This window comes from Toxotes jaculatrix, chromosome 2 (genome assembly GCF_017976425.1).
Source record: "Toxotes jaculatrix isolate fToxJac2 chromosome 2, fToxJac2.pri, whole genome shotgun sequence".
Classification (NCBI taxonomy): domain Eukaryota; kingdom Metazoa; phylum Chordata; class Actinopteri; family Toxotidae; genus Toxotes; species Toxotes jaculatrix.
The window spans coordinates 17,278,411-17,392,373 of NC_054395.1; the positions used below are offsets into that span (position 1 = coordinate 17,278,411).

Genomic DNA, 113,963 nt, shown 5'->3' on the forward strand with positions numbered 1-113,963 from the left:
CAGATAGTGATGCATAATGAGTTTATAATATCCTCCACATGCTCACAATAGACCTTAAGTCCAGTATCTTATCAGTGTTTATCGTACTTGGCCATCCCTGACATCCTCTGGCTCAGACTGTCAGTTGTTACAGTAAGTGAGGTGGAATAAAGGTGCATCCATCTGCAATGTCACTGACAACCTTCTGTTAAGACACACCTAAAACACAGTCCATAATTTTACATGGACTGAGCAATTTGCCTTCATGTCTAGCGTGACAGACGTGGTGCCAGCTGTGTTTACCAGGACACCGTGTGTTATGAACGTAATCACTTTACCAGCCCCTGCCTGCCTGTTATGGATGGCACTTGTCATTTACAGAGGAGAGCCCAGGGCCATCAGTCATCTGTGTGTGTTTGTTGGGGGGGTTGTTGGGGTTTTTATCTGTCTGTCGGTCTGTGGCTCCATGGAGGACACCAGAGTAAAATCTCCTCACATATCACTTAACAGAAAAAAAAATGAAAATGCTGTACTGGGAGTGCACATAGAATTACACACAGAACATACACAAACTACTTCTCAATTATGACTGGCTGCAGCACATTCAGACATACTGCATCACTCAGTTTGTGCACACCTGGGAAACCATCACTGTACAGCATTAAAAATACAGAGACAGAATGTTTTTCATGAATAACTCATGAAAAAGCTGTTAAGTAATTTAAAAATTCTGTGAGCAGTATGAATATCAGCTAGCAGCATTTCACAACCATGTCAGGGACATGGTGTGCATGTGTGTTTCTATAAAGCATTAAAACAATTATTAAAAATCCAAAAAAAGCCAAACCTTGCCTGAGGCAGGATCTGTCTGTAAAGTAAAAAAAACAGTGAGAAGGACCAAGATTGACATGTTTATGCCAAGTCAAAAAAAAGAAGAAACCACCACAGTTGACTGATGTGGAGGTGCCTTCAGTGGCAACCACAGTCTGGCTCCTAGAAAATTCCAGCTGCACTGAAATCATTGGAATAAACCTCCAGTTAGCCATGAGCCATGAGCATCATCAAATGATATAAAGAACTAAGACTACCATGGTCTTTAAAATAAATTCAATTTCCTCTAATGTGTTAGAAGGGGTTGCAGCCAGATCAGAAGCATGTTGGGGCCTTATTGCTTCAGTTATTGGTAAGTTGATGAAATATGAACTTTGACATCAAACATAGTAATCTGATCCATAATTGATCTGATTAATGCAGCTTAAAAGTCATTTTAGATTTATACCTTGTAAATCTCTCATTATTACTTTTTAAAATCTATAATGTTTGAATATCTACTGCTACCTCAAATCAAAGCCACAAAACCTGTTTCTTTGAGCTGATGCTGTCAATAGATGATGAAGTTTTCCCTTCAAGGGAAACACAACTATGCTGATGTGTCAGGATTGATCAGTAGCTGACCGCTCAGACCATGAAAGCAATAACAGCTGTTTCTTGAAGGTAATGTGGGCCGCAAATTAGGTGAGTGCTCCATGAATTATGTGTTTCATTGACTTGGTCTCATGTGACAAAAGACAAATTGAAGCACAAAAATGCCAGCAGCTATTCATAGCCAAGTTTTTATTGTCTCAGAAATTACTTTTGATGCAGGACTCACCTTTGGTCCAGTCTTGTCATTGCAGCAATATCTAATATGTATTCTGCTTTGAAATGTGGCCATGATGAGCATACAGTGGGCATCTGCCAGTGGTGGGTTATACACTCAAACCTCTTTGCTTTTTTTATGTATCTAACATGGAACCTGCTGACCATATTAACAAATAAAGAACAAAGGACTAATCCAATGCCCTCAGGAACTGACCAGGATAATTGCTATAGAAGAGAGCTCAGATCAATGTGGCCTTTCAGAATTTCCAGCACTGTCATGGGAAATTTTCAGCATTGTCTCATGGGTGTCTGTCGCATCAGAGCTGAATAAAACATGTGCAATTTGTTTGGTGTTTGTGTGTTTATGTGCGTATTCAAGCGCTCTCTTTAAATTTTCATGCTGTCATTACTGCACCCATGAACATACAGCACGATCATATGGGGAAACAGAAGAACACACACCAAATGGGAAATGGAAAAAAAAAATCACAAAACTCCTAATATCAAATGTTCGGATTCCATCAAAGGATGAATAAAGAACAGTTTCATGGTCTCCAATTTCTGTCTCAGTCACTATGTTGCACACTTTGATCGCATGATTCCATAATTTCCCTTGACACAATTTTATGAGCAGGTGGGACCAAATGAAATAAGCAGCAGAGAGAGGTCACATCTGGGCACAGTCAGTCGGTATAATATCAAGGTGTTTTGGAAGCTCAATTGAAATATGGTCAGCTCTCATTCACACCACAGTAATGAACAATAAAGCCTAAGTTACATCTCCATCATCCACCCAGAAGTCCAAAAAACAGACATATCCATCATGGATCTAACACAAAATATCAGTTAAGAGTCTTGTCTACTGATGTTAAGACGATTATGAATGCGAAGGAAAACTAACATTTTGGAGACTTCTACCACTAATTCTCAGATATAATAACAAAGTAGGTTATGTAGCTCAGAGACCAGAAATACTGTAGATGAATGAACAGACAGCTGTTTGGTTAGGTTTAGGTGCAGTGGAAAAACTTAACATGGACTGATGAATCTGTTTTTCTTCTGAGGAGCACAGATGGTGAGGTCAGAATTTGGCATCAACAGCATGAATCCATGGGCCCAACATGCCCTTAATACCAATCAATCATCTTTTGAATGCCACAGCTTATCTAAGTATTGTTGCTGATCATGTTTGTGATATTTTTCTGTTGGCCAATATTTAGCTATCTTACCCGTTTACTGTTAGTGCAGTGACTGCCGCTTAGCACTGTCAAAGCCCTGTCATTGGCTGTGACCGCTGTCAAACACATAGACAAGTCCCCCAATCTCTTATTTATTAAAATAATACATCTGTTGTTTGTTCACTTGTTGTGCCCCTGACAGAACAATATGTACATGGCTGCAAAGATTAGAGACCCACATCTGACTTCTCCCTCAGTGTTTGCTGGTCTACACTGAATTAAATACCAATGAACAATATTCAAACTGAATGCAAAAACAAAGCTGGTAACAGCAGTAGCCAAAAGATTCAGAAAGCTGGCAGCAGAGGAATAAATGCCAGAAAAATTGAGGCATTCAACATCCCACCGCAAATGAAAAATCTTCAAAACTCAGATGTGTTTAATAATAATTTGTCAAATTAAAAAGCAAAACCCTTCAGCCTAAAAAAAAACAATATCTGCAATGAACTTACAATACCCAAAGTCCATCTGATTCATAACACAGCACCTCCTCAAGATAGCAAACACATTTCTAGAGTTGAAGCCACAACCTAAGTGTCTGATTGCACCCGTTTCATCAGCTAAAGTGCAAATAAAAGGCAGGGATTGCGTTCGTGACGAACAGGATGCAAATGTCTCTTCTAGAGTATTCTCACTGCATGATGAGTAGAAAATAGGCAATAGTGTGATGAGATAGACCAAAACAGTCCACCAATCTAAAAAAGAGAGAGATTCAAGAGCCTAAACGGCATTAGAGGGCCTTATTTTCTCCCTTAGGCCTCAGTGCCAACTATTATCACTGAGAGAAGATTAAAGGGGACAAAACGAGGAAGAAGATAGACACTTTTAGGAGCTCTTTGGAAAACAATAGGGGGAAAAAAAAGCGTGTGTTTTGGTTTGGCAACACCACAGCTCACAGATTCACATACCCAGTGTGGTCTAATGCAAATAGACCTTCAAAGCATATCAGCATCCATGCCAGTCTTAAAGAAACAGCCTTCAAATTAACATTTAGATGGAAGTGACGCTTCAGGACCTCGCAAGTCAAAGAGCAGGGAGGAGTGGGTGGAATAAAAAACTGCATCCATCAAAGTCATTTTGCATGCCCCAAGGAGAAACATAAAGTAGACTCTAAGTTAAATTCCCTCCATTAGATTAGAGCCCATTAACACAATTATTGACAGGTGTGTCTTATGATCTACCATGGAGAGGCCTGGAATCGTCATCTAGATCTGCTTATTTTAGTCTTCATGTCGCCACAGGCAAAAGCAAACAGCAGGGATGACCACTGAGCGTGTGAGGAACTGTTTTGCTGTTACTGTGTTCACACATGCAGAATCCCCTTTGGACTTACTGGCTAGAGATTCCAAGCTGTGCACCCAAACCAACCTGTACACAAACATAGCTAAATCTACACTCTTCAAATTCTCACACACCTTTTCAATCTCACTCTCGCTTCTCACCCTTGCACACTCTCTTTTTCTGCCTTCCTCTGTTCGCTTCTTCTTTCAAAACATCTCTCCCATTTAAGGGTTGTTGCGTCACTGTCTCCTCTCAACTCCAGGGTGGAACTTACTTTATCTTCTCCCTCTCAGGCCATGAAAGCCTGCACAAATGGGTGATTGGCAGCTCCATTAGAGAGACAAGAGAGGAATAAGAGTGTGACTGTACTCCAGGCTCTGTCTGCTGCTCTCCTCCACCAGATACACAACTATAGAGGAATGAATTTTTATCATCATGTCCTTACATGGACCTCGACACAAACTGAACTGCCAGTGATTTCAGGCTTGCATAGTTAGCTTGGCCTTCTAGAGTTTTTTTTTTATCAATATTTTCCTTCTCTATTTCGCTTCTCTTCTTATTTCTCTTTTTATATGTTCCACAGCAAGGTTATTTCAGTCTATTCAGCCTATTAACCCAAGAAGTCAATAAGGGAAAAGCAGGATCAGTGGCCAAAACATTATAATAAAACTGTTAAACTAGTTAGGGAAGAAACTGTAGAAAGCATCCGAATGGGAGAACGATGAAACCAGACAATATTAATTTACATTTTATGACATTTAATCATTTGTAAAAGAATAAGAATATGTAATAAGAAATATTTTCAAGAGGCCAGCTGACTGACGTAATAAGCACAGACTTCAGCATGATATAAATTCGTCATGCGCAGAAACACACTGCTTCATACGCATTCATATCAAATGATCTCAGCATGAAGCTGAGCTGTGTCTTTTTTTACTTTTGTCTTCTCTCAAACTGGTCCACCTATAGCCACCATAGGCTACCTGCTGTTACTGAGCCAACCGTGAACATCCTGCTGACCTGTCAGGACAATTCTGTCCAATCACTTTCGCAACTGTCTGCCGCTCTGAGGGGAGCTCATACATAGTGGGAGTGCAACCGTTTTCAATGTGAGTCAGGGGCCAAGAATGAATGACATCCAAATGCAATACAGCGGAGGGTGCATGTCATATTGTTCAGTAGTCCACAGGGCAATGTGACTACCTGTGATGTATAGCGGGACATCCATCTAGCCCTGCAGCACACCCAAGCCTATATCCATTCACCTTTCAGTTGGATGAGAAGCTTCCCCTGCCATGACATGTAGATAAACAGCCCCTGGCACTTTTTCCCTGTGCTCTCTGTTAGTCCAAAAAGTCCCTTTGATTACCAAGGGAGATTTAAAAAAACCTCATCAATAATGTAAAAATGCAATTAATGACTTCCCCACTTCTGTCAGATCTCCCATCCCGAACCCCTGCACTGCTGCAATCGCCTCACTTCACCCCCATGCTTCTACATACGGGAACAGGACAAATATGGAAATGGGAAGTCATTACTAAAACATAACAGTGTTAACCTTTTGTGAAAAGCACTATTTGGATTTTTGCCTGGTGCTTTGTTGTTGGTGTCATTCCCTCTTCTACCAGGTCTGAGTCTCCAGAGGCCACAGTATTTGATATCTGCAGTAGTTCCTCCTGCCTGCTTCACAGCTATGATGTCAAACTTTGCTTTGCTGAAATATTCATGCTTGTTTGCATTCTGAACGTGTGCACAAACATCAACATAAGTGTAATTGCTTGTGTAATTGCAAAAAAATGATAGGTTTGGTATGAACACTAAATGTAAGTTGTTTTCAGCTGTTGTTGATGAAGGGAAAATACTTTTTTGATCCACTATGAAACAGTCAAACATCTTTTGGGGATTTACAATAATACTAAACAGTACTCCCCTGTCTGTGCCAATTTTATAGGAAATTATACCTTTACAACAGTACCAGAGCCACTAAGTCATGAAGCGCACATAAATATAGAAAGAATATAGAAAGAAGTACCACACAGTTGGTGCTTATTCAAGTTACAAGACAGACATTTCATCTCAGCACCTGTCAGAGCCATTTGACAGAGAGCTTAGCAGCCATGAAAACAACAAGCGACCCTCAGAATCATGCGTTACTCATTGTGTCAATACTGGTATCAAGATGTGTCTGTCCAAACAACATGTCTGGATTTTAGTCTTGACAACTCAGCGTGTCTATCTCTTCAGTGTCTGTACTGATATTGTCTTATTACTTATTTTGTAAGTATTGAAAACGCACCACATAACAAGCAGTGCTCTTGAACTTTGACATTTTTTTGTAAATTTCCATTTAAATGAAATGAACTTCCATTAACCAACTAAAACCTGCTCATACGTAGATGAACAAATGTTTGTTTTTGTTTCACATTTTGTGTATGAATGAGTACTGGGCAGTCAATGGCAACACACACAGCTGTGTAGCCTGTCTAGTCACATACATCACCATCTTTTATAGTGACATGCAGAGGCAGCTGCTATCTATATAATTACTTCCTAAAAAGATTAGTATCTTGTCAGTGGCCATGTCAACTTGTCAGAGAGGAAAGGCACCTGGAGGAGCATGCCAGCTTGGTGACAGTGAGATGGATAAACGAGGCTGCTGTCCTTTGAGCACACAAGTTCAGGTTTTAAATCAAACAGCATGATAAACTACAATTTAAAATTGTTATGTTAAGTTGTTCCCTTATTAGTCAAAGCTAACTGCGATTGGAGCCTAATCTTTAAGAAAATTCCCATATATGTTCAGGGATGGGCTTAAGTCCACGAACCTATACCGTCGTGACGTTGCCTAGGCGCTTTTTTGCTCTCAGCAGCATCATGACCATCAGTAAGTTGGCTACGTAGCCTTCAGCACAACGTGATCTAAGATGTGATACTCCACCTACGCTCCAGTTGCTGATTGGCGTTTCGCAGGTATCCGGCTATTATTTATTACCCCAAAGCCCGGGCGCCTCATTTATCCACACCGGATCTCACTGCAGGAACTATCCTTTCCCACTCCGCATCCTCACCAGTGCGCACGCAGCGGACTCTTTTACCAATTTACCTGCTCGACAGAAATCAGGTAAAGATTTTTTTTTTTTTTTAATGCACGTTTCAAAAGTAAAATGTTTACATATTTATTATGTTTTCTTCTTTTTTTAAGAGATTTAAGGTTTACAATGACTTTATGGAGATAGAACGCAACAGGATTGCGTGAAATTATTTTCGTCATGTTTTTGTTTCTTTTCTGGTTATATACAATATAAGCGACATAATAATTTACTCATTATTTTAAAAATAAGTTTCATTAACTGTATATTTTTAAACCTTAAACAGCGCGCTTTTACGCACCAATTACGCAGCGCGTTATGCGCAACAGGTGCAACTGGTTCCTTGAAGAAAATGCCATTTTCAGGGAGAAAACGGCTTAGTAAAACAGGGTAACTATAAATATCCTCGTACAGGTGGTGCCGAGAAAATGAGAAGAGGTATGCTGCTGGTGACTCTGTTCCTCATCATGAAACTTCGGTACAGCCAGTCCAGATGCGAGGAACCCGGATCACACAGATCAACTTCAGATGTAGGTTTCCTGGCGCGTAATGACCAAAACGATTTTAAGAACATCTTTCAACATTGATACTGATTTTTTGTGCTTCTCGTGATTACAGCAGAGCACAGGCTTGGACAACCTCAAGCGGAACATCCTGAAGAGGTATAGCGATTTGGATTATGACAGCTTTGTGGGACTGATGGGCAGAAGAAATGCCGGTGAGTCTTCTTGTTGATTGACGACCGTAGCCTAGTGATTACATTAATGCGTTTATAGTAGTACTTACAACAGTAGTAATGTTAAGATAACTGAAAAGAAAAAAAGCAATTCTGATCCTTTCTTATATTTGGTTTGCTCCCGCAACTTCTGTTTCACAAGCTGTTTGTTTTTTGTTTTTCTCAGATGCAGACACTGTACAGTCACCCCAAAAAAGTAAGACATTTGTCATTTACTAATGCTATAATACAGTGCGTGCTTTCTTTAAAATCGTCGGAAAACACATCATTTAATGGTTCTGTTCTTCTTATTAGGAGAAATGCATGATATTTTTGTTGGTCTTATGGGAAGGAGAAATTCAGAGCCTGGTGAGTCTGGCAATTTAGAAGAATCAAAATATGCACAATAGCCCTGTTAGTTTTTATGTGCATTTAAATTTAGGTTACAGGTATTCTTTGGTGCTTCATCATATGAACAATATATTTTTATGGGACTATCTTGTAATGTCTTCTCCCACAGATAATGGTCCCTGGAGGAGAGAGTATCCAGAGAGGAGAGGCATTTTTCTCAACAAGTGCAGGCTGAGGTGAGTGCCTCTTTTCTTTTTCACTCAGGAGATGGAACAGCACAAAGTCTGCAGTACTTGGAAAAATAAAGTTAACACTCAACCTGTCTAATAAAGGATAAAGCCATACTGGGCAGGAGAGCTTCTGAAGATTTCAGCCTTTCAAGGTTTAATCTTGAAAGTACTGCTGACTCACATGACTGTTTTTATTTATCCTCTGTGTGCTATGGGGAAAAAAACATTTCTAAAACGTAAAATGTTGGCCTTAGTTCTACTGTGTATTAAATCCTTGATTTTACAAATTGTCCTAATTATATATCATTATACATGTCCGATATACATGTGTGGTGTATGTGTTTTGTTACAGGTTTCTTCAGGGGCTGTAGACATTCAGGCTAAAACTCTTCTCATCTGGCTACAAACCCAGAAGATCACAGAGAACACAAACTAAATGTCTGGTGGAAATGACTAAACTAATATGATTCACACTGTAAAACTGTCTGCTGGCTTATGAAAGTAACCACACACTACACAGATTGTATTTGTTTTACCTGAAAACAAAACATAATTAGAAGTGAAAGCTGAACATTTCTTTATCATGTTATTCTGTTTCTTCAAAGTTCAAAATAAACATAATTTTTGATACATAATTTATTCATTTAAAACATTGGTGCATTTTCCTGCAACTGTTTATGAGTGATTCTTCAAGCTTGGCTCAGTCATGTCCAATCACACCTGCTACAGTGTTTAATGCTGAGTTATATAAAATGACTTGACAAGAGGAATTCACTGGAGTTTTGTATAATGCTGTGTTCATCAGCAGCTACAATGTTCTCAAACAGAAGCACAGAGGGTTTCAAGTGCACGCCTCTACATCAGAGCATCTCATATCACTCAAAGGTAAAAATAAAATACATTTTTCACAGCACAGTTGTTCTTTCTGAAATAAAAATAAACTAATCAAATCATATAACTGCTGGACATGGATTTGCAAAGATTCAAAAATGAAATTAAAAGGCAATATGCACAACAAAGGCAAAGCCTATTTAAAATAATTTTTTGTATGATTCAAAGTTAAAAAAAGGTAAATAAAATGTATCAAAAAAGCAACACCAGATTGCAAGATTTAACATCAGAAAAGATTTAACATCTGAAAAGAAAGAATATAGGCCAAATATTTTGCTTTTCTCATTAGAAAAAAAAATCCAAATTATGAATTAAATGAAAATTAATGAAAAAATATAAGAATCATTTCATACATTGTTTCATAATGGCTCAGATCAGGTGCTTGTGAGACACATTAATATAATATTCTATGTGCCTTTTCCTGTATCACTCCAAGCACACATCTGTGACTGTGTGAAGTCATCATTTCAAACACTGATGATGTCAAATCAAATTAAGCTAATCCAAGTGTTTATCTCGGTTGAAAATAGCTAAGCCATTCGCAGCTGCCACTGAATCACACTGTGCTGAGTGCTTACAGTGTCATACTGACCGTGGTATACCGTGATCAGATCAAGGAAGCTCTGTCAGAAGAAATCATCAACTAACACAACGCACAGGGCAACTTCTCTTCTCTGGCACAATCGCCATCACAGCTCCTGTCGCCGAGCAAAAGTAGCCACAAGTGTTTCTAATGTAGATTCAATCGGACACGTCACAGTTAAAACACAGAACCCCACATGAGATCAGAGTTGTCTGTCATGTGTGACTACAGTCCTGTTCTCTCTGTGGTGTGAGTTTAGATCGTCTCCCTCCCCTTTGTCTGTCTCCATCTCAACTTTGGTTTGGTTGCCGCTAACAGAAAAGGCAGCAGTTGTGTGACTCCTTGCTTCTGTCACCTCTTGTGCTCCTTTAAATCCCACCGTCACAGTGGTCTGCGAGAGAGTGCCGAGGCTCAGACCCTGGCGCAAGGACGGCCGGTATCGTGGCCTGTAGCCGTACGCTCTCAGGTGGTAGGTATAATACTCCAGTGTGTACATTAGCTCTGCTTCCACATAATGGAACGATACTGCCAGGTCAGAGCAGCACTGTGGACCCTGAGGAAGAATAATACAAAGGTCACACACAAAAAAATGTATGTATTACTGTACAACTGCAAATTAACATTCTCAAAAGATTTAGGTTTTGTTGCTGAAAACTGACAGTAAAACAGCACTATGAATTCCACTGGCATGAGGAATGATTCTGATTCTGATTCTGAAAGTAACTGTTGACATTATTAAAACCAATTAATTAAAATACTGAAGTGATTTATTTTTGTCGGTGCAACGAAATCTCGTTCTTTATACGTACTTGGGACGTAAAGTGAATTACAATAAAGTTCTCTGAATCTGAATCTTGTATGAAAAATGATAAATGTAGCACATCTCATGTTTACATTTTCCATTAGCATTTGTTTAAAGGATTAGGCTGGCATTATTCTACAAATCCCCTGAAAATACCAAAACCAATAACATGTTAACCCATTCCCTTCTGTCTGTGGCACTTAGCCCCAAGGCTGGAGTATGATTGACAAATCCATACTTTCATTTTTTATTGAAGCTAAGTTATGTCCCAAAACAGGCAGTGAGAATTTTAGCAAACATAACTCACACTGGAGTAAATAGTGTATTTGTCCTGGACTATTTTCTTTTGTGGATTAATACACATTTTGTGTAGTACTCCAGAAAAACTACAGTGTGAACACTGTGGCTTTTTTTAATGTGTTTTCAAAAGTTTTTGGACAACAATGGAGGTCTGTGGCACAGATGAATAACCTTTGGTAAATCAGTGTAGAAAATACTTGTTGGTGGGAATGGTTCATTGTTGCCCTTGGTCTTTTTCTTTTTGTTCACAATGAAAAGAATAAATATCACCAGCCTTTTTTTTTTTTTATAAATTGCCATATGCTGACAATTATGAAACCACAATTTTCCATTTATACAGTCTGATACAAACATAATTACTCTAATATTAAAGTAAATTTCTTTTCTTGTGTCCCTTTCAAAGACGGGGGACAAAGCAGCTCCATACACTAGCAGGCAGTGTCTGGCAGGATCAGTAATGAACCTGTCTCATTATAATTGTAAAGTACAATAAATTAGTTGCATCATCAGCGACAAATTGACCAATTTTCCTTTTGTTGACAGGACATTGTCTCTGCTGCATTCATCTACTTTAAAATGAACTCATTTCTATTTCAATTCACTCATTCTATGCAGAGGTCAGATACAGAATTCAAATGTGCCAGGTAATCACGTATTCATTTATTTAGCTATTATTCCTCTGATGAGTGATTTATAGCAACACCTACATTTTGCTTAATTTTCTCAAAAGCAAAATAAACACTATACTGCATATTGTTCACTTTCAGTTAGAACATAGGTCATTACTGTACATTTCAAAATGAAAGAATAATTCTCTCATTTAAAGTGTAGCTGTGCACTAATGACATTAAAGGATTTTCAACTCACCGGTTAACTCTCTCAATGGCATTTCTTCCTAACCTGACTTGCCCCTTTCTAATAAGACTAATCCTTGCCACATGCTGCATGTCTTAGTAAGAAGCTATCCATAAATCATCTTATGCCTTTGTCAATAGAGCCAATTTTTTTGGGACAGCTCCCAGTGTGGATGTAGACTAGAAATATGGGGATAGAGGGTGGCATGACATGCCAGATAAGGTCCATGGCATGAATCAAACTGGGAATGTTGCAGTTATGTGGTATGCATCTTAACCATTAGTCCAGTGGATGCCCCATTCTTAAGAACTTTGAACAGAGGTATGATTTATATTTATTTGCTTTTACCATTTTCCCCAACTCATACTGTAGTATTATTTTGCAACACTACCACACAAATTGAAAAGAAGAGAAAGGACTTGCCTCAACAATCGGGTAGTAACAATAGCTCCAGTACCAGAAGCTCTTGGAGAACTTGCCAGTTAGATGGTGCTCTGGCACAAACGGATGGAAAGTTTCTCGATGCAAAGTATCTCTGGAATCCCCAGCCAGAACACCCATCTTCTCCAAACACTGCCCCAGAGCTAGGTCTTCTACAGGAGTGGTGTGTGTGCAAACTTTGGTGCGAAAACCTTCCACAAATCTCTTGAGGGCCTCTTTACTAAGTACGTAGCCTGCCCCTCCACTCATGTAGCCTTGCTTGGTGTAAGGCTTAAAGCGTTTACCAAAATAGATGGGCTCTTCAGGGGTGTGGTTGGACAGAATCCAGCGCAGGTTGTCCACCACCACATAGGTGTCATCGTCCGCTTTTAAGAACCAGTCTGCTTCATTCGCATGGTGCTCGTAAACATAATGGAAGGCTCGGATAGTCTTCCAGTAGAGCTGGTCACGGCCCTCCTTAGTGCCCAGTCCCACAGTGGGGAAGTCTGGGTCCTCCACAGAGCTCATGAACACTACCGCGTTGCAGTGGCGACTCCAGGTCGCCCTGACATGGCGGGCCCTGCTCTGCAGGTTATACGGCCCTGTCATCACCCAACAGAGAACACGTACTTTCTGGTACAACACATCTGCCACTCGGCTGTCTTCATCTAGATGGACACAGCAAACAGTACAACACATAATGTTAACTGGTGTACAATGGAGCTCTTGTATGTGTGGTTCTATTCTACCGATAAAGCCAAGATTATACTTCTCCAGGTTACACATAGGTGAGCGTACAGATACGTTTGCGTGGCAGTTTTTTAATGAATGTCGATTCCTCTGCAAGCCTCTGTGACCTATGGTTACCACAACACGCATCTCTGTGTAAGTCTGTGGAGGCGTTTATGATGTATCTTCTGAAAAGTATTATTCCACCGTTAACACCACACTGCCCTGGCACTTTTCACACACAAGCATGACTTCTCCTCATCTAATCAGTTTTACTCCACATTCTTCCTGTGTTTTATTTCATTAACTGCATCTTACAAGCTTTATGTGATTAGCCTTAAACTTTTCATGCAATTAATGCAAATGACCCCTTTCCTTCAATATGTGAATACCAGTTCAGACAACCTTGACCAGCAGGACTAGTACAACTCTAAATGCCGTGACAGATTAGCAAGCTATTGAAGATGCACTATGCCATAATCATATGTAAAAGTAAAATTATCTTTTGGTTATTTTGGCCTTCCCTCTTCTATCATGGCTACTTCCAAACCAATGCAACAATCCATGCCAAATAATATGCAGCCCATTCACTCATATCATTGCCTTTTATTCTGCCATAATGCTTCCCCACTTCCCTATAAGCACCATTTCCAGAATCCTGGATGTCAAATAGGTCTGTATCGGAGGTTACAAATTATCTTTCTTTCTTTCTGTTTATGTATATAACTTAAATAAGATAAATATAAACACAGTTGTGTGCCACACTTGTCATAGCTGTCGTAACAGTAATGTGTGAAGAACCTGCGTGGTGAGGGTGGAGCAAGTTGATGAGAGCAGCTCCCTCTTTCCTCCAGCTGGTTGGTCTCACTCCCACTGTTGTGGCTTTTTCCTGAGCCTCTGACAGCACAGGGTAGCTCCTCTCAAACCACACCTGGTGCAGGAAGAAGTAGAAGCTGAAGGCTCCCACCAAGAAGCCCAGGAAAAAAGCCCATCTGGAGCTGGGGCCCTTCATACTGACACCCTCTCCAGTACTGCGATGTCCCAGTTACAGCATGTCTGCGTGGAGCCACAACACAGAAGTATCAGTTTGATGCAGTCAAACCTAAAATATGTTTGTTAAATTCCCTTTTTAACATTTCGTAGTATTATTTGTATAAAATGCATGCTTTTCAACAGACTGTACGAAGCCGCACAAATAACAGTGTTACGGAATCATGAAGAAGTTTTAAAAATAAGTATTGAGTTAAAAAGTACCTTTGGTGTTATTTTGCAAATCATTGTGTCAGAAAAGGCAATAAACTCCAATGATATCTACATGTATCATGCCTTTGTCTGCACTGAAAAAAAGAAAAGATTCAGTGGGGTTTGAGTTCTCTCTGTTAGCTTGATTGTCACACTGGATTCACTTTTTAGACCCAGACTATAACATATTTTAAGCATTGCACATTTACAAAGAACTGTTTGACTTAAAACAAACTTTACAGTGTAATGTCCAAAAAAATGGACAGGGAAATGTTAACTGAGATAACCATCTGAGATAACTGAGATGAGATAACTGTCTCACAAAGCCGGAAATGGCAGTGTCCAGACTTGACTGTTACTGGAAGTTAATGCACTGACACTGACCAAATCATTTTAACTTGAATGTAGGATTTACTGTGAATTAAAAAATGTGCTCCAGCAAAATGAATGGTGCTAATCTGTGTTTGTGGGGAAGCATCACTCATGCCTATTACTTTTACTTATCTTCAAGACTGATTAAAATACAGAAATTTAAACTAAGCTGTAATATCACAGGAGAATTGTGTTTGTAAATTTGGCATAAGGACTTTAATGAAGCCCTTTGTTGACATGGACTTCATACTTGACAGTGGCACCGAAATCTGAGACAGGTGTTAATAATTAACATGACTAGAGTTGTTTTTGGCTACATGTGCTATCCATCCGTGTTGCTCCCTTTATCCCCATTATCCTGACGATAAGTAAAATAAGGCGACAAATCCAGTTATCCTTACAGAAGCATTACATCCGTTTGAACCAAAGAAAAAAAAAACATGACACAGACTGCTGTGACAGCGGAAAATGGCCATGTGGAATCCAGATCTGAATCTCGAGATCTGACGAAAAGTGTCTTTACACGCAACAGCATATGTGTGTATAATTCCTGTCAGCAAAAATATATTTAATTTTACATCTACATCTCCGCGTGTGTGTGCCGTTTACCTTTTCTGTGGTGATCAGTCATTTGTGTGCACGCTACACTTGCAACTCCTTAAGCAGCGGAACATTTCCCACTCACTGAAAACGGCACGAGCCTGCTACACCTGTCATATCGTCACATGGTGGTCACAGTCGTCCGATGTGTTGTTTTTCGATTGAAGTCGCTTGTATTTTTTGAGTCGCCAAATAAGATGATTAGTAAGAGGAAAGCCTCTGCACAGATTTACATTCTTCAGCATCACGGGCTTAGCTTTGAAATGCGGTATCTCATTGGCTGGGTGGCGGTGACGTAAGAGGAAGCCGCCTTTCACCTTCTGAAATGCATTAACGACAATTAGCCGAGAGTTTGATTTATGTCACATGAATATTAGTATTCAAATATGTAATTTAAAGATGCTCAGAGAGAAAGCGAATGAAAGACAGGTTACGCTGTTGCGCTATCGGTTTTGGCCACTAGATGTCGCCCTAACAGAGTTTGCAAAGTAATCAATTCATCAATCTGTCCACCACACAGGGGGAACACGCAGAACTTTTCTCGCAGAATATTGATATAATTTGTATCATCTTTGGGGGCACAGATGCTTAAAGAGAGGTCTTCAAATCAACAAAGGTGACATTTCATCCCCAACTCCAACCCACCCACCTTCACCCCCAACGCACCTGTCTCCCCTGGGGACACCTAATCCCACGGGAGGACTACTTTTCTAAGATAAGATAAGAAGATAAGAAAATCCTTTATTAGTCCCTCAGTGGGGAAATTGCATTTAGCAGCAGCAGGGGTACAGTACAGTAAGTAAAAGTAAAATATAAGTGAGAGACCAATATGGCCAGAACAAGATTAAATAAACACTATTCCAATAGTAGAATAACTAAGAGACTAAAGAAAGTAAGAAAATAGCTGCTGCATATACATACATAAATAAATATGAGATGGAGATTGTTGAGTTGTGTGACTATAGTACACAATAAATATTGCACACTGATATTGCACTAATAATTGAATTATAGCACACTGATATTACACTGATAGTTGCATGGAATTGTAACTCCATGCAACCATGCAACTCCATGAACTCCTTCACACGCAAGGGTGGAGTAGTCTGTCACTGAAGCTGCTCTGCAGAGCTGACAGGATGTCCTGCAGGTGGTGGGACTCATGGTCCAGCATAGATGACAGTTTTGCTAGGACCCTTTTGTCTCCGACCTCTCGCACTGATTCCAGAGGACCGTCCAGGACTGAGCTGGACTTCCTGATGACTTTGTCCAGCTTCTTCCACTCCTTCTCAGTTATGCTGCTGCTCCAGCAGACAACAGACAAGAGAATATTGATACATTTTGTATCATCTTTGGGGGAGTGGCATAAATAATAACTTCTCTGCACACTGGTATCTATCTGCTACAGAGGTCCATAGTGTGCATGCAAAGCAATGCACCACTATTAAGGCTTGTGTGAAATTTTATCAGTGTTTGCATCAGTTTCATTCTGCTGCAGTATCTGTCAAATACACACATACACACACACACACACACACACACACCACACACACCACACGCCCACACAAAATGTTTTGTGTGGGCCAAAAAATAACATTTAATACTGTGTTTACATGAATATGAATGCATAACAAGTTTAAATTATCAATAAACAAATAAGTTAAATCAATAATAATAATATTGATCAAGTTGGTTCTGTTTTTTTTTATGTGAATGTGCAAATATTGTTCATTTTAAAAGTTTTGCTGCTATTCAAAAAAATGTTGCCTGCTTCCATGGAAGGTCTGTTCTCAGTACATGTGCACTGGAGGTGGAGTTTCCACATCCCATTTAAGTCTCAGACTTAAATGCTTCACAATGTACTGTGAGTCGAGAATTAACCGCGCGTTGGATGGAAACGTAATAACTTTCAATAACAATACATTTGCGTGATACACGAACTAAGTAATTATGCGTGGTACATGAGGAGTGGCTCTGAGCTGTCCCGGTTCAAGATCCGTTACTGTACGATAGGAACTCAGCTAATTCAGCTATCGCAAAATTTCTCAGCAGAAGGTGGCTTGGTGGTGCAAGAAATATTACGGAAACAGTCAAAGTAAGAATGTCCATCTCTTCCTCCTGTCTTTTGGTTGCTATGTCTCTGAATAGTAAAGCTAGAAATGTTTAGAATATTGTATTGTGAATGCTGGTTCCATCGCTTTCCCTTTGACAAATATTTAGAGAAGGTAGGAGTTTGTAGGATTTTAGACGAGTGCGAACGTTTTTCTGGCTAAAAGTCAGCTATTTTGAAAGAAAGTGAAGGGCTGGTCAAGTGTGTACTCTTTACAATTTGACAGTTAGTTTTAATTAAGACGTTTAATGACATGATTCAAGTTTGGGGTTGCATAAATGCATTTGTTTCAGCCACTGGCCTTCATAACTCGGTTGACTCAGATTCTGCCATTTAGCCAAGATAAATAAAAAAACAAAAAACAAAACGGAACTGTTTTGTTTCATGTATTAGCTATACATTTATCTTCACAGACACACTGTACCAAGCGTGACAACAGATTGTTGAACAAAGTTAATAAATAAGTAAGTAAGTAAGTAAGTAATAAAAAGATTGTGATCAAAACATTTGGGTAGACAGCCACCAGTTGCAATAAACGGAACAAAACTTGTCTCTGTGACCAGCAACATGGAGGCAAACTTAGAGCTAGATAAGCTTTCTTGCTTTGGAAATGTTTAATAGAATAACAGGACAGTTGTGCTTGTGGGTACCTTCACGTAACTGTTGCAATAGAGGCCAGAAAAACAGGAAAAGGACCCAAATCCAGACACTCCAGTAGGCAGATTCAGTGAAGATCATTTTAATTACAGAGCTGGCTTACAGGCTGATCGGTGGAGTCCAGGCAGGTACAGGTAAAAGGAACAAAGGGAATAAAACTCAGGAAATCCAAAAATTCATGAAAAAAAAAAACGCAGGAACATGAGCAACAGCACAACGAAGCACAAAGGAACTAAGGGGCCAGGGTTGCCTGCAATTTGAAGAGCCCTTGCCACATCTGTAAGGGAAAGCACTTGTCTTTGTCCCATCTAAGTTATTATTATATTTTTTTTTATCTCTAAAACAGAACAATCAAAACTTAATTCAAAAACAGCTATACAACAGCAAAGTATTATTGCTCTGCTCTGGTATATGTCTTTGGCTAATTTTACAGGAAATACCTGTCCCAACAAAGAGTTCCTAAATGATCAGTTCACTCATTTAATAATTTAGCTTCAGTGCAGATGTCACAGGCACATTTAACTTTCACCTTAACATTTACAGTAACACTGAAGTTAAAAGCTTTCTTCAATGAGCTTCAGCTTCAGTTAGCTTCAGAACATGTTAATTCAGTGGGCACAAAGTTACATATCCTCATACCCTCATATCAAACTTCATTCAAATACACATGACCTCGAAAGCATAGTTCACACAAATAAGCTTGATTTGTGCATCTGCAGCATGATACTGGAATGAGGTCCAGAGAATTCCAGATCTGATATAATTTGGTTCAAATGTCATAATTTGAAATTTAAGAACGTTTAGTGATTATTAAGGTCTAATATCTGTATTGTAAAATACATAATTCAGGTAGTTCCAGATAAATTGTAAGCCAGCTTTGAAGAACTAAAAAATACAGGCTCATGTGAAATTGTCAGCAATGCAGTCAAACTCAGTTATTACCATGTGAAAAACAGGACCAACGTCTTTCACATGTCCATTCGTCTAATCCTGTGAGACCTTCATGTATACAATTTTGACATTTGTATTAAACTTCATTCTAGATGCATAAGACCTATAAGAAGTATCTTGGACTGATTGTCTTCAGTGTTGGTGGGCTGCTACTGCTAGTCTTGTTTCATGCATTTAGCCCTGGGTCCATCTCAGGAGTTGACATACGGCCAAGACCAGGGAGTCCAATAAAGAAACTCCTTGAGAAGAAAATTCAAGACATCGCTAGTGGCTATCGTGACATTGTCTACCATATAAAAGAAGAAGTGGCATGGTGTGTTATTTGTCAACATGACTCTTATTTTGTCTAAATTCTGCTCTGAATTTACATTTTTATCCTTAGCAGCTCACTGCCATTTTTTTTCTGACACAGTCGTTTGGCTCAAAATACATGTGTATGTCTTGCTGATGAGAAGACATTTCAGCTGCCATTCTCCAATCTGTTCTTCCAACGCGTGTGGGCCCACAAACTCGATATAGCATTTTTAGAGTCCCATCCTGACCCTGAGGGTGTAAAGCGTCACAGAGCTCAGGAGTACAACAGCTTTAAGAAGAGGTACGTTTCCATTGAGGACAAAAGACTTGTAGTGAACCATTATCACCCAGTTGTCAGATTGCATTATTTTGCAATGCAGTCACATAAACAAGAAAATAAACATTAAAATTATACTATCTGGGACTAAATGTAAATAATTTAGTCTATTAAATTAAAAAACACTGTAAACTCCTGGTGTCTCAGAACCTTGTTTTATCTGACCAACAGTCCAAAATCTAAAGATGTTTAATCTACAATGATATAAAATAGAGAATAGTAGCACATCATATATATATATATGTGTGTGTGTGTGTGTGTGTGTGTGTGTGTGTGTGTGTGTGTGTGTGTGTGTGTGTGTATTATGTATGTAGGTCCTACAGTCCTGCAGATGTGCTGATTGTAGCTGAGGCCAACAGTCCTCTTCAGTATCCCACTCAGGGGGTGGAGGTGCGACCCCTCAAAACAATCATCATTCCTGGTAACTGCATGTTTAACATGACACAACATACAATATCAAAGAAACAGTTACCAGTGATCACCAATAACAGGTGAAGTTTCCTCTTCACCCATTATAAGTGCTGCATTTGCTGTCTAAGTCTGTTATTTGAAATGCTTCTCCATCACCTGACGTCGCTCCTCTCTCTCCATAGGTTTGGGTCTTAAAGAAGAAACAAGATCAAACCATACAGTAATTTCTTGATTTTGTGGTTTTCCTTGGGTTTGACAGATGCTCTTTTTTACATAAATATATTTTTGTTTGCTTTTTCCCCCAAATCACTTATGTACTTACTTATGTATTAGGTGTGTTTAACAGCAACACTCGGGACTTTTGATGTTGCTGCTACGGTTGACAATGTCTCTGTCAAAGGAGAGGGAGAGAAGCGCATGATACTGTCGAGTCCTCTTCTCTCTGCTCTGAACAGGCAGCTGCAATTCGTGACCTATAGAAACACAGTTTTCCATCCAAAGACAGCGGATATAGGTAAAGTTATTATATGGATACTATCTTGAATCTTAAAAATACAATGTAATGTGCACTTGTTGAACCTTATAGAGTTTCATCCTAATGCTCACTGGTAATACACAACAAATCTTTTGGATCAGTAAGTAATGAAATACTTGACATTATGGTAAATGGGTAAGAGAAGTATCACATACACGCTTTATTCACTCAGTATGGCAGGGTTATAATTGTGACAAACAGAATAAAATGAAATAGGGGGTTTCTAACTGCATGTTTTTATATTCAGGCTTATTTACTTAGATATATTCATTTAGATTTGTGTTTTATGTGACTTCAATTTCAGTCATTCAGTGAATTATTATCTATCTAAAATTCTATTCTAAATTCCATAACTGGTTGATATAATTGTATTTTGAAACCTTCTCTACAGAGTCTGTTACCTAGGCCAGTGTTTTTCAACCTTTTTTGAGCCATGGCACATTTTTTACATTTAAAAAATCCCGTGGCACACCACCATTCAAAAAAGTTACAAAATGACACATTTTACCTTAATACAGCACATATGACAATATAATTTCCGATAGCTTTGCATGCAGGTAGTATTAATGTCTCAGCCACAGTGTGTGGCTTTTTTGATTTGGTTTCAGCTACTTCAAGTTTTGAGAGCTTTCTCAGACCCCTTTGTGGTTTTTCTCATAAAAGTTACCTGTTTCTCGGTGTGTTCGCACAGGCGAACAAAATAGTCCGTGTTCTTGTTTTGAAGGGAAAGGTGTTTTGTTTGGAGATATTGTTTAAGCTTGCTTGGGACCATGGCATGGTTGGATAGCTTTTCCCCACACACCAAGCATAACGGAATCTGTGATGTTGGATTCCCGGTGAAAGTAAATCCAAACAAAAGATAACTTTCATTGTATTGCCTCGAGCTCACCATTTTTTCTTTCTTTTGACAGCAACTCATAGTAGGCTCTTCCTCTGGGTTAGAATTTTGTCCAGGGCCCAGTTGAAATTTTCCTCTACAAATATTTATCCATTGCTATTGTACGTCTTGTCACCACAACCTCTCCCGTATATCACTTCTTCTTCTTTTAGTTTTACGGCAGCTGGCATCCTTACTGTTGCGCTACTGTGCATCGCTTATTCTATTGTCTTAAATTAACGAGGTCATTATTATTGTGCTACCTACTGCCACCCAATTGGACAATTTCCCACAGCAAATCTGACAATCTCTCACGGCACACTGGTGTGCCGCAGCACAGTGGTTGAAAATCACTCACCTAGGGTACCTCGCCTATAGACGATATAGTTGGAGTGTGGTTTTATCTTTCGCGGGTTGTGGTTTTCAATCTTAGTAGCAGCTTCTGCAGGATATTATTCTCAGCTCTGTGTTCCTTTTCTAGGTCATTGGATGGTTGAGGCTTAGTTTACAATCAACTTGCAACAGTTTTTTTCAAAACTGTGAACAGAGACATATATGATTTCTGAGAAGCAGGCCCCTCTACTAACCTCAGTGCAAACTAAATCTGCACATCAAAGAGGCATATGACTATTTAAAACAGAACAAGGCCTGTCGCTAACTACAAGCTTGCAAGTGAGTGAAAGAGGCAACAGTATCTAGCTTCCATTTTCTGAGCGTCTTTGAGTGTTCAGCCTTTGTACACTCATGCATACAGGGCTGAACAACAACAAGGTGTGTTTCAACTGAACAATCTGTGTGCTTTTTTCAAACAATATGCCAGTATTCTCATCCTCTGCTTCTTTTCCTAGTCTGGTAGTAAGTTCCAACGCAGCTACAGGTTAGGAGCAGCAGTCTGCGTACACCCCAGTTGTCTTCCTCAGTGTCTGGAAAAGTTTTACTCACTTGACCGTTACTCTGGGTCAGATAAGCTGGTATCTTCTCTGTGTTGGCGCACAGTTTGGCTGAAATCATCAAACAGCTCGTGTTTGCAGTAGTTGGCATGTATCCAAGTTTCTCTCTCTGCCACTTTTACTGCAGTCTGTGTGGTCAGCAGAACTTAGAATGGGCCTTGCCACCGCTTCGGTTTCCAGTGTTTTCATCATTCTCTGCCTATGTGTAGCACAAATAACACGTGACAAAATTTAGCAGCATAAATAGAAAAGCCCTTTGTGAACCAGTATCTTTGAATTGCTGTCACCATCCCCCCCTTTTCATGTATCCTTACCTTGCATAGTGAGGAAAAAGATATTTAGACTGGCAGGGCAGGCCATTAGGGCCAACCTGCATACCATCAGTATATGTGCAACTGGATTTTTTCCAGAGAATCTATTCATCTGATTCTTCATCCTGCAAAATGTGTGGTGAGCAACGGGTTTGCCTGATGACATCCGAAACTGTCCGTGTTTCCACAGAGTGCCAAAATCATGAACTACACCGAATGCATATCTATTGTCTGTGTAGTTGTTGGCCTGGATTTACTTTTGAATAATTTACTAGTTCCTGTTTTCGGAATGCGTGATACTGATCCATCCACAAACAGTTCGAGATCAGGGTTAGTCAATGGAGCCTCCTGCAGGTCAGTTGTGGTTTTCACCATCTCCTGGAGTGGAAAGGAGAGCTGCAGGGTTAAGAACAGTACATCTCTTAACAGTGATATTAGAACAAATGAATAATTAATAAATACTTTATTGTCACTGTACATGTCCTAGTACAACGAAATTAGATGTGCCACATTTGATCAGTGAAGTATAAATAAATTATAGTTCTTCACACAGCCACACACAAAATTTAACAGATAATGTGACATTAAATATATTAAGAAACTTAGTGTGAATCTATAGTTATGAATTAGCTTCATTTATAGTTCAGATAGCCCAGGGGTAGAAGCTGTTTTAAGTGTGTTGGTCCTGCTTTTCAGGCTCCTGTATCTCCTCCCAGAGGGCAGGAGGGCAAACAGTTCGTGTCCAGGGTGCGTGTTGTCCTTTAGGATGTTCCTGGCTTTGCTGAGACATCTAGAGCTGGAAATGACGTCTAGTGAAGGCAAGGGAAATCTGATGACTTTCTCTGCAGTTCTTATGATCCTCTGGAGTGCCCTTTTCATGCATACCACACAGTGATGCAGTATGCCAAAATGCTCTCAACAGTGGAGCGATAGAATGTCTCAAGCAGATTTTCCTGCAGGTTGGTTTTGCGGAGCATTCTTAAGAAGTGTAGTCTCTGCTGGGACTTTTTGATTACTGTTGTGGTATTTCCTGGCCAGGAGAGGTCCTGGGAAATAGTGGTCCCGAGGAACTTGAAGGTGGAGACTTGCTCCACCTCATTCCCATTGATGATAAGGGGGGATGGGTTCGTCCTGTTCCTTCTGAAGTCAATCATACTTTCTTTTGTTTTCCTGGTGTTGAGGGACAGGTTGTTGTCTACACACCACTTGGACAATGCCCTCACCTCGTTCCTGTATGCTGACTCGTCTCCTCCAGTTATTAGGCCGACCACAGTGGTGTCATCTGCAAATTTGATGATGGCGTTGGAGGAGTGGATGGGAGTGCAGTCATAAGTGTACAGGGAATAGAGGAGTGGGCTCAGCACACAGCCCTGTGGGGAGCCAGTGCTGAGCATGATGGTGGAGGAGCAGTGGGGGGCCAATCTTCACGTGTTCTGGGCGGTTTGTGAGGAAGTCCATAATCCAAGCACAGGTAGAACGGGGGAAGTCCAGGTGTAGCAGTTTGTCTACTAGTATACCTGGGATGATCGTGTTGAATGCTGAGGTGTAATCTACAAACAGCATTTGAACATAGTTCACCGGTTTCTCCAGGTGGCACAGTGCGGTGCGAGAGCTGTGCTAGCGTTGGCATCTGGTGGTATATACACAGCTGTAATGAGCACGATAGAGAGCTCTTGTGGCAGGTAAAAGGGTCTACACAATACAGACATTGCTTCCAAGTCCGGACAGCAATGACTGTATGGTCTTATAATTAGTGCACCAGCCATTATTAACATACATGCATAGACCTCGTCCTCTGCTCTTACCAGAGTCTCTATCCCTTTCGTGCCGATGAATGGAGCGCCCTGCTAGCGATACTGCTGTGTCCGGAATCAGTGGATGCAGCCAAGTCTCTGTGATGATCATCACACAACAATCGGGGATGGTGAAATTTCCAGCGATAAGTAGTTCCAGTTCGTCCGTTTTGTGCACAATGGATCTGGCGTTGGTGTGGAATATGCTTTCCTCAGTCGAGCTAGTAGGCTTCCCCGGCAGCCCCGCTTTTGCCTCCTCTCTCGACGCCGCCTGCACCGCCTCGCCTAGCCGACAACAATCCACTTTGATCCCGGTGGCCTCGCTATGTCCTGCGGGATGTTGTGAACTTGGTGGAAAGTGCTCGTAACATTGATCCGGCACCGCAGTCCGATGTTGATCAAGGCAGAGTGACTGTTAACGTATCCCGTTTGAAAGCACGTCCTCACGCACACGATACATGCGGCACACACAATCAAAAAACACCGTATCAGAAAGCCAAAAGCCGCTGCGCCTATGCCAACCGCCATCTTTCCAGGATCACCAGAGAGATACTGGAAAGCACTAATACTGTATCAAACAGTTATATCAGGCATATCGATCCAAACAGTGTTGTAACTCAGCCATCTCGCTGCAGACAGATGAGAAGTTTTTTGTTCTAAATGTCATAGCAGCAAAATGAGGAATAAAAAGCGTCAAGTCAGAATAAGTTCCTGAGTTCTTTCATCTTTGTATATGAGAGAATGGTGCTTAATATTATTAAATAATGACTTAATCAATTCTGCACACAGTAACCGTCATGATTTAATGACACAGTAAACACAGAACACAGAAGCAGTAAACTGAGATGTAAGTTTCGGATCTCCTCTCTTTTCTCTGCAGTTGAGTTTGCAACTGAAGGTCACCAGTCATTTTTCACTATTAAGATTGAACATGGAACCATCCCTAAACTTTATAACTCTGGATACCAAAGAGGTTCGTGAGCAGTTATATTATTATCACTTTTATTTGAAGCAAAATGTTTGAATGCCACATTGGAATATAATTGTTGTTCATGTGTTGTTGTTGTTTGTTTGTTTCCACTTAGAATACAATATTAGTGCTCTTGTTACCATCGCCACCAAGACCTTTCTACGCTATGACAAACTCAAAGATCTCATTGACAGCATACGGAAATATTATCCCACTGTCACCATGGTGATAGCAGATGATAGTGAACACCCTCAGCCTGTGAGGGGGCCTTACATTGAACACTACATCATGCCATTTGGAAAGGTAAAGCTGCTCGAGTATGTTTCTATGAAGTATCATGCATTGTGATCAGTATGCCAAATAGTCTTATGACATTCAGGTCCTGTGCCGTGGGCTGTGCTTCAGAAAAAGAAATGTGATGTTTTAATACATCTGCAAAATGGGAAGACAGCATTAGAAGCAACCCATCCATCCATGTTCTGCCACTTCTTAAGAGTCAGGTCCAGCCGCAGTCCTTCTGGCCCTCCAGTGCCCATCTAATCAAATCTAAAGCAAACTCCCCTCCTGGCTCCAGGAAGGGGCCCAGTTTGGCCTGCTCTGGGTGAGGTGACAGCCCCCTCCATCTGGGTTGTATGAATCGCTTTTAGGCCCTTAGCCCCTTTCCCTGCAACTAATTTGCCCTGGGAGATGCTACCAGGGGCTATTACTCCTGACAACACTGCTCGCAGTATCACTGGCACACGGAAACCCCTCCACCATGTTAAGTTTACAGTTCTTGTGGGAGTAAGTAACCCCTTACCGGCAATTTTAAATTATAGTCCAGACACAGCACGGCCGGACATGCTTACACAAGTCTCATGACCAGACCATGAGATTTAGAATTATTAAAAATATTCTGAGTTCCCAACAAGGAACTAAATAAATGATGGAAAAAAACATTTTTTCTTTTTGCTTATTTTTTGTTTTGACCCCTGTTCATGTACTCCATACAGGGTTGGTTTGCAGGAAGAAATCTGGCAGTGTCTCAAGTGACCACCAAGTATGTACTCTGGGTGGATGATGACTTCATCTTCACTGCAAACACTAAGCTGGAGAAGATGGTGGAGATCCTAGAGGAGACCACTCTGGATCTGGTGAGATGCATGCCCAGATACAGCATAATGTGTGTTAAAATTATCTTCTGAGTTGATAGTGACTGTTTGTATTATTATATCTTATAAATACGATATTAATATAAAAGTACACATAAATATTCAGTTCCCCCCACCCTGCTCCCTCCGACCCTCAAAAGAGGGTTAGGAGTATGAATATGCAAGCTCTGTATTAACTCCTACAGCAAAACACACATCTTCATATCTTCATTAAACATTTAATGGAGGATTTCATTAATTTATATGAATTATTATTTGTTTTATCTTAAGGAAAGCATATAGTTTGAATAATAGTGCAGCACACCAAGGAATTATTCAGAATGGTACTTAGGACTATCAAAATGATTTTCAATACTGCTAATAAATGGTTTAAAAAGCTAATTTGATTAACAATATAATGAAAAACATCTATAATCTAGTATAACTGTACACTCAAAATCATAAAGATAACAGAGGCCTAACTATCCGTGGTCACTAGGTGGCAGTGTTGTAACATAGCAAGAAAAACATTAAGTTTTGCACATGGTCAGTTCCCATCACACAGACATACAGTGGGTGATTGGTAAGTTTTCGACCTAAGGTAGAACGAGTCCATTCTTTTTCAGCATAGTCCCCGCTTATACACTTAGTCCAGCAGTCATGGAGATCCCTTCTTTGTAGAAGTGGGCATGTTGGGCCTCCAGACAGTGGCCCACAGAAGCAAAGGCATCATAGTCATTGTTAAAATGGTGACCACTGTGCTCCTTCTTCATCTTGGGGAAAGAAGTAATAGTCTGACAGTGCCAAAAGTTGAACTGCATGTGCATATAACAAGAGCTGTATATGTATATGTATTGCACAACAGAGCGACACAGGAAATCATTGTACAACAGAGCGACACAGGAAATCATTGCACAATAGAGCGACACAGGAAATCATTGCACAACAGAGCGACACAGGAAATCACTGCACAACAGAGTGACACAGAAAATCACTGCACAACAGAGCGACACAGGAAATCATTCCTGCCTGTCACAATCAAGATATATAATTCAGAACTTTAAAAAAAAAGACTCATGTATACTATGTATACATCATTTTTAAACAGTTAAACCACATTTTTCATTTGGGAGTGTGTAAGTAACAAAAGAATTTCCCTACAGGGAAACCTTGAGGAAAGGAAGATTGTGTTGAAAACACTTTCACATTCTCTGTTTTCTTGTTTCCCCATTTGTATTATACACTGCTATTGCTACACAGTTCTTATTTCTTGTGTTTGCAAGTGTATTCATTGTCCTAACATTGCTGCTTTAATGACTTCAGGTTGGTGGTGCAGTGAGAGAGGTGACAGGTTACACTGCAACATACCGTCACACCATTTCAGTGGAAGAGGGGGGAGAGGAGGGCAACTGTTTACACATCAGAAAAGGCTACCACCATGTCATTGAGGGATTTCCTAATTGCGTGGTAGCTGATGCCATCATCAACTTCTTCATGGGGCGGACAGACAAGGTGCAACAGGTGGGCTTTAACCCCCGCCTGGCTCGGGCGGCTCATCTGGGTGAGTCTATCTACTTAGTTGATAACACGATTCTATCATAGCAGTTAATATTTGCTGTTTTCTGTATACGACTGTTAAAACACAGCCGAGTTGCTTCAGATTTGAAAGATCCAAAAAAAACTAAATAAATTTTCTTTGATGCTGCAGAGTTCTTCATCGACGGTCTGGGCATCCTCCACATTGGCTCCTGTAATGATGTCATTGTAAGCCATGCATCGAAGATCACACTACCCTGGGGTGAAACAGACGCACAAAAAGCCTACAAGCAATTCCGTTACTCGTCATCAAATTCTGATAGAAACATTCATAATGAGGTGTTCTACTTTAAGAATAGGTTCAAGTGCATGACCAGTCAGTGAAACCAGGACTCCCACCAGCCTGTTTGCTGCCTCAGTGGAAAAGAAGGAGCATTGTTGTTGCTGTCAGGCAGAGTAAGGACTGCACAAGATGGATGTTTTTGTTTAATTCCTTTTTTTGCCAAATACATAAACATACATAAACATATTTAACATATCTTCACCTTCCAATTGTTTAAAAAGTATCAGTCATAAATCTTTTTATCATTCCTCTTGTCCATTTCTTTGAGATCTCTCTTAACATCTTTAACTGTTACTAATTTCAGTCTTTTTGCACCTTGCTGCTGGTTGTAGTTACCTTGCCCAGGACTGCCTTATTTTTATGCATATATCTTCTCAAATGTCTGATTTCGGCTGTGTTTACATCCTCTGTTACTCAAAACATCAGTTTATTCCTAAATCTTGGTTTGTTTGTTTGTCCGTTGGTTTGTTTGTTTGCTTTTGATACGTTCTGAGACAAATATGAAGAATGTTTCTTTGAGAGTTATAAAATCATATGGCTTAAAATACAATAGTATACTTCCTATGGCCTACTATTGTGTTTTCAGCTGTTTCAAAAAACAAGGCTACTGGCAAAAGACTTTCAAATGTCAATATTTAACATGAATGAATAATATGAATAAACAATGAATAATGTTAAATGTAATGAATCTATCATTAAGGTGACTGGTTACACCTGTGAGTCAAAGTGTCTACTGTTAAAAAGCTCTCTTATATAAAATAGTAATATATATCAGCAAAATATTTATTTTTTTAAGGTATGAAGTTTTGTTTTACTTCATTTTAACTGTCTTGCACTGATGTTTTTGGAAAAATGTGGAGAGAGGTATTTTTAAACTTGTCTCAGGGCATCTCTTTGTATGATTGTGTTTATGATGTCAACGTAATTGTGTGATCTACACATGGACTGGCTTTTGTAAAGACATTAACGTCCGTCTTCTTTCTAATATGCTGACAGAAGACTCACTGCTTTGACTATAGTTTTGAGGAGTTCCACCAAACAGAGACGATTCTCATCTAAACCTCACTGATGGTTTCATTAAAATAACTTTGGGGGCTGAAGATTTTCAAATCATCCAATAATTCACAAAAAAACTAATATATTGTGTTTCTTCTTTCCTCTCCCAGTAATCATCTTATGGCGCCTCAGATTTATCTTGATCTTTTGAAGGGGGTCTAACCTCTAGGTTGGGAACCACACAAACTATATAACTGTACATAAAGTAGTTAAAACTAGCTCCACCTTAAGCTACAACAGCAAAATGATGCTTGCACATTGTTACATTAACAGTCTAATAATGTCATGTTTTACATTGTCTTATTAGGCTCGCACTTTTACTTGAGTAAAGGACCTGAGTTTTGGGGGTTTAGGTTTGTTACTATGGTGAAAACAGACTTAGTCACTGGAAAGTGACGTGACCTCAGTATAAAGAACCTGCTGAAAGGCTGTTATTCCAACATTTCACCACAAGATGGAAACAAAAGTCTAGACAAAAATGCCATATGAACTGAATTATCTTCTGCTTTGTCATAGAGGACCTAAAATTACCATTATTAGCAGCATTATTGGTAGTATTTGAAGTATTACCAGTGGAGGAAGTAATAGTAGCAGTGGTAGACAGGTTCAGAGTGTCTGTATTTTCCACTACATTTTAACTTTTTTTTTTCCCCATTCCCGTATAAACTGTATCAGATAAACCGGGAACTACTTGACATTGTATAGTTTTGTAAATATTATTCCACTTTAATCCACTGTTTTGTTGTGTTTTTTGTTTGTTTTTGTTTTTCTTTTATGTTTATTTTCCTTAGTGATGGAAATAAGCCACTGGTACTGACAATTACTGTGAACAGATTTTTTTTCTTGATTTGTCATATTTGTACTCAATTTTCCTATTTTTGCAGTCTCACCTGTAATCATATTTTCATAGGTAAATCAAAGCTTTATTAGATTGCAGACTTTCTTGTAGTAGCTTGTAGCATTATTTTTTGAATAAGTGCCTGTGTGTGTGTGTGCACATGCATGCATGTGTGTGTATGTGCCTTAGTTAGTAGGTCTACCGGTAGAATCTGGCTTAGTAAACATTTGGCCAGAGCTTTGTGTACCATGTTTTAATTGAAGTGGACTACTTCCTGCCAATTAGTGAAACACTCCTTGAGCTTTAAAGGGAAAACCCAAAGGGTACATTGTCTAGAGGCCTCTTTGAAATATGCACTGGAAAAAATTAATAACTTGGCTATCCAACATCAAGTAAGGAAATAATTAGTTTTTTTTTTCTCCTTTTTTGTCCTGGTTTTGAACTCACACAACATATAGTTTTATCAGGTCAAGGTAACAGATTTATGGTGAGGAGCAGTGGAGGGTAAACTCATAACTGCTGGACAGCAGAGGGTAGTATGGCATTAAGGTAGAACATCTCTTTCATTTAATGTAATGACATTCACAGCCTCTGGTAAAATGTATCTTAAACATCTAAGAGTTTGCCTTATAATGTGCAAACTCTTCCTCTTTCTGTGGAAAGTGGTAGACGGTGTTTAATATAATGAAGTAGTAAGTGTTTTTATTTCTGTTTATTGTTTTGAAATTATACATTTAGTGACACCAGTCTGGCATGCACATTGCATGATGAATAAACCAGAATTCTCCAAGACAGATGACTTTCCACACTTTTATTCTTTGCAGTGGCAAAAATTTCCTTAGTCTTTGTTGTCATTTGAATTCTGTATTTTTAATTTTTCATCATATCTCAGTGCAGACACACAAGTCTGCAGCACCTCACCAAATACAAAGACTGCGCTTCTTCTCTCTTCAGAATCTGACAGAGTGGCATGCTTCACATTCCACACTGTGATTCCATCTAAAATGTATTCATAATTAAAAACCACAGGAACCCAAGTATTAACGTAGAAACCTATAACCCAGTTTTCTTTATTAAATTTAGTTTTGATTCACTGACATGTTCTGATTTTGGAGATAGTTTTATTGTCAAAACAACCACTGGATGTCACAAATACAAAAGTCATTCACAAAATATTTTGTGCAGTCTCTCTGGAGTTTAAAAGACATTTTAAGGCAGTATGGGATGGCATTGACTGTACATATCTGCATATTCAACCACATATTTCAAAAGATATAAATATAAAAAGTATTTTAACAAACTATTCAGTGCACTTTATGTATATTTATCTGTATTGCAAACAACAAACTAAATAAATATTACTGTGGTAATGTTCCAGCATATATGACAATTAAAAAACAGAATATTTAACAACCGATATCTGTCATATATAGTTTTATAGTCGTAAGTCAAAAATTACATATCTGTTTTTCCAAATTTGCTAATGCTAAATATATGATTGTCTGTTGTCTCTGCCTGATTTAAAGCTTTACTTAGTCCAATATCTGTGAGAAAACTGGTAACACTGTAATGTAATAGTTATTTTAATTCATGAAACAGTGCTACAACAGGCTACTGCTTCTTTGAAACACTGGTATACAGTACAATCTGGATCAAATGCTGGGATGCTCCTATACAGCTGAGACACATGGTCTCAGCTAAAAAAACAAACAAAAAGTCCTAAAGCCCTCTGCCATTTTAGTCCCAGACACTTGGCTTGAAAGAAGTATGACTCATCACCGTCCTCATGCTTCATACCCAAACAGTTGTGGTGTTCTCTGGAGGTTTTTCCTATGGCACACAACAGCAGAATCAGCATTTGTTTGAAGTAATTAGACATCAGAGTCTGTTCTGAAAATGTCTGCTTTCTAGCTTACCCTCTGCTGTAGAATATACGTCACAGCGTCATGAACTGTGACAAAAATATGTTGAGGGTTCATATAGTTCATCAGACCACTCGATGTTAGGATCTTTAAAACACTCTCTAAGGGGACAGAAATCATTGATCAGTACTCAGTGTATGCAGGTGAATTTTGACAAATGTAATGTATATATCATCCTTCTAAAAATATAATCTTACCATTGCAGTTTGCCAAATATACATGAACTCCAACCTTCCTGCATTCAGTACACATCTGTAAAAAGACAAAAGCAATAAATTCTATTGACGCAATCAACAAAGAAATGGAGAGGAGCCTATACAGTGTACATCATGCCGTGCTTCAGCAGACAAACCTGTGTAAAGAGTCTTGCTCCAGCAACATCAACAAATATCACTTTGCTGCAATCGATTAACACTGCCTGAACGTCACTCTCGGATGTTTCTGCAGAGCAAAAAAGAAATTGTAGCTTTTGTTGAAATTATCTGCAGCACAGGAATATCTGCAAAAAACTGAAATTGTGTATTTTTTTTGGAACTGTGTGCGTATTAAGCATTGTCCATGCAGTCCACAACAAAAGTTCTTACCTGATTTAAAGAATTCGCTTTCTGAGGAAAAAGATGTGTTTGCAATGCCTCTTTCCTAAAGAACAGTTGAGAGAGGAAAATTCAATTGAATTTAAAAATTAAAATGAAATTAAAATGGGATTTTACAGTGTATGTGAACTTTGACATATGTATTTTATTTTATTTTATTTTGTTTTTTTTCTTTTTGTCTCAGCTCTTTCAGTGATTGCTGTACGCGTACCACAGTGCTGATGGTGGCCTCTCTCTCCCGTTTCTCCAGGGCTTTCCTGGCCTTCTCCCAGCTGCGGATCTTCTCTGGCGTCAGACCCAACAGCCTGCTCATCTCCTCCCTAAAGAAGCTACGGTTGCCGTAGTAAATAGGCCCGTTGTAAGTCAGGATCTTCACTCCAGGCACCTCATAGCACTGAAAGGAAACCAGCATTGCCTCAGCTTCAATCTAGAATATCTGTTCTGCAGTTTCTCTGAGATTACGGTTATCACTTGTTAGTTGAATAAGAAATTAAGATTTTATGTGCCTTAAAATTAAGGCAAATGAGCCTGTTCTCAAAGTGTCTTGAAGTGGACAGTTTATTTGCACATACTGTAAATACCAAGAAAGATCAAACAATAAGAGAATTCTCTCACCTTGTTGTGGTTCTCCAGAGGTCTGTAAATTTCAGTATTGCTGGCCCGGCCAAGGACTGAACAACCAGCCCTGTTGAATCATGGGTCATTAAATTTTAAATCAAAGTGACACATTATGATACATAATGTACTTGGCCAGACAGACATGGAGCGATGTGTATCTATAACACATCACTCTCTATATACTTAAACAAAATGTTTTGCTGCAGAAGAGTGTGGCGTTGTCAGTTTGCGTTTACCCTCTAAGAGGTACATGATATTTCTTGTAATAGAGCATTAGGCATTAATATTAATATGTTCTGCAGAGGAGACAGAGGCTATACCTTTGTGTGCGACAGATGACAGTCATCATAGAGAAAACTACTCCAATGGCTAGGCCAAGGTCCACATTAAGTACCACTACAGACAGCCAGGTTACCACCCAAACCATCTACACAAAGACAAACAAAACAGGACCACTATAACATATCGTCATGTCAGGATAAAACAATTAACAAAAGAAGCATGTCAGTGAGAAATATGGTTAACTCCAGCCAAATAATCAGTGTGAAAGGGGAAGGATGAAGGTGATTAATCTGATGTGCTACCTGTGCTCCTGATCCCAAAGTCTGATTATAACTTATTCTCCTTGGCTGGAGGAGTGTTTCTTTCAAATAACCTTGAAACTGTGATGCTGCAAGTATTGTTTGACGATTTGTCACCAGGCAGCTAAGTTAGTTGTGGTTCATACAACCTGTATGAGAAAAACTGTGTAAACCCACAAAATCCCAGCTAAATCACCAGCAAGCAGATAATGTTTCTAATTTCTGCCATTTAAACTCCATTCTCTTATGTTTCTCTTGCAAGGGAACCTCACTGCAGAATACAATCTTATGTCACACACTGCTAAATAAATGACCTTACAAAGTCAATCTTGCTGATTGTCCACAGCTCAGGTAAGTCTTGGAACTGCAGAAACATCTGCCTGAGGCTGGTGACATTGATGCATGCCAGGACTGCCTGAGGAGAGAGATAAAGGATGAACTGGGTAAATTTTCCCTCTCGCTTTCTCTGTCCCATATTTGTAGAGATAAAAACATATAAAAACACCTTGGGCAGGAAGTAGAACAGTGGTCCAATCAGCAGCAGGACAATCAGAACAACCAGACTAGTGAACAAGCCAGAGAGCTGCAGAAAAACACACACAGAGACAGACACACATCTCTTACTGAAAGTCCCAATGTGACCCATAAGCTTTTGTTTAGAATTTTCTGCACACTGAATTTTCTGTTTTATGCATTCATAAAAACTAAATTGTTCTGTTAGGTTTTTAATTATTGTTCAGTATTATTTTTTCAGATGCATTCAAGTGGTTTAGAGTCTATAAAATCCCAATCTGTACTTTTTTGGTAACATAAATCTAAGGTACATTCACATAAATAATGGAACAATGGCTTATAGATGGAAAATCATTTGTATTTGCATTTCTTTGTTGATCACATTTGAATGTATAAGTCTGTTTTGCTGCTGTGTTTAAATTATCAGTTGACATAACTTAAATGTAGTTGTAGTGTTAGTTCTAAAGAATCTTTCAGTTCAGTTTTGGAAGTGATGGTAAGTGTCTTGGTAGAACCTCTCTGTTTACATTTGCATTGCTGCTTGTTCCTTCAAGAGCCTAGCAGTGGCTGGTGAGTATGATAGAAGAGAAAATGCACAGAGGTTACTGCATGTCATGCACACTACCTGTGTGTATCCTCCAGCACTCTCCAGTATATTTGTGGTGGCTAGAGTGGCTGAGCTGGGGAAGCAAGTGAAAAAGGAGGATACCGTGTTGGAGATACCATGAGCCAGCAGCTCCTGAAATCAATAACAGGTTCAACAAAGAAAGTTAACAGACTGGTGAGAATTTAACATTTCAGCGAGCAGCTGTGACATTCTCACACTTTACCTGGTTGGGATGTATGGAATACCCATGTTTGTCAGCATAAATCATTGCCAGTGAGACCGACACAGCGTAACCAACAAACGTTATGGCTACTGTATCTCCAGCAATGTCAGGGAAAGTGTGTAAGGCAGGCATCCGTGGCTTTGGAAATCTGAGGATGAGAGAATTAAAAGTCAAACTACTTGAAGCGACTGAGCTCATCAGTGTTCTGAGTTTTTTTTTTTCCAAATCTAAAAAAATTACCCAGCTGGGATGTGTCCAACTATCTCAATGTTATAAGAAGAGTCCAGCGAGGAGGCATAGGCCACACCTGTAGCAACAATCACCTGAAGTATGGAGCATAAAAGTATGCTTTATAACTTGTTAATTAAACTGTAAATATGACATATACATTCAGTATTCATAGACCCATTTGACTAACCGTGAGGATCTCCACAGGGATGGGTGTACGCAGGCGCTGTCGGTAACGCATGTTGATCTCCTTAACTGGGACTAAGACAGCTAAGCACACCAAGGAGATCAGGAGCTCAGCCATGTTGGTGTGAGGCAGGTTCTTCATCACTGACGCTAAAGTCTGAACACACAAGCTAGTGAGCTGCAAGAAAACAGCACTAAATGCCCAAAAAATATAACATGGATTGGAGCATCAAGACCTCAGCGTGAAGCACTACTTACTTTGAAGAGAGAGAAGGTCCCAGTGTGGCGAGGGAGCCGCAGCCCCAGCATGCTTTGCAACTGTGAGATGGTGACATGGAAGGCAGCAGCACTGGTGAAAGCCTTAACAATTGGCTCTGACAGATAGGTGGAAAGGAAGCCCAGCTGCAGACCACACATACAGAGCTGGGGCACAAGAGATCAACACAAAATTACGAGCTTTGTCAGGGCTTTCCTGATAGTCTTAACAAACAGAAAGATCTTCCGTCTCATTGGCATTTTCATTTCCTTTTGTGACTATGAGACTTTGTGACTTAACACTTTGTGCAACTGTCTTACCATAATAATTCCTGAGAGGAGTGCTACAGCTGACGCCACACCAATCCTCTGGGCCTCAAAGTCAGCCGCTTCAGACGAACTTGAGTTCAGTTCCAGAGGAGTGGGAACCAGCTGCTCCACCACAGAGCCAGTCATCAGACTCACCACAGCAAAGGTACCTGAGAAGAGACCTATCATCTCAGTAACAATAGAAAAAGCTGTAACTGACACTTGAGTTTAAAGTACATGCATGAGCTAATGTAACCCTTTATCGTATTGTTCATAAGGAAAAGACCTTAACCAAGTTCACTAAAACAATGTCTGTGTTTTGAGATTACATTGAGTATGCAATCAATGTTATGTGGGCACAAGTCTTACCTGTGGACACATGGCGACCTGTGCCAAAAAACATATAGAGGACCACAGGGAAGAAGGAGGTGTAAAGGCCAAATATTGGTGCCACTGAAGTGAGTAAAGCAAAAGCCATGCCTGTTTGGAAGAAAATTCAAAAACACAGTTTATCAATAAACACACGTTTGTTTGTTTGTTTGTTTGTTTGTTTGTTTGTTTGTTTGATGGGTTTGTTTTTTGTTTAGAGTTAACAGTGGACCAAAAAAAGTATTTATCCCCGACAAATACTGAATGTCAATTTTATCCCTATAGTTGTAGTTTATTACATATATTTTATTATTGTTATTATATTATTGTTATTGTTAATCCGGGCTATATCGATTCTAAAATGAAATCTTCTAACATACAGTAAGTGATGAAATCTTTAATCAAACCAGGTAAAAGAAAACACGACTTTCTTTCTCTTTTGTGCGATTTTTTTTTTCTCCTGATGATGTGCAGTGTTTACTTACCTTGCGGAATGTGAAGAATACCGACTGTCAGTCCCGCTATACTATCCCCCAAAATCCATTTCTTAAGCCTGTATCTCGGCAGCCAGTTGAAAATGGGGACTCTCTCCCTCAACAGGTGAAGGCAGGCTCGCCTTGAGCACCTGCACCTCCCGACGAGCTTTTCTCGGAGCCGCAAACTTCCATTCGTGCTTTCCTCAGAGCCGTAGGCCTGTTTGAAGCGGTCCTCCGTGTAAATATTCCTGTACACGGCCACAGACGCGCTCATCTTGTCTTCGTTGAGATGAGTGATGATAGTTCACCATGCAAGCGCTGTTGTAGAGTCAGTAAATCTGTTGTCTATTGCAATACATTTATAGCAGACTCTGCCCTGACCTCAACAGCCATTGCACTTTCCTGTCAGACTCTTTGTAGCCAATGACATGGCTCAAAGCTTTTTTTTTTTTTTTTTTGGTACAGTGTTAAACAACTTTTTCCCCCCCACATCTTTGTCCTGCTTCAGACAACATTAAGGTGTTCTGGTTCACTTTTTTTCCCTTCTACAAAAATCCTCTGGGTCCTACTGCTAAAGAGATTTTTTTTCCTTCAACATAAAGTAGAACGTCAGACATACAATCTGCCTTTCCTTCAATCACAGCCACTCCCTCCAAAAACTCGCACACACCATCCTTTGCACTACACGGCCTTATCCTCCCTTATGCCCTGTCTCCAGAGAGCTATGCGGGAGGTGCAAGCTCAGAGGAGGTACAATTAGATCATACAATGTATAGCACTGTGAAACGCCTAAAGGGATCAAAGTCATATTGTTGGTGGAGATGAGGTGTAACCTCAAACCATGTCTGTTAGCGAGGAGTTCATTTCCGAGAAGGATGGATGTCTGTAATGGGTGGGAGTTTAAACTGTGTAGCCATAGGAAAAAGAGACTGGTACCCATGAGACCCCTGTGAAACTCAATCACACATGGCAGCCTGGTTCATGGATCAAACCACACCTTGACTCTTGATCAGAGATTGTGTGTGATGAGTGAGATGTTGTTCTTTGTCAGGAAGGAGTGAGTACAAGGGAGCTTTGGATAAATACAAGATAAAACAGATAAAACAAGATCTATGAGGCTACGTGAGGCAATGCAGGCAATGCCACCATTTTCTATTGTTGTGCAGGACAACACCCAAGGATTTTGGCTTGAATGGGTCTGGACCTTGGCTAGAAGGGCAGAGCATTTAAAAGCTGGAAATGTAAAATGTACCTTATCGCACATCAAACTACAGCAGAGATGGGGAAGCACCTAGTATTGCATTTATGAATTTGTTTTACCGTGCTGTAATACAAAGTGAAAATGCCATCAACCACCCAGCCAGGTAACTAAGAAACAAGCATACAGTGTATTTTACTGGCGTGGTGAGCTTCACTGCTACAACCCAGTCTGTGAAAGTGTCTGTAAAAGGCAAAACATGACCAAAAACCTTTTTTAACCTTTATGTTTAATGCCACTTAAGGTGGAATTACACTTCTCCAGGGGGTGCGTAGGTCAACGTGTATGTAAGTGTCACTCGGCCACATTCAAGTGATTGTTTCTTGTATATGTGTATACGGTCTGTCTACACTTGCCTTTTTTTCTCCTTTTCAACCCCACTTCCTGAGAGGTGTAAAATCAACTTGCTTGCTGTGCAGGTCCACACAACATGTTGTTGACATTTGGGAGGTGAGTATGGCAGCTCCTCAGCAAGCTTCTGCTATCTATGGTTATCCATGACACTTTTCCCAGCGTAAGTGTACAGATTTTTATTTGTATCTTTGGAGTAGAGTAGTTCCGACTTTACACATCCAGCAGACATGACAAATATAAGCTCAACATTCACTTTCCACCAACTTCTGAGAAAAAGTTAAAATTTAATCTGAGATTTTTTTCTTTTTTGCCAAAAACAGGCCTATTGCTTCTGGTGGAAATGAGATTGATAAGACCTCTAAGATGGGTTCATCCAAAAAACTTTCTGCTATTAAACCCAAACAACAAGCTAAAAGGGGATAAAAAGCTCTGTAGAGTTGGATGATAGCTGTAGGTTCATCACTACAATTGCATTGCATATACAGTCATTTGATTAATTGTTAATATATTATGGATATGAACTCATTTTGATTTTTATACAGCATGTAACCTCATCAGCCCAGATGAAGCCATAATTAGCGGAGGGGGTTTGGTAATCCCACATACAGCGACAAAGTAGGAGACAGGTCAAATGATGTAACCCTGATAAATGTCTCCATTTCTTTCGAATGACTATTGTTGATTCTAAATTTAACAAAAGAAAACAATGGCTAATGTTGACCAAAAGTTTTTGCCCATGCTGTTGTTATTCCATGCAAGAGAAAACATTGCTAAAGATGTAACCGGAGTCAAACAGGGTGTAGGTGAGAGGTCCAGTGACGTGTTACAAAGGTAAAGCACTGGATGGACACCCTCCAAAGTGTGATGTGTTCCTAACTCACTAATGCTTTAAACTAAATGAAATAAACAGACACGCATGTAGAGAGTTGTTTTCGTTCCAGTGTCATATTCCTAGAATTTCTGTGTCTCTGGTGGAGAGGCGATGCAATGATATAAGGAACTTCCTTTAAATGCCAGGAATGTGGTCCATTGTGTTGATCAGCTCCAGAGGATTTATGAACATACCGACTGCGTGGTGTGTGTCTGTGGGCTGTTTAAACAAGATATTAATCAGTGGTAAAAAGAACAATGTGTTGAATGGAAAAGGATATGGAGTGTTAACCCCAAACCAGACGAAACCCTTCTGCTCCATCATAACAAAGACAGCTCTTTATGAATTTAAACAATGAAAATGTGAAGACCTGAGTGCCACAGCAAGCTGCAAAGTGTATACAGTCCAGTCTACATTCAGTTAGCTTAACAGCAACAAGCAGGGTATCAACACCTTTTTGTGGGGACAAAACGTCCATGACCGTTTTTGTCTGACAAACATGCGTATTTTAAATGTGAGGTCACATTGTATACGTTTCTCTATGCGTAAAAAATCTGATGAAAGTGAATCATTTTCCGTTTCTCTGCAGTGTCTGTTTTGGTTTTCAGTGTCGACCTGTCTGCAGAAAACACTTATGGAGGGTTGTGAGGCTTAAAAACAGACACTTTGATGGCAATTGTAGTTATGTTTGGCAGCATAGCTCATGATCCCACTTTTGCTTGTTGCATTAGCATTAATCAAATTATAAAAATATCTCATCCACCCTGTCTCCTTCATGCTGAGTGTGTGTCCTGATCTTGCAGGATCCTTCTATTATTCTCGACCAGGGAGAGGCTCCAGTCATTTTGTGGCCTATAGTTCCTGCTATTGTTCTTTATCTGCTTTATGGGATGCTTGTCCCGACCCCCCATGGCATGTTACTTTGGAAATGACCTTGCCTATGAGGCTGACTGCTGGCAGCCAAACCTCTCCTTGTGTCCCTGTCTCCTTACCTCTCCCATCCCTTTCCGTTTTCTGCTCCTCTCCATCCATTAGTGCCTGTCCAGGTATTTACATTGTTTGACTTCAAGAATCATGCCTCTCTGAAGAATTCTTCCTGTCTGTTCGAGAATTTGTTGTAATTTGTCACTCACGCCATACAAAGTTTCTGCAAGGGTTAAGAGCTGAGCGCAACCTAGGAATTTGTCTAACAGCCCTTTGATGTGCTTTGAAAAGTGCATGTTTCATATTGGCTTGTCAAGCTCTATTATTTAGGCAATACAATAATCAAACAACTCTTGCATTCTTTAACTAAAGACCTTTGCTAATTCTTCTGTTCTTAACTGTACCTGTAATTAGCCATATCTTGATTTCCCAGGGCAACAAACTATAATCTAATTACTTTTTGTCAAAGATCTATGGAGAATTTCCCTCCAATGTCAACATTACTAATTCTCTTACAACTGAGGCCATGGTTGTGTAGCATCAATGTTTTAGTGTTTCTTTCATACTTTCCCTTTTAAAAGTTTTTGTTTTTTTAACTTTGCGTGAGTCCAGTTTGTTTCAGAGTGAGTTGCTGATTTCCTGTTCACTCTTGATGAACGTCTCCTGACCTCCACCACACCTACACTGGCCATGTCCATTCATCAAACATCTGGGCCGTGCATCTCCTGGGCGGGTAAGGCAGCACCCGCCTACATTTCACAAGCTCCCCAAGGAACTGTGCCTGAGCGTGCGTTCACAAAGCATCCTCCACAATTAAGTTTCATGTTCTCGTTAAGTTAACAACACAGATGATGACTTAACAACACTGTTCGTTTTAATCTGGGCAAAGCACATGATCATACTGCCGTTCCCCTCTGTTTAAACGGTGGGTGGATTATGCACAGTAATTGTTTGGTGCGCTGCTGGTAAAGGAAATGCACTTTAAACAGCGTGATCTCTTCTGCTCTTTCATGTTTGAGACTAAGCATACCAAAACACACAATCAAAAGGTCAACGCCTTGCCTAAGCAGCCTGTCTGTCATCTGAGGAGAACAAAAGGTGAGACCTGGATTTCCATCTGACCCTCCTTTATCTGCTGATTGTCACTGTCCTGTCTGTCCCCTTTCTGGATATGGTACCACACACACACACACACTCCAAGGTAGAGGTATACATTGTCACTCTTTACATAAAATCTGCCATCTCGCAGTACTGCAGTTTTGTTCCTCAATTTTTGTCATTTTCAGAATAATGATTAGATTTAATAAACCATACAGGGGAACCGTTTTGACCCACAGAGGCCATGGGCTGACTGGAGAGTCTGGTTATGGGATGTGTCACTTCCTACCCATGCCAGAGCATTGTGCAGCTCAAATACACAACGGCGACACAGCCTTGAACCACATTGTAAGAGCTGCTGCTGCATTGTCTGCGTCACCTCAACACTTCTGTCAACAGATTCACTTTCAGCTGTAGAGCACTTGTAGTGTTCAGCACAACGAAGAAACATTTCCCTGTGTTGTCATTCGAAGCCTTCAGGCAACACCCTACTGTTTTTTTTTTTGTTTGTTTTTTTTGTAACTGATGCATGTACACAAGGGAAGAATAATTAGTCCCAAATGCAATACACATAAAATAAAGGGTTTGAAAATAGAAAAAACATCTCCATCTGAAAATGGTGTGTTGATACATGTGAGTAAATGTCTGTGTAGTACTCAAAGATGCACAGTTTCTATTTTTCTTGGACATATACACATAGAACCAAATATTCATATTGTGAAATCAGTCACAGTGATGGGGGTTGAAGGGGATGGGATTTTGAGCTGATGCTGATGAGCCGTAGTAACTCTAGTATTTTGTCTTGTGCGTGAGACTCTGATGGAGTGGGTCCTTGAGAGTCACCAGAGCAGCCAGGCTCACCTCACACAGAGTTCAGGGCAGGTGCGTTTGTTGTGCTCACTGCCAAAAGTGTTGACTGAATTCGACAGCTTCTGCTCCAGCCAAAAAAAAAATACAAATTCTAACTACTAGATTAGGTAATTTTTCGTTTCAAGGTGTCATACACCAAAAGGTGCCACTCATGGGTTTACAAGACTCTATAACATTACAAAGAAGAGCAATAGCATAATGAGAGAAAAAGAACTAATATCATACACCTCGATAGATGTCTCTCAGTGTCAGTCCAAATATGAATACAATTGATAATATGAATGCAATATGAAAACCTTTTACATGGTTCTTGTTTTAAAATCTGTAAGCTGGAGACCGTTTTCAGCCAATTTACAGACTTATCATTAGCTACAGCTGGTTAAATCTGCTACAACATCACAGTTCTCATGTCATCTGGCAAAATGATCGGCCACCAGCTAGAAATGTGAAGCCTGCTGACATGTTTTTGAAATTAAGCACCTGTAGTTTCCAAGATTTACAGGTGTGGTAATTGTAACTAAAGGACCTATACAGTGAGAGTAACCTGATCTGAAGTCCTCTATGGATGACATAGTTTGCTGGATACAAGCTGACCACTGTTTATAAGCATTTTACCTCGCCCATGCACCTTGCAGACATGCATAAGCGAAACTGATTGCGGAAGCTGGCACTCCATTTTCCTGCAAAACACTTGAAGAACCCTTCCCAAAACATATTCTTCTAATAAAGTTCATCACAAGTAAAGAGGTCTAAAAATAACCAAAACATTGTTTCCTCATAAATTGTATTGTAAGCAAAATATGATTTGCCGTTGTAATCTTGTAATCTTCCTCCAGTGCCCAAAAACAGTAATAATCATAGCACTGGACAGTACACTGTTACAGCTGTGATCACATCCGTTTACAGTCTCTTATGAAATTCCTGTCGCCATTCAGAAATATTCCAGCACTGGATATTTCTGACGTCAGCCTGAGAACTCTGTGGAGTGGTTCACAGAGTTGCTGCATCACCAGACACCCTCCACAGCACGTACCAGACTGAGAGCAGCAGGGTGGAGGGCAGGGAGACGTGGACCCAAATTTGTGCTGGCAGTCACTGCCAGAGCACCTTCCTGCCACACCGTGCCATCGCTCATGCATACATATCTGAAGCCAGACAACAAAAGACATTCAAGAAAGAAGGGTTTTGTATTACTTCACATTGTGCTGCGAGTTAGAACCAGTACAAAAGAAAGAAAAACACTGAATGGAAGCTAATGTTAATGTTAATGTTGAAGTTAATGTGGATGCATTTTTAGGCAGCAGTGTCACAAAGAAATGACAAGCCAGAGTAAGTAAGTAAGAAAGATATGATGTGCTGCAAAAATCTTTGCCAACCAGAAAGAAAGTTGAAAGATGGATGCATTAATTAGAAAATTATGCATCTTGTAGCTGAGAAATTATTGCAAAATATAAGGCCAGGTGAGTGTCACATGCATGATAGAATTATGAAATATGGCACAGGTCATACCATCATGGATGAACCTATACGACAGTGAACTGTTGTATCTGTAACTATGATTCTCCTCAGAAATTATTGCTGTATCTTATAATTTTATGTTTTTGTAATAAACAGTCCCATGAGGTGTGCACCTGAGCTGGGCTCCAATGTGTTCAGGTCCATTTTCACACTTGTAGGCTAATGAGATCGGCTTCTGTATTTTATGATGCTGGCCCTGGGGGTCTTTATTTTTTATTTCATTTTTATTTCCTCTCCTTTTATCATTTCCCTTTTCTTTTTCCCCTCTTGTCGCCACCTTTCTTTTCTGTTTTTCTCCTCTCTTCTCCTCTCCTCCATTCCCCTCTCTTCTTGCCTCTCCATCACCTTTCTCTTGCTCCCATCCGTACTTATTCAGCATCAAAGGCCACCCGTGGCTCCGGCTGGGTGGCCACCAGCTTCTCATTTCCTCTCATGCTCTCCAGCCATTCAGCAGTGGCGTGCTCCGTCAGGGCTGAGCGGACCCCAGGGAGTCCACCAGAAGCCTCCGCTAGGCGCTCACCGCCACTTCCTGCTCATTTAAGTGAGCCCTCAGAATGGAGCGCCATTGTCCTGGCTGTTATCTGATGGCCCCACTCAACAGGCAGACAAAGCAAAGAGCCTGGGGGCTCCCCCCACCTCACTGGTTGTGATGAGGCTCTCCCTTTTTTCTCCTTTTTTGTTAAACATGTCAGTAGCTCAAGAAAAAAGTTCTGCAAACACTGATAGATGCATAAAAGCACTACATATTTTCTGGGCATTTAAAGGGAAATTATAGTTAGACCACACAGACCTGTTGAGAATAGTTATTAGTAATGTAAAGGGAACTTGATCTGAGCAGGTCAAGGGAATGAGTGTTAGTATTAAGTGTGTCGTACTGACAAGGCCTGTAGACTGATGAACTAAGTGAGTGACCAATGGATCCAGCAACAGTAACATATCAGTGTGTGTGGTGTTCGGAGTTTGATTCTTCCAAAAAAAAAAAAAAAATGTAACTACAAATCAGCCAACTTTAATGTGTGAAGCTTTTTTTCTACTGTGATGACACACACCTGGTTGAGTGGAAGTCAAGTCACTGTCAATTTATTGTACAGCACAGGAGAATTTTGATTACAGGCAGATGTAAGAAATATAGTACATGCATCCATGCAACCAGATATTCAACATGTGGAAAAATCAGACCAGGAAGAAAAAAACCCATACCAAACCAAATGAAGAAAGAGCTAAAACAGCTGGATGCTGAATACAGAAAATTATTATGTGTAAAGATATATTACTTATGCTGAAAGATGTGCAGATTCAACAAAGGAGACTTTGTTTATGTTTCTGTGAGAAAATAGAGGTATGAGCTCAAAGTCCTTCTGAGTGGGGTGGCAGGACAGTCCAACATCATACAAGCCTGGGAAGCTTGTTCAGACTGGCCAGAAAGAGCGAAAAAAAAAAAATTCTTTGTTGTGTGTTTTTAGAAATAAACTTTACATTTGGTTGAAAGCTGTATCTTTGTTGCTGTTTTGATTCTTTGCTGTTATTTCTGTTTTATAAATTCTTCTTTGCTTTTCTTTCTTGCTGTCCTGATTGTTTGACATATAATGTTTTTATATTGAAACACTTTGTAACTTTCGTTTTGAAAAGTATTATATGAATAAATAATTGTTGACAGGCACTGTATTCTAATTTACACAAAATCAAATTTAGTTCTCACCCTAACAACCAGTTACAGTCACAGTCATTTCCATGGTTTATTACATACATCTCGAGTACAGCCTTGACACAAAGTCATCATCTGGTCTTCACAGAGAGGCTGTTGGGGCAAATTATGACTAAATCATCAGCAGTATTTGTTCTCACATTTGCTCTGACAGATCTTTTGCATAAATAATATATGAGGAGGAATTCAAAACACATTGTCTTTGTGAACCAGTTGATGAGTGAAGAATGATTGAAAGGACATTGTCCTCTAACTTGCCAAATACACCTAAAAATCTCACTTCTATTTAGTGACATTAATATCAGAAATAAAATCTGCACTTTCTTTTCCAGCAAACATTTGTGAATTAACAGCAAAAGAAAGTTCTATAAACACAAGCCTGGTATGAGTCAAGAGATTAGGGTCAGTTTGCCATCCTCTGCAAGCATTGTGGGTAAACTATAAGGAGTCTTTTTTTTATCATTACCATATTCAATACAGCTTTTGTTAAACATATGTAGTTTGTTATTTGGGAAACGTGAAGAGTCCTTACATAAAAGAAACAAAAAACTAAACAGAAATAGGGAAACACAAGACATTGTGTTTCTCAGCATGTCATCTCCATGCTGTAACAGGATAGAGTAGATGCAATATGGCAGCAGTGTCCTCTTGTGGAGAACTGTGGTAAAGCAAATGCACCAAAGTTATTTTTTTCCTTTTTATCCAGAACCTGTTTTCTCATTTAACAGTTTTTTCTTCTGCCATTTTATTTTCTGCTGAGACACACACACAGAGCGGTAAGGGGGTTTCCTATAGAGACATCATTGTGTGTGCTGTATCAAAGGGAGATTTGTTAAAGGAGCTTTGGTGTGCTGTGATATCACCCACATCAGTCAGGACTGCCCGTGCAGGTGCCTGCGACCAGGGGGATGTGGGGGGAGGGGGTTGGACTCACTGCCTGCTCCAATTTCATAGGCTTCTGACCTGACAGGAAAGACTTCAACAGTCGAGGGGGAGGTGACAAAAACACAAAGAAGTAAAGTTAAACTCAACTTAAAGCAAATAATAGATCAGTCAACATTTTCCTTAAAATCAATATGTGAAATATGCCTTCTGTAAAGGCATCTAGATTTGATATGCTTTTGTCCAGTAACAGAAAGTCCTCAGTCAGCCAGTGTCTCTCAGTGGCTTTTGCTGTCTCCTCAATAGCCCTCTCTAGTGGGGTGGTAATGAATTGTGTGGTACTTCACAGTGGATGCTAAAAGATTAAGTTGATTTGATTCCTTGATTTGATTCCTTGATGATTAAATTCAACACAATTTAACCATCCTTCCAAATTACACATACACACACTGAAGCATTTTATTTTACTACAGAGAGGTGAGTGTGAGGGTGGCCGAGAAACCCGGTATAAAAGAATGAGTTGCAGCAGTCTGGAGCAGTTCCCAATTCCATTTTATTTGTCAAAATCAGAGTCTTGCTTAGAAGCTCCAAGGTAAAAATTCACATTGGGCAACCAGAAAGAGAAAAGAAAAATAACAAAAAAAAAAAAACCCCACTTCTCAAGAAGAATCAAAGTAATACACAACAAAAGAATTCACTCTAAACTGCCTTCCTGGCTATACCCTTAAAACTTGGGCCCAGGAGGCAGGAGCTACATTCTGGAGCTACATTCTGGAGCTACATTCTGGAGCTACATTCTGGAGCTACATTCTGGAGCTACATTCTGGAGCTACATTCTGGAGCTACATTCTGGAGCTACATTCTGGAGCTACACGTCTCTTCTCTAGCCTCCAGCCACCACAGTCTCCTCACTTTTATACTGTTGGACTACACCTTCCCAAGCAATCAAAATCAATTATGTCGTGCAACACACTTACAATAATAACAATATCAAATAACACATTGTCACATAGAAGTTCAGTCAAACTTACTTTAAAAACAGATATTTCTTTTTAAACAAGATACTTAAACTGGTTATTTCAGCACAAATGGCAAAACACCCCTCCCAGTCTACCACACTTGGTTTCCTCCCCTGTGCACCCGCTATTTAACCAAATGGAATGCTCCAGCTCAGGTTTGGCTGTTCCTGGTCTGACAGGGGAAGAAGTGCAACAAAAGAGGCAGCCTGTCTCCAGACAGGTGAACACAATTTAATTTCAATAAATCAAATGCCCAGTCACAATGTGTCTTCTCCCCTTCACCCCCTCCTTCAAATGTTCATATCACACACATCTCCCCAGCAGTTTCCACCAGGTATTAACATTTTGATAAAATCTACCTGAGAAAGAGTGTGTAGTGCATATGCCTTACTTTAGGGCACAGGGTCTCCCCCTGACAGTGAAACTGTGCAAAAACAATTTGTCACAAGGTCACATCCTGAGTAAATATCAGTATTGGAATGGTAATGCAGACTTATACTGTAGAGTATGTTTCAGCTCTTAAAACGAACACCAATGTTTTATTTTCATTCGGTTGTCCTTAATTAGTCAACCCATTCCAGATAAACAGTAACAGGAGAATTTTAAAATACTTTGTAAAATTAATTGAGAAAGAGGAAGGGCTCCAAATTTTTTTAAAGCATACTTTGGATTATAGTCTGAGCAAAACTTGAGAATATGCCTGTTTTACCTGCACAGTGAAGCAGCCCAGGACTGAGACATTGAAGTCATGATGAACAAGTAAATGCACCAGATAAGAAAAAGAAAGCTCATAAAACAACTGAAGAACATTCTAACTCAAACTGATTCATCCATCTAGATCTCCCCTACTTTTTCTCTCTTCTTTTTTTTTTTGAAGATCAAGCAATGGCAAAAAGTTGAATAATTCTGCCTCTTTGATCTGCACACACAAGTGAGAGTTCATTTCCATTTTTGATTTTTTTTTTCTTCCTTTCTGTAAGAGTGCCAGCATCAAGATTTACCTTGGTGTGCAAATGTGCTGGAATAGGTTAAAAGGAAATCTCGCTGCTCTCTCAAAGCACAAGTGCAGATGTTATGAAGTTAATTAAAAATTTAGCAATTCGTTTCTCCCGTCCCAATTTAGGCTGCATCAAATAGAAGAAAACAGACGGAAAAATGAGAGAAGTCCATGCAGTCTGTCTTTTTACATGTATGGTAATGTCAACAAGGAGGAACACTTCTGTAAAAAAAAAAAAAAAAAATTATAATAAAAAAAATCAGGATAATACACAAAATTTTTTACACACTTTACCATTCTTTATAATTATAATTATATGTATAATCAGGAAATATATTACATTCTGTACATACTTTACATATTTCTATTTTAAACAAAGAAACACATTCATCTAATGTAAAATTCTGAGTACAACCCATCATTCTAACTTCTTAAACCCCCTTTATTTCTATTTCTCCAAATCTGTAAGTTTAGCCTATGATGTTATGGAAAGATCCGAGATTAGTCCAGTCAGTTATCATCTGTTTTCCCAAAGACATTTCACATAGCCTGCCTCATTTAGAAGACAACAGTGATAAACACATTTTAAAGCCTCCCCCCGATCCACCAATCTTCCAAACAAGTATCCTTGTTTACTAAAATTGCATCAGTATGTTGACATAGGCCCAGAATCTTCCACCATCTCTTCCATCTCCTCCCAAATAATAGTGCCATCCACAGAAAGGATGTCAAGTCTCAAGGTGCTGCCCACCCCTCTCCACTCCCCCCGTGTGGATGATGCTTCAGGATGGTAGCAGAGAGAGGGGGGAGAGGGGGTGTAGTTTCTGCACAGGTGTTGCAGCTGAATTCGTACATAATTCCTTTCTGTGTGAGCACTGCTCAGTGTTAGCCTCTCTGTGCTGCTTCCCCCCGGTGGGACCCCCTCCTCCACTGAGTGATATTACAAGAGGCAGCCGTGCGCCTCTGATCTACAAGCGCTGGGCTCCCTCCTGGTCCTGGGTGAATAGCGCTTGACTTGTTCAATTTGTTTAGAAGCCGCGTTCGACGCTTTGAAGCCACACATTTTAGCATAAATCATAACCTGTCTCCTTGCTCACAACTGCTTTGAAATGCAACATCTGCTTTTGAATCCCCAGCTTTACAATTAGTTAAGCAACATCAATAGATTGACTCCCTATAATTTTTCTTGATAATGAACTGCTTTGTACACGTGCAAGGGCATTAATGGTGGGCCCATTTGATTTTTCAAGGCCAAGGTCCTGAGACGGATCAATCTTCATCAGCCTCACCACGCTGGGACACTGTGAACTTCCTGAAGTTCTCAGCATGCTTTGAGTACAATCAGACACACGTGTTAAATTGGGTTACCCTCCATGGTAACCTACTTAGGAAGTGTCATGGTTGTGGGGCATGTTACCGGGCCATGTTGTTTACTCTTTCATCACACTGTTCAGGTTCCCTGTTTGTTGGTTTGTTTTGCAAAGCACAGCCTTCTGTTCAGCAGTGGGAAAAGTGCGGAATCAAAGTCCCAGAGAGCAGTCTGACGTTGACACTGATAAGCTTGGCCTGTCACTATCCATTTGTCTGAATGACAGTGATGCTCAGGTTGGATCTCTGGAGGAAGTAGTACACACACAGAACCCAGGTGCATAAGCTACTGCTGCTGCTCTGCCGTTGAAAGAAAAGAAAGTCTGCTCCCTCCAAGTTTGCTTAATGAAGTTTGTGTAGTTATAAAGTTAATATAGTAAATAAAAGGAAATAATACACAATATTGGCAGGAGTTTTAGTTGTTCAATACTCTGTACCAAGGTTCAAACTCTCACAAACTGATCCATCAGTTGGAAACCTCTCATCAGGTGCATTAAGAATTCTTTTTGCAGGTTGAAGGGGAAAATAACAATCCCAAAGATTTTATTTTCAAAGGCAAGCATTTGATCAGTAGTCGTCAATTAAACTTACTGAGGTGCAAATTACACCACAAGGATTAGATGAAAGAGCCTCTGTGTCATTTTCTCCCCTCCTCCTCAAAGCTTGGCTTGGTTCTCAGTACACACACAAACAGCAGGCTGATCCCTGGCATGGTGGTGACAGGGTGACACTTCCCCTCACATAACGCAGGCTGAGCTGACTGAAGGGCTTAACAGATAGTGGCACCACAGGCGTACATTTACAAATAAATCTACTGCTCTGGCTGTGCGGCACTCCTCTGCACATGTAGCCCTTGTATCTCAGCTCCTGCTTTGCATTTCTGATTTCAGCTTGAGCCTTGCCATAAGATCTGGTTACCATACCGACGTGAGTCCCTCTTCCCAGATGGCATATTTGGGCTTCTTGGGTAATGTTTATGAAACAGGATCCATGACATTTTGGGTATGATTTCCTGTTTTAATGTTACCACAGGTCTTTTTGCAAAAGAAAATGAGTGCTCTGAATACAATTGTTGCAACAAAAATAGTCTGCACAGTAATTTTCTGATGTGAGGTTAACTAGGGTCAAACACAGTCATGATACATAAAATTTGTTCAATTTTTCGATATTTCCTTCTGGAGTCAGTCCCATCTGAGTACAGTAGTTTAGATCCAATGCTAGTATCACTGTGACAGGTGCTCACATCTCCCACAGCCACTGAACAAAGCTATAAGATCAATTGGCAGGGGTCCCTGCATGCAATACCCACATTAACTTGATGGCTGTAAATTATATTGTCAAGTGTTACAGCTAATTATTTACCTTTGTTCATCTTTGTCTAAATGCGTTTGGAGACACTTTGTGATTGATAATCCCATTGTTTCTTTTTTTTTTTTTTTTGTCTCTGCGTTTGCTTTTTTATTATTCATTTTATGTGGCATTGTACAGACAGGCAATTGTAGGGAATTCATCTTTTTAGGGAATTTACACAGCAAACCCTATGAATAAACAATTCATTTTTTTCCTGGTAAATTAGTTATCATTAATTTTAAATGTTGTGTTAGGGAAATGAATTAACATAAACATACTGTGCTCAGAAAGGGCGCAGCAGTGGATACTTCAAGCACTAACAGGAAATTCACAGAGGATGTCAGACAATTGATAGACATGTTGTTTTATCAAATAGCAATCACAATCAGGTTTATCAGCCAAATATGTTGACAAATATAAGGATGCTGACTCTGGGTTTCAGTGGATGCGAAGCATTACTGAACAAAGACAACAAAGTTAAACCACGAAAAGCAGATAAAAACACATAGGCCTACCTGTTCTACAGATTAAAGGTATGAAAATAGATGCAGTCATGTATGAGCATAAGCAGGTAGACAAACACATGTACATCCAGATTAAATTGTGGCTGAAAAAATTTATAATTGGTTGCATGCACTACAATTTTATGGGCCTACGTGTACAACTATAGACATGTACATTAAAGCAATAAACACAGAAGTTCTATTTTATGGTTAAAGGAATAAGTTTGAGTTCAACAATTTAGGAAATGTACTTATTCGCTTTCTAACTGACAGTGAGAAGAGAAGATTGATTCCACCCTCCTGTCCACATGCTCAGTATGAAACAATACATCTAGCAGCCAATTAGCTTAGCTAAGCATAACGACTGTAAACAGTGGGCCTGGCTCTGACAAAAGGTTACTAAATCCACCTACCTGCACTTCTAAAGCTCACAAATTAACATGTTCTATGTCTTGTTTTGATTGTTACCTGTGGACAGAGCCAGGTTAGCCATTTCCCCCTTTTTCTGGTCTTTATGCTCCACTCACCAGCTGCTACGTCCAGCTTTATACTGAGCAGAGAGATATGAGAGTGGTATCCATCGTCTCATCTAATTCTCTCCTCAAAAGCAAAACTTATTTCCCCAAATGTTTAACTTTCCCTTTAAATAACTGTAAGTGACACAGTTTATTTTTTTGTTACAGTGTGCCATGAACCATACTCTTTTGCAGCAGTGTCACTTATTATCTCTTGATTGACTACACGTCTTTTCATGCAACTTTGCCACAAGTCTCTTTTCAGATCAAACGCCATATTTTATAGGCCGAAACCTTCAAAGCATGTCATATCCTGTCGAGATGATGAAATGATTATGAAGCACCATGAAAGTGACATTTGGCAGATGGACTGTATTCATCTTTATCACTGCAGAGTTCCTGTACTACTTTCCTTTGATAAAACATGAAACACATCCTCTGCTCAGATTTCAGTCTTTGACAAGTGTTTTAGTTTCCGTGCTGATATATAAGTGAAGTTACTGTGAATCTTGAGTCGATTAAACAAAAAGTTAACACTGGATTTGTGGTTTAATTTTAATTTAGTGACATGAAGTTGCCAGGCAACATAACATTTTGTTTGTTTGTTGACTAAAATCTGTTGCATGGTATAACTCATTGACTTAACTTGGGCTGTCATATATTAGCGGACTTCATTAGCAGTGTAAAGGGCAATTCAGTTCATTTTATATAACATCAGCACAAAGGTGAAGAAGGCAGCAATTTCTTCAATCTATTCCTTTTATATGTACTTCCCAAACTCCCCTCCATCTTCCCTGGATCTCTCTCTCTCTCTCTCTCTCTCTCTCTCTCTCTCTCTCTCTCTCTCTCTCTCTCTCTCTCTCTCTCTCTCTCTCTCTCTCCCCTTTCGTCTTTCGTCTCTGGGAGTATGGGTGCATGTCAAGTGATTGTTGAATTGAAATATTGATGTGGAGTATCAAAGCGTGGTGTAGCACTCCTGTGTTTCCAGAACTAACCACGAAGCGCTTTGATCAGATACTCCTGTGATCTGACTTCTGAAGTTGTTAAGAGTGCTGGAAAACAAAATGCAAACAAACTTCAAGTGCTCTTGGTATTGATAAAAGTTTTCTTTGACAAGTGGAGATGCGTGCTGTCTGCCTGTGTCTGCCCAAGACTGGAGATTTCGGGGTTTTCGTACATGCTAATGGACAAGAGATGAGGGAATTATTATAGTTTTCTGCTTCTCACACACCTAGCAATGTAAACTGTGGTACAGGGGTGGGAATCACCACAGAATCCCGCTGCAATAGCAAGGTAGTTGAGTAACAGCAAAAAAAAAAATATTGAAATTCTGTGATTTATGCTTTAATTTTTGTTTGATTGGACTTAAAGTATTAGAATTTACAAAACAAACAAATTAAGACACCTGAGTGATAAAACCTTGAATGTGAAAACCCTTTATGCAGTGAAAGCTACAATGCTTATAAGAAAAAAAAGATAATTATTCATTTGGATAAGTTTAAGTTATTTTGGGAGAAATAAGTACTCTTGTATATCAAAAAATTATATGTATTAAGTGACTGAATAATTTAATGGGGTGAGGTATTCCTCTAGAATTTATTCATCATTGCATCATGCCTTTGTGATTAGACGCAGAAGAAAAGCAGTTGTTTTCAACAGTTTTTTTCCCATCATCTTCTTAAAAATACAGAGAAAACAAAAAGATGCAAGAAGATACTAATAGTAGTGATAACTGAAGTTAGATGAAGGAGGAGTTTTTCAAAGGACCAGTTCCAGTCCCTGACTGCAAGCTGTAAAGAATCTAACAGAAGTGGACTTTTCTGTTTTCAGGCTCCACAGCGTTTTCTGGTGCAGGAGGATATATGTATCTGCAGAGATGAAGTGGTACAACTGATTTAATAACATCCCCCCTTCTGAAGTAGAAAGCTGCAACATGGTGTCATGATTGATGTAAAATGTGCAAATTCTCCAGCCTACAGATGTGAACTTTAGATATGGGTCTGAGTAATTTAAACATCAGTCTCTGTTCAGTGTTTCCCTCTCAAACACTCACACACAGTCACACACATTTCTAACTCAATAGGAAACAGGAAAGAGACTCCTGAATGAGGTATCAAATTGTTGCACTGTAAAGTCCAGCTGTTGACGTTGCTCCTCATCCCAATGAAACTGAGTGTCATGGTAATTACGCCCCATCTTGTCCTGCCTTGGATTGCTGAATGGTTAAAGAGTGAAGCACTACAGTTAGCAGCAGGCTTTTACATGCTGTCTGTCTCATCCATTAGGCCACATTTGTCACATGAGGGGCCATTGAGTCAGCACAGTGCTGTAAAATTGGCTTTTTGACATGGCCACCAGTACAAAGGCGGCTCTCCTCCGTGGCTGCCCTTTTTGAGTGCAGATGGTCAAGACAGCTGGGACAATTTAGTGATCTGAGGCTTTTAAACTGCCCCCCAGGCATGATAAAAACAGCTTGAGTAGCCACTTGCATATTCTACGTTCTGAGCTTAAGAGTAAGATTATGTCTGCAACAAAAACAACACCATTTGTTTTCTACAAAAGGCAAAAGAACTAAAAACTTTTCCAAGATTGGAAGATTTCAGAACATTAAACTATCACAAAAAAGCCATGTAGAGTAAAAAAAAATCTTTTGTTCTTTTTTTGGATTTATTTTCTGTCTTTTTCTGCTTTGAAATAGGTGCATGAGAAAGTCTGCATCGCCTTGTTGGGATTCAAGTCTGTGTCAGTTTTGAAGTTGAAGTTGCTACCGGTAGCCACCCAGTCAGAGCAGCCAGCAATGTATGACGGAGCGGACCTGATTACCAGCAATCTCACCAGCTGTTTAATGAACACAGGGACCTCTTTCTCTGGAAATGAGTTTTCCCTTGAAAACTGTGGAAGCCGTATCCAGGTCTATTTAAATGAGGTAACATGGGGAAGGTAAGCACCACCACATGAGCATTGTTTTCACAGTTCAAAGTGAGGAGAGAGTACTTTGCACTTCAAAGCCACTCATCTGGGAGGCAGTACAGTGGGGGTGGGGTGGCGTGGGGGAGAGGGGACAGGAAATAAGAATCAGGGTAATTAACAACTTCTGCTCCGTAATAAACCAGAGACATAGTATACCTCTGCCTGCAAGATGCACTCCTAGCTCTTTGCCTTTTACTACTGTTTTCATTCATCCCAAATGTTCACTTTAATTTGGAATCAGAGTGTTTTTCTCATTGCTGTTGGAGCTACATCACATTTGTTGAGGTTTGCATGAGAAATTTGTATCACAAAACATCAATGCATTTTATTTTTTTAATATTATAACTGCAGTATTAATCTGCACACATCGACCCTCGCTGCAATCATCTTGTCAGATTTGTATTTAAAGCCAGAGGTATTGAAAAACAATTAGAAGTCAATAAAATTCTTTATTATTCATGTTACTTTTGCTAAATGTAACATTAATCTGACATGACATTCTGCAAATATTTTTTATGAAGAAATAGCATCATTATTGTCACTAAATCTAAACACAGATTTTTAGAATTTTTCAGTTTTTTCCCCACCTAAAGTAAACACAATCTGTGTGATTTATTAACAGGCTGCAGCTGAAGCCTGCAAGTCACTGGTGAGCTTGGAGAAATCTTTTGTTTCAAGCTGAGGTGTCTCTTTGTCAAGGACATAATGAAGCTTGCACTCTGTCTGCTCAGCTTTCACATCTATAACTTCAGAAAGGCCTTAACCAAATGGAACAGTTTGGTGATTATCTTCATTGTCTTTCATTTATTTTTAAAAAGCTGTTAATTCTTGCTTACAGCAAGCACAAGTGGAAGACAAGTAATTCTACATTTCTGTTCAAATTAATTTGTAAAGTATACATTTTTGTTCAGTTATTTCAAATTTTAGCTGGTCTCTCCTTGGGGTATGTTTATTTAAGGATCACAGTGTGTGAAACAGGGAGAAGTAGATAAGTGAGGAACTCGGAATTTGCATGAGAAACGGGTTCCCAGCCTGGATTTAAACTCTTAACATTGTAATGGTGAGCGGACTTACAGAATGAGATTAAGCCTCAATCTGCATTTAATGGAGCACATCTGAAGTGGCCTCTACTTGAACTCTGAAATGTGTGGATGTCACACAGGGCAAGCTATTTGACATGTCACCTACTGGTGAGAACTCTGAGGCTTTGATTGAGTTTTATAAATTAGCTTTGTGAGGGAAAACACGGTGCCTGTCTTCAGAGCGGCCTCACACCTACCAGGGCCAGGGAGATGGCCTCTGCTGCATTCAGACACAAAAAGTTTGTTGTGTGTCATATTGAAAAAACTAATAATCAACTAGTCAATTACAAAACAGCCCAACTGCCTTCTGTGAATTTATCCATCTCTGTCCAAAAAGTGGGATGAGCGTTACCTCACTTTAGCAGAATTGCGTGTGAACTTAATGCATCTTCCTGTTTGTGAAATTCCTTAATTAACTAAACCAATAGAGTATGTATAGATTATAAAGATTAAACTAAGTTTACTCACTTTTGTGTCCTGTCATTATCCTGTTTGCTGTAGTAAGTTTTAGCCCTTTGTTGCATCAAGTGATACAACATGCATTATGTTGACGAGGAAAACTGTAGGCTATGCTTTCCTGTTTAATATTGTATTGATGGTTGTTTGTCTTGGTATTTGTTGACTGGAGATTTTTTTTTTTCATGCAACTTTTCATGTAACATAGCATCACTGATTGTTGCCACAAATAAAAATTTATTTATCTCCTATCTATATTTGAATTCCCACAGTGGAGTCGAAGCAGTATGCAAATACTCCCTGAGTGAAAAATGTTTTTCACTAAGCTGGCTATATTTATCTTAGATCTTTTAACAGACTAAGCATTTTGTTTTTGAGCAAGTTGCTGAAACACTAAATGTTAACTCCTTTATTTTTTTATTTTTAATCATGTAGGATAATAGTTGTGTGAGTTTATTTGTAAATTAAGTGGCACATGTCAGAGAAGTTCAAATAGATATGATACTCTTAAAAGTACATATATTGGAGAAGACTATCTCTTTATCATGCCTCAAGTCTTTTTTTTTTTTTTTTTTACAGAACAATTGGAGGAGGAGTCAGTGCTTGGGGTCAGCATTTGGTTGAAATTGAGTGAAATTATGAGTAGCCCACCCCTTCACCTCACAACCCCCCCCCCCCCCCCCCCCCTTCCTCCGTCACATCTCTCTATTGACTGGCTCTCCTGCACCATACTAGAGACCCCGTTGAGAGGATCTTTTCTCTCTATAAAGAGAAGATGCAGCTCAGGCGCCTTTGAGATGATCGCAAGGATTTCTCTCTCTGCCTCTAACTTCCTCTAACAGACGGGCATCCTCGGCTGCTTCAACACCAAGTGATCTGGACTTCTAGCGTTCTAAAAATATTTACCCAGTGGACTGAGGGACATTTGAATGACGCGGGATTTCCCTGTCTACTCTACTCACAGTGCCGGAGTGATCCAAGACTCGAATGTGAGCATCTTTTTCTTCCGCGTTGAGAGCAGCAGCTGAGACTTAGTGCGTCGTCGCCTCCCGGCGCAGTTTGTGTTGCAGGTGCGTGGAGTAGGAGCGCGAGGACAGATGGCTGCGCTGACGATACAAAGGACTGACAACTTTTTGCACACCTTTTTACAGGTTTGTTGTAAAAACATCTCTCCCTTTTTTTTGATGCGGTGCACACGGGCTTAGCTACTTATCACCTGTTTTTGTGGTAGTGGAAGTTCTCATCTCCACAATTTAATGAATGAACAGGCTTGACGTCTGATCAGTATGAGGCTATTAAACTTGATGTAGTGGTAAAATAATTTTAATACACTGGGATAATTCAAGTAATACTAAAAAATACCATACTACCACTAAAAAAAACACCAGTTAAATCTTTAAATGTTGATAATTCATTAGGTTTATGTAGAGTGTCTATTTCTGAAAGTTTTATGTCATATAAAATAAAACGCTTATTTAAATTTTAAGACAAATTTAAAACTTTAAATAAAACTCTTCCAAATGGTGACCCACGTAATCTGATGTGTGTTTGTGAATCACCACGCAGGACCGGACGCCCAGCTCCTCTCCAGAGGGAGCACCTAACGCCCTCTCCTTCCTGGCCACCACCTGTAGCCAGGCCTGGCAGGTGGGAGGAACTATGGGCTCAGAAGGTTCCCAGTTCCCCTACGAGGGCACCGTCAGTTCCACATCGGGAATGTTTCAGCTCTGGAGCAACGACATGACGCCCAGCACAGCCCTAAGCACACACCAGATGACTTTCACAGTGCCCAAAGTGCAGTTCCCTGGACACATGCAGTCTGGACTGGGTCACCATCATCATCACCCCCATCACCATCACCATGAGCTGCCTCTCACCCCTCCAGCTGAACCCCCCTCCTCCTACTCCTTCGAACTGTCCCCTGTTAAAGTCTTGTCCTCGCAGCCACAGAGCAGTGGCTCCTATTATCCTCAACACAACAGTGTGGGACAAAACTTCCCCAGCTTCCTCCAGAACTCCTCAGCCAGGCATCACCTGCCTGGAGGCCATGTGGAAGAAGGGCAGCAATGGTGGAGCCTACCCCAAACCAATGCCACCCCCTCCAACCATCCCTTCTCCCTGGGCAGACAGCTTGTTTTGGGCCACCAGCCCCAGATAGCTGCTCTTCTTCAGGGCACCTCCAAGGGGCTGCTGAGCTCCACACGCCGCTGCCGACGTTGCAAGTGCCCCAACTGCCAGGCGAACGGTGGGGGGTTAGAGTTCGGAAAGAAGAGACTGCACATCTGCCACATTCCAGAGTGTGGCAAAGTGTACAAGAAGACCTCTCACCTGAAGGCACATCTGCGCTGGCATGCCGGGGAAAGGCCCTTCATCTGTAACTGGCTCTTCTGCGGTAAAAGCTTCACCCGTTCAGATGAGCTGCAGCGGCACCTTCGCACACACACGGGGGAAAAGCGCTTTGGGTGTCAGCAGTGCGGCAAGAGGTTCATGAGGAGTGATCACCTCTCCAAGCACGTCAAGACCCACCAGACCAGGAAGAGCCGGTCTGGGCAGCCTCCACAGAGCACAGACCCTCTGCTCACCAACATCAAGAGAGAGTAATCTCTGACGTCCTTCATTTAAAAATAATAATCAACAATGAACAGACTGTGTGACTTACACTTGCTGCCATAGGTTTGCACTAGAGGGTAAGCATCAAGCTCCCTGAACATCCTCTGTTGTCAAAACCTTATTTTTGACTTCAAGTAGTACCATAAAAATATATCTAGAGCCCATTTTTAATGAAAGTAGTTGTGTGCTGTTTGAGGCAAGCCACCTTTAAAGAAAACTTGAAACCTCTCTCAGTGACATTGTGAGTGTTTTGCTGCATTCATTGTACTTTTCAAGATGCCACACAAACAAATTTCACTTGGAACAACACTGATTATATGCCTTTAACAATTTGTTGAAATTTCAACTGATGTGAAAATCAAACTTTTTTTTCAAGCTTCATGATGTAAATATTTTATCTGTGTGAAGGATGTGGCAGACATGAGCAAAATCCCTCAAGGTTTAACTTAATATCTTGTCCATATTACCATGATCAAAATAAATGAATGCCTTAGAACAGTCAAAGGTTGCTGTATAAAAATTATAATTTCTGCTCTGAACAGGTTCAGAATGGAAAAAAGGGCCCAGGTTGCTGTTGGTAATTAGATTTTTATTTCAAAAGATATCCTAATTTGTCTGCTTCAAGGTAGGGATCTTTTTTGAAATGTAAACATGAGAGTCTTTGATCTACAGATTTATCCCGTCTGTTCTTAAGCAGCAATGTGAAGCGCCATTGCTCCAGATTAGCAAACATTTTAATTTTTTCAGTTCTTTGTAAATTATGTATAAATATCATCAACAATTTTATTGGGGTTATGGCCGCATGTAAATTTTAATAAACACTGTCCTTGCTGAAACAATTTCACGGCTTCTAATGATGTGATTTTCTTACATCTTGATGACTGATTACAAAGTATCTGTGACTGACAATGAGAGTCAGTGGTTTAAACCTTCTTATCAGCTCATCCAATAAATGTGTGAATTTCTGAGAATGCCCCAGAGCTCCTGAAGGTCTAACATTTTATTTAAATGATTCGATTGCAGTCAGAGTGCAAATGCTGCTCATTGTGCTGTTGGCGTGAAGGAAGAAGCCCTAGCATGGTAGGCTGTTCAAAGATTTTCACGCCTCAAAGTAAATACTCATCCCATTGATGGGGCTGTTTGTCTCGCCTGCTCCAATCAAGTTCACAGTCATGTGGTTTTTAATGAGTGTTTTCTTTCTCTCAATGGAGAAGATTGAGTCAACAGATGCAACAGAGGGCACTGGAGAGGAATTCCCTGTGAATGGGACCCCTGTTGCTGAGACCCCCTCAGTGGTGACAGGAACTCCCTTTGATTTTGCACCCTTGTGAAAGTTAATACCCCTTTCGCCCCCTCCTTCTGCAGCCCCCATATATCACAGCCGTGTTACGATCGGCCCTGCTTTACTGCCCAGAATGGGGCTTTATTCAGAGGCCAGCCAACCAGATGTCTGCTCATCCAGGGGTTTCTTCTCTTTGTTTTTAATCCTGTTTGAACTTTCTCCAAGGGGGATGCCGAAGCAAGCAAAATACTTTGCCTTTGTCTTTTTAAGAGATCCCACAGTGGAGTCTGTGGACCTTCACAGACAATAATAATACATTAATTTCATCTTCAGTTCAACTGATAAGAAATGAACACACAGTGAGAATGCATAAGGGTGACCAAATTGATCAAATCTTTCCGCAAAGTGGTTACAAAGCACCACAGTATGAAAAACAGGAGAAAAGAGGCTGCAGACATTAAAAGTATGCAGGGTTATTTTGATCAAACAAGTAAAGAGAGATTGGGTAGAAAAGCACAAAAACTGCACTTAGCTTCAAAAAGACACTTTTTATTTGATATGATACAACAGTTTCTACTCAGTCAAACATGGCATTAACAAACCCTCTCTTGGTTTTATGTCCTTGCTTTTGGTTCTCTGTAGTGGTATTCCTTTATGTGACATGCAAAACTGCCTGCAGGCTAAAGATGCAGATTTCTGCTAGATTGTCCAGCTCACCAAATGCCTCACCTTTGAGTTTATTTTGAGTAATTTGTTGTTGTTGTTTTCAGACAGATTACTAAGCAGCTTTAATGTTAACACTGAAATATGAGTCCTATTGATCTTTGGTGCAGCTGTATGATCCAACTAAACTGGAAGTGAAAGCCTTGTGGGGACCTCTACTGGCCATGAAAAAGAACTGACCTGACATTTCACAGGATAGCCCCCTTCATCTACTCCACTCGCCTGTTTTTGTCACTTAGGCATTACAGTCCAGATAGTAACGCAGATATCTGCAATTATTTTGATGGGTAGTGGCAAACTGAACTATGGAGGAAGAGCATGAAACGTTTGAGTGGTGAGCTGCGGTTGTTTTTGGCACTGTTGTCTGAGGAAGAGGGTGCATGCAGATTCATCAGTATCAACTGATCTGTTTAGCCAGCAACATATTATCCTTCATTTCAATCAGCTTGATAGGGCAACATTTCTTGGCATACCTGGGTCATTCTTCATCTTACAAGTGGAAATGTACAATTACCTTTATGGTATGCACTGCACAGTATTTTATCCATGAGGGTGTAAGCTAACAGAGATTATAGAAATGGTGCACAGCCTTGACATGACAACAGTGGACTAATAAAACAATCAATATTAGTTTAAACCAATGCATTTTTAAGGGCATGTGTCCCAAAATCTACTCAGGCCTGGAAAGAAAGATCTGTGTAAAGTAGCATTGTGCCAGTCAATCACCATGGAGATGTTGCTTGCAACACTTTGGGTCAGCACAGCAGTCCCTTTGAATGCACCTATATAGCAACTCCTCTGGAGTTGCCCAAAGAGCAGAAGTATTCTGAAGTGACGTCATACCCACAGAGAACCTCCAGGGGGCTCCCTGCTGCCTTTTTTGTCCAGATCAAACGGGGGCCAGTCAAACAGAATAAGAGAGCACAGGCACTCTCAACACTGTGGCAAGAAAGAAAGTTCTTCACTTTCAGATAAAATTCGAGTGAGCAAAGTCCTTGTGGCATGTTCACATCAAGTGTTCTGCCTTTTTCCCGTTCTTGTCAACATAAACAGCAAACTCAGTTGTCAGCAGGGGAATGACAAAAGTATATTTACGTAGCTGTTATCTTCACAATGGGGCATCAGGAAAAAAAAAACTTTATCAAGAAAATTTATCAGAGAGAACAAGAAGAGCCACTGGCACTGCTTGCACGCTCTCATGCACTCAAGCACATCCACACATCACTGCATAAACATACATTCAGGCACACACATAACTCCAGTGACCGCCCCAATTAGGAATGGATATTTCTTCATCAAACAAATTCCCCTTGCCCTTTGAAAGAGAGAAGAGTATGATATACAAACTCTCAAAAAGGTAAAAAGCAGAAATTACATATGATAACTCTGAGTGTCCACTGAGAGTTTTTTTTTTTTACTCTGAGCCCAGTAACATCCCACTGGGTGCTGTTCATGTACACTGAAGGTGGCCGAGGCTAGTCGCCTCCCTTTAAACGGCTCTCTGAAAACAGGAGCTGAGTCTTTTTATAGTTGCAGCTCATAATTCCTTCATATGTTCCTTCAGGTTCCTTCATTAAACTCCAAAAATCATTGTTGAACCCGATAAGGGTCCAGCCTGGCATAAACAGACAGTAGACAAGTCTTCTTGTCTCCACAGCTGTAGTGTTAGCTGCTGTCTTCCTGACCCGGGAGACTGACAGTGTGAGAGTTCATAGGTCATCCTCAGCTAGCTGAGCCAGGTTGCTGGGCCGTCGTCCAGCTGAGGGGCCTGAAAGTGGACCCTGGCTCCCAGCGTCAACGGCCTGGCCCCTTCGGCAGCCCTCTCCTGCTCTCTGCTGGGGAGAGAGGGAACATTCATCACACAGCTATATAGTATATCCATGCAATGTACTCAAATATAACTAAATAAATAAATAAATAAAAGCATCTTTTTCATGTTTTAAACTAAACATGAACAATATAGGCCTTTCTGTCCTCTACTGCTCACAACCTTCCTACGAACCATTTAAAAGAAAATGTAAAAAAAAAAAAAACATTTGAGCAATTTTTTGTTTACAGCTTCAATCTACAATGTGATTTGGTCCAAGTTCCATCTATTCACCTCAGCACAAGTATGGGAAATGATTATCTGTCTTTGATAGGCATCTCTCTCTGACTTCCTCATCTGGCTCAGTCTGCTTCCTGTTAGTTATGTGCCAAGCTTATCCAGCCTGAATAAACAGAGAAAGAGGTGGAGAACAACAACTGCTGGCCTGTCAACACAGTCCCCCTGAGGGTAAGAGCCCAGTGATGACAGAGGGACATGTCTCTAACAGTAATGACAGGATGCCCAACAACAGGATGTTCCTATTGTAGGATGGCCAGATGGTTAAAATGTAAAAACAAACAGGCTTGAAATTTTTAAAAATTTTATATTTAGTGTAAAACACTGACATGTTGGAATTTCCTTTTGTTGTGTTCAACTGACTGAAACAAGTGCAACATTACGTATTCCATTTCCCTCACAAGTGTCCAAATATTTTTATCATTTCATTTTTCATCCAATAGGGGGAGAAATTACTCTTCTTATGACTCAACAAATCCCCTCTGTGTGTGTGAGTGTGTCTAAATAAATGGTTACCATTAGCTAAAGTCTTTCATCTTTTAATTAACATTAATGAGCGCATTGGAATTATTGTTAGACGTTGTACAATGGCCCATTATTTCCCCAGTGGTTAGCTTCCTGTGGCTTGTTTTGTCATTAATTTTCCCAGTGCTGCTGTTGAATAATCACTGCTAGACAACCAGGAGCACAATGTTCAACTATGTGAAAAATAATTACCTTTTACCTGTAATACTGTAGCCCCCATATAGACAGCTTTGTTTCTAAATGCATGCATATACACTACCTGTGCACTCTGTGTGGTGGGTGTGTACAGCCCATTTGACACAGCTTGACAGCTTGGCTGATCAGTGAAGCCCAGTTGGACATGTGATGGAGAAACAGTGTGGGAGTCAGCAGGGCATGGCTGGACCACAGTGGTCTGCAGATGCAAACAGCAGGTAAGTCACTCAAGGCTGCAGTGCTTGAACACAGAACCATTTGTTGCTTTTATTATTTCATTTGTGCGAGACTAAGTCTGGCTGCCAAAAAAGCTTATAAACAGCTTAAGCAGGCCTGGCAGTGCGTCAGGTGTCTCATAAACAGAAAAGCTGTGTTTGAGTGGGAAGTAACTGCAGGACAGGGTCACTCTATGCAGGGCAGAGAAAGAGACAGCTAAGGAAACCTACGTCGCGCAGTGAGTATGTCTCGCTGGGTCCTTGGCCCTGGCCTTGGCTGGGCAGGTAGAGCGTGGGCAAGGAGGTGTTGTGAGAGTGAAGGGAGGGCAGCTTATGACGGTCAATAGAGGCAGAGGAGTGGGGCCGCAGGGCACTGGCAGCAGACAGAGGAGGCCTCATGCTGCGGCCAAGGCTATTAGACTTGCTCTCTCGCCGCTGGTACTCAATAGGTGACTGTAAGGCTGAAAGACACAGAGAACAGAGGCAGTTCTCATAAAGCTTCACTGCTGGTTCTAAATGTTTTACAAAGCATCATATCATGTGGATTCAGCATTTATTTTGTCAGTAACACTTTGTAACACTGACACGTACTGACCACCATATAAACACTATATAAACAATGTATTAAGTATTAATGAATGATTTTTAACACACAATAATGTAGCTGTAAGCAGATAAGTGATGTCCAGTACTTGACAACAATTATAACTTTTATGAAGACATGTTTTATTAGTACAATTGTGCTTTACTTTGTTGTCATTCATTTGTTTATTCACCAGCCTCCACTCCTGAGTGCCCACAGGGGAAGTTGTAGTTGATTCAAAAAAAGACATTAATAACATGACACATTAGATCTACTTACAACTTCACCATAGTGTGTTATAAATAATTTGCTTATTGCTTATTAATTGCTTATTATTGCTAATTATTGCTAATTAAAGTGTTACCATTTTTTCTGCGTTGCCAAAAAATTCAGTATGTGATACCTGTCATAAAGCCCAAGAGGCCTGAGATTATTGACAAGAAAAAAACATGTAAAGTTACCAATGATAAAACTACTGATTCACAATAAATCTATGACCTTGTAAAAATGTAGATTTGCTGAATCAAAATTCTAAGTCAAAACGGTGAAATAATTATGACCCAGGGTCAATTTATTTTTATTTTGCTTATCAGCTTTTAAATACTAATAACAAATGGAAAACATGCTAAGCTGAAGCATGAATCACGGATCAGGGAGATATTGTGTAGTCTTCAGAGTTCATCTGGAACTTACCATTTAGGAAGTTGCGCTGGGTTTCCAAGATCTGAACCACATCGTTGACCCAGGCCCTGCAGATCTCAGGGGAAGAGGCCTGCAGCAGGAAGCGCACCACACTGCCATCAGGGTTACGTGACGTCAGCACAAACCGAGTATCATCGCCGTCCACGCTGGGCTCCACCCCCAGGCAGCTCACCTGGAACAAATCACATCTGACTAGCATCTGTGAGGAGTTCACCCTGCTGAGTTGCTTGTTAAATACTTCACTAGCACATGTAAGCCTCTAAAAAGTTCCCGCCATGGGATTATGTAACGTGTGATGATTTAGGCAAGACTTTGTGTGGTGTGAATCTGTTGTGTAACTTATAACCTGAGAGTAAGCCCTACTTTCTCATTTTCAGTGTATATATGTCTTGTTTTGCTTTGCTTTTTGCCGAGACATCCCAAGTGGCTTATCTGATCTCTGTGAGGTTCAGCAGGTGCCCACCTTGATGCTGTTCTTGAAGATGTAACCAGGGAGTGAGAAACCTTTCTTCCTGTCAATGGGCTCACTGAAGATGACCAGCTGCTCAAACAGGAAGACCCGTCTTTCCTTGGCTCGTGACAGGAAGCCACTGTCCTGCTCAGAAACCGTGAAGGTGTCTTGCTGGAGCAGTTTGCCCTGGGCTGTGATCTTTCCCTGGTACACACACAGCAAAAGATAAACACAACAAAACAAAGGAAGTGGTTGCAGTGCGGTTTTCATGGGCTGAATAGTTGGCATGAGAAAAGTTTGGAAGACTTTGAAGGATGGTCTAAATTCCTGAGACGTACCTCGAAGCCTTGTAGTCGGCCCACATTCATCATGTCATTGCAGCGTTTTGGCACAAAGCACATCACTTCTACTGCTTTCTGTTTAAAAGACAAAAGAGAGGTTGTTATCAAAAATACTAATAAAAAGCATGACTGCATACACGAAACACAACTTGTTTGTGCACCAGGACACCCACCTCCAGCTCCTCCGTGTCCATCCCTGCTTTGGTGTAATACTTCAGGAAGTCCTGCCCAAATAAACACAGCATGGTCACCAGAGCATTCCAGGTTTACCACTCAGAGTAAGGTGAGGACATCTGGAGGAGTATTTATGGGTGTTGAACCCACCTTTCATTTGAATGCCAAGGGGCAAAGTTTTGTATTTAGGCAAAGTTTTATACCAGAGATGTCATTTTATGATCATCTTCAAAGACCTTTACGTATGATTGTTTAAATTCTGTGGTAAGAATGGAGTCTCGTTATGTAATTTGCCTCTTCCTCTCTGACTAGAAAGTAGCCTGAACAGACAACACACCCTGTGTGTCATCAGTGTTTCTGCACAGAGGGGTGTATGTGTGTTTGTGTGCATGCTTGTATGTTTACAACCCCGTGACTGACCCTGCTGTGTGTCAGACAGCTGCTCAGTGAATGCCAATGTGTGTATGTGTGTGTGTGTGTGTGTGTGTGTGTGTGTGTGTATAGGTGTTGGTGTGTGATCAACAGCACCGCAGTGTCCTGCTTTTCACCTTGAGCAGCAGCTGGTACTTCATGATCCTCTGGACAGGTTTGATGAGCAGGTCATTGAGCTGCAGCCTGTGGCCCAGCTGCTGCCGCAACTCCTGACAGCGGAGACGGACACAGCAACACAACACCAATCAACATGACAGCCACAACACAAAACATGGCAGCTAATGGCCAGTATAATGGTTCTAAAACAACAATCACAGGGATCATACTGTTGTCTTCTGTTTAGAGTCATTGGAAAAGAACCAATTACAATCTAAATAATAAATGACAGCTGAAAAGACACCCACATGGCCATGTATAATATATATTATAGGAACAGTTAGACAGTCATGCATACTAAATGTCTTATTAACTATAAGCTTGAGGGGCAGATGACCATGTGTACCATGGATATGAAAGCATTTGTCCTGAATCAATAAGTCAATCAACAGTAAATTAATCAAAAACAACATTTGGAATGGATTATCATTGAAGTCATCTATTAACTAAAATCCTAAACATTTGCTGGCAGGTTCTCATTTGTGGGAATTTGCAGGGTTTTGTTTTTTTTTTTTTTCCTTTTTGTTGGTCAGACAAAACAGTCAATTTCAAGATGTCACCTCTGATTTCTGACAGTTTTCTGACAATGCACAGACTACTTATTGAACAGTCAATGGCCTCACCTCAAAGTAAGTCTCAATGTACTCTGAGACAATGTGTTCCGACTTGGGCTTGTTCTGACAGTATACAACGTACATATGCAGACGCCTCTCCTGCATCAGAAGCCAAACAAACGTCTCATTACAAAATCATTCAGTCAAACCTTTGATACAAAATAACCCACAAAATGAAAAAGGCTTTACAACTTACACATGAGCTGTGAGAGAAGTGTGCCTTTGATTGCATTACAAATAAATGAAAAAATGCTATTCAAAGTGAGCAAAAACAACAACAATCAGTGTGCAGTGTCTCTGGTTGCTGCTTGGGATGAAAGGAAGCAGAGCAATAATGATTTGTCTCAGAGTGAGGGGCCTTTGAAGCTGACTCTGTCTGGTTGGTGCCTACTCTTCTGTGACTAATTGGCACAGGAGTGCAGATGTGGCAGTCCTGAACAGCCTAATGAAGTTACATGTAAATGAGCATCAGGTTATGTATAATTTAAGCAGGTTACCCTCAGTGTAACCGGAGTCTTTTTAGAGCCTGTCGATATAAGACTGTACCTAGCAACAGGCTGGTTGGCTCTGTAACCTAGAGACCAGTGAGCTGTTCCACCTGAATATGGACACCATTTAACACTGCAGACGACAGCCACATGTGAAATACAAGGGAGTCCCCTGTGCGTGGAGTGTATCTGTCTACCAGTCTTCTGTATAAGAGTATAGCTGCATGTTTACATGTGTTTATATGTTACATGTGTGCGAGTGAGCACACATGTTGCACATTGGTTACAAAGCTCTTGTTAAAAGCAGATTGGCTTTTCTGCTTTTCATTAGGGCCATGTTCCCAGTCTGCTTGTCTTCACAGTTTGACACCACGCTTAGATTTAGTTACAAGTTTCTTTATTCCCCCACAGGCTTTTTAAGTTGATTATCCAGTGTGCTGAGCCTTATTGAATTGTTTAAAGACAGAGAGAGAGTGAATACAGCAAAAGAGAGACGCAGACATTTAACTTAATCATCTTCAGATAAGAAGCAAAGCCAAGTTGGTCAAATTACCCATCATGTCTGCCAAGTCTGCATGTGCCACCACCTAACCAATATACATAAATCTAATTTTGCTCCCTATACAAGCCCTGTGACCCTGTACTGGCCCAGGCTCTATTCTATTCTGAGAACAATATACTTAACAGTGGCATTTCTTGCACACATTGCTTTCCTTCATCCTTGGACCAAGATACGTAGGGAGAAGTAGGTCGCCTTTTTGGGTGGGGAAAAAGCCTTCAAATCAAAGGGCTTGAGCTGAGGGTTTGTTATTCCTCGTCCTATTCATGTTGTCTTTTTTGGCTGTTTTTTCCCTGGTGTTTCCTGACCAGTTCAGCCCAGACTGGAAATCGGCCAGAGTGTCGTTTGTGTGTATGTGTGTGTGTGTTTGCCGCATGCACTGTTGTAAAAACACAGCCTGGACTGAGACGTATCAGTAACAGGGAAGTGGAAGGAGAGACGCTGGCAGTTGAGAGAGAAGAAGAGACGTATGGTATGGGATAAACAGGAGCTCTGCGTGTTTTCTTAGCTCTATTTACCCTCACTCCAAACAGCACAAGGAAGCAGACCCAGACACTTCCACTGATATGTGTGAGTGTGTGTGTCTTTGTGTGTGTCTGTGTGTGTGTGTCTGTGTGTGTGTGTCTGTGTGTCTATGCAGTAGTCATACTCACATGTTTAATGAAGAGCTGAGCCAGCATCTCTGGCTCTGCCAAACACTTCTCCAGCTCTCCCAGGAAGTAGCTGCAAAGAAAACACACACGCACGCACGCACGCACGCACGCACGCACACACACACGCACGTATACAAGCACAATCATCCCCAAAACAGAGGGTCAGATTTGTCTCCTGACCTATTGTTCCTTTGTCCTCTGCTCAGACACAAACACAATACTCTGCAAATCACTGTTTGTCTTTCACTTTGAATGCAACTGGAGCAAACACACAATTTTCCCCATGTGGAAATAGATATATTTTTTAAATCAGGGACTCACTCTTTATGCCAGTCAAATATTTGGTGAATGTTCCCAAAAACAATCTTATCTTTTCCCTTCATGTCCTCCGGTATACCTTTGGAGCTCATTGTGGCCATGTAACCCTGCAAGGGAATGACAAAGCTGGTGACGCCTGTTCACACTTACAAAAACTCACACCTGACTCTGACTAACACCAGTAAATATAGATTGTTATAACACACCACAGCAATCACACACAGGCTTTTATTGAGCTTATATTAACTCTCAGATGACAAGAATTCTTCTCTGAACCAAAAGATCTCAAGCTATTTAAGGCACAGGGAGATAGATGCAACATAATACTCTTCAAGCTAATAATTCATAAAATCTGCTTAAGACTGGAGAAGGTGGGATGGAGGCAGACCAAAGTGTGAAGGAAAGTGGAGACGTTCTGATGATAAGGATTTAGAGAGCTCTCTCTGACAGACTGGGTGGATGACTAAGTTCCTTCTTCTCTGTCAGTGCAGATTGTATGTTCTTAGCTGCCAGAGTGTGAGGTTTACCTCCACAATGAGCCCCAGATCTCCCACATAGTGCTTCTCTGTCTCAATAAGCTCCTTCAGTACATACCTGTAAAGATACAAATGAGGGAGGATTAGTGTTAGAGTTATGCTGCCGGATTTGTTTTGCAAAATCTCAGTAATACTTTATTTTACAAGTCCAAGTTTCTGAATAATTTTCCAGAAAGGAACTGATACAAATCTGTACTGTTGTATATCCTGTAAAATAGTATGCAGTCTGGTAGTTACAGGGAAAATGGAGCCACTATTCAACTGGTACACTTCCAGTTAATGAAATCCAATTAATTGCAGTCTTTCAGCATACAGCAGGTGAAGACTTCATTTGGAGACTTCATTCTTGACCTTAGAAAAAATAGTTTGACAAAATAATCTGAACTCATTGTGGCACTAACCAGCTATTTCAGGAGCCTTTAATTGCATTTCATGGTCTTCTTCACCAAATAGAGTTTACTCATTTGCCATGGAAATGGCTCTCAGTTGTCTTTGCGTGACCTGGGTACAGAATTTCAGTCATGTGATAACTCTGTTAGTGTTGTATATACTGCTATACCTACTTTCAATGATATCCTGATTCATAAAACTCAAGTAAATATGTGGGCACTAACTATATATGTCCATTTTCCCTATAAGCAGATTGCTAATGCTGCTTAGGCTCTTAGTCTTGTTAGGACTCAATTAAAGGAGGAACTCATTTAATAAGATGGAGATTTTTGCATTTTGCATTTTGTTAAATCCAACACATTTCTGAACGGCAGCTATATTCTGCCACAAACACGATACTGTTTGTGCCAAACAATATGATGTGAGCCATGTTTGCACTGATAAAACACATACATGCTTTTCTCCAAGGCACTTCTCCTCTCCTCCTCAGTGTCAGCTGCAGCTGACCATTGGCTGGAGGTGTCGTCCATCAACACTGAGCCACTGTCATCTGGCAAAATACTGGTGGACTGAGTGTCCTGAGGAGGCAGAGACAGACAGACAAAGAGTGAAACTGTTTATCACAGGTCCAGTGCCAGTAATATGGATCATTCCGGGAATAAAGTAAGCAAGGGGAGGTAACGCGCAGGAGAGAGATGATAATGATGCAGGTTGCCAAGGTGACCAGGGAGAGCAGAGAGACACAAGGAACGGAGATTGAATGATAAGGAGATCAGATTCAGATTGTCACCGTTAATGATCCGTGCTGTGCACCTAAGCAACAGATAGATGGAGAGAAAGAGATTAAAAGATAAAGAGTTAGAGAGAGCTTCAGGCTAGACAGATGTAGGAGCCGACAAATAAAAGCTGTGAAGGTTCTTGATGGAGTTTAGGCTTCAGAGGAAGAAGAATACAATTACTGTGTGCCCACTGGCAGTGGCATTAGAGTTCTGATTTATGTGTGAATTAATAAATCATATTTCCTTGTTTTGCCACCTGCTGATTCAAACATATATGCAAACACATTGCACAGAATGTTTTGTTTTTATTTCTGCAGCTCTACAACAGCAGCAACTATGTCATCATTTCCTAATTCTGCCTTATTGGTTGCAAATAGAAATGCACGCAGGAAAACCCAAGGTTGCTCTGATCTAATCAATTGTGTTCGGTGTTATATACATAACCTCCTTTTCATGCTTTTTCCTGGAATTGATATCACTTCCTGTGGAGACCCTTGCACAAATATAGTCATTGTGCACATTGCAACAAAGCCTGCAAAGACTCATCACTAACTCAATGGATCCATGCTTCACATCTGCACCCAACCATCGTGTTTATGTAACCTATTTCTCTGTCACAATAAGCTCACTTTTCTTTATATTGTCGCAAAATGGCGCACTACCATTTCTCTGTACAGTTGTATCTACTTATAAAGGTCTTCCCTCTATTTTTAGCCACATTCTTCAAGGGGTCTCTTTTTAGCTTTTTCACTCTCCTGATTGTGTAAACTTATACGAGCAGCTGTCTGTCTTCACCTAAATCCCTGTGTCCTGTTGTCCAAGTCAAGCAGAACCTCCCCTCCTTAAAAACATACACAAACCTGCTCACACACCACAGACATACACCTAATCCCCCAGACTACCTTTTCAGGCGGCTGCCCAATGGAGAAATAAATAGACAGATGGATAGGCAGATAGACACACAGGCAAATGGAAAGAGAGACTGAACCTTCTGCTTGTCTCCTCTGGCCCAGTTTCATTTGTTCACCTGCCATCTCCCTGATAAACTTGTTGGCGTCTACAAAGCTGTGAGCTTTCTATTCTGTCACTGGAACGTGTGAGAGAGAGAGAAAAAGAATGAAAGAGACAAAGTGAAGTGCAGAGAACAGGGTGTAGGGAGAGACAGAGAGGCTCCATGAAGACCCTTGCTCCCCCTACTCGTCTTGCCCCGCTAGGAGTGATCCAGCCTGGCTGACAGGTCTCCCTGGCTCCCTGATCACTTCCAGATGTGCAGTGGCAAAGCCCACAGGAAAAATTCCCCTCTTCTCTCTCTGTTGCAAGTTTTGTTTTTCTACCCAGAAGCTCACAAAAAAAAACTGAAAACAGTTTTAGTAAAAGCTTAATCTTTTAAAGAATCTATCCTAACAATTCAATCAATCTCAAAAAAATGAAAAAAAAAAAAAAAAAGTGAGGTTTCATGTGAAAGCAATCAAAGAATAATTTAAGTGTCATTTCTTAAGATTAAAACAAATATTGTTGGAAATGGTTTGTTTTACAACAGCTTTTGCTGTTTACGTTGTTGTCCAAGAGCACAATGTTCAAGTCATGTAATTATTTTTAATCTTATAATTTTATATCTATTTTCATTTATGTATTATATATATATATATATATATATATATATATATATATATATATATATATATATATATATATATATATATATATATATATATATATATATTATATATTATATTTTATATTTTATATTTTTTTTACTTTTTTTTTGCATTGCTCCTTTAGGGATGCCACACAGATTTTCATATGAATATATATATAAGTATATAATATATACCACTTTTTGTGGCTTTAAATGTGATGTTTTTAACACCAATTGTCAGGCATCATACTCAGGAATATTTGCTGATGCTCAAAATGTTTTTACATTTCTGGCGGTGCCATCAGAAGTTTCTTATTTTGTCATGCGGATGAAGCAGACCATTGAAAGGACCAATCTTTAGAAATGGAGACACAATTCAAATGCATGGTGATGTGCTACGGACAATACACAGTTACATGGTGTCAAGTGCTGAAAACTGCAATTTAATAGCATTGTTGCCAGTGTTGCAAAGCAAAGGATGGCTTTGAAGAGATCTTACAACAGCACCACTCGTTTCTTTTCATTATTTCTTTTCCTGTTTCTCTGCGAAAGGGTTCCTCGGTTATTTGTTTATCGGTGGGTTGAGATGACAGACTGTACAAACTGTTCTTCAGGAAAAGCAATTTCATAAATGTTATGATCTGGAGTTTCTGGCTTCCTTTTTGACACCACAACTTGTTTGAATGGTAACATACAATCAGAAGAACTTTCCATTAACCAAGAGATAATAAACATTTAATCAAAAACCTACATTCCACTGTGATTGAGAGTTTAGAGACAACAGTTGACGAAAAGGTTAAAAACAGCAATGCATATTACAATGGACATGTGGCCAATGAAGATGGGGTAGAGAGACAGAAACCAAAGCTTGGAGATGACTGACCTACATAATTTAATCTCTCTACCTCTACCTCTCTCCACCTCCCTCTCTCCCCCTGCAAAAGGTTGGCAGTAAAAACACCAAAGTCCTGACCTCATCCCCTGTGATGTAATCGTATTAATGGCTTTTGATGTGTTGTTGAGACTGAAATTAGGATTTAAGTGCTCTGGTGTCGATTCACCAACCCAGAACACTCCACAATGCTCAAATGCTCAGATATCATTATTGTTTTATATTGATAGGGCTCAGGCACCGATGATTCATAGGACATTACTGCTGCTCAAGCTTTCACCTCACAGCAACTTAATACACTCTTTTGCCATGAGCAAGCGACCGCGAGTGTTTGATGGCGAAATGAAAGCATGTGTGCACACATAGCATTCTTTGTAAGTCTACAGAAGTGGAGTCATCTCTCATCACATCTGCCATTTCGTGCTATTTCCTATTTATCTCCAGGCATGTCCCTTTGTAACATGTTGAATGTGAGTCATACATCACACAGGTCACTGTCAAACTTTGCCCTCTGGTTCTCTGGTGCATTGATCTGCTCTGAGAGAGCCTTGTGTTCATTTAGATTCCCTTACATGCATGTGCTTTATAGTATGTCCATATGTATGAGTTTACTTGTGTGCAGTTGTGCATATCTGTGCGTCCCTGGTCGTGTGTGCGTATGTGTGGTTACAGAAAGCAGCGTTCCGGTGTGCATGTTTTGCTTGATAGTTGAGCTTGGCCAGCAGCAGTAGAGTTAGTCATTTCCAGATCTGGCTGGGGGACCATGGAGACAAAGAGTACTGATGTCATTGCCCCGCCAGGCTGGGTCCTCACTATTATTACTGCTACTCCTCTCAGAGACTGTCTACAGTAAACTGTCGGCTAAAATGAATCAGCAGTGGACTCCTCATGGTTTGAATCTCATTATAGCCAATTACTGATTCTATAAAACAGAAGGGTGCACTCAGGTTTTCTGACATCCCATCAAAAATTTACTACCTCTAGTTAAGCTACTAACATAGGTTGTGCTTCATGTTATTTCTATGTGATGAAAATATTAAGTGGAGACTGATACAACAGGTAAGAGAGTGTTAGTTTTACAGTATATTATGCTGACAGACCTGGGTGTTTGGCAGTGACGTACAGCCAATCAGTGAGTCAGTTATGTAGCTGGGGGACTGGAGAGTAGCCGGTGACAGGTCCTCAGGGCTTGCCAGGCCATCTTTCCACTCCTGGAACACACACACGTCCGCAATGTCAGAGCAACGCAATATCAACATGATGCAAAATGTCTGTACAGAGTGCACGTGCACAGACATACACACATACACAGGCAGCTGCACAACAGTAAAAGAGAACACATGAGTCACAGAACATGGCAGCATGAGTTCCTGCAGGCTGAGCCAGCAGTGCTGCTGTTATATAATATCATTGCCACCTGCCGTGATACTTAGCCCTTTGTGGATCAACGCTATAGCAAACTTGTGTCTCTGCTGATATTCTAGAGCTACCCAGTGTAAACAAGTCACAGTCATTGGGTTGTGTTTATATAAGACTGGAACTTTGCATGTTTACCTCAGAACCAGTTGGTGTGAGAATAATTCCAGTTAATGAGTTTATTTATGAGGTGGTTCATCTCAGATGTGTAAAAGAGACTGTGAAGCACAAAGCCAGTTTGCAAAACCTTGTTTGATTAGTTCATTTGACCAAGAAGAAAAAAAAACATCCTTGTTATAATTTCAGTTTTTACGTCTCACCAGTTCTCTGTGGGTGACAGGCAGGATGCTGACAGTGTCATCGGGCCTTTGGGAGCTGCCCAGGTCCTGGCTGTGGGATGGAAGAGGTGGAGGTTTCCCCTCAAGTTTGCGGACCTGACGCTCTCCTTTGGCAGTGGCCCCAGCACTGAGTTTGCGGACAGGGTTTGTGAGCCACTTTTTCAGGGTGCTCACCGAGCGTCTGGAGCCTGGGGAGCTGGGGGCCGAGCTGCCTGATGCCTGTGGGGGCAGCGACGCCACAGAGGTGGAGATGCTGCCCTCGCTGCCTGCTGCTGAGTACGAGTCTGGAGAAAAGAGGAAGAGAAAGAGACAAAGAGGATTATTGGTAAAAGAATAAGGGTTTAATAGGTCAAAGGGCAGAGTACACTTGGACTCTCCACATTCAGACTTCCACAATCAATGGATCAATTAATCTACGGACAAAAAAAGTGCAAAAAGATCATTTTGTTAAAGACAACAGAACTCCCATTAAATGAGGACACCGGTGTAGGTCAGTGAGAGGTGATGGAGAATTGAAGGCAGAAGATATGTCACATCAGGAGAGAAAAAGTAAAGAAAGAAATCAAAACAAATTGTGGATATATAAATAGCCTTCGTCTTCAAACACAGCTGTGCAGCTGTGAGCTGCACTATAAAAGACACACTGTTCTGTTTATGTCAAGCAGACCACAGTTTTTTACATTTGAACTATGCGTCCAATCACATGACCAGCGCACTCTCCAATGCAAGGCAGACTGCAGAGGTCACGATGGTCAACGTTTGATGTGAAAAATACTCCAGACCAGTTGCACATCAGCTGCTGCACAGTGAAGTCAGGAGGACATGCACTGAAAAAAATGTTTTGTTGAATTCACTCTATTTTAATGTTGAAAGTGGTTGGACACAATACATTACAATACATCCAGACATATTTTTTTAAGTTGGCTGTACTTAATATTTTTGAGTAATTTCAAATAAATTATGTAAGTAGTTTCAGCACAAAAATTTGTTACTCTGATTTCTTTAGTAATTCTAACTAAGCCCATGTTTAATTTTCACAATTTTATTTAAAACAATCAAAATGCATATGTAGATGTGGGGGTGGCCGAGAAACCCTGTATACAACAATGAGTTGTGGCAGACTGGAGCAATTCCCAATTCCATTTTATTTGAAAATAAAATGGAGTCTTGTTCAAAAACTCCACAGTAAAAAATGCACATTGGGCCAATCAGAAAGATAAAAGTAAGCAAAAGGGGGGGGGGGGGGGGGATTCTCAAGAGCACTTCTCAAGAAGAATCAAAATAATACAGAACAAAAGAATTCACTCTAAACTGCCTTTCTGGTTATACCCTTAAAGTTTGGGCCCATGGCAGGAGCTACAATCTGGAGCTGTGTTCAGGAGCTGTGCTTCTCTCCTTTAGGCTCCGGCCACCACAGCCTCCTCACTTTTATACTGGTGGACTGCACCAAGAAATCAATATCAATTATCTCTTCCAGCACACTTACAATAATCCCAATACTAAATAACATATTATCAAATAGAAGTTCAGTTAAACTTACTTTAAAAACACATATTTCTTTTTAAACAAGATACTTATACAGGTCATTTCACCACAAAAGACAAAACACCCCTCCCACTCTACCACACTTGGTTTCTTCCCCTGTGAACCCCCCTATTTAACCAAATGGACCACTCCAGCTCAGGTTTGGCTGTTCCTGGTCTGACAGAAGAAGAAGTGCAACAAAGGAGACAGGTCAAAAAAATTTAAATTCAATAAATCAAATACACGATCACAGTGTGACTTCTCTCCTTCACCCTCTCCTCCAAATGTTCATACCACACACATCACGACCAGCAGTTCACACCAGGATCAACATTCTGATAAAATCTACCTGAGAAAGAGCACATGTAAGGCACATGTGTAGCACATGCATTTTTTTACTGTGAAGTTTTTGAACAAGACTCTCATTTTGTCAAATAAAATGGAATTGGGAATTGCTCCAGACTGCCACAACCCATTGTTGTATACCGGGTTTCTCGGCCACCCCCACATCTACATATGCATTTTGATTGTTTTAAATAAAATGAGTGAGAAAGTGAATTGAATGAACATATTTTACATAATGTAGAATAAAACAATTTAATTTAAAGCACAATAACAAATTATGTAACCACAATATATGAATTACATAATGAATTTAAGTAAATTAAACATGGGTTTAGTTAGAATTACTAAGGAAATACAAAAAAGTAACAAATACTCAGAATTTTCATGCCGAAAGTGCTTATATAATTTATTTGAAATTACTAGTACAGCCAACTTAAAAAATGTGTCTAGATTTAGATGAATGTATTGCGTGCAACCACTTTCAACATTAAAATTGAGTAAATTCAATGAAACATTTTTTTCAGTGTGGGAAGTGAGCTGAGGGGGGCGCTGGGACCGGACATCCACTTTAATCCTGTGTAGAAAGGAAGGTCCTTGCTTGGGACTGTTTGTTTTTTCTGTCTTGTCCTCCATTCCCATCCTGCCTCATCCACCCAACCCTCCCGCCCTTCCTCCTGTCTTCCTCCTGCCTTCCTCAGTCCTGAGATAGCTCTTCCTCTGAACTGTGTGTCTGGAGTGTTTTATCTGTTGCGTGCAAAAGCAGGTCATTCATGCCTCCCATCCATCTTCTTGCCCTAGACCTGACCTCTGACCCTTGATCACCACTCTCCTACAGATGGAGAAACACTCACTCTCGCCAGCTAAGACTCACTGCCATGGCTTATTATTGTTCAAATGCTGCGGCTATTTCACAGCAATTCTCTGCGTTTTCAAAGTCGATGGAAAAACTGAATGAATCACCTTTAGTTTTAGAGAAAATACGCTTTCCAGAAAGTTTTTATTATATCTGTGAATTCTTCTTGCATTTGTATGTAAGAAGACAACACTGACCTAATTTCAGCGTTGCTTATGTGAGCCACAGAGGAAGATCTTATCACAGCACTCATCTGTAAGGCACAGACTACAGGAAGCACACTGACACAGCATGGCCCATTTTGTGAGTGTCCCGACTTCAAAGGCAATGCCAGAATAAATTCACAGTCCCCTTTAGTGTTCATACTTAAAGATATTGAGCTTTTCCACATTTTATTCATTCGATTACTTTCCCTCAGAAATACAACAGCAGCCACTGAACCGATCAATGAAAATGAACTGTGTAAAAATGTCCTCTACACTGCACAAACCTCAGTCCCAGCGTTTGAGAAACGTCTGACCTCAGAGCCACCACTGCACACAAATTTAGATAAAACACATCATTTGTGAATTCCAAGTGCTATCAAGAAAAAAACCTCTAACTTGTCTGTTTGTGTATTTCCACCACAGACAGCATTTCCTATGTAATCTTTCTCCAGCATGTCTTGTCATACATTTCACAGGCAACATACATGCATGCATGTGATCCCAGGGTGGCCATTTTCCCCATCGTCTCCTCCACCGCTCCCACCCCCATCCACATGAAAGACTGGAGTGTGTAAGGAGATCTGAGCGTTGTGGGGGGGGCTGAACAGAGGAAAGACACAAGGAACAGAGAGAATAAACAAAGAAAAGATGAAAAAAGAAGAGAAAAGAACAAATACGGGATGGGTTCATAAACAGCAAGACGACATGAAAAAGAAACAGCAGTGCCTTTTGCTCTTTGTGAAATGTTGTAGCTGCTGAAGACAAAAAGCAGATATCAAAAAGCATCTGAAAGCCATTGTATTTATGGCTGGTGCTGTAAAAAGCCTGGGGGCAAAGCATGCACCATCTCTGAGGGTCCCCAGCTAGATAGAAGAGAGAGGATGTAAAAATTATGGGGAGCACATGTGATATATGTGATACGCCCTCCCAGCTCCAGGTTCAGTCAGGCCAGGGTTTAGGGGTCACAGTGCAGAGACACAGCCAGCGACACTGTTTCTAACCCTCTGCAGACATCAGCTGAGATAGCTTATCAAAAAAAGAAAAAAAAGAAAGAAAGAAAGAGAGAGGCAGACACCTTCTCTGTGCCTGGAAGCAATTAAAAGTGAGTGGAGACAGCAGTGCAGCTTCATGATTTGAGACCCTGTGTCAGAATGACACAGTGGCTCTGTCAAATGTACAGATTTACGGCGTGCAGAGTGTACATAATTTACTGGTTTTATAATGAAGATCGTTACATCAGCATCTGTCGCCATGGCAACCCTGCAGTTCCCCCTACTGATTGCTGCGTACATGGGTCAATTTCTCTGTTGACCCTAGAAAGTTTAATCTCTATATTGTTATGAAGCCTTATACAAGCCATTGCAGGGACACATTTAAAGGATTTTTTTTTTCACAGTAGCAGCAAGGAAACTGTAAAACACAAAGGGAGATGATGAGCTTCCTCTCAGAGCAACATGCCTCCGCTTTCCCCACACACTGCAAGATGAGAGGAGTTGATACCATTATACACCTACACTGAGGAAATTGGGAAAAAATTAAAAAACAAACCTTCCCACTCTCCCTCTGTCTTGCTATGTGCTGGTAATACCCAGTGACATTCATCTCCATAATGGCACTGCTAAGAAAAGATTACGCAGGCTGATTTTGTTAATGCAACTTGACTATTGTTTATGTGCTTCTGATAATTAACAGTTGAAGGTACAGGGCAACAGGACTGCATTAAGCTGGCCTGATCTGTGGTGATCACTTAATGCTGGGCTTTCACCAGTCGCCCACTCACTGTCTGAAAGCCTGAGTGGCTGCCGGGCCGGAAGGCTCGTCCAAAAAGTTACAGTACCTTTACATTTATGTAACTTTACCTTTATATAATGTATCTTTGCATGCTAGGGTTATTTTACTGTTAAATTACTATTAAACTACTTTGCTTTGTTTCCATTAAAATCTCTTTTTTTCATAATGTGATTCTAAATGGCACTTTACTTTTTACTTTTTGTACATTTTTCTTTACTGCGTGTTTATTATTATTACTATTTTTATGATAGTTTTCCCTTTTTTCCTTATTTACTTCCTCTTTCCTGACTGCGTGTGGAGCAGTTGTAGCAAAGCAATTTCCCTCCGGGGATCAATGAAGTTTTTCTGATTCTGATTACTGTGTCACTTTGGAGCCAAGTAGGTTCTGCTGCAAAGAAGTTCCAGGCTTTCTCTTGATGCTGTTCACTGACAATACTGAAGTTTGATTGTACCCTAAGAGGGCAACTCAGGAGAGTCTAATTTAGGCTGTCTATGGTTCATTCATCCATAACCTGATTAGATTACACACAAAGTGATCTATCATCTTTTTTTCTTTCGGTATTTGTACTGATAAGCAGAGACTTTTCTTGCACCAAATCAAATTTTTGATCCTCCGTCTGACCTAATTATTCAGCAATCAGCAACTAACCATCATTTTCTTGATCAAGCAATTCATCACTTGCTATGAAACCAGAAAACTTCCATCACAACTTCTTAGAGCCAAAGGTGCTGTAATCTCACATCTTGTTTTGTCTGACAGTTTTCTTTTGTCTAAAACCCAAATATTTTCCATATATGACAAAGTAAGTGGAGGAAAAGCAGAAGAATGTCAAATCTGAGAAGCAGAAATGATCAGATGTTTGGCATCTTGGCTTAACAACAGCTGATCTTTTTTGTTTGTTTGTGTGTAAGTGTAATGATAATTTTCTGAAGATTGATGAATCAACTGATCACTTGATGTTGCAGCTCTATATCATTTAATGTCCACATTTTTCATGTGGTTAGCAACGACCCATGTCTGCTCACCAAAGTTTTAAATTTAATTGGACCCGAATTCAATTATCCAGTTAATATCTGTGACCCAGCTTGCCCAGTCATGTGAAAAAGGAAGTCGTCTGATGCAATTCTCTCATGAAGGTCACAGAGGTTTGATTTGGATGTGACTGAATCAAAGGTAAACTTCCTGGTGATTTATGTTTGAAGCAGAAAACTGGAGAGAAAATAAAGGCAAACTGCACAAGCTAAGCAGCCGTGAGTTTGTGGGTGGTTGATGTGGATGGATGTGCTCTAAGTGTTGGTGCCCCTGAAGAAGTTTGGTGCAACTTCCTTTTATTGATCAGTTGATAAGTGAGTGCTGCTGAGCTTACAGATCAGCCTAAAAGCGTTGGCTATAATGGAGCAAACTTGTTCACAACCGCTCCACTCTGGAGCTCTCTGTCAATCCTACAGCCTCTTGGGACCATATAGGCAACACTGGACTCCACCAGTGCACACGTAAAGACAGACATTCATTTTGCATGTACACACAAATAGCACCTGCACATTTTCTCCAGGGTAGCTGTCCAGATGGATTGCTGCAGACTGTTCACCTGTGATCCAAGCTTCCCAGTGTCATTTAGCTGTCAGAGCAAACAACACACAGCACATCAGAGGCAGGCGACCTGCTGGTCACCACAGTGCCAAACATGTCAAACGTCCTGCTGAGTCTAAGAGACTCTTAGAGCTGTCAGTCAATGCCAGCACCTCATACACAACAACCCTGGGGGTCTGAGAGCGTGGCGGTCAGCGTACAGGCACCAGACGCCCACCTGCGTCATTGCTAACAACTCTGGTCTACTCTGTTCTCTCTCGCTCTCTGTTTGTTGCTCTCCCACCTTATGCTCTTCAGCCCAGGCTCTACTTGTATATTACATTTCACCCACTCAGAGGAAATGGACACTCTTCCCATCAACCAGCAGGACCTGGGCTGCACTCAGGCACTCAGATGTGCAGACTAAAAAGACCTGGTAGACAATGAGGCACTTAGTACCTGAAACATATGACCGGAAAACCCTCTAGCTGTCCTCTGATTAACTTTTGCAGAAAGATATTAAAAGGATTTTTACCATATATCATTTAAAATCTCATGTTCATGCTCCTGTGATCCACAATGAAGAAACAGCTTTTTGGACATTTTGAAACTCCTGACTTTTTGTCTGCTATCTCTGTTTCTTTCACTTTTCTCTCATTATATTTCTTCCTGTTGGCCACAGGCTGGTTTATGTGTTTGTTATGTGTTTGTGCTGCTTCTGATTAATAAATCCTGGCACTTGGCTGTTCTCTGTTCCTCCTGTCCCCCCTCTCCCCTTCCGTTTCATCTTGACTAACTGCTCTCTAACCCTCTCTTCCCCTCTGCATCTCTCTGCACTGCAGTGTTTTTTAGTCTTTAGCTGGGTCCTGCCCTGGGATCAGGACACACAGCTCCCTCCTCTGATGCAATGCCCCTGCTCTGCCCCAGAGCTGCTGAGATCAGCACAAGCTTGACACGCAAAACCAACTGGCGGAGAAGACAGTCACAGACCGCAGGGATGCAAACTTGTCACCTTTTGACGAAAATCGCCATTTTTAATCCAGAATAGGTTGTTTGTGATCTTGATTTGAAATTCTCTCCTCTCCAGACCTCACTTCCACACTGAACCCACAACCTTAGAAATCTTCTGAAATCATCAAGCTGACATGTCGTCTTTCCAGTGAATATGAATGTGTATTTTAATGAATGGCGGGGAGAGGGAGAGGCTACGAGATGGGCTGATGGGGAGAGCAGGGATTATTCATGATTTAAGTGAGCAGTAAATGAAGGTTAAGCAGGAGAAAGGCAGACAAATGCCAGCCAGACTGAAGCTTAAACCTTGAGTGAGAGTAGAGGAGGAGACTCTGAAGCGAAGAAGGGAAGGAAGGCGATTAGGGCGCAAGCTGCCATACTTGAGTCCACAGAAGCAAGATGTGTGCTAATTTCTAATCTTATGCATGGAAACATGGGTATGTATGCCACAGCACAACTGTTTTCATCTTTGTGTGTGTCAGCTGAGTGCGTTTGTGGGCAGTAACTTTTGGAGCGACACACTGCAGTCAGACAGACAAGTGAACAGAGATTTCCTGTCCTCCTGCTGACCTAGTTTATGCAGACACACATGCACACACGGCTGCGATTCAAGGAGCACAGAAGGAAATACGTGGTAGACAGTCAAGTGATACATAAACAAGTCATCAGGGTCGGTCTCCAGCCATCAGCACTCACAGCCAGACTCTGTGGCATATTTTTCATCAGCGTAGAGCATCAAAGCAATGTCAGCCACAGAAAAACGGGCCTGAATAGATGACAATGGCATTAATCCCATTGTCCATGGAACAATGTGAAAGAGTGATTCAGACACTTCTCCTGATGAGGGCTTATGAAACAGCCCTAAGTGATAGATAGATAGATCAAAACCACCACTAGTGCAAGTGACTCTCAAAATCAGGTCAACATGAGCGATGCATTTCAAGTGGTGAAGGTGCGTTTACATCACACTTTCTGCTTCCTGTTGAGATATTGCTCCCACCATCTCAAGTGAGGTTTCAATCATTCCTCCAGCACCTAATTTGCAACTGAATTGTCCAAAAAAAAAGGTACATCAGCATGAGTAGGCAATCTCATCACAGACACTGGCTTTTCTTCAGCAGGCTCTTGGCAGTGTGAGACGTGAACCATGTATGTGGTTAGTGAGCCTGAAAACTGCAGACATTCCTCTAGAACCATTCAGGGAAAGACTGGCCGAGTTCCTGGCACCATCTGCCTTTATTTCCATTAATGTAAGCTCTGGGGAACCAAACGCACACACATACTACCATAGACACACAAGCACATACACTTAGAGTCGAATTCAGGGGATTAAGGTTCCAGTGTGGTCCATTTCACACTCACACTGAGATATTAACAACTGAGCACCATGGGATCAACAGGAGGACACAGAGATGGAAAATTCCATTGTCACTTATTTCATTAAAGGGACATTCCAGCAATTTAGCATAGCATTGGCCGTCCATTGAAATGTAACGATCAATATAATATAATATAATATAATATAATATAATATAATATAATATAATATAATATAATATTCAAAGTAGCAGATTAGATATCCTAGATACCCTGAAAATAAACACCAGATCCTGCATTTAGTTTCACAATGGAACACAATGTGTCTATCATTAGATGTCCCCTGTCTGGTAGATGTCCACAACTCCATGTCCCAAGTTTGTAACTCTTAGCTAGCTTTCTGTTGAAATTTATAAGTCTCAAGCCCAATCCAAGACTTTTTTCAACTTCAAAAAGTTCCCTTTTATATAAAAGCAAATGATGATCATAAGGTTTTGAATCTCACAAGAACCTAAATACCTAAGTTTGTCATTCACTACAGAATATTTTGTACTTGTCAATACTTTTACAATTTTATTTTACAATGCAATTTTGTGTCTGAATTTGTAAACCCCTAAAAAATATAAATGCACTAGAAATCACATTTTTGAAATGGCACAACTTGAATTTGACTATACTGAAAATTTCAAAGAGAATTCAGACCACATAAATTGAGAGAGATGGTTTTCAAAGTATAATAATTCAATTATTTTGGTGTTTTAATTTCAACAGCAAGTACTCAGGTAAGATTACTCTTTGCACATGCGCACACACACATATACCTACAAATGCCAACAATCGTAACTTTAATTTTTCCCATGCTGTGCTAGGAGTAAAAGTTATTGACCATTACTGAGCCACGGGAGTTACAGATTTGTCCTTGTCAGAATGGAAAAAGTGAGAGCTGCTCATTCTGTGTTTGCATCTTTGTGTGTGAGTGTCTCAAACAATTTAGATTCACCTCACTGTTTTTGTGCCAAACATGAAAACAGTTAAAACAGCTTTTTTTTTTTTTTTTTTTTTACATTTTTATATTTATATATTTATATATTTTTTTTATCTTTATTTAAAAGAACAATGTTTTCATTGTCAAACAGAATTTTGATGATCAGGATCAAAGGGGAGTCATTAAAAGGTCAGTATGATTTTGACTACATGATGCTGCAAAAGTATATACTGATGAGAAAATCACATGCAGGTGTTCATTCCTTTGTGATGCCAACATTTCTATCAGAAGCAGCAGATGCGTAAGGACCTGATGTTTCAGCTTGTGTCCCTCATCAAGTAGCCTGGCAAAGAATGTTTACTTTGCTTATTAGTTAGTTTGCTGATTGACAGTGAAAGTAAAAGTAGCAAGTAAAAGTCCCGGCTTCAAAATTTAATGTTGCCTAATTAACCTAAAACATTTTCCATTCCATTATTGTGGGAGTCACAAACTTCTGTATGTGCCCATTGAGACACGCTTGGCAGCATTTGTTAGAGAAAATGTGGGGTGGCAGAGCACTTGCATGACCTTGCAGTGTTTGTTTTAGCGTGTGTGTACTTGTGTGTGCGTGTGTATGTGTATGTGTGTGCGCCCAGATAATATGGTGATGATCAACACTACCCTTTCAGCCTCTTTCGCAGCAGGCAGCACACACACTGGGTACCGTTGATCATCACTATGATTATGTGGGCACACACATATGCGCGCACACACACATAGACACTCTAAAAGATTTTTTTTTTTAAAAAGTGAGAGCGAGAGAGAGAGAGAGTGGCTCACAATTCTGTTGAGGGGTAAACAGGGCTGCCATTAAGCCTGAGGTGGCTGCGAACACGAAGCAAATTAAAAGCGATTGTGATTCCATATGGCAGCTGTGGCAGTGCCACTCAGGAGGCCTGCAAGGAGACCTGGAGACAGAGCTGTGGTGCCTGCTGGGCCGTGGGGACATGGAGCCTCTCCTCCTGGCCCCAGTCTGCCTGACAGCTCTGGTACTTTCAGCTCTGGGCTCTTGCTGTTTTTCACGCTGGCTGTGTACAAGGTCACTTCTCTGCACTGCACGCAGCCAGGGCTACTGTATATACCTAAACAAGTCAGATATGAATTGTGGGTAGGATTTGTTTTAACCCCACAGCATGCAAATTCCTCAAACATAGCATTGCACACTTGTCTTTCGCATCCAACCCTTCAACACATCTTTATATATTGTGTGTTTGAGCTGAACATGAGAGGTCCACATGTCAAAACCACAGAATTAAACAAAAAGTGAAGTGCATCTTTCACAGTCTGTTGACCTGTGGATGTAAAGATGTGCTGGGGCAGTGATTCTCAGTCAGACTTGATGGGCTTTCCAGACTCATATTCTCATTCCTTTCCATGGCTCTCCACCTCTCCCCACTCTCATCACCATAGCAACTAAAATCAGAAGGAAAGAGAGTGAGGGACAGCCGCACAAAAGATTAGCTATCAGCAAGACATGAAATCAACTGACACATGTGGGCACACACACTAACTCATGTTGCACATAGGGAACACACAAGTGCACGTCCCTGTCTGTGGTACACACACACACGCAAAGTGCAATAATTAGCATAATTTGCATCGATAATTATACAGTAACACAGCACTAAATGTTTCCCTGCCTTATGGTTATTTGTAAAACAATGCTGTGAACACAAAGGATGCCTTTGAAAGACTAATTCCAAATTCAAGAAAACCATCTGCACCTGTCAGCTTTTGTCTATTTCAGATCAAATCCTGCATTTGGAGTAGGAGCTCTCCATATGGCCATTAAGAGAGTGTCTTATGAATACACAAAATCCATTCAAGTGTTACAGGAAGACCTGGGGCTCAGGTCCACCTGTAATCTATGGTCTAAATCCATAAATAGAACAGTGCTGACTACCTTAAGAGGTGTCGGTTCTAGATAGATTTTTAAAATTGAATGATGAAAGTGAGGCAAAGCCATGAAAAAAAGTACAAATAGTGCCAGCGGGTTACTGACAGTCCCCAAAAACTGTTTCTATCCTCATTGCTCACTGAACTGCTTTGTTAGCAAACCATAAACTAACCCATTCTTTTTTCTTCTCTTTGTCAGCTGCCAGCAGATGTCATTTCATTGTTAGTGCAGAAGCACTTTTAAATTTTGAGATAGCCTGAGGGTGATGTTGCTCACTTTGTAGTGTTAAAACTATCGTAGTTGTGGTAGTCAAAGTTTTGACAGCAGACATGGGGAGAGAGGGAGCATGACATGCAACACAGGTCCCTACACACAATCAGATCAGATATATTACAGTTATATGGTGTGTGTCTTAACCACTGGGCCACCACAACTGCTTTAAACCTTTAGCAATAGCCACAATAGACTAGCTGCAGGCCACGTCTGAGCAGTGTGTGCTGACAATCAATAGTACCTGCTGACAACTGACAGTGTCATCTGCTGACAAAGTAGAGAAAACAGCTCAATTTTTGGTTTGCTAACTGTTGTGGAGCAGGAGGAGATGTGGGAAAATGTTTCCTAAAGACTGCAGGGACCCCATCGATGTTGTTTTCTTTTATCTTTTACTTTTGTTAATCACTGAATTTCCTTGTAAAAAAAAACATTAACATTCTTTAACAACACACATGTTTTCTGCTGGAGTGAAAGGGGCCAAAAAGCTAGGTCAGCCAAGTTTATTAGTTCAAAAAGAGACAGATTTTACCCAGAATTCACTATGATTTACTAATACTCAAGACACCTTTACGCAACTAATGAACCATGAACTCGTACGACTATCTTCTGGTCACAAGGAGATGAACAAGAGGGAGAATTCAGGTCAGAAGTCAGCACAATAACAATTCTCTATAGGCCTACTGATCTTAGAGTTACCGTGTAACCAAAGGGTTTAAGGGCCGCCTTTAAGAAACTGGTACAGCCCTTATATCCACTGTTTGAACTGTAAATTTGATTAAGAACAAGGTAACCTTTCCCAGACACAACAGGCATTTGTTCTCAGGGTCAGCTAGCAAAGAGGCAGCATGTTCAGCTCCTCCGCATTGTAGTCAAACTTCAACACAACATCACAACTCTCTCAAGATTGTCACTTTCCATTGTTTGCTTTGCTTGGTGCACTGTTTTGGAAAGTTTCTCAGTGGGGCCTCTATCAAGAAGTCTCTGGGGAGAATTGCAGAGGAGAACAACCACAATCAGAGTACCTCTCTAGCCTGAGGAGTCACTGAAGCAACCATTGTAGACGACCTGTTGCTAAGACTTACAGTAAGCATGTTTTAGTCTTGCTGGATGAAAAGATGTTTTGAGTAGAAATTCAACACTTTTTGCACTGCACTCAATCACACTTCACTACAGCAGATTTCAACAGAACATATGGAGCAGTGAGTAGAACACTACAAGAGCAGTAACCGAGCTTTGGTATGGTAAGAACAAATGTCATAGATACCCCTAAAGACCACAGACGTAAAAAGACCCATATGGCCTGAAAGTGGGGGTAGAATCACAGGGGGAAGTGGCTCCTCTCCCCCTCTGCGCTGTTGGAGAATTCTTTCTAAACAAGGTATGGAATGCACTCCTGTGTTTCATAATTTGTTCCCTCATTCTTCTCCTCTGCACGTTTACAAACAGAGCCCTAAGGAAGAGAAAAAAGAGGGGGAAAAAGAGCTGGAGATAGAGGAGGAGAAGTGCACGGGAGCCCTGGAAATATGTCAGGGCAAGGCCGTTTAGTAGAGCAAAAAGGAAAGGAGAATGAACTGTGAAAAAAGGGAGATGGTGAAAATAGTGAAAAGGGGAGAAGACATAATTAATAACCGGCTGACTGGCTGTATGCCGACCAGTCTGAGAGAGAGAGAGAGATGGGGGAAGAAGAAGGAGAGCAGAGAGAAAATGAGAATGCCCCAGGAATGATCTTAATGCTCCACTTGGTGTTCACATTCCAAGCCGGCAGATCATGCAACATTCAACCCAAAATTCAGACCGGCTGATTTCTTCATCCAGCTGGAAGACTGGGAGCACTGGGTTGCTACATGTGTACTCGTCCTGTAACTCACTACATTTCTGTGCGTGTGTGTGTGTGTGTGTCTCTCTTTCTCCCTGTCCTTTGCTCTCTTGTATGGGCGAGAGAGAAACAATATGGAGGAGATCGGTTGCACAGCAGAGAGGAGATAGGGGGTTGTGGTGGGAGGGCAAGAGGAGATGACGAGGTGGAGGGTGGGCTGGGGTGCAAAGTTTAAAAATATCTCAGACTGCTGAACACACGGCTGGGCCACAGCAGTCCAGCAGCATACCTTCAATTTCAGCTATTTTTGTTGCTTTTTCCATAATGTCTGAAGTCTGCCTTATAAGCTGATGACAACGAAGGTTTCTCCAGCTGAGACATAAAAAGACACATTGGTTCTGTCGTGGCAATTTTCCCTCCACATTTGCCAAGGAGGCTGCTTTCTATCAAAAGTGTACTCCAGTTCTTATCAAAATTTATTCATAGGTCGTGAGATCGCAGGTTAGCTAAGGAAACCCATGGGGATCATGCTCTTATGTCTAAAAACAGCCATATTGTTGAAGTGCCCTCGAGCAAGACACTGAACCCTACTACATCCAGAGGCTGTAACTCATCCTGCACTCTGACCAGTCTGAAAAGGAGAGCAAGTGGATGAAAATAATTTGCTACTATGATCAAGTCTTTTAGTTTAAATTGGCTGGAAACTGCAGCAAATGAGCCATGTCTTCTGCTGAACATTGCCAAATAGTTGAAAAGTACAAGGGGTGGATAAAATAACAAGAACACCTTACAAAGTAACAGTAACCAGTAAAAGGGTAGAATGATTAGCCAATTAATCAATTAGCAGATCAAACAATTATTATTTGAAGCTGCTGCTTTTTTTGTCTCTGTGAAGGTAAACTGAATATCTTTGGCATTTTGGAGTCTTTGACAGTCAAAAAGATCCACAAACTGAAGTCACTTTGAGATTTAGAAAATTGTGATGATGATGATTTATTTTTTTTATTGACCAAACAATAAACTGATTACTTGAAAATTATTTATTATTAATCGATCTGATGAAAATAACCACAACTTCCACTTTTTAAAAGAACTTCATAAACTCAGTCTCAACAAAAAGTTTCACACATGTAGTATCAGTGGTCTATTGTATTGGATTATACTGTGGATATTTCTGTTTTGTCTATTTTGTCAGTGCCTTGTATATACAGTGATTGTGCAAGTACAGTTAAATGAAGCATTTTCACTGATGCAGTTTATCTCAAATCCCACTGAGGCAAATTTGGGCTATATGAATAATTATCTAGATATCTAGTTTCCTTTATTCTTTTCTGTGTATGTCTCTGTCCTCTCTGTCTTTGCTACTCAACCATGTAAATATATGTGTATGTGGGGGTGTGAGTGTATGTATGTGTGTGCCATTGCTGGGGGGGATCCTTGTCCTAACTCATTGCATGCATGAGTCAACACCAGCCCCCATACTCACAAATAAACACACACAGATGCACAGGAAGCACATGTAAATGCAAAATGCATGTACAAGGCAGCTTTAGAAGAACACAGAGGAAGAGATAGCTAAAGAGAGCAAGAAAGTGTTAGGAATACTTATAGAGGGAAAGATGATGTTTTGGGTCTACAGTTGTTTTTGTTGCTATGCTGCAGCTGCAACCGAGTCATCACAGGTAAAGGTGCTTGATGCCTCAACAGTGCAACAGAGGAGGTCAGGGATATGTTGAGAAAATGTCACAACCAAAAAACTGGAGATATCTGTATGTGTGTGAGTGTGAGAAAAGAGAGTGAGAGCAAAAATAGATCCTTCCTGTAAAGGTAAATCTCCATGAGCCTTCTTCTACAGAAAAGCCTCTCATAAGGAAAGATTTATATTTAGTGTACAGTTACGGTATAGTTTGTATTTAAAGTTGAAAATTTGAAAAGCATTTCAGAAATGGATTGTGAGCTCAGATCTTTTGTATATATATATATATATATATATATATATATATATATATATATATATATATATATATATATATATATATATATATATATAGTTTTTACACTTTAAGAAGCAGTTTAAAGTGTGTTTTCTAAATCCATTTCACGTTACATGTTTACATAGACCAAATTTAATAGCATGGCCCAAAATCTTAAGTAAAGAGGCAAATATTCAAAAAAGATTGTTTTCTGTATGGGTTGTCTATCTACCTTTCTTAAGCGTAATCTTATTTCAACTTCACTCTTATCTTTCTTTTGTTTGCTCTGTTTCTCTGGCTGCCTGCATTTATGTTTAACAGCTTTACCTCAGGGTGCATCCCAAATACCATTAGGTGTGTGGGAGGCTGTGCCACAGTAAAGATGCGATTTAGAAATGATTGTGTTGGCTTAGAATGCAGTGGTATATATCATGCTTCACGTGACCATGTATGTATAAAGAAAACATTGTCTGTGCCTGCACGGGCTTTTTATGTGAATTCCTTCTTTCGTTTTGAAAATCTGTATTATATCCTCAAAAGGGAGCACACATTTATTCATTGCCTTGATGCAAAGTAGAAAAAACATTTGCTTTATTCCACCTTTCCCTCACACATTAAAAACATTTCCCCAAATCCAGCCCTCCCATCAGATCTGATCTAATGAATCCACAGGTTGCGTTACCCTTCTCTGGGCTATGAAGGCAACTGACCGTGGACAGTATCAGAGAATGGCACATCATCTAGTTTTAAATGGGTTGTCAACAGTCTTTGCTGGGAAACAGCCCTCACTAATGGCCCTCTGGCAGCCAATCCACTAATGTGAGCAGCACAAACATCTAGGTTGAAATGATAGATGCTTTTTTCTTTCATTATACCTACCTCACCACCTGTCCATCTCTCTGGCCTTCTCTATCATGTTGAGTACCGCTCCGATCAATAATCCCACCCCCCACCCCTCCCCCCTGCGCTCATGTTTGTCTAATTTCCTCCAACTCTGTTTTTCATGCCTTCTGGTAATTATCAGTCCTGTGTTGTTTGCAACCACAAACAGCACCCCTACACACGTTCACACATTATCATGTTCAGCTAAGGATTCTACTGCTTTTGCTCCTGTTTCATTACACATTGATTAAGACGGGAAAAAAAAGTGTCTGCATAAGGCCACCGAAAACCATTGATTTTCCTGTTTTTCTGACGCAGTGCAGTCCCTTTTTCTGCATAAGATTGAATGGGTTAGTGGGAGGAATGATGACCATCTTGGGCAAGTCATTTAGTCTGAGTGACAGCAGCTGAAATTACTCCATGTTTAGCCATTTATTCACTGAAAGCTACATGGGAGTGTGTTGATCTCAGTGTGTGTGTGTGTGTGCGCGTGTGCGTGTGTGTGAACAAAGGCAAAAGCTGGGTGCACATATGGTGTGACATAATGGCACACTGTACAGTGTGTTATCAACCAGCGTACAAGTGTTATTATACTTAAGTAAGGAATGAATCATGCAGTACACTATAATTTCCTCTTGTCTAAGTGGAGTGGGTTTTTTTAGAATCAATGAATGGTGTAGATGCATTGTAAACACGTCTTACACAGTAGAGCGAGAGTGCCTGTCAATGCAATAAAAATAACAATAAAGATTACATTCTTTGTTTGCTGCTGATATCAGAGTCACATTAGAAATCTGGCAGCTGTCACTAAGCCACAATTTTGTATTTTGACCCTGATCATCTCAGCCCAGACAATCCAGGCACCATTTCAGCTAGTGTTTCATAGAGGAAAAAAAAACAAAAAATGCTTCCACTGGCAACCAGACATTATTTGATTCTATGACATGGCTGGCCCGCAAGAACAATGTCTTGGGCCTGCCAGAGGTCCTGAGGACTTTAGCCAGTGAAAGTCAGACCTGCATTGTTCAGTGTTTTTCCTGTAAACACCACAACAGAGACTACAGGGTGATGAGTGTTAGCCCAGGTTGGACAAGTTCCTAACACAGAAAGATTCAGTAAATTAGTTTGAAAAGTCAAATGATCCAGAGAAAATGTCAGGGGAGAGAAAGAGGAAGTGCTTTTAAAAAAAGTTCACCACAGTCGCCCCCTTCACCCCTGACATGAGGTTAATTATAGAAGCTGCTTTACAGTAGATGATTGGAAAGGATTGTACATGAGCTCTTCAGTATACTAGTGGGAGCAAACCAGTGGTAGCAACATAGAAATGTACTTTATATGCTCTGTGAGGAGGTTTTATGGAGCACACTGCTTCACATTAATAGTTAAGTTACTCTAAGAGACTACTGCAGTTTTATAATGTGGCATCTCCAAAGGGGGTAGAGCGCTCATATTTCTCCAGCTCGGGTTGTAAAGCGAGATCAAGAGGTTTTCTGCCTCCAACTGTAAAATATAAAAACATCTCATCTTGTCATACTGGACCAAAAACAGCCTCCTGCTTCCACTAAAAAGAAATCCAGACTGTTGGAATAATGCTCTTACTGTATATTTATTAAGGTTTCTTTTAATAGCCTGAAATGTTTCATTCTTCCAATCCCCCACATGTTTATATATTATGATGTGAGTGTGCGTGTATTTGCTATGATAACATGGTAGAGGTGCAGTGGGGAGCTGCAGGCGATGGAAAAGGAGAATATCCATTACATAAGAGATTAAACTGAAGGAATCTGAGGTATGTATCCAACAATGCTGGCCAATAATATGAAAGACTGCATGAGCCCCCCGTATGTACAGAGCCTCAGCGGGTAGGTCCGCTGTTTATCCCTTTCATGTAGGCTTGTAAAAAAGGGAACAAACACATAGTGCGGCACCCGAGTGTAAACTCATATAGAGATATTAGACACCATTGTTGTTTTAACTTTGCCTCTGAGTCACAGTGACAGAGGTCATGTGTGTGCACAAGACAGTAACAGGGACAGAGATAAAAGCAATTGACAGACAGAGATGGATGATAGGACAGAAGGAGTCTGACTTTTCTTGCTCTCAGCTTGGTGTTACAGGGAGCCCTGAGTTTTATGTCAACTCTAAACAAGTGGCAAGGCCTGTTGACGACTGTGTGCGCTCACCAGCCTTGTTGTTATTGCATATCATGCCACCCGCTGCTTTTACTCAACCACACTATTCTAATGGACCTCTGCTATTCCTGCTGCACTTCATTACACCAAACAGAAGAGTTAGAGAGAGAGAGACATACACAGAAAGAGACAGAGAGAGAGGATTACTGCTGTTTTGTTCAGCTCTCACTGTTTGGGGTAGAGGAATGTTTCAGAGTTGCTCGGTACCCCCCCCCCCACCCGTGTGTCATCCATCCACGTGCTGCACATACCCAACTGACACACACTCATCATGATGAGGACAGTCACTTTCCAAATCCCACAAACACACACACACTACCTCTCCCTCTCCTTCCTTCTCTATCTTTAATGGAAGAATGTGTAGTGCATGTCCTCTTTCCTGTTCCTCTCTGTGTAGTCATCTGTAGGAAGGACTTTTTTTTTCCATCCACTTGCTTGGATGCGTATGTGACACACATCTGTTGCTTTAGCTGGAGGCGGAGAGAGCAGGCGAGAGGACTGAGGCTCACACTTAAACCATTAGCATACGCTCAGAGGAATGGAAGGAGAGATAAGGGAGAGGTGGTGGGTGGACATCTAAGAAAATGTGGAGGAGAAGCAGAGCAAGGTATTAAATGGAGAGGAGAAGAGCTGCTAAAGTATGCCTCAGTTTCAGCATGATCAACAGATACACACACACAATACACTAGTCACACATAAAATAACAAAATCAACTCACAAAAGCATTTTTCCATCCTAAAAGCAAAGAAACTTAAGACTGACAATGACAATGGTGAAAATCAACCCTTCTTATTTGTTGGTGTGAGTGCATGTGTTTGTTTGTGTGACACTGACCTCTGACTCGGGCATAGCAGCAGCCACACTTGGCCAGGACTTTACGGAACAAGTGTTGGCAGCCACAGCCTCGGTGGTGGCGATGGTGATGGTGGCCCCCTTTCATGCTGTTGAACCATGAGCAGAGGTGGGCATGGCCCGGCACTCTCTTTACTCTCTCACTCTCTCACTCTCTCACTCTCTCACTCTCTCTCTCTCTGTGTCTCTTAGTCTCCCTCTCTCGCCCTCACACAAGTAGAGGTTTACTCCTCAGAGTGTAAATCCCCAAAAAGGTGACAAATGATCCTCCTCCTCAGTTGACTGCAGACAGAGTTAAAGTCCACATCCAGACCGAGAAGAAGAGTCAGCAAAAGCAGCAGCCAAGAAGGAATCCACACTCACAGGGTTTTTCAGCTGGTGATAAACAGCCAAGGAAAAATTCCAGCAAGCTTATCGTTATATTGAATGTGCTCCCTTCTCTCTGTTTTCTTTTTGTTACTGGGCTCTCGCCTCTGTGAACTGCCTGGTCAAATGACAGACTGGGAGACTGCTTCGGAGAGAGAGAGTGAGACAGAGAGGGAGATAGCGAGGGAGAGAGAGAGAGCGAGAGAGAGAGAGAGAGTAAAGGGAGGGGTGAGAAGGGTGGAGTCTGCAGCTCTAGTTGCTGGCTATTCCAGGATAAGGTTCCCACTCCCCTAATTTTCTCTCTTCCTGTGCTCTGTTTCTCTCCTCTCTCTCTCCCCTCCACTCAGCTGTTTTTTCTCGCCTCCCTTCTGCTTCCTCTCTCGTCTGCTGTCCCCCGTCTTGTCTCTTATCCTCTTTTCTACATGGTTGAGTCTCATTTTGGCATGGGTAATGCTTACAGGGGCTCTTAGATATGCAACTCCTAGAGCAGATTTTGTGTCCACTCAGAGCTGACCCTGGAAATAGTAACACCCAGGTCTGTAATGATACATGATGCTATTTACAGAGGAGAGGCCATGTTGGGTTGAAGGTGTCATGTATTTTCCAGTAAGGCGACCACTGCCTCATCACCACAATATGTAAATGCTTCACACTCTCTGAAGAGTGTGTGTGTGTGTGTTCACTTCATGGATCACAGTGGGCTTTCCTGGCTGGGACAGCTCCAATATTGACTTCTGTGTTCATTTATGATCATACGGGGCCAGCGTAGTGGGCTTTTTTTCCTTTCTTTCTTCATCTTTCTATGGAGTGAGCAGGCGGTCTCAAATTTCACAATGCTGACATTCTTGGTGTGTGTGTGTGTGTGAGAGAGAGAGAGAGAGAGTGTGTGTGTGTGAGTGAGTGTAACAATAGTCATTTACCCTGATAATTCATTGTCTCACACAGTGGGGCAGTCTAACCAAACTGCAGGCTAAAAAACAGTTCTTCAAATCTAAGTCTCTGACTTAAACTTGACTAAACAAATCCTAGATTTACTGTACGCTCAGTAACTAAACTCATAGTGATCCTCAGAATGATCATCTAAGAATGGGAAATAAAGTTCAACTCTTCTATCAAAGAATGCAAGGTTTATATTGTGATTGTGGTTTTGTTCTGTGAAGTGAAGTGTTTTGTTTTTTTCCTAATCTTGTGCATAATAAAGCAACGGTGGCCAGTATGGTGTGACCAATGGTCTATGCAGTATGGCAACATGTTTGACAAATTTCTTGGGTGTGTATTGTTACACTGCTCAAGTGTGCTCTCAAACTCTGTAAGTGCAAACAAAAAATTTCCAAAAAATGTTTTTTTTTGGTTCACTCATCAATGCCTTTCCCCAGACTGCAGGTCCTGTCATTTCTTGATTTTCCAGCTGTTCATACAGAGAATTATGCATATGTGTGCATGTGGGTCTGTGACTGAATGAGTGTTTTAATTATCAGACAGTGCACACACGGACATTTGTGTCCATGAGTGTGCATATTTTATTGAGGAGTGAAAAAACAGCGCTGTAGCCAAACACACACACAAACACACAATCCAAGACGCTGCAGAAAGCTTTTCATCATCAAGTTGATGAACCTGGAGGCTGCAGGGGTTGTGTGATTACCAACATAGCAATGTACACAAAGCATACCATATATAGACATGTGCTTATCAGAGCACATTAAACTCAATCAACAGTAGACTGTGACTCATCATGATGAAATGTCAGTATGCAAAGCAGACTTATTCAAGGAAACAACTAAAGATATAGCTGGCACAGGGAGGAAAACGAAAAATGGTTGGTGATAATGCTATAATGAGACACTGCGTGTTCTGAGACCCAACCAATTATTTTCTGACCAACAAACAGCATTTCTTAGGCCTGAAGCTGCTGAGCTTATGACTCAGAGTGTGATCTCATCTCACGTTTGCTGCGTGCATCACGCCATGCTCCTTTCACACAGACTACAATCCGATTGCGTGGAAATCACCACCTGATTACTGCAACAAAGATGAGCAGTGTCACAGCACCCACTCAGGTTCCACTTTGGGGGCATCGACAGAAACAAGAGAAGACTGAGTATCGGCACCGAACCAAACACGCACGCATACACACGAGCACGCACATCCCTGAGGTGCACTGTCAAGTGCTTCGATGGTTGGCTGGCCTGTCTCTCCAGCATCCATCTCTCCACCATGACAGGGTGGTGGCAGACTGCTGTCAGGATGTTTCTGTCGTCTACAGGAGACAGAGCAAACAGAAGCCTGGCTCCCTCACCCATTAACTACACAAGCAGAGTACACACACACACAGTTACATTAGACCCTGCTTTCTCACCATCTCTGTGTTTCTCCTTCCTCACTCACAAACACACACAGAAAACTGAAGCAGCTTTAAGATGTAAGAAGAAAGTTACTGTACCAGAGAGAGAAACCACACACTGACAGACATATCATCTATTCTCAGGCTGAGACAGCACACTTCTTGCCACATGTAACAGTTACAATCTGCACACATACAGCTAGATCACAATACCCCCCCCCCCCCCGCCCTCAGCCTCCATCTCTCCATTTCTTTGCTTATAATGGATGCTTTAAGCGCCTGTGATTGAAGGGGGCAATTCAGCAGAGGAATATTGAACAGTGCTGCTGAATGTCTCCACTTGTCTGATGCTGATATGGCTGCCAAACGCTGTCTGAGCACAGGAGTACAACTCAAAGTGGGCTGAGAAACAATGGATTTGACAGCAGAACAGAAGGCTTAAAAAGAAACAAGATAAAACGAAGACACCGAGACAAGAATCCGAGGGTAAAGCATTACAAATTGAGAGAACGCTGCCTGCACTATCATTCTACAAGAACCCAGACTACACAGGGGAGAGATAATGAAGAATACATTGCTCTTGAGATGCATTCAAAATTCATGAAGTGAATGCAGGGAAATCTTTTCATGTGCTCTTAAGTGAGAAGATGCCAAAGTGTGTTTCTACACGACACCCAGTAGGGGGCATTTGTACTTGTTGCATAAGGTTGATTGTGAGCGTTCCTTCACCCAGTCAGTGGTATTGCTTCAAAGCATTGCAAACATGAAAGATATACTTTCATATGTCAGTATTTTGGAATACAAAACATATCATTGTGGAACCCACGCTGACATGACAACAACAGACAGAATGGCAAATCTAGGTTGTTGTTGCTATACTGATTGCTGATCTTTGTCACTGTGAACCTTATTTCTGTGTATTCAATACCTAACAGTATCTTTCTCAATATAGAAAGAAAGTGTTGAATAAATGAACACTGAAACAGGAGACATGTACAAAGCACTGAACGCTAACAGAAATATGGAAAACATTTTTCCTCCCCTGCTTGAAGGGAGGAGCAGGGGATGTGAGGTGAGGCGTGCATTAACACCCATTCATCTCTCTCCTTTTATCTCTCTCCTTTTATCTCTCTCCTTCGCTCCCCCCACTCCTTCCCCCTAACTCCATCTCTGACGAGTCACATACACACGCTAAAGATGATTCATCTGCACACGTATGCTTGTGCAGGTGTGAAGAAAAGAGTCCTGGACGGCTGAATAAAATCTATGCATGTACATTCACAGGGGACTGGATTTAAAGGCTTGTCCACAGATTAGAACACTTGCAGACAAATGGGTGTGTTTTCCATCTGAGCCAAGTGCAAGCCAAACAGGGAGAATGTATCGTCTTTCCACTCTGTGTGGGAGACAGTCAGTCACATTTAGGAGGCATGTTCAAGGTGGAATCTTGAAAATGATTTATGAATGTAAATAACCTTGTGTAAAAACAACACAATTTCCTAATGTTCTTTTGTAGTGACATCCTGGGAATACAGATGTTGTAAACACAATGCAAAGTGCTGGGGTGAACTCATTCATATCCTATGGTATAATGTACACACACTTAAACCACAGAAGCAACACACAAAGGCACAGGATTCATATGACATAAGCATGCATACTAATAGCTACAGCAAGTCTCAGATCAGCAGATATGCAGTTGCTTATTCGCAGTGTGTTCCCCAACCCCCCACTGACATTAGCCTCTCCTCACCCCATCAGCCAGCTGAAATCCTGCCAAAGTATGCTCACTTAGATTTCATTTTCCTTCCTCCTTCTCCCTCGCTTTTTCTCCCTTAGTTCCTCTCTTTCTGTCTTTCTTCCTCCCTTCATCTCTAAGCTGAGCGCCAATTAAGGCAAACTGGCATTCTGGACAAGCCAATATGAGGGGGAGTTTTTTGTTTTTTTGGCTGAGGTCCCACCATGGAGCAGAAGTCACAGAATAACTGTCCTGTTCTCTTCTCTTCTCTTCTGTCCTGCTGGTCTGCAGAGAGCTGCTGTTTTTGTCCAATTAGACTAAACTACACTGCTGGCATACACAAGGGAGATAGACATTGCTGTGTGTGTGTGTGTGTGTGTGTGTGTGTGTGTGTGTGTGTGTGTGTGTGTGCGTGCGTGCGTGCGTGTGCGTGTGTGTGTGTCGGTGTGCGCACCTCACCACTAGTACCACTCTGTACCTCCCACCGTTGTACCTCACCAAGCAGTTCAGCTCTCACACAACAGGAGCTCTGCACAACACACAAGTAAGGTACACCACCTGTGGAGACTTGTTTCCCAAAACATCCGCAATACTCACGTAACACTCACCATCACAAGCATACACACTTTGTACACACAAGTATTCACGCAAACACATACTCCTTACCAAGCATATCCCATCCAGCTCCTCTTTCTCCAGTGAGCCACGGTGATATTAGTTAAACTGGAGGCTGTCAGAATTTTCCTCCCCCTCTAAACCATAGGCTGTCAGAGTTTTCCTCCTCTACCTGACCCACAGCCTCTCTCTTTATCGCTCTGGAACTGGTCTGTGAACCTTGCTCTATAAGCAGCATGACTGCTTTGGGCTCTGGGACTGCTGACTTTGTTCAAGGCTTAAGTCTGAGCTAAAACGCCACCCAAAGGAGAAAATGTTAATTAAACAAAAGCAAACCAAAGGACCCCACATGGAGAGACACTGCTGCTTTATCTTTGATCAATAATTACTGAAACACGTAGTTTTGCTGTCAAGGGAAAGATTTTCTGTCAGTAAAAGACATCGACAGATGTTGTTTCTGCTACATTGCATAATTAGTCTGAATCATGATGTAAATCTATGTATAGAAACTCATAAAAATACAAATGAGGATTCCTGATTTTTGTTGTGTGTACACGACATATTTTGGAACACATTAATTTAAGTGCTAACTATGCAAAATTGTGTGGATGCTTGTTTGTGTGTACATACATGTGAGAAAGCTGTTTGGCTGCCTCCATTTGCTTTCTCCCTCCCAGGTCAGTCTATGGTCTAAATGCCAACTGTGCTGTGGAGCAGTGACCTGTGAGGTGTCTGAGTGACCTGGCTGACATACGCCTTCCAGCGAGCCCAGCCTGACCCAATTCTCTGAAACACAGCATGAGCTTCTGCAATTTACCTCATCATAAACACACACATTAAATTATTTTTTCAGCCTAATAATTAGCGTAAGAGGACATAAGAGGACGTTCCAGTGTTTTTTGGGGCAGACGGAGGTGGTACTATTTCACCAAATAGTGACACCACGTAGAGTATACAACAAAAAGGACTATGAAATATTTCAAAACTGTGTCATCTTTACATTAATTGTAGCATGTTTAAGTTGCAGTGTAAGGTGTTTGGTTTTGTGTATAATTAAAAACAAACATATATGGACTAAGCAGAAAATACAGGTCCCAAAATACAACCTCAGTGCAACAAAAGTGAGTACACCGGTGATCACCACAACAAAAGTGATTGCTGTGATTTCCAGTTCAGGTTAACTGCATGAACAAGGTTAAAAAATAACCTGTGAACACCACAGCTTTCTGACCAGTTTGGTCTGGGTTGTGTTTAACACAACATGGACTAGTCAACATAAGCCAAAACACAGTTGGTTAGGAGGTATAGGAAGAGCCACAAATCTTTGTTTACTGAACCTTGTACTGAAAAACAGTACTCCAGACAACACAGTGCTGATCGTGAAACATGGAGGCACAAGTGTATTGACATGGGGCTGCAGATGGCCCTATAAATAGTTTATATGCCCAAATACTGAATGAAAAGATGACTCTCAGTCACAAGAAGCTTGGCAGGAGAGGAGTTTTCCAACAGGATTGTGATGCCAAACACACTGCAAGAATCACACAAGAATATTTAGCCTGGCCAAGTATGTCCCCTGACTTAAATCCAACAGAAGTCCATTGGAGTATTTTAAAGTGGAAGGTAAAGCAACAAAAACCTCCAGCAAAGAGCAGCTGAAAAGAATCATCTGTAAAGAATGACAACACATCTCTCCACAGATTTGTGAATGATTATGTTGCTCCGTAATTCCAAAATATGTAAATAAGCAACTTTTTACAAACAAGTTCAACTTAAAATGCAATGATGTCAGTGTTGTGTTCACAACTTGTTTCCGCTGCTCCCAAGTGGCCAAAAACAAAATCAGTTCTTGCAGGTTTAACAGTAAGTTTAATATCTTGATCAATGCTGCCAGTTCGGAGAAAATTAAATGCATGTGTTTAGAAGTTCAAATACACCTGAGGTTAATGGCCACCATTTCAAGAGAGGACTTTTCAAAATGGGACTGATCTATAGGTCAAAGGTGCAGATAACTGAATCAAGACAGATATTGATCTTTTGTTCAGAAAAACATCTGGGGAGTTGGTAAAAACAGATATGGAAAATCCAACCATCTTGCCATCACAAGGCAGCACAGTGCTCTGAGCTTTTGTAATGTTAATGACAACGTGGTTCTGTCTAGGTGTTTTGTAGATCTTCACACAAAAAAGAAACATTTGCAATTTGTGTTGATAGTTATAATTATATATTCCAGTTCAAGATGTATGAAGTCATCTGATATGCATTTCAGAATAAGCAGGGAAAGATATCATAATTGTGTAGATACATGCACTCACAATTAAACCATTCACTCGTGTGCGGTACGACTGTGTAATCTCTGGTTCTTACTATACAACATGATGCAACTTCAGGTTGATCTCTGCCCATTTAAGGTCACACACACAGTTCATTCCCAGGGTCCTCAGAGATCAGCACTTCTCCTTGGATGGCACACTCTCAGCCTCTCACAAACCCCAATATGGACAAGGACATGCATTTTCTGCATAGTTTACCTCACAACTACTCATGAATGAGGTGAATGTTGTTTGTTTAATGTGCGGTCCAACAAAGTGCTGAGTACCAAGCTGGTGTATGTGGTCTTTCCAGACACCACCATGCTTTAATAGGTATTTCACTCTACAAGTTCTCTTGTTTCGATCTCTGGTATTTCAAATTTGAAATCCTTTAATCATTTCAGGATTTTATCAGTAGAAAATTGTCAAAATTAAAAGAAAAAGGCATCAAATTTTTAACATTGTAAAAAGAATATCATGTTTCCTATAGACAGAAAATAAATGTACAGGCATAACTTTTTTCTACATTAATAATAAGCATGTGTTTTAATTTGCATACGAACACATTCAAAGAGACAGAGACATGAATACTGTGTGTGTCTGTACACGTGAGAATTATATGCATGCAGCTGTGGGTCCATTACAGCAATATTATTGTTACTGGTTCAGTGCAGTTTCCTGTTTGTTTTGGCTTCATGCATTTTACCTTGAAAAGGACAACACTGTAAAACAGAGAATGTGTGGATACACATGGCCATCCATCACTGATCAAGTTACAAAACAGACACTGTAGACACATATTGTCTGGGGAGAGTGAGAGTATGAACTATATAGCTGCGAGTCGGAGGAACCAAGAGAAAAAACTGATGAGATTTGAGAGAAATGTGATCAGTGTACTTGGAGGAGGCCAGGTTTAACATACCACTGCTGAAGACATTGCTTTGAGGCAAGAGGAGATACATAGGGAGTGGACAGGGAAAGAAGGGAGAAAAGAGGGAAAAGGAATTGACTGTCTCTTTTTCCTCTGATCAAACTATGAAGAGGAGCAAAATAAATTGGGATTGGAAAATTAGAAGAATTGAAAGAAAGGATCTGAATTTGTGGAGGCGGGCACTGTCCTGTGATTCCTGGGAAGCCACTTGCAGGCATCTTGTTTCTAACACATAACAGATGGTCCTTATGGTCCTATGAACCACTTCTTTAAAGAAAGCAGGGGCCTCTCCTCTTTCCCCTCTCTTCCACTGACACAGCAAGAGATGGAAACACTATGACCTCTGCCAGTCAAACCATAGCAGCCATTTTAATTTGTGTTTTTAGTGATTGCATAGAAATGCCCACTTCATTAACCTGTTGATAAGTAAGTTCGGAGCTTAAGTTCAAGCTTAACGAGCCCATTAATTTGCACATTATTCTTGTAAACAATGTGTTTGATTTTTCTAAATATACAGTGGAGGAAAGGGAAAATTGTATCATCACAAACCTCAAAAATCAAGGTTTTGTGACAGCTAGTTTCTTCTGCACCGCCATCTCTGGCATAGAGGTAGGTCATGTTGACAAAACAATGCAACTGTTAATTACCAACACTGATAAAATGCACTCTCTTCTAAAATGTTCAAAATTGACTAAAATTGCCTGGAAAAACTTGTGTTTTCAATATCTTTATTTTCAAAACATTCGCTCAAGTATTTGATATTTTGCACAGATTCTGATAACACTGGCTCAGATTTGCTCATTTAAACATTAAAACCATGAACCATGATAATGTTTCATTATAAGAATATTGTCGTGGGTTTGAATGGAGAGCCAACAAATTAAAATACTTATCGCCGAGCCAGACTCTGGGCTACGACAGTCTGTATCTTGTTGTGGTTCAGATGTTTTTCTGCCTTGTGTTTCATTGATTTTCCATCCAATTTCCCATCCGGAGGAAATTGGGCTATGCAGAAACAATTGAGGAGAGGAGCTTGTCAGGGACTGAAATAAACATTCTCCCTTTTGGTCACCATCCTTCCACATGTCCCTGAATAACGCATTTCTTTCCCCTTTTTTTTGCGTTTCTGCGCTGAGTCCTGAGCTGTGAGCTGTGAGCTAAAATAATATTTGGCAGCATTAACCTCAGCAGCACACCCCATCCTAGTAAGACCATTACAGATAAGCATCACTGACAGCTTCCTCTGGCCTCACTCACACCCCTTTTGTACGTCATGTACTGTTCTGCACAACAGTTAGTGGTCCAGCCACATTGTACACACCACCAAACCTCCCATATATACACACACTCTCCCTCTAACCCAAACCCAGATTCAGCTACAAAGCTCCTTTTGTTCTATTCCACTCAAGGAAAATGGCAACACACGCAACCCTTTTACAGCAAAATCAGAATAAGTGCAACCAACAGTGATGGAGCAGAAGGGGAAGGGAGGCAACTGAACATGTTTTTTTTTGCCCCATCTGGAAAGTGTTGCATGTGTATAAGCTTACACACAAGAACTCTTTCTCTCCCTCACGCACTTATGTATGGTACATTACAGAAAAGCAATTTACTGCTATCAGTGCTAATAGAGGATACAGAGGGTGGAGTTTAATGAGAGTAAACCACCAACACTCAGGTGACTCCCATCTGATACTCTCCCCGAAGTTATTACTGCCTAATGACCACCATCAGATGTGGCAGATGGGATTCAGGCCTGTTCTGATTCACATATGGCTAACATGCAAGAACAGGCTAAGCTGAAACTAAAGGCCTGGGCAGTGGCCCACGTGGCACATACACACTTAGAGATTCAATATTGTTAATTTATGTCATGAATGTTGAATCAAGAAGTCATCACTGTTTATATGTCAACAGCAGCAGGAGTTTTTCATGAACGTGATTGAGTGGCTGAGCAAGCTGTTTTAGATGTCGCTGCACTGAAATCTGAGACGTTTCACATAAAGAATCAAAGCTGAGTCTGGAAGTTTGTGTTTCGGTGAGTCTCTAAAGCTCTGACTGGTTTGGTGAGGGCCGGTGTTTGGACTAGCATTGTGGGTTTTGGGTCACAAAGTAGTCTGTCACGCTCAGTGCAGCTCTTTCAGGTCTTACCTGTTCTTTCTCTCGGCTCTGGGTTTTCTGTAGTAGTGGCCTGTTGCTCCCACTCCAGCCCCTCTGGCTCCCACTGGCCCTGGACAGGCCCCTTTTCATCCTCGCTTGATGGGAGGTCTGCCTCACCCCCCTCTGAGAGCTACACACAGAGATGCCTTTGTCAGCGGCGGAGCCCTGCTCTCAATGAGGAAGCGATGGTAAGATTGTACAGAGTACTTTTGGTCACATAACCACAAAACATTATACCAGTGGCTGTTTTTTTCCACAATTCCCTGCATCTTTTTCATCCATTTCTCCATTACACACTGAACAAGAATGCAGTGGAAATCGTCGAGGTCCAAGTTTTGCCACAGAGCTCAAATAAGAGCTGCTTTTCAGACAGCAGTTTCAATCTGGATTTTGAAGCCCAGCAGCACCAGAGTAGAGGTTAATGAAGGCAAGTGGAGCTATCAGTCCTCTGCAGCAATGGGGGAGATTATAATCACTGTTATGGTTTTTACTACTATCTGCCAGGGAGGAAATGATTTATCAAGATAAAAAATTTTCAAAGCAAAAGGAGAGTTTCAAAGAGAAAGCTATTTTGACCTTTTGATGCACTCTCCCCCTGTATGTTTTAATTTCCAGATGTTGTGTCAGAACCTGCATGCTGTAATTCAGTCAGGTTGATTAAATGCAATTAGTATATGACTTTATGGTAGATTTCATGTTGAGTTTGTTGATCAGCATTTAAAGTGGCTGGAAGAAGATACGGGCAAAGAAGGAAGAGGATGGATTTGCAGGGTTGCAGTGAGGCATGAGACCTGCATGACTTTGTTTATGGTCAGATGGTTTAATCACCACTACTCTGCTTCCTCTTCGGAAACATCCAAGATTCCACCCAAGCACTGAACAGAAACTAGCAACCCTTCTGTCCCTCTCTCTCTCTCCTGTCTCTCCTGTCTCTGCTTCCCCGACGTGACCATTTTAGGTTTATGACCAAGTTATGGCAATGGCACGAAATAAACTTTGTATATAATGATGTGGACCAGAGATAAGCTTGACTTCACGCTCTGCAAGCTCTGAAAAATACCTCCATATGTATCTGTTGCTTTCCATTTTGAATTTGTGGCACTATGCTTTTATATAAACAGACACTAAACACACAAACACAGCTTAACAACTCACCCACTGTTGATTGGGCATGGCCACGGAAGTAAGCACGTCAGCCATGGCTCCCAACATCTGGTCAGTGCGTCCCTGGTTCTTCTGTAGAGCCTTCATTCTCCCCAATGCCAAACAAAAACTCAAATTATTCTCCTCTGCTGTTGCACCCCTTGATCGCCAATTCTGACACAGTCTCTCTCAATCTGCCGTCTGTGTCTTCTATCTTTTTTTGTCCCGTTTTCCGCTCCTTCAGCTCTTGTCTCACAGCAAACTGTGCCACAGTTTGGACTTGTGCCACCGCAACCCACCTTGTTCTACCCTGACACACAGGAAACCTAACGCTTATGAATAATTGATCCTGGAAGAGGAGGGCATGTTTCTGTCTGAGCCTGGGAATGTCTCAGACAGGAACCTCAGAGCTCTTCCCTCTGCCAGTAAACACAGGTGAGTTGGTTGCAAGTGTCTCTAAGTCAGGCTTAGTCCAATAAATATGTCCACCTTGTGTTATTAATATAAGCCTCCTTTGGAAACACAGATAGGAGAATTTCTTAGGCCTCCTTGAGCAGCGTCATCTGTTGTCTTGTTTGTCATCCTTCTCTTTCATCCTTGTGTTTCCTCGTGAGGTGGGTCTTCTGCTGTCCTTCTCTGTGAATACTGAAACGGTGAGCTGTGACTTCAGGGCTTCACCCTCCCTGAAATCCTCCCTGAAATCCTCCTTTCTTGTTCTTCATTGGCTCAAGTGGATCACCACCCCCTCCCAAAACTTCATTCTTCATTCCATCATTCTTTCTCTTCTTTCATTTCTTGCTCTTTGTCTTCACTATCTAGACTTTTTTCCCCAACCTCAAAATATCTCAGTCTTTTCTATATCTCTTCTGGTCTCACTTTGAATTATCCTGACACCCTACACTCTCTCTCTCTTCATCTTTGCCCAAGTCTCAGGCAGTGACACATGGATTGTGTGAACTCTTGAGCAGCGGGGCAGCCCCAAATAAGGTATGAACACACAGCCCATGAAGCTCAACTATTTAAGACACTGTCACCGATTGTACACACGTTACACAACTTCTTCAACTGCACGAGTACTGATTAATCACATCTGCATTGTTTGTTTGTATGTGGCTACTTGGCAGATTGTTTGCTATTAAAAAAGTCTGATGGCTGATGCAAAACTGTTTAGTGACAGATTGACCCTGTAATGTGCAGAATATGTGTATGTGGGTGGGTGTGTGTGTGTGTGTGTGTGTTACTATTTATTGTGAGGACTTGTATGAGTGTTAAACTTTTGGGGTGGGGACATTTTGGGAAAGTGAGGACGTTGCGTATCTTGCAAATATTTAATTTTCACTGGAAAATCACACCATTTACTCAAGCTTCATTCGCTTTTTACGTTACACCGTCTGCCTAAACCCATGGAATCACCTGTTACGGAGAATTAAATTGTCTGAATAGACACAGGTCAGGTTACAGCCGCTGGAGTTTGGATTTAAACACACACTTGTCCACAGTCAAGAACAAATTAAATCTTGAATGAAGGTTTGGCTTGACAAACGCACATGTACATAATACTGCTTTAGTTCCAGTTTCACCACAAGACCAAACCTAACCCTAAACCCTAAAAATAAATTTGGTGAGTTCTTATGTTCCTCTAGCAACACAACCTAATGAAAAATGCCAACCCATACTTTTCAGGTGCTAATAGTAGTTTACATGTCAGCATGTGAAAACAGTGAAAAGAATCTCAGCTGTACCTGTCCATAAAGTGAGGACACAAATCAACCATCTGGATTTACTGACTATCATTGAAAAGGAGTTTGTGCTACTGTAGATCTATTAAAAACTAGTATTTTCATTGGGGTAATCGTATTGTGTCCTGTGCTGACTCTGGGAATTCTGAGCATTTGCTCTTGAAGATTTAATATAATTCAGGAAAGCTATAAAGGAGAAACTTCTCATTTTGATTTAAAAAATGGACGTTTGGTCAGAGACTTCACAGAGAGTTTCTGTGCCAATCTAAGCCAAAAAAGTTTTGCAAAACAGCAAATCAGGAGACTTTCTGGCAGTATTTGTCTTTTAATCACCCAGAAACTATGATCCATGTTTTTCCTTTATCTATATAGTTATTTAAATCTTTGTACAATTCTCTGAGCCAGTAGAGTTGTGCAATTTAGGACTGTTTTCTTTATTTTTATTTTATCAAATTTCAGGCAGATTTTGGACAACCTCCCAGTTATATCTCAGATTTTTTAACCTCCACTGAGTCTAAGAGCAGCCTGAGATCCACATGCTGTCCTGTTTTGGTCATATGCAGTCTAGGCCAAGGGTGATCAACCCTCTTCCATGAGAGCCTGTACAAGCTCTTTAGACCTGCCCAGCAGTAAAGTTGCCACACTGGCATCTGCACTTTATTCTTGTTTAAATGTTCACTTTTCCCCCACATTTTATGGGTTTTTTTTCTCCCCAATTTATTAGTCACATGGTTATTTTTCTTATCTTTCATTTTGTAAATGAATTTTAAATTTTATTTTTTACTCCCAAAGTCAGTTTAAAAGATGCCAAAGATGAAAATTAGCACAGCCACAAATCATGTAAAGATATCTCTCTTGTACTTTTGCAGAAAAGCACACTTTCCCCCATTGCATAGACCCACTCCATGTGAGCCTCCAGAGTCAAACAGAGGCATTCTGAGCACACAGAGAACAAATAACCTCCCACAGGAAGAGGCGGAGTCGTCACTTAGCAATCAGCACACCTGAAGCAATCAGTAAACAACACACCTGTTTTGTATGATCCAAATTGCTTCACTACACATCCATCTTAATTTTTGACAAAAAAAAAAGCTGACTTGCAAAACACAAAATAATAAACTACAAAATAATATAACCTGATCAGTGTCCAGACTCATTAAAGGATATGCTACAAAACAAATAGAAATTACATGAGAAACAGAATGACCAAAAACCAAAAGGTTTAAAAGAGTCAATCATGAAACCAGAAAAAGTTCCCTTCTGCAAAGTTTTTGCAGTCAATCTGTCAAAGCTGTGCTTTTATAAGTCAAGTGACTTATAAAAGCATAGCTCTCATCTTTGTTTCTGGCACTACCCTTATATCTACTAATGTGCTGTTTGAGGCTTCTAATTCTGCTAACACTGATTTTATCACATAAGCGCCTTTAGATGTCAGTAACATCTAAAGCAAAGTACATAGCAAAGTCACATTTTAGCAGGAAATAAAACCCTTAATTTTTTTTTTTTTTTTTTTTTAACCAAATTCCTTCTTCAGGGCAGGGAGAAATTAGCTTGTAAATGCTTGATGTTTCTGTGGACAAAGGGAGGAAACAAAACATTTCCAAGGCAGCCATCTGTATGTTTCATAATAATGAACTGAAAACATAAGTCAGGAGTAAATGTGTGACACCAAAAACAAAGAGCCCTTTCCGACACTTTTCTTCACCATGTTATCTACAAAAATCAAAAGCTAAGAAAGATGTTTAATTTATAAATGTTTTGTATTTAAATAAAAAAAAAATGTTTTCAAACTACCTCTGACCAGGTGTGTTGATTGCTTATTGATGACTGCTTATTGATAAACTCCATGTGTTCAGCACACTCTGATGACACTCTGTAGGACAAAAAGCTTGAAAAGCATTGGGTACATGCATTAGAGACAAGCATATGGATTCTTTCTTTTTTTCATCAACATTATTTGTAAATGATTGGTTCTCTGAAAATCTCTTGTTTCAGTAGATTTGATATTTTTTTTTAAAGTGGAAGTTTGGTGACAACACCAGTTTTAGTTAAATTCAAAGTGGCTGGACCACTGAAGGCTTTAAAACGGCAGTAAAAAATTCCAGACATGAAAAATCTTTAGCTCATTAAAAGAAGTATAAGAAGACTCCATGTGCATTTTAGTCAGAGGCAGAAATTATCCAAAAATGATTGAGTTCAAAACATTTGAAAAAAGTGAAGAATTGATGATGTTACAGTAGAGTAGAGGTTTTGGGCCTAACAACTGAATATATTGTTAAATTAAGCTCCAGGATTGTAACTCTGTTGAAACTGTTACTTTTTATCACTCCAGCCCTGCATCTCTTTCAAAACTGTCATGAAAGACTTACATTTATTTGACTCCATTTACATTCCTCTCTGCTTCTTTCTCTGCTTACGGCTTTTGAACTTTCAATGAGCTAAGACTGCAGACTTTAGATTCCGTTTTATCTTAAAAATAGGAGCAATTAAAGAGTACAACTTTATCAAGGCTTAGAGCAATTAGTCACTGGCAGTGACAGTGAAGACCTCAGAGAAATTACTGGCAGGGGTGGAGTAAAGATGTAAGAGCATTAGGAAACACAAAGATTGGAGCTGAGAGAAGCTGAGATTGCTTTCAGCAGCCATTTTGTGCTCATACAAAGTTTCCACATAACACCACCCATTAAAACAAGACCGTAGAGATGGACTGTGTCTACACCAAGTGATTTTTATCTTGACAAATCTTTGAGATTTTCACCATGCCCTTTTTTTACTGATAGTAAATATTGCAAATGTGATTTGTAAAACAAATATAAATCACATTTGCAAAACACTGGGGTGTCCCTGTGGCTGAGGGGTTAAAAGGGCTTTGTAATAGAAATTCTCTTTATTTAAAAATAATAATAATAATGATATGTATTCTTAGGAAGCACAAAAGTCAAAGAATATACCGCCATGTCATATTTTCATAACACTTCTTTGTGTTTCCTTGACCTAATCCAACCCTAACTCAGCCCATAGCAAGTTTCATTTTTACAAAAAGGTTTGAGTTTTCCGGCATTGAACAATTCATCTCCTTAGTGTGCAGTACTTGTTCCTCAAGTCTTATTCACCCACTCTTGAGTAAAAGCACAAACACCGCAAACTTCCACTTCCCTTTGTAATAACTTTCCCCAAATCATTCAAAATCTCCTTCTTGCCTTGCAAAACAAGTTTAGTTCGGCTTCCTTCTTGCTTCCTCTCATTCACCTGATTCCTGGAGGGTTTTTGATGCTTTAGAAGAAGTAGCAGAGGGGGGGCTCTGCCTTTTAGACACATTTGAAATAATATTTCAAATGCTCACAGACTTTGAGCAGAGAAGGTGCTGGTAAGACCGGCCCTGGAGAGACTGCCAACAATCTAATATTAGCTGAGCACATGGCTGACTTTAGAATCAGTCACTAAGCTGGCTAAACTTAGTTCATTGCTTCCCAAGCCTCTTTCCAAGTTCTTTTGCTCTACCAGTGACCTCTGCTGGGTACCATAGTGTCTGGGGAGACGTTGGGCTGCCTTTTGCAGTGATGAGTGAATGACTCTGTGAGGAATTTGCAGAATAGGAGGAAAATAGCTCTGACCCTAAAAGGAAAGTGTGAGTACTATCAGGAGGTGGGAATCAGAACAAAATGTTCTTTCACTCACACACGAGACTGATGATCATTTGTAAAACCTGATGGATTTTCTTTGAGAAAACAGAGCAATGGCTTTGTGTTCTAAAGTAAACAAAAGCCTAATGTTAAAGTGTGCACCATGTGTGCTATGCTGCCCTCATCTGGTACAACAGAGAGATCATTCTTGTGTATCTAAAAAAAAAAAATAAAGGAAAACAACAAAAGTGCACACACACCGCCACACCGCCCTGTTGTGCCAAACAGACTTCCCTTTTCTATCAGCTTCATTTCTGTTTTGGCTTCGCATGCTATAAATCCTTGTACTCAAGCATGTCCTTTTTTCCTCTTCCTGTGTTTCCTATCAGTAAAAAGTTCAGGCCTTCCTCAGGCTCTTGTGTCTAAACATAGCACCTTTTGAGTAATGGGTCAGGTTAGTGTGATGCTATAGGTCATCACAGATGCCATAGATGTGATAGTTCACAGCCGTTGATGTGGCTTCTAATAAGGAATTGGCTGGGGCATCTGATGTGATTTAGTGGGATTATGTTGTTTGAGGTGTTTCAGCTTCAGCTGGCTGCTTTTCAGACAGATCAGCAACCATAGTTCTCAAATTCAAAGTGCTTGTGAATGAGAATCTAATTTGTCACAGTGGCTTTATTCAACCAAGGCATGGCTCTACAGTGACAGACACCTGATATCACAATTATTTTGCTCATTAATACTGGTAGGACACAGAATTTGATAATAACTTGTTCCACTCGTGTAACACGGAGACATGTAAGCTCTGTGCAAACAAGATGTGCCTTGTTATAATTTTGTAGATATATTTGGAGGCAATGCAGGCAGCAGCTGTAACCCACAGTGAGGATTAATGTTCTGGCTATTTTAAAAGTGAGCTGTCTGAATATCTTGTTCAACTACACCACATAAACTTCCCTCACATCCAAGAGCTGCATGTCCCAGTTCGATCAGAGGGGGGCAGTCGACATTGCTCTAACAGAGAGGAGCTGTTGCATAATCCAGGCTACATTCACATGCACAAAGTCACCAACTGGCCCTTCTCCAATTCAATATGAGGGTTAATCTGTTTACATGCACCTTTGATACCACGTGATTAAGTCCCTGATGCTATGAATAAACCTGTTAACACGATATTTCTGGATTCAGGTCTCAAAACAAAAAGGCTGTGGCCACAGTTCAAGCTGTTTGGTTAAGCCAATGTGAAAGTGGTAAATAAATAAATAAAGATAACCAGGTTTCTTATAATTGGAATAATAGATTAGATTATCA

General features: G+C 40.6%; 6 protein-coding genes and 1 long non-coding RNA gene across 13 annotated transcripts; 3 read left to right on the forward strand and 4 right to left on the reverse strand.

Moving 5' to 3' along the window:
- Positions 1 to 7,177: 7,177 nt before the first annotated feature.
- tac3a (tachykinin precursor 3a) lies at positions 7,178 to 9,679 on the forward strand. Its single transcript, XM_041055172.1, has 7 exons — positions 7,178 to 7,260; positions 7,643 to 7,758; positions 7,847 to 7,946; positions 8,131 to 8,160; positions 8,259 to 8,312; positions 8,464 to 8,530; positions 8,877 to 9,679. The coding sequence occupies exons 2-7, from the start codon at positions 7,657 to 7,659 to the stop codon at positions 8,893 to 8,895; spliced, it is 372 nt and encodes a 123-aa protein (XP_040911106.1). The 5' UTR covers positions 7,178 to 7,260; positions 7,643 to 7,656; the 3' UTR covers positions 8,896 to 9,679.
- Positions 9,680 to 9,686: 7 nt separating this feature from the next.
- c1galt1a (core 1 synthase, glycoprotein-N-acetylgalactosamine 3-beta-galactosyltransferase, 1a) lies at positions 9,687 to 15,552 on the reverse strand. 2 transcript variants are annotated; one of them, XM_041055160.1, is made up of 5 exons: positions 15,328 to 15,552; positions 14,359 to 14,441; positions 13,906 to 14,160; positions 12,379 to 13,043; positions 9,687 to 10,551 (listed from the first exon to the last, which is right to left on the reverse strand). In XM_041055160.1, the coding sequence occupies exons 3-5, from the start codon at positions 14,114 to 14,116 to the stop codon at positions 10,201 to 10,203; spliced, it is 1,227 nt and encodes a 408-aa protein (XP_040911094.1). In that variant the 5' UTR covers positions 14,117 to 14,160; positions 14,359 to 14,441; positions 15,328 to 15,552; the 3' UTR covers positions 9,687 to 10,200. The 2 variants fall into 2 exon arrangements, with proteins under 2 accessions (XP_040911094.1, XP_040911084.1); XM_041055150.1 differs by lacking the exon at positions 14,359 to 14,441.
- Positions 15,553 to 17,207: 1,655 nt separating this feature from the next.
- On the forward strand, positions 17,208 to 30,953 carry b4galnt1a (beta-1,4-N-acetyl-galactosaminyl transferase 1a). 3 transcript variants are annotated; one of them, XM_041066464.1, is made up of 11 exons: positions 17,269 to 17,413; positions 19,129 to 19,349; positions 19,449 to 19,631; positions 19,982 to 20,088; positions 20,261 to 20,298; positions 20,412 to 20,592; positions 25,425 to 25,517; positions 25,630 to 25,817; positions 26,507 to 26,647; positions 27,968 to 28,205; positions 28,353 to 30,953. In XM_041066464.1, the coding sequence occupies exons 2-11, from the start codon at positions 19,129 to 19,131 to the stop codon at positions 28,562 to 28,564; spliced, it is 1,602 nt and encodes a 533-aa protein (XP_040922398.1). In that variant the 5' UTR covers positions 17,269 to 17,413; the 3' UTR covers positions 28,565 to 30,953. The 3 variants fall into 3 exon arrangements, with proteins under 3 accessions (XP_040922405.1, XP_040922398.1, XP_040922389.1); XM_041066471.1 differs by lacking the exon at positions 19,129 to 19,349 and having other exon boundaries at positions 17,208 to 17,413; XM_041066455.1 differs by lacking the exon at positions 17,269 to 17,413 and having other exon boundaries at positions 18,620 to 19,349.
- LOC121200962 lies at positions 20,084 to 21,480 on the reverse strand. The gene is made up of 3 exons (XR_005896574.1): positions 21,281 to 21,480; positions 20,401 to 20,551; positions 20,084 to 20,268 (listed from the first exon to the last, which is right to left on the reverse strand). It is a non-coding gene; the product is annotated as an uncharacterized LOC121200962 (long non-coding RNA).
- A 273-nt stretch (positions 30,954 to 31,226) lies between the features above and the next one.
- On the reverse strand, positions 31,227 to 37,616 carry slc26a10 (solute carrier family 26 member 10). The gene is made up of 18 exons (XM_041055998.1): positions 37,307 to 37,616; positions 36,822 to 36,932; positions 36,465 to 36,622; positions 36,147 to 36,311; positions 35,893 to 36,045; positions 35,715 to 35,797; positions 35,475 to 35,622; positions 35,270 to 35,383; positions 34,637 to 34,714; positions 34,451 to 34,546; positions 33,871 to 33,977; positions 33,548 to 33,617; positions 33,144 to 33,326; positions 32,924 to 32,978; positions 32,692 to 32,780; positions 32,537 to 32,591; positions 32,334 to 32,440; positions 31,227 to 32,247 (listed from the first exon to the last, which is right to left on the reverse strand). Exons 1-18 carry the CDS (start codon positions 37,569 to 37,571, stop codon positions 32,209 to 32,211), a joined length of 2,076 nt encoding a protein of 691 aa, XP_040911932.1. The 5' UTR covers positions 37,572 to 37,616; the 3' UTR covers positions 31,227 to 32,208.
- A 20,350-nt stretch (positions 37,617 to 57,966) lies between these two features.
- sp5l (Sp5 transcription factor-like) lies at positions 57,967 to 59,638 on the forward strand. The gene is made up of 2 exons (XM_041059855.1): positions 57,967 to 58,026; positions 58,604 to 59,638. The coding sequence occupies exons 1-2, from the start codon at positions 57,967 to 57,969 to the stop codon at positions 59,636 to 59,638; spliced, it is 1,095 nt and encodes a 364-aa protein (XP_040915789.1).
- A 3,365-nt stretch (positions 59,639 to 63,003) lies between these two features.
- On the reverse strand, positions 63,004 to 108,114 carry arhgef25a (Rho guanine nucleotide exchange factor (GEF) 25a). Of its 4 annotated transcripts, none has more exons than XM_041054562.1 (17): positions 107,300 to 108,114; positions 106,136 to 106,274; positions 76,135 to 76,436; positions 75,499 to 75,609; positions 71,542 to 71,666; positions 70,690 to 70,756; positions 70,166 to 70,269; positions 69,845 to 69,914; positions 68,154 to 68,243; positions 67,491 to 67,583; positions 66,942 to 66,992; positions 66,766 to 66,843; positions 66,440 to 66,631; positions 65,968 to 66,148; positions 64,923 to 65,152; positions 64,541 to 64,675; positions 63,004 to 63,484 (listed from the first exon to the last, which is right to left on the reverse strand). In XM_041054562.1, the coding sequence occupies exons 1-17, from the start codon at positions 107,393 to 107,395 to the stop codon at positions 63,362 to 63,364; spliced, it is 2,187 nt and encodes a 728-aa protein (XP_040910496.1). In that variant the 5' UTR covers positions 107,396 to 108,114; the 3' UTR covers positions 63,004 to 63,361. The 4 variants fall into 4 exon arrangements, with proteins under 4 accessions (XP_040910496.1, XP_040910487.1, XP_040910518.1 ...); XM_041054553.1 differs by having other exon boundaries at positions 63,004 to 63,487; positions 107,300 to 108,113; XM_041054584.1 differs by lacking the exons at positions 106,136 to 106,274; positions 107,300 to 108,114 and adding an exon at positions 100,793 to 100,905 and having other exon boundaries at positions 63,004 to 63,487.
- Between the last annotated feature and the right edge of the window lie 5,849 nt (positions 108,115 to 113,963).

Bases quoted from the DNA above. Each gene is read 5' to 3' on its own strand.
- tac3a (XM_041055172.1), top strand. From the start codon at position 7,657: ATGAGAAGAGGTATGCTGCTGGTGACTCTGTTCCTCATCATGAAACTT. The intron at 7,759-7,846 runs GTAGGTTTCCTG...TCGTGATTACAG, and splicing joins CACACAGATCAACTTCAGAT to CAGAGCACAGGCTTGGACAA. The intron at 8,161-8,258 runs GTAAGACATTTG...TCTTCTTATTAG, and splicing joins TGTACAGTCACCCCAAAAAA to GAGAAATGCATGATATTTTT.
- c1galt1a (XM_041055150.1), bottom strand. From the start codon at position 14,116: ATGAAGGGCCCCAGCTCCAGATGGGCTTTTTTCCTGGGCTTCTTGGTG. The intron at 13,044-13,905 runs GTTCTTCACACA...GTGTCCATCTAG, and splicing joins GCTCCACCCTCACCACGCAG to ATGAAGACAGCCGAGTGGCA. The intron at 10,552-12,378 runs GCAAGTCCTTTC...ATTCTTCCTCAG, and splicing joins GTTACTACCCGATTGTTGAG to GGTCCACAGTGCTGCTCTGA.
- b4galnt1a (XM_041066464.1), top strand. From the start codon at position 19,129: ATGCATAAGACCTATAAGAAGTATCTTGGACTGATTGTCTTCAGTGTT. The intron at 20,299-20,411 runs GTAATTTCTTGA...CTTATGTATTAG, and splicing joins AAACAAGATCAAACCATACA to GTGTGTTTAACAGCAACACT. The intron at 25,518-25,629 runs GTTCGTGAGCAG...GTTTCCACTTAG, and splicing joins TAACTCTGGATACCAAAGAG to AATACAATATTAGTGCTCTT.
- slc26a10 (XM_041055998.1), bottom strand. From the start codon at position 37,571: ATGAGCGCGTCTGTGGCCGTGTACAGGAATATTTACACGGAGGACCGC. The intron at 36,312-36,464 runs GTAAGACAGTTG...CTTGTGCCCCAG, and splicing joins TCCTCTCAGGAATTATTATG to CTCTGTATGTGTGGTCTGCA. The intron at 36,046-36,146 runs GTAAGTAGTGCT...TTGTGTGTTCAG, and splicing joins GGACCTTCTCTCTCTTCAAA to ACTTTAGCGTCAGTGATGAA.
- sp5l (XM_041059855.1), top strand. From the start codon at position 57,967: ATGACGCGGGATTTCCCTGTCTACTCTACTCACAGTGCCGGAGTGATC. The intron at 58,027-58,603 runs GTGAGCATCTTT...ATCACCACGCAG, and splicing joins GAGTGATCCAAGACTCGAAT to GACCGGACGCCCAGCTCCTC.
- arhgef25a (XM_041054553.1), bottom strand. From the start codon at position 107,395: ATGAAGGCTCTACAGAAGAACCAGGGACGCACTGACCAGATGTTGGGA. The intron at 71,667-75,498 runs GTCTGTCAGCAT...CTGCCTCCTCAG, and splicing joins CGTCACTGCCAAACACCCAG to GACACTCAGTCCACCAGTAT. The intron at 66,844-66,941 runs GTGGGTGTCCTG...TCTTTTAAACAG, and splicing joins TGGACACGGAGGAGCTGGAG to AAAGCAGTAGAAGTGATGTG.